Consider the following 144179-nt stretch of genomic DNA (forward strand, 5'->3'; position numbering starts at 1 on the left):
AAAGTGATATGTTTGATAAATACAGATAGTTTGAAATTTTAAGTACTTATTTCATTCACAGAGAGAACAAATGTTGTCCGGTTTTACAGCACTGCTTCACATTCCATCATATTCAGTAGTAAACATTCTCAGTGTTAGGCAGATTTTTTTTATTCGTATTCTTAGTGATCTGTTGAAACCACATTCAGAAATATTCTCGACATATATCTTCTCTGTATATTATTCTCGAGCAGACTAATTCCAATGTACATAGATGACCGGGATTTTCTTTCCTACTTGAATCAGAACAGAGTTGCATTAGTATATAGGTACTCGGATTTGTTTATCTGGTACCAGTTTGGTCCATAATATGTCTAATTGCAGTAGCAGGAAACAATGTAATGGGAGAAGGGTGCAAAAGCTTTCTATCCTTCACTTCCAGCTTCCCATAGCTTTGATAATTTCATCATGGTTACAAGTTTTGCTATGTAATTGTTGTGGATAAAAGTCTTAGGGAAAGTTCCATCAAATGAATGCAGGCTAATTTCCACTGCTGCAAAATTCCAACGGCCTCAGGCAGCTCTGAGGGATTCAGAACAGTTCACTGTTCCAGAAAGTTAGAGGAAAAAAATATTATAAATACTCTTAAGCTATCTTCCAATGTCCTCTGAACTACAAGAACAATCAGTTCACGCTTAGAGTCCACCTCCAGCTCTCCATGAAACTTCTACAGTCTCTAACCCCCATGTGGTTGGTCAAGAGAATTTTTAAAACTGCATAAATGGAACTAAGTTTGATGTTAAAAATCTGCAAATTTAATATCATGAAATGTTAATATTTAAAAAGAAAAATATTTCTTTTATAATAAGTAGTGTGGCAAATAGGATTAGGAAAGAGATCATTCCCCTGTACGTGGTGCTGGTGAGGCCACACCTCAAATCCTGCGGTCAGTTTTGGGGCCCTTGGTACCAGGACATTGAGGGGCTGGAGCGAGTCCAGAGAAGGGGAACAGAGCTGGTGAAGGGTCTGCAGCTCCCAGGATGGAGGTTGTAGCAAGGTGGGTGTTAGTTTCTTCTCCCAAGTAACAAATGAGGGGATTAGAGAAAATGGCCTCAAGTTTTGCCAGGGGAGGTTTAGATATAAGAAAAAATTTCTTCACTGACAAAAGGTTGTCAAGCACTGGAACAAGCTGCCCTGGGAAGTGGTGGAGTCACCACCCTTGAAGGTATTTAAAAGAGATGTAGACATAGAATCACCGGGTTGGAAAGGACCCACTGGATCATCGAGTCCAACCATTCCCAACACTCCCTTAAACCATGTCCCTCAGCACCTCATCCACCCGCCCCTTAAACCCCTCCAGGGAAGGTGACTCAACCTCCTCCCTGGGCAGCCCATTCCAGTGCCCAATGACCCTTTCCATGAAAAATTTTTTCCTGATGGTGCTTGGGGACATGGTTTAGTGGTGAACTTGGCAGTCTTGGGTTAAGAGTTGGACTTGATGATCTTAAAGGTTTTTTCCAACCTAAATAATTCTGTGGTTCTAATTCTAGTGCTTTTTAAATTGATATTTTGTTCTTCAGTGGTGAGCTTGCTATTGCTTTGTGAGAGGTTTCTTTGTGAATTCTTATCAAAACTAGATGGTAATCTGGCCTTAAATCTGTTTTTATTCTCTGATATCCTTTAATCAAGTTTGCTTTCCAGACTTTCACTTCAGATTACTTTTTCACCACACACAATAAATACTCGATTTACAAGATGTGGGTCCCTTTTGTCAGCCTTTATACTCTATTTTAAGTATGTATCCTTTACAGGGGAACTCTCTTTTCAGTGAAACTTCCTTTTACTAAGTTCCATCATTTTGAGGAGACTGTGTCCAAACTGCTGTGTTTAGAATTCCTGATTCAGTAAAGCAGGTATGAGCAATGGGGCTTCTACCTAAGAAACATTTAGGCATGTATTTCAGCCCATTGAAAACAATGCTTGTTTTTTGTGCCTGACTGCTCTGTTAAATCTGGGTTGTAATGTCTTAAAGTTTCTCAGATTCTTGTGAATTCTCTGAATAAAGAACTTAACTGTTTTTCTGCATCAAGTGTTCAAACGTAAGTAGGTTTGTTTAATGCATAGAATGATCTTCCAGAGTTTTAAGGGTGTCATTGTCATCTAATCTGTCGTGTTCTCTCAGTAGCATTAAATCCATATTTTTAAATAAATGCTATCGAAAGTAGGTAAGACACCCATTCATATGGTCTTAAATGTACTATGTTCATATCTTAACAAGGGAGGGGAGTTGGGAGTGAAGAGTGAATTTAAGTCTGGTGAAAAAGGGCAGCAAAACTATTTCAGTTTTTTGTCTTTGTATCTCACCACTCAAATCTAGTTTAATTGGCAATAAATTAATTTTCCCAAAGTTCTGTCTGCTTTTTTGCCATGATGGTAACTGATGATGTCCATGTTTTTATTGTTACTCCCAAGGCTTTTCGCCCCCATCTTGATAAGTGAGGGAGTGGCTGGGTGGGTGTCTGGCAGCTGGCCAAGGTCAACCTACCCCAAACTTAATTTGAATTGTTACCAGATGGGTTTTTATTGATACACATAAACTGCCTACTATCCCAGGCAGCCTAGAACTACAGATTTTTTCAGATTTCTGAACTATTAAAGGTTGTTTGGGTCTTTTGATTAATGACAGTAGTTGTTCCACAACTGTAAATCCTTTTAACATAAGAGATACTGGGATCCTTGAAAGACTGTTTCAGAACAGTTTTAACCTTGGAGTAGATATGGTACGTCAAAGATGTCTTCATTAAATCCACTGCATAAAAAATATTCTTATCTCACCTCTCTCCACATGGCCTTTGTCAGTGTTTGGATTTGACAGCAGAACACAGTACAGCTCTTGAGGGGTCTACAGCTCTTTAACTGGATTTAAAGAAATGCTTTCAGAACAAGGGTTAAATTTGGATTCAGCATCTCGATAATCTAGCATCAATGATCCAGCAGCTGTGATAAATCCAGGTCAGTGAATAATAAGTGACCAAATGTCTTGTAGAAGAACAGCTAATTTTAAGTTTATCTTGTGGTAAAATAATACCTTTTCTAATTAATGATGAAGCTGTGATTCCTAATGCCTTCTGAAGTCCAGAAGTTCAAGTGGTGGATTTTACTGGTTTGCTGTTTTTTTGTTTATTTTTGTATGTAGGCTGTTGATTAACGTGAGACAGTGTATCTCATTACCCAGTGCCTTGCAGAATGTGTTGTGGCTGCGTGGCCTGACATGGGACTTCCCTGCGAATATGCGAATGAGCAGTTTTTTCTCTAGATGCATATTCTCTTTCTTGAAAAACTTTCACATACTTTGGATGCTGCCTTGTTTATAACCAATTTTAAGACTATTTTAGTGCAATATCACATGTTAATTTATCCCTTGTTGTTTTGTGCGTTCATTATTTGAATGAGAACTCTTAAAGGGGTTATGGTAGAAAAGAAGAATGGAGATCTTTTTTTTCCCTTAAGTATAATTATTTATTAAGTAAGGCTACTTAACTGTTAGAGCTTTTACTCATTTAGTTTAATGGCAACGGTCACACTTTATGTTAATCAGATTAGATAGGTGTGATGATAAGTGGAGATCTGAGTATAATCAAAATGAATGAACTACTCAAAGACAAATATTTGCAGAGACAATAGGGAAAACACATGCCATGTACTATGAACAAAAAGGATCCGTTAGTGAAATATAAACAAAAAGGATAATCTCGTTTTGATCTATCAAAAACTTCTTTCTCGTACTTATTTTTGAAAATTATATGATACAAAATATACAATATAGTGGCAACTTTCAGAGGACGGTGGCTGAATTATGATACCTTTACATTTTCCAGTACCACAATGTCTGTGAGGATTCGCCTTTTCCATGAAGCTTGGTAAATGCTGAAGTTCATCTTGTTTCCTGTGGGTAAACCTATGAGACTCTTGGACATCCACCCTTTGTTTAGCACGCCTGTGGTTGCCTCTCTTGGCTGAAAGGGTTGGTGCTCATATAGCTGAACCAGTCACACATCTTATTATTTTTCCTGAAGCAGTCCAGTGCCACAATGCGTAGCTTACACTGAACTCGCCTTACACAAATTTGCCCAATACAAATAACTATAGAACATTTTACCTCTTTGGAGTCAATGCATACCTTCAGGGATTGGGGGAAATAATCCACAATCAACTCCCTTTCAAAGCAGACACTGTAATATCTAAGGTGGCAAGAGTGAGTAGTCCTGCTTTCCTCTTTGGCAGACACTTCTTTTCAATACACCTTGTTAGCTGCTTTACCTGCTAGAATGGTATTTGAAATCCTTTCTTATATCTTCTGTGAAAGACCCCAAATTACTCACCCAAAATATGGGTTTCACTGTCTAAATTATCTGTTTGTATGGGTACAGTGCTGCACCATCCGTTGTTTAAGGCTGATCTCCTTCTAATACCTCACTTGAGGATTTTAGGACCAGTTGGTTGTTTTCCAGATAAAATACTGTGGTATACGCTTAGTTTACAATATTTGTTGAATTAGAAGATGTTACTGAATTTGGATAATTTGTAGGCATATATCTAAGTAATAGTAGCTTTGAGCTAAGGATGAAGAAAGTCAGAAGTAGAAGATACACTTACGCCTCAGAAGCAGCTGAAGAAAGAAATTTGTAGAGCGTAATAAAAGTTTTGTCTTGGGAATTGGAAATGCTTTTCAGAATATATGCATGCAATTATGAAGTGTGTATATTTCTGACAATGGGTAGATTAAGACAATTATTCTTTCGGTTGTCACCAGTGCTAAGAGTGCTAATCTACATTGTTTCCTCTGCTGCTTTGTTGTCTATTGCAATGATCACGGCTACAACATCTAGTCAGGCAGGAGAAACAATAATGACATAATTCTCATAGCACAGTGTCTGCAGGGCTTGGAAGACATAGTGTGGAAATGGACCTCAGCGCAGATCAACTCCATGGCTTCTGATTTTCCCTATCTTTGGTAGATCTGAAGCTAACATTTGCTGATGTATATTACGCCAGTAGACAGGAGAGGTGGCAGAGAGGAGATAAAGACGGACTGATAGAAGAACAAAGTTTTGACCATCCTCAGAGAGGAGAAGTAATGTAAATGAGGAAAGTTCTGGCTGGAATTACAAAGTATTTTGCTGTTATAGAAGCTGTAAAAAAAAAAGCAAAGATAAATCCAGTCCTTCAAAAGAGGCAGAAGCAGATTAACGCTTCTTCTCTTACATCCTCTGCAGGATTTAAACGGGATTTCATCTTCTGCACTTTCTGGAGCCAAGAAGAATGTAGACCACTTACTACTGCTGTATCCTGATTAAGAAAGATTGTCAGATGTGTTGTGAGGTCCTCTCCAAATGGGCACAAAACTCCACCGTCCACTTGATAGCCGCTTGTAAATTTATTTTTGAAAGATGAATTCTTTCTAACGCTTGGAATATTTATAACACTTAGCAGAAATACAGAGATGCTAAAGGTTCTCCTCTAGTGGTTCCCCCCGCTACCGTTTTATTTTTAAGTGAAAGAATTGGTAAGCAATCATTCCAACCTCGCTGCTGGCCATGATGTGTTCATCGAAGATACTGGAAAAACATGCAGAAGTAGATTAAAGCTGGATGCCCGGATAGGCTGGAATTGGCTGGCTGCAGCTGCTCCCAGCCCAGCTGTCTGCCTTCCTCTCCCCATGAATGATGAGTTTCTCTCCTCAGATGCGTGTGAGATTATTTCATGAACCATCTCTTGAACTCGCACAGATTTTGTCCTTTTATATTAAGTGAGTGGAGTCTTCCAATTACCATTACCTTTTAATTCGGTGGTTTAAACTGGAGGGGAGTGAAGGCACGGAAAACTTGTTTAAAAATTCATTCCAAAGTAGGTGGAAGCTGTGAAAATATACTGTATGTCCAAGATTCCTTAAGGAAAAAAAGCAGCCCTCTATTTTCATAGTTCTAGTATTTGTTTTTTGAGGAAACAGAGGCTGTTTTTAATTCCGGGCAAGGAGTAATTAAAAAGCAATCATCCTCACAAGTGTTGTTGAAACGGTGATTTAGGAAGAGGAAGGGAGGTTCCTTTAGGATAAGTTGGTGGGAGTCACTGCTTCATTTAGGGCTGTGATGGGAATGTTTGTAAAGATGCTTCTTTCCCAGGTGTGCTCTGTGTTTCACAGATTCCCAGGGTATTTCCCAGGGGGTGCCTTTAGTGTCCTACACAAGGAAGATGCTGAGCAAGAGGAATTCACTCGTGCAAACGAGCGAAAGATGTGTGAATCGCTCTCTTTTTTCTTTGTACTGAATCACTTCACAGGTAACCATTGTGTATCAACTACAGGAAGGTGCAGTGTAGTTCGCGAGTGCTTCTTCTGCTGGATGGGACGTAGTTAGCATGTATAGAGCAAAGCAATCAGCTGGAGCACCTCCCATAGAGGACAGACTGGGAGAGCTGGGGGTCTCCAGGGAGACCTTTCATCAACCTCACAGCACTGAAGGGGCTCCAGAAAAGCTGAGGAGGGGCTTTGGATCAGGGAGTGCAGGGAGAGGAGAGGGGGAATGATTTTAAGCTGAAAGAGGGGAGATTGAGATGAGATTTTGGGAAGAAATGTTTTGCTGTGAGGGTGGGGAGGCCCTGGCCCAGGGTGCCCAGAGCAGTGGTGGCTGCCCCATCCCTGGAGGGGTTCCAGGCCAGGTTGGATGGGGCTGGAGCCCCTGAGCCAGTGGGAGGTGTCCCTGCCAGGGCAGGGGGTGGAACTGGATGGGCTTTGAGGTCCCTTCCAACCATTTTGTGATTCTATGAATTTATAGAAAGCAGCAGAATTTGGCATCCCCAGGAGCTTCCCCCCCACCCCAGGGAGTGAAGGCAAACCAGGGATGCTCTTGCCCGTTACTCCTGGTAAGTTTTAGAGAAAATGTGGTTGACTGTTTCTTTTTCTTCTTTATTTTAAAGACTGTCATTATGCATAATACTACTCACTCCTAATTTACTGTTTTGTTTATTCAAGAAAGTTCAAGTGTGCGATGAAGAAAACGTTCTATTTTTCAGCGTGGCTTTCTTGGTTTCTGAGCTAAAGAGGAGAGAAAGAGAAAATTGAGATCAGCTTTGCAATAGATCAGTGTTCACTTGTAAGTCCTGCACGCAATTCTGTATCGGTAAATATTTGTCATTGCTCAAATAAGATTCTGCTAGAGTAAAAGCGGTGATTTTTATTCGTGTGAGCACCTCCTAACAGACTGAAGTGATTTGTTAAAGTCAAATCAGCAAGAGGAACACCTGGAAGAAGACAATAATGAGATCGGTGTAGAAAACAAATAAGAGATATTTTTGGTCCTTCGTATAGTCCTACATCTGTGCTTCTTTCTTTTATCGAAAGCTTTGTGTATTTTCTGGATGAGTTATTGCACCTTTAATGGACAGACCAGTTAGTTGCCAATGATTTTGGAACTAAGTAGTTGCATTAGGCTGCTGCTGTGTTTGGCCAAAGAACTTGATGTTTGTTCCAGGAGGGCTCTGTGTGGCTATAAGGCAAATTGTGAAAAAGGCAGCTTCTCTTTTGTGGTTTTTTTTTTTTCCCTTTCTTTCTCCCCTTGCTACATCCCCAAACGTAAAGGTCTAAAAAACATCTTTTGAGGATGAAAAACATAAAATACTGGCTTCTTGTTTCTTACATATAAAAAAAACCCCAAACCTATTACAGCCAGTTATTATAAAATTTCCATATCTGCAAATAAAGGAGGAGTATATCAGAAATTATTTTCTAGGTATGTCACAGCCTATTCTTATTTTTATCCTGGTTACTGTGTTGGCTTTTTTTAATGATCTTTTTCCCATGACTTCTTTTTGTACAAGTTATAGTCTTGTAAACTGCTTTAATCTTTCCTTCAGAAATAATTTAATCTTAGGGAATATGTTCTCCCACATCATTCATGACTTTTTAATGTTCTTGGTCAGCCCATGAAATAAGTTTGGCATTTAGAAGATCTTTAAGTTCTTAATTATTGTGTTTCCAGATTTCTTCATGAATGTAATCTGTATAATATATCACATACCATAAAACTGCGGAAAACTTATTGTCAAATTAGAACTTTTAATATCCCAGTAAATTTTGATGGCAATGCCATAAAAAGCAAAACTTTCCTTTGCAATAACTTCATTCACGTTCTTTACTGAGCTGCTTATGGTACAGCTTCGAAAGGATAATGATGGTATGGGAGATTTCAGTAGCTTAGAGTACTCCAAAAAGGGTTCTTACAGCTGCTGTACCTCAACAGTTTGTGATGCACAAAAAAGTAGCAGTCATTGAAACTGTTGAGAGTGATACCTTATGTTCAGGGATGTTTAGAGACCTTTCAATACCTGAAGGGGCTACAAGGAAGCTGGAAAGGGACTGTAGTGATAGGATGGGGGCAATGGGTATAAACTGGAGAGGGACAGATTTAGATTGGACATTTCTTCACTATGAGGGTGGGGAGGCCCTGGCCCAGAGTGCCCAGAGCAGTGTCTGCCCCATCCCTGGAGAGGTTCCAGGCCAGGTTGGATGAGGCTTTGAGCCCCTGATCCAGTGGGATGTCCCTGCCCATGGCAGAGGGTTGGAACTGGATAATGTTTAAGGTCCCTTCCAACCCAAACTAATCTATGATTCTGTGAAAAATGCATCAATGTCTGGTGAATGCTGTTTGGCTTTGTTTTTTTCTAGTAAAGAAATATTCGTTCTGATTTTATTATATACATTTACAGTATTAATTAGTGCATCATGCTGGCAGGCAAAAGAGCTCAAATACTGTAGTGTATTTATACTTGTAATCAATATTAAAGCATATGCATACCTACAGAACTGCTCTTTTGTACAGCTATAAAATACTTCAGTCTTCACATTGTTATCACTTCGTTTCTCTGAAAGGTGAAAATTATTGATCTGAATCACAAGAGAATTTTGATTTTTTTTTTGGAACCAGAGTCATCTCACGTAACTGGAGATGTTCATAAAGTAGGTGTCACTTGAGAAATAGGTGTCATTTGAACTAGTCCTTTAGGCTACCTTTATAGTTGAGAAGTAGGAACTTTCGGAGCGTGATTTGTCTTACCCAAAGATACCCACTTCAGGAGGACATGAATCATGCTGTAGAAGGTGCCTATTTCTCTTCTCTGACTTGAAAGCAATGGAGGAGACTAGCTGAGCCACAGATGTATCTATCTTATCAGTTAAATCCCAATGTAGTGTTTTGGTAGTTTATAGAACACAGCTTTTCTATCTTACCTGCCTATGAAAGCTGCCTGTGTGAAGATGAAAATCTCTTGGAAAGCAGAGTTATGTTGTTTCTCCCGTCTAGAGTTACCCTGGCTTCTGGGTGCAATAGGAGCACAGGAAGAGCAGAAGTGGGGAAAGAGGGATTTCAGCACAGGGAAGGGGCCTGTGGGTGGTTGTCCTGACACTGGATGCTGGGTGGGAGGGCAAGATGTGAGCCAAGTTTAAGAACAGGAGGCATGAACAGATATCTCCAGATAAAACAGGCATCGGTACCCAGCAGAAAAATTGATGATGGGACTTCACTATGTATTACAGGATTAAATAATGAAAGAGCTAATGGCTGCTCGTGAATTTACAGCCTCAAAACACTCATTTAGGTGTTTGAGCCTTGTCTAAAAACGATTGCAGTGGCTCTTGTTCCACAACCCGGGCTTATCTGGGTAGCCCAAAGGCACTGTAATTGCAACTGTTTAAATTTTCAGCACCATGATTTGTTTTAGTTAGGGCTCTCTTTTGAGTACCCAAGCCTTACATATACATTTTTAATTTCAATTGCATCAGTGATTTGTATTATATACCTCCTAAAGATGCATTGTAACAAAGTATCACAGTTTTATGCATCGGTTATAGATGCACAAAATATAATTACACATTACCTAGCACTTTCTTTTACTATAAAATTACTGAACTTGGAGAGAATAGTGTTAGCAGCAAAAGAAATAATTTTTATGAGGGTTTATTTTAACTTTTGTGTGCATGTTTTAGTTGTTCTTTCTATTGCTTGTGAGTTAATTGTTATTAATCACTAGTGTCCTAATGTTGCATTATAACTTGAGATAAACAGAATTTCCTTTATCCTTAGGTCCAGTTCTGATATTTGTATTCATGAAGTAATAATAAACAAAATGTAGATGCTTCTCAGGAGGAGCGCCGAGTAGGAGAGATATTACAATTTAGCCCGAACTGTAAAGTTTAAAATGTCTTCCAGAATATGTTCTATAATGAGCATTGATCTTCACCTCTAAAGTCAAATATTAGCTGCTTGATACTGCAGACTGTTCATAGAGAACAAATTATGCCATGCCAGTTTAAATGGAATATGCAGCACTTTTTTTTTTGGCATACCTATTTCCATTTTCTCTGGGATATAATAACAGAACAAATACCGGTTTGACTTCATTCAATGTGTTGACTCTTCAAATACTTAAACCCAATACTACAAACAATGCCGTGAAGGAAATGATATGGGTCCGACATACAGAGATAGTGAGGTAAAACCTGTAGTCTATTCGGAGTGCTGAGACACGCTCAGGTGCTTTATGGGTGGAACAGAATCTAATCCTTGCTGGTTCTGCTTTTGTAATATCTGAATGGAAATCCTTTTTTGAGTTTAAAAAAAAACAAGTTAGAAAAAAAAATATTTTTGCTAGAGGTGATGTTTACTGTCAGCAGCAAAATAGATGGAACTGTTCTCCAAATAGAGTAAAACTGTACAAAGCACTTAAAAACGCAAAATAGTACAAGGTGAACTTCTAACTGGCAGCCCATTGACTTTATAATTTAACCTTGAGTTAAATAACTTCAGAATACTGAAAGAAAATATTCCCAAACACACTGATAAGATCTGTTCTAGTGAGAAGAATAATAGGTCAGACTCCATATGCTGTAAATAATTGACTCAAGTGCAACAACCATGTGCTTCCTGACAGGTGAATAAAATTCTGAAGAATGGAAAGAGTTAAATTCTGAATAAAAACACAGCTACACAAGGCAAAGTACTTGCAAAACCAATAAGTACTTTGTATGTGTTATGTGTTACAGAAAAATCTGAATTTTCTCACTTTTTATCATTAGAAAGAAAAGAAAATTAAATAAGAAATATATTTTATATAATTAAGTAGTTTATAATTGCAGGGTGTTGATAGCAGTGCAAAAATAGGAGGCTTTTCAGGTTATCATTTTGTTTGATATATGCTCCCTGCTTTTTGAGACATTCAGTTTGTAAAGTCAAGAATTCTGACCTGCTCTTCTACTAAGAGTTATAAACAATTTAATTTGAATATGTAGAGATCTAAAATTTATTTTAAATGTAGCCTTATGCAGCTTCAAATAAAATATTTCTTTTTTTCTCCCAGATCTGGTCAATAATAAATGAGTTTTAGAATTTCACAGTGGTGTTCTTGTGGTACATTATTGATAAAGCACACTTATTGTAATAACATTTTCCAAGGGAAAATACATTATTTGTTGGCTATGTTAATGGAAACTGTAACATAAGTCTATATTAAGCTTTTAAAAATAATTTTGAGTACATTGGAGGAAGTTCTGTAAGAAGTCCTTTAAACAATTAGATGAAAAAGTGCAGCTTATTACCTTAAGGAATAAAATATTATTCCTACAGTAGTTCTTCAAATTCACTTTCCCATATAGCTCAAAAATCCGTGATGATAAGGATGTGTGTCAGAATGAAACCACCAGAAATATTTGCTTGAATTTTGGGAAATTTTTTCTTCCTTTCCTGATGACTTATTGGAAATACACATACATGAAGTAAGAAAGTCCAGGTAGAAAAAACATTAAGGAGTTTCTACCAAAGTTCCATAAGAATTAATAATTCAGAAGATTTTCATCTACTGCTCATGTCAACATCTTCCTGTTTCTGTTACTATTGAAATTTGAAAGGACTTTCCAAACTCCCACCCCAGATACCTGAATACCAGCAGCTGTATGTTCTTGTGGGGATCCCGTACTCTATAACCTGCACCACTTCCATTTTGAACCATTACAGTCCATCTGCTCGCTTCCAGATAATTTCTACTTGTAATTTATCCAAGGGAATGTGATGATACATAATTAATGAATAGTGCAATAGCCATGATCTGTCCATGCTGTGGAGTTTTGACAAGGATGATATGACCTTGAGTTTAGAGGTATGATAGCACCAAAAATCTGGAAGTGATACCATCTCAGCAAGTAGCTTCATCTAATTTTCTCCTCAATGTTTAATCTCAAACCACTTCTTCCTTAAGAATGTATATATATTTAAATATGCAACCCTTAATGTTGTTCGGGAAATATAATTTGGTAACACTTCTCTTCAGGGGTAATAGTGTTCTGGTTTAAAAAGTCTTAAAGTAATGTTACTTTGGGAGTAGGTATTACTGTGTTAATGAATTTGTTTGTTTAATTTGTCTTGGCTTGGGTAACGTTGACAATATAAGGTCTTCCTTAACTGTGAGTAGTTTGAAATCGGAAGTTCATACCTTTGACATAAAATCAGGGACAAGATGCAAGTGTATTAATTGAATATACCTGGTTCTTGAAGGTTAAGTCAGGAGAAAAATTCTAAATATAGAAGAAAGAGGATGAACCAAGATATGTTTGCTTTCTTTGAACTGTTTGAAAATAGGGAAGACAACTGGTGTTTCATAGAATCATGGAAGAGTTTGAGTTGGAAGGGCCCTTATAGATCATCCAGTACCAACCCTCCTGCCATGGGTACAGACACCTTCCACCAGACTCAAAGCCTTATCTAACCTGGCCTTCTGACCCAGTTCAGGAAAAAAGATATTTCGTTATATTATGGCAGGCAGTGGGCATTGGCATTCACAATTCTGATTGTGCATAGCTTTATGCAAATGAGCAACCCAACGAAATGAAGGAAATATTGCAAAACAACACAGCTCTTGTGGGCATAGGATTAGGCACTAAAAATGAATTCTAGCTGGTAGGAACAGTGCATTTGTTCTTTTCTTCCCCCTCCCAAATAGGTCTTTATTTTCTGTCTTTGCGGACAAGCAATTAACTTTTTAGTCTTTTTAATATTAAGTTTTGTTGGGTAACTTGTACCGTAATCTTCCTGTGTGGTGACTAATTAGTTTAGTAGTCTGCCCATGCATAGAAAGAGCTACTGAGACTCTTCAGGTTTGATGAACTGGGACTCCATGGAGGGTTCCAGTGGAGTTATATGGATTGGTACCATTTGGCTTATTTCATCAGCCAGATTTTCCCTAAGTTTTATGTTTTACCTGTTTGTGTAACTATACAATGAATATCTCCTTTTAAAAAAGAAAAACAATCCCTGGGGCAGCTCTATTATTCTGCCCATCTGAGGCGACATAGGCAGGACTGTACACAGAGCAGGGAAACCACATGATGCCACTTCTTGACCTTGGAATATTTAAGCATCGACAGTAATTTAACCGCTCTTCATAAGAATTTCCTTGCCTTTTAATTTTAGGTGGACTTCTTTTTATTCACTTATTTATATTGGTAGGTAGATTAATTCTTTATGGCTGTATGTGTGAGGAATATTGCTAGCAGTTTTCAGTATTAATCAGAATGCTAAGTGTTTTCAAATGTCATGTTTTCAGGTTATGAAGTTATCTTGAAAATATCCCTGTTTCTCTTATTTACATTAGTGCAACCTTATTGAAGTCATTGGGCATGTTTCCAGCTAGCTGGTGCAGTAGCAAGTCACGCGTTTCCAATCTAAATAGATAAATCTGTGGCTGTTAATATCAAATCATATCTCATTATATTTACAGGGATAATAAGACATGGATGGATGGCCAGTGCAGCCTAAGCAGTGTGTTAGCTTTCAGCATGCTTGGTGGTGGTTAAAATGTTAATGAACAGCATTAGAAAGGGAATTTTGCACTACTCGGGAAATCTTCTTGACATGAAGGAAAAAGTTAATTTCATCCCTACCTCATTAATCAAATCTGCCTACAGCTAAGAAAGTGTCACCTAACTATGTTTTGCTTTCTGCTGTGTGTTGCTGATGAAGATGCTGACATACAAAACACAAGTAATTGGATTTGTGCTAGAAGGCAACAGCAAAAGTAAAAAGCAATGAATTGGAATGTGCTTTATGAGTGACCTTTGTAAAGAATGCCTGAGGCACCTCCATGTGGTGGCTGTCATTATTAATGGTGACTATGGATTCAAGTTTGTTTAAGCAGTCATAAACATGAATTGTTTTGCATGTGTCTTATCTGCCATAGATCATACACATAATCTTTGCGTGATGGCAGGAAGCAATAGCCTTCAGGTTTAGACAATTATCCAAGGGGACCTCTGGCCTCCGTGTGTTCATCACTGTTCCTGTAGTTCCTGGAGGTGCAAAATCAAAGTAACTTCTTAATGTGCTGTCCGTAGGCAATGAACTGAGATTAAGACTTCCAACATAAGGGAATCAACTACACTTCGGTTTTTTCTTTTGGCTGCATTCTGAAATTGTTCTGTACTTCCACACGAAGAAGCTGTCCTAGGAACTAGCTTCCCTGTGAGACAGTCCATGGGCAACCCAAAGTCTGTTTCGCTTTTATTGTACTGTGTGACTAAATCATGCTTGAGCAAAGGAGACACTGAGATTCTGGGTAGTCAGTAAATATAGAGTTCATGGTAAGCTCTGCAATGGGATGGGAAATTCGTGTCCATGTTATTACATTATGTGCCAAACAAAGTAGAGTATGCTCATTATAAACTGTTCAACTGAATTTTATCACCGATAGCATTTTTTTCAGCAAAAAACATAAATAGGGATTTATAGACAGCAACACCATCTCTTACTTTTCAATATTGGTTTATATCTAATAAATCTCTCCAAATAAAGTCTTGACTACCCGAGCGTATATTTGGTTATAGAAGGTCAGACTCTGAACAAGAATTTATAAGAATCACAGTTCTTATGAATAAGAATTTGCAGAAAGGGATTGAAGCGTACACCAAAAAAATAATGTGTACACCAAATTACATTGTTTTGCAGGGAACTAAACACAAACCCTGAAAGGAAAAGCTGTATCTTCTCTTCCTGTGGAATCAAACATAGTTGAAGATGTTGAATACTCTGCTGGCATAGATGTGTTTTAATTAGCCAGACCTCAGTGGTATGAGTCAGCTTTTCAGCAAATAGAGTAAGAATGAGACACGTTATAATGCACTGGTAAAAGCAGTGCCTAGTGGTCTGGATAAACAACAGTTAGAAGGACTGTCAGTACCCAAGGAAGCAAATGTAATTCAGGCTTTGAAAGGATGACAGATCAGGGGGAAATTATTTTAAAAAAAAAAAAAGAACCAAAACCCCAAAACCCAAACAAATCTGGTGACAGAATATCTGAGAAGTATTTTAAATAGTTTATCACTCAGCTATGCATAAGAGATGTGAGAGCTCTCTCACTACCATAGCTGAAGATTTAGAGGATTTTGCAGAAACCTTTTCTAAGTCTTAAAATACTTTACAATTTACTAAAGGAGATGTATTTGTGGTGGAAAGAAAGCAAATCTTTTACCCAAATTTATCAAATCGGGGGCAATGGTTGATGTACCTCAGGACAGGACTGTTGGAACAGATCTTGCTTTCCCTCTTCATCCAAGTCCCTTCATTCAAGGCCTAATGAAGTTTAACGAAGACAAATGGCAAGTCTTGCGTGTAGGATAGAGTAACCTCCTAACCCAGTGCTGGCTGCTGACTGGCTGCGTGGGCCAATCAATGCCATTGGTTATCTTGGTGAATGTGCATCCACGGTGAACCTTTGTAGTAGGCTGATTGCATACAGAGATAGGTTACAAAGCGATTCTACAAACAGAAGTGATTCTTCCTTTCTGTCATACTCTATGAGGCTGCACCTGAAGTTTTGCATCCAGTGCTGGGACCCTCGTTCCTAGGAAGAGATTGACAAACTGTTAGGAGTCCACCAGAAAGGCGCTGAGATGGACGAGGGGCCTTGTTGGGGGGGGACAAGATGTTTGGAGGGGACAAGTGAGGAATACGTGATAGGGTGAAGAGAAGACACAATGACCACATGTTTGAGAAGAGGCTAAAAGGTGTTATATATGGTTGGACTTGATGGTCTTTATGGTCTTTTCCAACCTTAATGATTCTTTTTTTTTTTTTTTTGAGTGTGGAGAATAGGAGGTTAATGAGGGCTTTAGAAGCCTTTGCTACCTGGCTGGGCAGGCTGTAGGGGAGACAGTGCCAAACGTAGTAGAGCACAGCAAAACCAAGGTTGGAAGTCATTTAAATTTTCAGCAAAGGAAATTCCAGTTGAAGAGAGAGAAAAAACTTGTCACCATGAGAGCTGCTTAGCCCTGGAACTGGGCCCACAGAGCTTGTGTGATCTCCATCTGTGGAAGTTTTAAGAACTTGTCTGGGCAAAGCTCTGGCCAATAAGATCTTGCTTTGTAGCTACCTTTGCTTTGAGTGGGAGATTGGACTGAATGATTTCTAAAGCTTTTTTCCAGCATAAATTTTCCTACGTCTCCCAGTGAGAAATGACAGTGCCTCACTGGGCTTTGTTTTCAGAAGCGATCTTAACATTTAGAGGCTGCTAAGGCTTGTTTGATCCTTCTCTCTCAGCAGATACGCAACTCGGTTTATGGCAAACCTCCTGATTTATGTTATGAGTTGCATATACCTCAACATGGTACATGCCATTAAATCTAATTAGTATCATTTTACTGGGTAGTTTTAAGAGTATGAAAATGAGATTGTTTTCACATGCCCTCCAGAAATCTCACCTTTATTTCCACTATGTTGTAGGTTATAAAAAGCAACGGGTACTGAAAGTGACGTAAGCACTGCTTTTATTTTTCAGTCCATCAGCTGATTCGGGCTAATGAACTATTAAGGCTTATTTGTGGTTTGCTATAGTTTTATTATCATTGTTCACCTTTCAAAATTTCTCGATGAACTTATATCCAGAGCTGTTTTTTCTCTTCCCTATGACTCTAAAAAACTGTGTATTCTTGTTGTTTTGACAGCTTTAGGCATCTCTAATCTTTTCCCCATTTTTTCAGGATTGTCAGAACTATTTCATTTATCTGCTTTGGAGATATTGGGAATGTCAATCTTCCATTAAATTCTTTATTTTCCTTCTCCACAGCAGGATTTTCTACTTGTAATTCAGCTTGTAATACTGCTTTTATACTGTTCAGTTTCCTCCAAGGTTCACTTGCAAGATCAACAAATTCCAGCTTTCTAAATGAGGTCAAGATTTTCATCTCTGCCAGCTTTCTGTAAATTTTCTGATTATATTGCAGTGAGTAAAGATGAAAGTTTCAGAGGATTTTAATCCACATGCATGCTCTTAAAATGTGAATATACTTGAAAACTTGTCTGTTACATGGCTGACATTCCCATCCTCTTTCTCCTTTCCTCAGTAAAGCAGAGCCCATATGTAAAGAATGAATCCAGTGGCACTTTTTTGGTTTATACGTTTCGTTGTTCTTTGCTTCCCCGTACTGCCATGTTTCCATCACTCATTACTCTATGTGTGCACACAATAATTTGTAGCCTTATTTCACACATCTCTTTAAATTTATTCACAAAATGCAGTACAGCCGGTCGTTTGTCAGGATAAAAAGCACTGTAGTCCTCTCTGGTTTAGGCTTTAGCTGTAGATTACTGTGGTCCTCTCTGTGCTCTTGGCAAAGAAGCTATTTAGATGGACTTGTAAGGAACATTTGTGAAGCAAGTAGAAATTATTTGATTTTTTTTTTTTGAATGATGCAAATTGTAGCACGTTTTGCATATGCTGGGATAGAACTCTAGGCAACCATAGTAATGTTTCTTTTATGCTCAGCTGCTGCTTTTTTGGTTTCTTTTCACTGGCAATTTTGAACTATGGAATGATTAGACTAGTGTTTTTATAACTAGATTAATATATGCAATACCCGATGGATACTGAAATGAGGTAGTCCACAATAAAAGAGTAATATTCCTTTTTGTCACAGCTTATATTTCTCATTAATATTTTTCTATTATCTCTAAATTATTCCAGCTCAGTGTCCAAATGCTAGTCGTTCTTTTTAGTTCATTTTGAATAAGCTAGCAGGTAAACTTCACTCATCTAACTCATGGCAAGAAATAAAAGGAAGGTGGTTCTCTCTATAAATCAGCTCCAGAGACAATGGTGCATTAATACCCCATTAATACCACTGATCTAACATGAGAAATCTGGTAAATTCTCATTTTTTTCCATTCATTGCGCAGCACTTCTATTACTGCTCAGAAGAGCAACCGTTTCTGTTGATATTGTACAAAAAAAATTGTATTCGTTTTCTATGCTCAAAATGTGAAGGTGATCTTTCTCTTGCTGTGTCTGATGTGCATGTGTATTGTGGGCACGGATTTTTTCAAGAAGAGTAGAGTAAGAAGAGTAGAATAATACAGTTGCAAGAAAAGCTGTTTTCCTGGCTGCCTTAAAAAAACCAAACAAAATAAACCAAAGCCAAGTGATATCTAGGTTTAAGACTTGTGACTGGAATCAAACTTAAATTATTGTGATCTCAATCAAAATAAATATTTAATAAGTAAAGCTAAGTCAAGCATTTCTAAATATATCCTTGGGCTTTCTAGTTCCTCTGGGAAGAGAAAAGTGTTTGGCAAGAGCTCTCAAAAGGATAACTAAGCAGTTTCTTGTTTTAGTGCCAATAGCACCCTGAAGGTCTTGACCAAAATGATTGAAATGGATCCCGGGGGAGCAGAGGATAGGTCATCTCTTCTTTTCACATGCTTTTAAGAGGGAGATTCCCTTAACGACTAGGAAGAACTCTAACAGGGCTGAAAAAGCTATTATTGTTGTTTTCTCTACTCTTATTAATGTTCCAGTTGTTGGAACATGAATCTCAGCTCTCGCTGGGTGGCGGAGTGAGGCGGGGGAGAAAAAGGACAAAGAAGAGGAAATGTCGTAAACATTTGAAATATTAATTTTAACATTTTAAACAAAAGGAAACCCTCAAATTTCCTTTTTACATTTCAGGTTTAATTGTAGAATGATGATGAGAGTGGAGATGGATCTATAATGTTTGAATTAATAGAAATTATAATAGTAGAATTGATCACAACTCCATTGTCTTGAGCCATAACTCTTGTGTGGTGGGAGGTCATTGATGGCCAAAAGCAAATACCGGCTTTGTTAGAGTAAGCTTTACAGGGTTCACAACAAAAGCCCTATTAAAAAACACACCCTTCTGTATACTCAAGTGTTTGCTTTTTCTTTCCGGTAGGTTTTTCGTCTGACAGATGAGCAGTATTATAAATCAATGGCAATGGAAGCATTTCTGTGGGGCTATGGTTTAATAGTAGCCTTTTTCATGAGGGTGTGTGAAAAGAGAAGGTGTAACTCCATGGAGTTCAGCTGTCTTAAAGAAACACTTTAGCTTATGAAGAACTGTTTTTTTTGTGTTCAAAGTTTAGCTAGGTTTCTACAACTGCAAGAGAAATACCTTAAGACCTGTTGTGGCAATAGATACACTGAAACACTGGGAAATCAGTACACAGAATGTAGCAATTATTTTTTGGCAGGAGACACCTTTCCTTTCCTTTGTTTCTTCTCTGATGGTAATAAATGGAGAAGAAAAAAACCCTTTAAGAGTGAGAAAACTGTGTGGAAATTAGGACTAATATAGTTGATTTGCATAGTGTTAGTTCTTTTAAAGCAAATGTGGTCTGTGTATTCCTCTGCTAGAAAGCAGCCAAAAGTAGAAGCCTTTCTATTGTAGCTTTCTTACCAAGTTAATTATGTGGCTACTGTGAAATGAACTGCTTACCACACTAATTAATACATCAAGTACTTGTACCTGAAAATCTGAAACCCCTTATTGTATCTTTGCAGTTGCAAAGTCCCTCTTTAAAAAAAGAAAACCAAAAGGTAACATTATTTACTAAACTTGACTTGGGGTCATTTACCCTCAGTTTTTTCAGTGTAGAGTCTTATTATCTAGACGTAGATGTAAGGAGAAACTTGAAGTAGTTTGGATATAAAAAGATCTTCGCTTTGTCCCAGTGTATGCTGTGACCGGAGGGAGCCATTGTTCTGATACTCTTCTGTTTTCTTCATGTTGACTTATACTATGAGTAAGTATTCCTTAGTTCACAGAATAAGTCAAGGATAGAATGGTATTGGAGCACCTTTCCCTTAGCAGTTGTCTCTTACACGTTTAACCCACAAGTTCATCTCAACTGGTTTCTTGAAGGCTTATCCATCAGCACGATGTTAATGTATAACTTCAAGGTTAAAACAAGGAGGAAGTCTTTTGTTTTAAATTTTAATACTCATGTAAGTGAAGAACTAATGACACTGAAGACATATATAATGCAGAGAGAAATTGGAAAGGCTTCCTTGCACTTGTCCATTAGTGCACTACTTTATGACTGCGGAGGAAATTTGTCACAGAAACGTTGCTACAAAGACAAAAACCTTCACCATCTTTTTGTTCTTGTTTCAAAGACTGTGGCTCCTTGTCTCAATAAATAGTCATCTCTGAAATTCTTAGGTGGTGGATCAACATGTTTAGCACATGAAAAACCTTAGAATGATTACAAATATTGCAGAATGAGCAGTGCATCATTCTTCTCTTTTATACATCTATGCAGACTTGTCCAAGGAATTTCTTTGGCTATTAGAAAAGTCAGTTGTGTTAGACTTATGTAGACTTTTGAGCAAGGAAGGACCTAAGCCAAGAATATTAGCAGGAAGAGTAATTTTAGGTAAAAAACTGAGAATGTAAGTGGAATATGGATTTTAAGTTGTAGCAAGCAGAGGGGAAAATCAGATATCCTCAGCAGAAACAAGTGTTTAATTGATACACAGATAGAAATACAATAGGAACAAATGCTAAATCACATTAGTTCACTTTGTAACTTCAGATATGAAATAATAAAATGGACTCTTAAGTAACACCAGCTAAAGGACCACAAAAATTCTGCAGGAGGAAGGAAGATTAAAACAAAAATAAACCAGAAAATCCTGTGATCCAGTCACATGTATTCTGCATGTATGGTGAAATTTGCCATGTAAACTTTGTTTAAAACTCCTTCACTTGTGCATACTTTCAATAAAGCAGCAGGGAACAGTAAGGAAAAAAGTATGTAGGCTTGTTTGCATTCACTTAAGGAATTAAGGATTTTATTTTTGTAACCAATCTTACTTATAGAAAATACCGTAACTGATAGAATGATTGGTTTAATTTGGCTCCAGCCAAGAACAGGAAGTTGGTCTGTGTTGAGGCTATTCAGTTATGCTTTCAACTTGAACTTGAAGCCAAGTTTCACAGGATCATAGCTCAGGGCTTACCCTGTCAGAAAACAGTAGCACTGTGAACATGAAAAATACAAAGAAGCAGATCACATCACTTAAATCATCCGAACTCTCCCCTGTTAGCGATACCGTTTTTTTCCAATCAATTTAATAAAGACAGGAGTCTTAGGATTTTTTTAACAAGTATCTGATTTAGCTAACCACGACAAAAACATTGAGCTGGGGTTGTTTAGCCTGGAGAAGAGGAGGCTGAGGGAGGCCTTATTACTCTCTACAACTACCTGAAAGGAGGTTGTGGAGAGGAGGGCGCTGGGCTCTTCTCCCAAGTGACAGAGGACAGGGCAAGAGGGAATGGTCTGAAGCTCCGCCAGGGAAGGTTCAGGCTGGATATCAGAAAAAAATTCTTCAGGGAAAGAGTCATTGGGCACTGGCAGAGGCTGCCCAGGGAGGGGGTCGAGTCGCCTTCCCTGGAGGTGTTTAAGGAACGGGTTGGTGTAGTGCTTAGGGACATGGTTTAGGGAGTGTTAGGAATGGTTGGACTCGATGATCCAGTGGGTCCTTTCCAACCTGGTGAATCTGTGATTCTAGGATCTACCTTACTATACAAATTAAAGCCAGGTGCTCAAGTGACAATGTATTTTTCATTTAACATTGGTAATGTTAGCATTAAAATAGAAAAGAAAAACTGTTTTCCTCGCCCCAGGTGAGGCTAAGCAATCCATTTGTTGCTTGTCTGAGTAACTGTCAGTGTTATATCAATTACAATTCTATGAACTTCATGAAATTTGTCTGTTTTGGGCTGCAGCAGAACATGTTTCTTTGCCCTGGGGATAGTTGTCAGGCTGAGAAGTCAATGGGCCATTGGTGTGCAGAAAGGGCACTGCTTGCACCTGATCCAGTGGGATGTGTCCCTGCCCATTGCAGGGGGGTTGGAACTAAATGAGCTTTAAGGTCCCTTCCAACCTATGATTCTATGAAACTAAGGCCACCTCCGAGTTGCTGGTGAGGTGAGGTCTGCTTGCTGGGAGGTGCAGACAGGAGAGGTGACCCATCCCGGCCAATGAGGTATTCCAGGCCTTTCACATTATGCTCAGGATAAAGCTTAGGGATCATGAGAGTCATACTCTTCCCTTCTTTTCAGTGGCTGATGTTCTGCCCCTGAACTCGTTCCTGTGTTCCTGGATCCAGTTTCCTCCTGCCACCTAGCCCAGTGTGGGACCTTCCTTGTGGCTGCCCTGTAGCATCAGCGGTGACATACGGTCATTAGGGAGTTGGAATTGGGTTTGTGTATTTGTATATATTTTACTATTTTCTTATCAATATTATTATTTCCATTATATTATTGTTGTTTCACTAAAGCTGTTTTAGTGTCAGTTCCCAACCCACAAGTCTCTGTCTCTCACTTTGCTTTTCCCGTGAGAAGGATTGGGACTGAAGACTGCCCAGTTTTAGCTACTGACCTGGCCAGGAACGGGGGCTAAATTTCAGGTTATCTGCAGAATTGAGCATCATCTAAATAGTTTACTAATACAAAAGCACAGGAAAACTCATTTACTCCAAAATGACAATGCCTGAATTCTTGCTGTTGGCAGCAAGGCATTGGAGGGAAGAAACAACTCCTAGTTTTTAAGACTACTTACATTATATTTTATCTTATAAGTTAGAAATGAAAGCAAAGCATTTCTATAATCCTACTTTTTGTTTATAAAATCTATAGTATTTTTTCATCTACATGTATGTGTATGTATATTATAATATATATATATAGTAGTATATAAATATAAGATGACAGATTCCCTTGGAGTACATTAAGTTTATAACATTTCACATACTCATTACAATTACTGTCAAAATAATAGGTTCACATTTCTGTTATGTTCTCCTTACAACCTTCACTGAGATATTGGAATTTTAAAGCCTCGTATATTCAAAGAATTAGAGGGATATACTATATTGCTGTGACCTTTTTAATATTCTATAAACGGATTGCTGAAAATTTTACTTTTCTTCCTTGTTTACTGCTCTTCTTTCCCTCATTGTGTGGAAAAGGGTTGAAATGGATGACTTTTCCCGTCTTTTGTATTTTGATTGACCCAAAGATGTATCGAACTTGCACAGTTTTATTACAACCTGTGCAAGGTTCTATTACAACATAGTTGTAACTATAGTTCTACTACAACATACCTCTATTACATCCTTTTATTAAGCCCTATAATATGTATAATTTTTGCAGTTAAGTGAAACTGAATTAATACCTGAGGGATGCATGGAATGGCATTTTGCTTCTAAAATGTTCGTATTGATGAAAAGATCGTCTGTAATGCATCATTTTCAGTAGGTCCAAATTCCTGAAGTTGTAGGTATTTATAGATATTTCTGATGCTTAAGTTGGAAGTTTTTAGGCACCAAACCTCTTTTGTATTCCTGTGTATATTGCTTCCTGGATAACACTTTTATTTAGCAGTACTTGCAATGTCTCTTGAACCATCTTCAATGCACATCTCAGCAAGCCAGTACTGAGAGTAGAGTGATGTTTTCGGTTCCAGTAATCCTTTAGTGTTAGTGACTTGGAAGCATTCTGTAAATGCTAAAGGTCTGTTAGCCTTATATAAGTGAAAGAATTGCATTTAATATACTTTTTGATTCTAGTGGCCTGCACAGTAACTGCTGCTTAGATTGTGAAACCACAGTCCAGACTTGCAGGGGTTGTATTTGTTTGGGGTTTTATTTTATCTATTCAGTGTTAAAAGAAGGTATAAAGGAAAAAGACACTTTCAGAAAAGGGACAAGGGGAGGACTTAAAATGTCTGCTAGTCTTGAAAGGGAGCAGTGGATGTTTCAGCCTAAGTCTGCATGACTGATGCCAAACTAAGTGTGCTTTCTTGAACGACTGCTTTTGGTGACTTTGTGCGATGGCATAATCTCTATTACTGAAGTAATATAACTAGTGTGAGGAAGAAATTATGTATGCACTCTGACACAAAAAAACCTACAAGACCGTGCCTCTCTTTTTATCTAACAAGTGCTCTTTTTTTTTTTTTAAATCGAATTAAAAAGAACAGCTAAGATCAACTCCACAAGGCCCTTCTGAGCTAAAACAGGGCTGCTTACAAAACTGCCGACATCCAAAGCAATTCCACGGATGACTTTCTGAAAGACTATTGAAGGATCTCCATCATTTTTGCTTTCACAGCTGCTGTGAAAATGTGGGTTCATTTGAACACCAACTGAGTCTTTCGGATCTCTTCACTGTAAGTCTCACTCCATAATAGAAAAGTTTCTGTTACAGGTTTCTTCAGTCTCGCAAGAAACTTGATGTGAACTCGCTGATCACTCTTGCACACTGACATTTTTCAACGGAGGTTAAGAAAATGTCTCTGTTTGAACTTGTGTCCACTTGAACAGAATGAAGCGATCGAGCTGAGCCTTGTCCTACTGTGATAGGTTGGAACATGCTCTGTAACCATCTCTTTGTCTCTCCCTTCCTACTTTTGGTTACTAGGATATAGTGTCAATCTCATTTTTTGCTGTCAGAGTTCTTATTTATGAAATCACCACTGGTGTGTTTCACTGCCCCCCAAAGGCCTCATTTTGTTTCTAATTTATGTTCGGCTTTTAATGCCAGTATCCTGGTGCAAAAGCATAGAAGTCATTTCATTGGGAGATATTAGCCTGAATTAACAGTCAGGAGAAGCACAGACTTTAAAGATTTGTATTACACTTCGGTTTCTTTCTTATTGACATTCTGTACATGAATAATGACATAGAATTAGGACTTTTAAATTATACTGTTGCATTGTCACCATATGGTCATGATAGACTATTTGTGAAGTGCATTTGGTGCAGCAGCAAGGGGGTACTGATAAAGGGGGGAAAGATAAAGTAAGGCTGACACAGCAATGAGTTGCACTTTTTCCTACTGTCTGAGAATAGCTCCAGGTTTGTTGGAATTGGTGACATACCTGGCTGCAGCGTTTATTTTCTAGAAGAAAGGATATTGGGACAAGGGTGCAATCGAGTCTGGTTTTTATTGAGTCCTTTTGTCGTTGTCTTTTCTGACTAGAAGTTTAGCATTTTAGACCTGATCTTTCAATTATTTCTACATGATTCATACCAAGATAATTTTTTCTTAAACTCCTGTAATGGAAAAGTTATTTGTCAGCTTCACAGCAGAGCTAGGAAAAATTAAAGAACTCTAGCTAACGGGCTTGCTTTTTACAAGTTGTTCTTGCTTCACTTGTTGGAATGAGACGTAGCCTTGCTCTCGGTGACTATGCCTATATCATTCCTGGAGCTGTCATGAAGTAACTGCAATTTGCAACGCCTCATGAACTTTCTGCCACCCATCCATATAGCCGAAGCTTCCAGGCTGTTTCAGACACTCTTTATGCTTACTCGGGGCAGCACCTGCAGCCTTTGTGTGTGTAAAGACAATAAACTGAGTATTTAGCATGGGCAGTAGTTCTGGGAATCCATCAAGATGAGAGATTCTGTAAATTGCTAATGGTGAAAATTCCATTAGAACTTTTGAAAGTCATTCTCCAGAACCAAACTCTAGCAGTTCCTTTGGTTAGAACCGATAAATTTATTTCCAATTGTCACCTGGGATACACATATGTATATACTATAAAAAAGTTAAACAGATTCCATATTTTAACTCTGATTTTAAAAGACTATAATTTCATGCATCTTCTTTGTGATTTTTTGAGGGCTTAATTGCTATGTCATAGTAATGCTTATCAGAAAGCACTGAAAAGCTTTAATTACTCAGTACTTTGGTTAGTTATGAATGCATGCAAAATTTAACTATTTCCCCAGAAGCAAATAAAGTCCACATTTATTATGTTACATAAAAGTTATGGAATGATTTAGAATAATTAAGCTAAAGGCTGTCTTCTTTGGAATTTAGCTCATCTAAATGATGCATAAAATTAATGTCAGAAAATTATTTCATATTAAAGTGCTACACAAGAAAGAAGCATTAGGACGTTCTCAGAAAGTTTTGTTATAGAAAATGCATCTTATGGCAGTAAGCTACAGGTATAGTTGAATATGTAAAGCAAGAAAATTGTAATGTGGTTTTAATTTCTCAAATGAAGCTAATCATATAAAATAATCAGGGAAAATAAATAGAAATTAAGAAGTGTAAAAGAGGACGCAGTTTAAAAACGATCTAGAAGAAGAGGCAGTGGTTGGAATATTAGGCAATTTAAAGGGATAATGGGGAAAATGGACAGAGATGCAGGTAATAAGAAAGAATGAGAGAAAAAAGTCAAAAAGAACAAATTTCTCAAAGTTCGCTTTGACATATTTACAAACAAGTTTTACTGTTGCAACCATATTCAGTATCTATTGCATGCTGAAAGCAAGGGAAGTTCCTTCTGACCCGTGTTAGTATTGCAATATTGGCTTTCAGGGATAAAACACTATTTTTCTCAGAAGAACTGATTTATTACCAGCAATGAGGACTGCTTACATGAGTTATGTGAGCTTAGAGGAATGAGTGTACATGACAAAGCTACATAAGGAATTCCACAGATTAATATTTAAAACAAAGCCACACTTTAAATGCTGTGTTCAGTTTTAAGGAAAAGAACATGGAAGCTGATGAGTAAAGGATACGGGAAATGAATGAGATCAAAGTAGCTTTAGGATTATACTGTATGAAAGAATGACTGGTAAATTTAACCACACTGCTGTCTTAGCGATTCTGTGTACGTTTTGGCTTCTTATCTATTCAAATAATAATATAAGATATAGCCATTAAGGGTATCTCACTCCGATGAAACTCCGATGGCAATGTCAGGCATACTGAAAGCTGTCACCGTTAATATTTTATAGATCCTCAGGAGTGTGACTGTGCCAAGGAATAGATGGGTTTTCGATATAAAAGGAATAGATTTGTATTCCAATGAATGAGGTGCAGGATGCTGGAAAAACTTTCTAGCGGAACTGCAGTTTACCGTCTAAAAGACAGCTCAGGATTGTAAAGTACTTGGGGAGACTAAAAAAAAAGGGAAGGAACTCGTGAAGAAGCAGAACAGTTGCTCTTGTGAGGATGGGTCTTTCTGACACTATTTGACAGAAAGAAAATGGTTACTAACCTAAAGTGGACACTCTTCTCTCAATTACAAGAAGTAATGAGCTTTGCAATGCATGAAACAGCTTTCTGTAGATTGCGAATATATATGGCTGCAAAGCTTCCATCTAGCACGTTCCTTGTAGGTCTAAAGCAAAGGTAAGTCGAGCAAGTTATAATTGGCTCTAATTGACTTGGCACTCCCACAAGCTGCTTCATTCTTCATCTGAATCTGGAATACAAATTTCATTCTTGCCTTTGAAGACACTAAAGAGACAATTTGGTGGAAGACAGACTGTTTGACAGTGTAAAACACAGGAAACAATAATCTACATCGGAAAAACTCTGTATTTAAATGATCAAGATAGACTGTATGCAGTACTTAATATTGAACTGAGAGGGATGAAGCTCTATGAAGTCCCACAAACTAAGAGCTGAAGATATAATACACTACATAAAGCAAAAATATCCTTAATATATGTAGTTCTGTGGTCACAAGAGAGTATTTGCCATCTATTCTTGGCCAAGTACGCTCCTCTTCATTTATCTGAGTGTTATGTCTGCCATGTTTCATGAGTGATCAATAAGGAGTACTCTTTCTGGCTATGAAATTCTTTTAGTTTCTCCCACTGGATCACGTTGCTCTGAGCTCCATCCAACCTGACCTTGAACCCCTCCAGGGATGGGGCAGCCACCACTGCTCTGGGCAACCTGGGCCTGTACTTCACCACCCTCACAGGAAAACATTTTTTCCTAAGATCTCATCTCAATCTCCCCTCTTTCATTACTTTCTTTTCCTTTCTTGAGTTCTCCTTTTTCTCAGTCAAGCATAATATCTTGTAAGGAGAGACAAAGTCTGTAAGGACAGACGAAATCTACCACACTCTAGAAGGCATATTTTTCCAGTTATCATTTCTACGGAAGTGAAATTGATACCGTAAGTCACAATTCCTACCAGTGCAGGAAGTAAAAATTATTTTCATTTTTCTCTCTCCTTACTATTACAGAAAGTGATACATCTTCATTTCTCTTGAAATACAAGCTACAAAGCCAGAGCCCCATGAATACATCTTCCCTTGATGGCACATTCTTAGCCCTTCTAATGCAGACGTAAGTCAATCAAGTTATAATTGGCTCTGATTGACTTGGCAAGCACACAAGCTGCTTCATTCTTGATGAAAAAGGTTGGATTTTAAGAAAATATACGTTTCAAAGTTCTGCCTGAAATTTGGATACTGTTTTCTGAAATGCTTTCTTATATCCCACTTTAACAGGTTTTGAAAGTTTGGGAGAAACCCCGAACTTCTTATTTACAGCCTAAATTGCAGGTGGCCAACTCTGAAAATTTGCGCCATCGTGGGGTAAAAATTACTTTCAGAAAGTTCAGATAATTTCTTGGCGGAAGTCTTCAGTAACACATTTTGTGCTCTTACTTCATGTAAATGACAATGCTGCATTGAAAAACAAGCAAATTTTAGTATAATGAGCCATTCTGATTTCATCCAAGTTCTATTACTATTTACAAAAAGGAAATATTAAAAGATAACTTTAGTTAATGAAAGCTCCACAAGGAAACCGTGTAAGTCTCTATTGTAATGTCAATGTAATGGCAGTAAGGAAACCTCTGCTTTCTCAGCTGGATGTTAGTAATTAATATCTTGCTGCCTAATTAGATTCTTGCCTTCTCATTTGAATGTTGATTTCTGAAGCAAACGTCCATGTTGCCAGCATGCACTGTGTTCTCGTAGAACAGAACATATGGCTGCCCACCAATTAATGGAATACAGGAAGGCAGGCCTTTGTAGGGATGCTCTGCTGAGTTTATTTTAGACAACAGAAACTCTATGAGATATAAACATTAAATAGATGTTGGTATATCATTATCTTCCCCATACAAAGAGACCTTTGTTACCCCCTCTGAAATTTCTGTAGACCTCAGTGGGGCGATGGCTTAATTAATATTTTTTTTGAAAACTATAATAATGTTAAGTGTATTTTCTAGGTAAATATTTTTACTTCAAAGTTTCATCCGATAAATTTGACTGTATCTACAATCAAGAGAAAATTCTTAAGAACACACAAAAAAAATAATACTTTTCTGGAATATAGTTAAGTTTGAGAAGACTCTTTTCTTATGGGGCAGATGTAACCCCAAGCCATCTTTGAACAAATTGGGATGCATTTGAGGAAGGTGGGTCTGGAGCTCATATAATACCGCAATCCTTATGAAATTACTGTCGTTGGTTAAGTATCTCTTCTTGCACTTTGCTGCTTCTGGTCCTCAGGGAAGCTGTGTCTCAGAACGCACCTCAGTTCCTACAGTCCTCTCTCCTTGGTCCACGCAGGAGTGGAGAGGCAGGTGAAGAAACACCAGCTTAGTGTGTCAGGTAATCAGCTGTGTCATCTTTTCTATCTCGTCTTTCCCCTTTTTAATATAACTGTTTTGAATGGATGGAGTTGGAAGACAATAAGTGTAACTGTGAAAATTATCCTTGGTTGTAACGTGTACAGGTATGAGTTCAATTGCTGTCCCTGGAGATTTTCAGTGGTTGTTAAGTATTGCTCTTCTCAGTGTTTAGGAAATGGTAACAATGCTGGGCAACCTTTTTTATGAGCAGAAACAGAGGTCCCTTAAATCCTGAAATCACTTGTTTCAGTAATGCCAAGATCACGTCGTATGTTAGGATCATCTCATATGTCAGATTCTGCCCAATCTGGGAAGCCAGCAATGGAAACCTTCTAAAGGTGAAGGCTTGATCTGTAGGAAAGCTTCATCTTCCTGCCTGATGAATTGATCTTAGATGAAGCTTGCCAATGCTTCTGAGGATAATGTGCAGAACACCAAAGTGCAATGTGCTAAAAGTTATTAAAGCTGCATTTTTCTTTCTTTTTTGTTCTGAGAAATTGCCTGGTTCTGAAAATGCTGTTGTAAATATCACTTTACATAAGCACATTAATGATCAAATATTAGATTACCCTTTTGTGATATTTTCTCAGCTTTAATTTTTATTTAATTGAAACTATTAGTAGTGCTGTAACATTTAGAAGAATGGCTATTGTAAGGTCAGGTGCTGTTTATCCAAAAGTACATATTTGTCCAGCAAGCTAATATTCTTAAGACATTGTAATATTAGCCACGTTATATACATTTTCCCAGAGATTGTGCTGGGGTGGGGCTGTAAGGTTTTAAAAAATATTGCAAAGAATGACTACAAATAATTTTTTAGTAATTAAATTTGCACTGCCACAATGTTCTCTGATATGAGAAGTGGCTGAGGGAACAGGAGAAAAGCAGTCTGGGGGGATGCCTTATCACTGTCTACAACTCCCAAGTGACAGGTGATAGGATGAGAGGAAATGGCCTCAGTTTGCACTGGGGTAGGTTCAGATTAGGAAAAATGTTTTCACCAAAAGTGTTCTCAGGCATCGGCAGAGGCTGCCCAGAGAAGACGTGGTTGAGTCCCCATCCCTGGAGGTCTTTACAGGAGAGGTAGATGAGGTGCTCAGGGATATGGTTTAGTAGTGGACAGTACGATTGGACTCCATGATCTCAAAGGTCTTTTCCAACCAAACGATTCTATGATTCTGTGATAATTTTGTCAGCTTTCCAGCTGCAAGACAAGACCTGAATAATATTTCACATTAAATTAGTGAGGTTTTCTGTTAATATCTTGTGCATCATTTTTCTGTTCCTCATCAAATGTGCAGCTTTTACGTAGTTACTGACATCCATTGCTTTCTCTTCATCTGACTACAGATTTTAACTGTGAAATATTTAAAATAGTCATTCTAAAACCTGTATGTCTTTAATGATATAAAGAACAGTGCTGTTAAAGCTTTTGTGTTTATCTTCCACATGTAAGCATGTGTGTTGTAAGAAAAAAGATATGTGAGATGCAGGTTTGAATTGTTTACCTTAAAGTTTTCTACAATGGATAGACTTTGAGGGTCTTTATAATTGGCAATACATAGAGGTTCCAGCCATGTTTTTCATTCTATAAGGTAGAACTCGATGATCCAGTGGGTCCTTTCCAACCTGGTGATTCTATGAAAAGCACCCTTAGTTTTGTAAAATCTGCCAGATCAGAGGAATTAGTCAGTGATTCTAATGTTTTTCCAGCTAGTGATATTAAACTTCTTGTTGAGTTCCTAGGGGTTGACTTTTTTCTGCTACATCAAAGGCATTGTGAACTACTTTTTAAAAAGAAGTACTTCTGTACAAATATTTTCATGGCTGGAAAAGGATTTATTAAGTTTTTTTTTCTTCATACTGACATTAGAGTGTTATTTTTTCATATTTGTCATCTAGTAAAGCCCATTAATCTTGTGATTTCTCTTTTTTTCTTTTAATGTCAGCTATTTCTATTTCTTGTTTATTTCTTTGTTGCTTATAAACCCTTCTCTTGGAGGTTTATAGAATGTACATTAGAGATTAAGAGGGAAACTATTTCTTATGAATGACTGTAGCAAGATTCATGTAAGTCTGAAAGATGCTCAATGCATTCTTTCCATTATTTGTAATATGAAGTGAACTATGAACGTGTCTTCTATCCCCTCTGTTTTTCATCCAGAGTGGGAATACAGAGCATCTTCTGCCAATACAGTGATTCAGAAACTCGTTGGTATAAGCAGTCTTTGAGATCCTTTTCTGAAGACTCAGTCTGAACCATTTTTCTAAAATCAGGGGTAGTTTTCTTTTTCTCACCTTCCCAATTAAAACCATTCAATGTCACTCCTGCCAAATAAACATCTCGTTGGGTTTTTTCCTCCTTCCTGAACTTTCCTCAGACAGTGGAAAACTCACTTGCTCTACATCATAAGCTGATCCAGTAGTGTGTACATGGGCACCTTTTGTCTAAGAAGATCCTGAGACTAATCTTGAGATTTCCACTTAGACCTTATTTTTGGCTTTAATGTTACCCAAGAGCATCTGACTCGCCTTCACTGTGCCACCACTGTCTGATGAAGCTTTCTTCCCATGTGGTTAATCTCCTCCATCATCTCCTCTCAGTCCCTTCTCACTTGAAGGTATTTCACACTGTCTCATTTTCGTCTTCCTCCTGGATCAGACAGGGTTCCTTTCAATATGTATGCAGCAACACATTTTCTGTATGCATATATAGGTGTATAGATACATTTGTGATTTTATTCTGTGTAATTTCTGCCATTACAGAAGAAAAAGCCTGTTGGTCAAAAAGTAACACACTTGTGAAACAATATAAATTCAATTAAATCCTTTAAGAAGGTCCCTTCCCACCCAAACCATTCTATGATATTCCATGATTCAATGATCAGATATTAAAGAATCCTTTCAAAATACTTGTTATTCCATTTTCTCTCTTCAATTATTCAGGAAATCTTGTGGATGTGATTTTGCTGGATCTCCATCAGCTGTAAGTTGTCTGTGCTTGGTCCCTCCCTCCTATGGGATATTTTGCTCTGAGACTCCAGTGGAGAATCTGTGATAAATGAAGCTTTTAGAAGGACCGTCTTACACATATTTTTCCTTAATTTAAATAATCCCTTTCATAAGAAGATGCATCCCTTGAGTAAAGTCTACCTACTTCCAGTTCTAGATATTTTTGCTTCCTACTGAAATAAGCTGTCGCATTTGCTTTTAAGAGTGTACCAATAATCTGAGTAGCTCCTACAGGCACATACTTTACATATTATGATAACGGTTCCTCTGCCTCCCGATTCATTTATGTAAAACGAGATGGAAGATTTTACTTCTCTTTTACTTCTTTTCTCTGTCTACTAGATTACTTATCCCAAGATAAGTCTTTAAAGACTGGGAAAAACATGGAAACAACCATTCATTTATCTTTTCTGTAATACTCCTCTAAAACAATTAATTTCTCTTTTTAGTTGGAGTGCTTTGAATCTGAGCAGCTGCTGAGATTTATGCGGAACTTTGATATTGTAATCAAAATTCTTCTCTGAAGGCTGATTTTCATGATTATAAAATTTCTAGATTATATTCATTCTTGTAAAACCACGAAAACCTTGAACTACAAGATGTGCTCTTATCTGGAAAAGTATTTATTATGTTGCAAGTGTTGAAGATATGTGTGTTAATGTTAAAAATGAAGGAAACTGGAAAGAAAAGGGTTGTTCCTTTTTTCAAAGAGGCAGCTTTAAATTTCTTTTTTATCTACAAGAGAAATTATTGATAAACAGTAATGATAACTTGAAATACCCTTCACAGCCGATCACCTGAAATATCATGGATACAGTCAGGCTAATTATAATTCTAAATGAGTAAGATGAAACCAAGATAAGATTGTATTTTGAGCTGAGGGGGTAACCAGTGAAATTCAGGACCCTAATTGATGTACTAAACAAGAAATCACTGGTTGTTTAGTTCAAATTTTTTTCATCTGACCTAGTAGACTCTGGCGGGGGTCTTCTCAGACCATCACAAAAAGCAGGACCTACTGAAAGTTGTTTTATACTGCTTTTTTTGAAAGCTGCTTTGATTATTTTATTTTATTTTATTTTATTTTATTTTATTTCATTTTATTTTATTTTATTTTATTTTATTTTTACTTCAAACAGTCAACATTGCAGCAAGAAATAATTGGAGGTTTTTTTTTCCCGCCACTGTTATATTATGTCAGTGCTTCTGATATAATTAGAAGCAAACCAGAAATATGTGGTTATGTTGTAAGGACTTCATAGCTTAATATTTTAGGCTGGAACGGAACAATTCCTTGTATACGTTCTCGCACAAGAGGCCCCAGCCCTTAGCACACTGGATTGTGCCTTTTAGACTACTGATCTAGGCAAGTCTAAGCTTCATTTCATGTGTGCAGTAACCTCTATAGCTCTACAACCACTAAAGGGCATAAATATATGTGACCTTCCAGTGCCTGAAGGGGCTACAAGAAAGATGGGGAGGGGCTGTTTATAAAGGCTTGGAGTGATCGGATGAGGGGCAATGGGGATAAACTGGAGAGGGACAGATTTAGACTGGACACAAGGAAGAATTTCTTCACTCTGAGGGTGGTGAGGCCCTGGCCCAGGTTGCCCAGGGAAGCTGTGGCTGCCCCATCCCTGGAGGGGTTCAAGGCCAGGTTGGATGGGCCTTGGGCAGCCTGAGCCAGTGGGAGGTGTCCCTGCCCATGGCAGGGGGGTTGGAACTGGATGATCTCTAACATCCCTTCCAACCAAAACTATTCTAGGATTCTTATGTTTCTGTTTTCAACAGAAGAACCAGCAAAGAGGGATTGTGATAAAATGGGTGTTAGTGCACGTGCATGTTTAGTTGAGAGACTATGATAGTGACTAATAATGTTGTGTAAGTTCTTGCTTAACATCTGCGTAATTACTTAAGAAATGAAAGGTGGCAAATGCGTTAATAACTTTTTAAAAAGTGAGATCTGGGGAACTTTGAACTTCTAAACCTGGTATTTACACAAGGGAAATGAATGTAAGCCCTAGTGAAAGAATAGAGAACATGTGTAAGTGTGATATACGTTGGAAGAACCAGCATAAATCTGTAAAAAATGTTTCTGCCATTTTTCATGGTGGAAAAGGACCTGGGGGCGCTGGTCAACAGCAGCTGAACGTGAGCCAGTAGTGACCCAGGTCAGAGAAGGCCAACATCTTGGCTTGGATCAGCAATGGTATGAACAGCAGGAGTAGGGAAGGGATTGTGCCTCTATACTCGGCACTGGTGAATCCTGGGTTCAGTTTTGGGCCCCCCAGTAGAGGAAAGACATTGAGCAGACATTGAGCTCCAGAAGGGCTGGAGCACGTTCAGAGAAGGGAATGAAGCCAGGGAAGGAGCCAGAGCACAGGGGTTCTAGCTGAGGGACCTGGGGCTGTTTAGCCTGGAGAAGAGGGGGCTGAGGGGAGTCCTCATCGCTCTTTCCAACTCCCTGAAAGAAGGTTGTAGGGAGGTTGGTGCTGGTCTCTTCTCCAAAGTAACAAGCGATAGGACAAGAGGAAATGGCCTCAAGTTGTTCCAGGGGAGGTTTAGGCTGGATATTGGGAGAAATTTCTTTACTGAAAGAGTGGTGAGGCACTAGCTCAGGCTGCCCATGGAAGCGATGGAGTCTTCTTCTCTTTTAATGCAGCGTGTTGATACTTGTAATGACTTTACTTTTGCTAATAAAGACCAATTTAAATCTTTTGAAATTGGTTATTAATTGAGATATAAGCAACACAGAAATTTCCAGGTACCAATTTGCTGAGTGTTGTTTTGATGCAAAGTGTGGAATATGGGAGGATTCCAGCTGGTTTTGCTGCTTTTTATTTATTATTTGAGTCATTTTCAAGCACTAATTGCCATTAATGTCATCATCTGGCAATTTTTGAGAACGTGCAGCAGTAAATTTGTTGATAGAAGTAATGCGCAGTGGTTTAAGTTACTTTTTCAGGGACAAATTATGAGTCAATATAAACCCGTTATAATTGTAACATGTTCCTTAATCATTACTGACATGGAATATATTAGAATATGGATTTGTATATTGTACTTGTCGACTGGTGGGAAATCAAGAACTGGTAGTACCCAGGCAAAGATGACAAAATAACAGCATGTGCCCTAATTTGAATTTCACTAGTGCAATTTTTTACCAGTTTCTATGCTATGAGGTTTATGTTCAGCTAACAGCGTAAATGGATGCAATCTCTATTAGAGCTGAATAGCATTCATGCTCACTTTTAGTGACTTTTAGTTCACTGATTTTACATTTCATGCAGTCCTGTCATTTTTGCTATTACTACTTCTTTGCTCTGTATGTGGCTGCTATTCTTATTCCTTTGTTCTGTTTGTGTATAAAAAGAAATATTTGTCCTTTCTGGTGGGGGCTGACACATTTACTACTGGCAAGACATTAAGCTTACACAATAATCATTTGTTGGAGAGGCTTAAATATATAGCCAGGATGAGACTTAGAAGCAGAGCTTGTATTCAGCTGATACAGCTAGAAACACAACGGAGTAATTGTTCTCCATTTCCATGTAGCTATGGAATACTCTGTTACCATTTCAGAAGAAGACTTGCCGTGCATTAAGTTCTAATTACTCCAGAAAATCTAATAATATGTTGCATCTCTCAACGTATTTGTGGTGACTGGGAAGTATTTCTGTACTGGGAGCCAAACCACACATGGATCTGCTAGATCTTTCTAGTTTTTTGACCAAACTTAATGTCTTTCCATTAAAATCAATGGGATTGCTCCTAAATTATAGGAAGCAATGGAAAGAATGTGAGATTGATTTACAATGGATAGTGCGTGTTACAGTTCTGTTTGCTGGTTTATTACGTCATGTAGTTTCTGATGTGATATATGATGTATTTGTTTATCGTGTAATGTATTATGAAAAGGAACATACTCATTTTCCCCAAAAACCAGTCTGTGGCAGAGAAGCAAGAAGGGAATGTTTTGCCCTTAGATGAAATCAAGCCTTCATTTTTACCTTGTAGCTATGTTAAAAAGTCTTGTTTTCTCATCAGCTGTAATAAGATTAAAGGAAATGAATTCATCTTGTATTTAACCGTACAAGGTGCTGAGTCTATTATGTGGCTTCTTACAGCAAGGACACAGATGAATTACAGTGGGTGAGCCAGGGAGAGATCTCATTCCACATCAGCTGCTTGGCAGTAATGACCTGTTTTTCCCTGCAGTCAGTGTTGAGTAATTTATGATAGTTTATCCCCTTGGTGAAAGCAGGATGGCTCACCTCCTGTGTTTATCACTCCTCTCACGTATAAGGAACATGTTTGCAAGGTTGTGACATGTTGAGTTACCGGTGGAGCTGGAAAAAGCCCTCTGGCTGGTGCTGGTCCATCTTTTGACCCTTTAAATTAGTTCTGCTTCCAGGTACACTGATGTTTGCCCATTGATCTTTCCCTCAGCTTCCTCCTGCAGTACACAAAACTCGTTTTGGAGTTCTTCCAGGTAATTATTGATCTTGTTGTTTCCTCCAAGGTGGTAAATTTAAGATGCTTTAGGCAAAAACAATGTACACTTTATGTGTTCAAGACTTATGAAATTCTATTGCTTTTTGGTTCACTGTGGATGCTTCATAACACGGAGCAAACATGTCCCTTACCAGAACAGTCCCAAATTAATTCTCTGCGATTACAGTCAACCAAAGAGATTTGCTACTCTTGTTTTAATTACCACAGTTGTTTACTTATAGGAAGGTACATGTGAATTCATGCCTAAATCACATATATTGATGTATGTAAAAGTAATTTCCCAAATTTTGAAGTTGTACTGTAGAACAGAAAGGATTCTTTGTAGCATATGGGGGGGTGCGGGTGGAGTTGATTTTATCTCACTGTGTTGTAAGGTAATTTACTGGAATTTCATTCATCATTTCAGCTGTAGTTTCCAAAATACTTATTTCCCAATGTTAAATGCTTCATCCTTGCAGATATGCTCAGTCATTTTGTGGGAAACCGCAATGTTCCTTGGGTTGTCCTCCTTTTCAGATACCTGCTTTCTTAACAGCTCTTGAGAAAAATAAAGCATGAAGAAAATATAGAATAACAATCTTAAGATCTGTTTTCAGAATTATATTGAGTAAGAATACATTCTCAATTGAGATGTTTGTCAAACATATAGTTCTGATTTTAGGGAAAAAGCTTATGAACCGTTAGCGAAATACACGGTGTTCAGAAAATATGTGGACTGCTCAAGCGCATGCTGTGGTTTTATATATTTCTCTTTTACCTGCCTGGATGCAAGGCCTGGCCAACACCTTTTGGGTGCCTGAGGGTCTTGGAGAGAGGGTAATGCAGATCATTCGCTCATTTTTGTTAGTGTACTGAAAATTGTGTTAGGTCAGTACCTCCAACACACCCACCAGCTGCTATAGCAGCATTTGTACACCTCGTCTTTTTCCACACAAACAGTATTTTCCATCTATGTGCACAAACTTTTGAGAAACTCTTGCTACTGCTTGTAATCCTGAGAAGGGGAACAGCTTTCTGTGCATTTCTCTCTAGGTAGCATTAATTCAGAGCAAGTTTTCTCACAAATCTTTTAGTTTCAAGTGTCTTAGTTTCTAAAGTGTGTATTAAAAACTATAACCTGTTTTCTTCTGACTATAATAAAGTTTAAAAATTGGATTATATTATTTTTCTATTAAATATCACTGACAATTTTAACCAGTTGTTACCAGACCACTTAAAATAGCCATTTAGGAGTAATACAGAAAACATAATTTTCACTAAACATTTTCACATTTGTTTAAAGTACAATAGACTTTTGCAGAGAGAAAATTATAACAAAAAAAAAATTCCAAAGGACGTTTTTGCAGTACCTGGAAATGCAGTGGACAATTTTAACACCAAACATGCACATTCTCTTTTAAAAACTCGCTCATATTTATGTGATATTAAACAAAATAACCTGGAATTTATTAACTTGAACATCATATTTAATAAAATAAATAATAATTTAAAAATGCTGCTATATTCTCAAAGCTCTCTAATTATGAAAAGACATTTCTTAAATTTTAATTAAGATTAAGGCAAGTTTGTAATAACATAATAGTGCAAGAATACACAATGATATTGTTAATAAAAATATTTGCATGAGTATTGAGACTATCTCATATGGACTTTGAGAGAAAATTTGTTTACCTGATTGAAAAGCCAAGAAACGTACATGTGTTAATCTATCTCCTGCCCCTTGTGAATGTGCATCTTTAATTTCCTCCTCTTCCTTCTCTGCCTATCATTTTTTAATAAGCACTGGTTGTTGTGTCTTAGCGGCATTCAATAGTGTCTGTGTGCACGAGGTGTAAAGTTGAATGCGCTTATTGAATTTGGCATGTGAGGTGGGTTCCAAGGAAGTTTAAGAAATCTGTCAGGATTACTGTCGTCCCGTCCTCTGGATGGCCTTATTATTTCTTTTCTCTCCCTTGAGCCAACCTGAAGTCTTATGCTGTCGTGCTGGTTCGAGTCATTAGTGTAAAACTAATTGCTTATTTTGCTGCATCATTTTTGAAAGGGGGCGACTTCCTGACTCAGCGCAGGAGCACTGAGAGCCTCAGCCCTGCAAAGGTGGCAATAAGTTTGATTGTAGAATCATAGAATAGTTTGGTTGGAAGGGACCTTATAAAGATAATCCAGTTCCAACCCCCCTGCCATGGGCAGGGACACCTCCCACTGGCTCAGGCTGCCCAAGGCCCATCCAACCTGGCCTTGAACACCTCCAGGGATGGGGCAGCCACAGCTTCCCTGGGCAGCCTGGGCCAGTGTATCGTCACCCTCATAGTGAATTAATTCCTCCTTGTGTCCAGTCTAACTCTGCCCGCCCCTCTCCAATTGATAGCCATTGCCCCTCATCCTGTCGCCACAAGCCTTTGTAAAAAGTCACTCCCCATTTTTCTTGTAGGTCCCCTTTTGGTGCTGAAAGCCGCTCTAAGGTCTCCTTGGAGCCTTTTCCTCTCCAGGCTGAACAACCCCAACTCTCTCAGCCTGTCCTCATATGAGAGGTATACAGGTGCAGCATAATGGGGTGCCCTGAACCCTTACTAGAGAAATCTTGCATGCTGCTGGTCTTGCAAGCGTTCCTGTGATGAGAACTGGTCTGTAAGTCATGGTGTTAGATCCACAAACCATTAGAGTCTTGCGAAAGGGATCTTCATCCTCTCACAGACCTGGGACCAAGTTAAGAAATTTCAACCTAAGAAGTATAGAACTTGAGAAGCTACAACCAGTTTAAGTACAAATAGTGACATGAATATTTTTCAGTGTTTGAATGACAGACAACCTTTAGATTGACTGCATTTATTTGATCAAGTTTCTGAGTATGATAAAGCATGAAGGCAAATCAGTGGACAGTGTCTATCATGAAAATGCTGCCTGCATGTCTCAAATATTTTTGTTTTTCACCTGTTGTATTTCTCTTTTGTTCTTTTCCCCCAAAACAACATTTTTTTTCTCCACTTTTATTAAAAAACAGAATATCAAAGTGCAGTTCAGAAATGTGATAGAGCTCTATAATTAAGTTCCATTTTCCTCTATGATACAGTGTTATATTTTCATTTTACCTCGCCTTTATCCCAAATATGTAACAAAACATGCAGTAAGCATATGCTTTCCAGCCATTTGTTTAAATTATAAAAAATACTCCGGAATTCTTCCTGGAAAAGCATCATAAATCTTATAAGTATGTTACAACTCTAATGTTTATCTATACTGAGTTAATCAAATACTTCTGCCACTGTAATAAATAATCACCTTAAGATTGATATTCGACAGTGTAGTATAGAACGGCTTGTGTTGGAAGAGACCTTTACAGGTCATCCAGTCCAACCCCTTTGCAATGAGTAGGGACTTCTTCAACCAGAGCAGGTTGCTCAGAGCCCCATCCAACTTTACCATGAATATTTCCAGGTGTGGAGCATCTACCACCTATCTGGGCAACCTGTGCCAGTTTTTCATCATCCTCAGCATGAAAAATATCTTCCTAATATCTGGTCTAAACTTCTCTTCCTTTAATTTAAAACCATTACACCTTGTCCTGTTGCTACATGTCCTGCTAAAACATTTTTTCCCTATCTTTCTTATAGAGCCCCCTCTAAGTATTGAAAGGCTGCAATAAAGTCTCCTTGAACTCTTCTCCAAGCTGAACAACTCCAACTTTCAGCGTCTCTTTATAGCAGAAATGTTTTGGGCCTTTGATCATTTTTGTGGCACTCCTCTGGACCCGTTCCAACAGGACCATGACTTCCCTGTGCTGAGGGCTCTAGAGCTCAACAAGGTATTCCAGGTGTGGTGTCACCAGAACAGAGTAGAGCGGTAGAGTCGCCTCTTTGAACAGCTGTCCACACTTGCAGCCCAAGATACATTATTAATACGTGAAGTATTAATCCTCCGAATTGAACACTTGTGTGTATACCTATATATTATTTGTTAGCTGTATATATTTTATTTATATAAATGTAAAATGTATATACGTATGAACTTACACATTTACTTCAGCTTCCTATATGATCAGTGATGATATATGTGAAGTACCCTGGGGAGCAAAGGTGGAGGAGCAATTCAGGAAGGGGTTCTATGGAAAGATGACAGCTGTATGTCAGGTCTCCTGTCTATACACCCTTGGATGGTGGGGTAAGAGTATGCAACTGGGCATATTCAGATTACTTGACTGTCTTTGCACTAACTGAATTTTCCTGCAAGCACTGGAAGCTGCACACCTTGTGAACTTTAACTGCGTCCATTGCCTGCTTATAGGAGACAATATTCACAGCAGGAGTGGTTCATTATACTCAGCTTATAGCTAGATGAAATAGATTATTTATGCCCTCTCAAAGACAGATGGCTTTACTCTGGGCTGTGTGTGCCTAAGCTTGCCTTATATTTTATAAGAGGAAATCGGAACAATTTTTATATTGAACAAATCACACCTACGCTTTTCTATTTTTTTTCCCCCTCCTACTCAAAGCCTCTTGTTTTCCCAAGTATTTTCTAGGTATTTTTAGTCAACATTACAGCAGAACGATTGTTCAGTAAATAACAGTGTTTTGTCAGTTTATACTGGAATTCTTTCATGTGCATGCACCCATAAAGATTCCTTGCTAGACTCTCTCCCATTTTCTAAAAGGCATGGTCCAGCAAGGTTGATTGATCAACCCCGATAAATCAATCTCACTGAGAGTCTAAAATTTTAATAGAGTAGTTCATAATGTTCTCAGGATGAAACTAAGAAATAGAAAACAGTGCTCATGGCACAAATTTTCAGCAGGCTTTTCATCTTTTAAAACAGCATTTTCATAGTCTACTACTGCATTCTGCTCAAGTTTCCAAGCTTTTGAACCCCTACTGAGCCAAGTATTCAACCATTTTATACAGTGCAAAGTTCCATCAACCAAAAATCTCCATGACTGGAATGTCTGATTATTCTTAGCCTTAGCTTCCCGTAAATCTCTATAACACGAATTATATTTAATCCATCCAGAATACAGCTAACAGTTCTTAGTCTAAAGTACAACCTTTTAGCATTTCTTTCAATTCACCTTTTAATGTTCCCTTTGTGACTATAGATATTGGTATTAACCAGGAAATCTATATCCAGACTGTAAGAAATAATGTATATTGTCTTCACATGCGTGGTGCCTGGCTCCTGTTCGTACTTCAAGAGGGATGCTGTAGCTCTCCTGGGGAAAACTAGGATTTGTGTGTTCTGTATTACATTGAATATTACTGCATCTCTGCAGTCTTGAAGGTTAAGGCTCCAGCCTTCCTTCACCTTCAGGACTGTGTCTTATAAAAGTTGCTGTTGGGCTGAGATCTAGTATGCCAACTTTCAGCCTGAAGCAAAATTTTATGTCTTGAGTTAAAAATACGTGGATAAATCCAACTGGAATAGTCTCACATAATATACATAAAAAAGGATCTTTGTCATAGATAGAGACAATCTTCTTAAGGTGAGTTTTTAAAGTCAGCCAGCCTTTACTTTTTAGTTTTCTGCTTTATGTACTTTTCCCTGAAGGAGCAGGAGTGATGCCTTAAGGTCAAACAGGTGCAGCACAGATCTATACTCTTTATATTTTCCTTTAACTTTCTATTTCTCTTCTATAAAAGGTTTTGGTACTATTGTTTAACTTTTGGGGGCTTAAAATGGAAGTTTTGTGCCATGTTTTTACTTTACAGAAAGTCTTGTTGCAATTCTGATAACTATGAAGAACGTAAAGGACACACGCTGATCCTGTGCAGGTATTTTCAGTCTCCGACTCATACAAAGGGGATACTTATTTTTTCCAGTGTGTTATAATTACCCTCCATTCATTGTGTAACGTTATGGATACATAGAATCACAGGATAGTTTGGGTTGGAAAGGGCCTCAAAGCCCATCCAGTCCCAACCCTGCCATGGGCAGGGACACCTCCCACTGGATCAGGGCCTCCAGCCCCATCCAACCTGGCCTGGAACCCCTCCAGGGATGGGGCAGCCACCACTGCTCTGGGCACCCTGGGCCAGGGCCTCCCCACCATCACAGCAAAACATTTCTTCCTAAGTTCTCATCTATATCTCTTCTCTTTCAGCTGAAAAGCATTCCCCCTCATCGTATCCCTGCAATCCCTGGTAAAGAGCCCCTTCCCAGCTTTCCTGAAGCCCCTTTCAGTACTGGAAGCTGCTCTAAAGTGTCCCTGGAACCTTCTCTTCTCCAGGGTTAACAACCTCAACTCTCTCAGCCTGTCCTTGTATGGGAGCTGCTCCAGCCCTCAGATCATCTTTGTGGCCTTCTCTGGACTCACTCCAACAGATCTATGTCCTTCCTGTGGTGAAGACTCCAGAAATAAGGCCGGGCTCCAGGTGAGGTCTCTTGAAAGCAGAGTAGGTAGGGGGACAGAATCCCCTCCCTTGCCTTACTGGTCACATGGTTTTGGATGCACTCCAGGAGAGTGTTGGCTTTCTGGTCAATGAGTGCTCTTTGCCAGCTCACGTTGAGCTGCTCATCCACAAGCACCCCGAAGTCCTTCTCTTCAGGGCTGCTCTGAATCCATTCCCTTCCCAGCCTGTAACTGTCCTTGGGTTTACCCGAACCCATGCGCAGGACCTTGCATTTGGCTCTTTTGAACTTCATGAGGTTTGCACAGGGCCACCTCTCCAGTCTGTCATGGTCCCTCTGAGTGACATCCCTTCCCTCCAGAAGTCATTACACTAGAATGACTTGGGACCATTGAAACACTGCAGTGTTCTCCTTTTTTTCCTTCTTTTTCTTATTTTGATTTTTTGTCCCCCTCCTCTAGTGTTTGCATGCAAACTGTGACAGCATTGCAATTATCAGTAGAGATATTAGCGTTCCAAGCTTTGTGGGAACGAGTATGCATGCTTCTCGATTATGTTTGACAGGTAGTCCTGAAGTGGTAATTGAACAAATGGTAAATACAATTAAATTTCAGAATTATTTATCCACAGAAATGTTTGAGGCTCATGTTCATAGTAAGTTGATAAGACCCTCTGGTAGATCGGGTCTTTCTGAGGAAGTCTTAATTAACTCTTTACCATGTTTCTGAGCCGGTGGAGAAAAGCTGTTTGTTAGCTGTTGCCTTAAAAAGAGGCAGGTCTTGCTTTGAGGCTGGTGAGGTCAGTCCCCAAAAGGAATTTTTCCTTGTGAATTATAAGCCCTGCACACTTTGGAGATAGCATACGTGCTACCCCTAAGCCTGACACCATCGCACACCAGAGGAGGAGGTGTAAACTGGAATGTAAAGCACACTACCCTTGTGCATTAGCCTTCAGTGCCAGCAGAAATCTCCACTTAAAGCATTGCAGTTGCCACTAGTTTGAACTATCGGAGGCAGAGATTTTAGATACCTGACCAACTTGCACTGCCTTTCAGCAGAATTTGTACAATTAGACATGAAATTACCTCATAGAGCAATCTTAATGCCTTGAAAAGGTTTAGCCTGGTATCAAATTATTTCCTCCTGGGTCAAAACTGGTCAATCTGTTCACAACATAGCAGCTTAGTAACGTCTGAAGAATTCCAGTGCTTTTTTCATTGAACCAGAGGACAAAACTCTTATGGAGGAGTAGGTACAGACACACAATCTCTGAGCCTGCATTGGCCTTGGAGAACTATGATCTAACTGATTTCTGTAGCTTCAAAATACCCAGAGAAATTATTGCAGAGAATTATTTTGCTAATGAATTCACTTTGCGCAGCACTTCTAACGATTTCCTATTAATTGAAGTCCATTATCTGATCAAAACCCATGTAGTCTGGGGGTCAAATAATTCTAATTAGCGCATGCAAAATGAGACTGGGGAAATAATGTGTTTTCATAACTTTGCAGTGCTCTTGCTAATTCTAAAACGCTAGAGGACTTCATGGTTCATGGGATCTACAAGGAAAAGGGCAAAAAAAAGACCATTTCTTTCTGACAATGCTTAAGATGTGGCTCAAAATAGCTTCTTACTGGTCCAAAAGCTCTTACTGCCTTCTCATCATGGTTGATGGATTATCAGCACAGAAAGGCAATGTTTTCAGTCCTGTTTCCTCCTAAGTCAGCATTTTTTATCACAAAATGTATGGCTGGAGGCGCCTGGCTCTATTTCTGGATGTTTATTTGGGGAGATGGGGAACTGATCTGGCAGAAGAATCAAGATGAGCTCTGTCTCCACTCTCATACCGTGAAGGATTTGGGTACACTTAACAAAGCTGGCACTGCTCTTTTCCATGTTGCAATGTGCTATGCACTAAAATTGCAGTTCTGCCCATCTAATGATTTCAAGATACTTTAAAGATGTGTACAAACTGTGCTTTATAGTCTGCCTTTGAGAAAGAATGGATGGTATTTATCTCGAATTTCAAAAGATAAGGGAAAAAGCAGCACAGTAGTTCAGATTCTCAAACTGCTGAGTGCCTAACTTTCATTTAATTAATTAAAGTTTGGCAGCTGAATATCACTGACTTGATCATTGCAAAGAAAAGGTTCCTAGCAGATTTGTGAGGTTTTCTTGGGCTTTCTTTATAAGAATCTCTTCCATATTAGCTCAATAATCATGAAGTTGGTACAGTTTGTAAAACTCAGGAAAAATGTAAAATAGATTTTAATATAGAAAAATATTTCAGTTCAGAAATGGTGGAAATGGAGAAAATAAACAAAAAGTATAACTCAGAGATAAGAAAGCTGCATTCCAATTAGAGCAAGCTTGCAATTAATAAGCCAAGATATTGGAGTATAAGATTTTTATGAGCAGTATCTGGCAAAGAAATTGGAGTATAAAAGTAAAAAGGAAAATAGGAAGAGTTTGTCCATCCCTATCAAATCATACTTTGATAGGATGTAAAAATTGTTGCTGTTTATGTAAATGTACTGTAAAAGCCTATGCTTGCATTTAGCATCTTAATTACTCAGAGTATTATCTTTTGATAATTAATTAAAATTTTATCTTCCAGGCAGTTTTTGCCAAAGTTGGTCAATGTATTTTTATAAAGGTCAGTTGGCCCTCCTGGCATTCGGGACACAATACACCTTTAGTAACTGTGGGTCTGAGCACATTGATCAGGTGTGAGTGCACCTTACACATTGACTTTTCAGACCATCAGAGCCGTATTTTGTTCCACCAGACTGATATTGTATGTTCAAAGCTCCATGTATAGCTCTGAAGAATGTAAACATCTTTAATCTAAGAAGTGGGAGACAGACTGGAGGGAAAAGAAAAAATGAAAAGGTGAATGATGATACTGTTGTTTAGGTATCTCATCTTCAAAAAACTGGGAAACATCTCTTCTGCACCTTGATGAAGTAGAGTGTCTTTTGTCTTTGAAGACCTCTGCTGTCAGAAAGGAGCTTTAAGCTTATGACTAGGACTTTTTTTTATTCATTATTTTTCATTCTCTGCTCCTTCACCCAACCTCCCTCCTTTTGCAGAATCTTAGATTGTTTGCCGTACATTTTTTGTGAACTTTCCCTTTTGCCAAATACTGTGATGTTGATTAATGGACTGAATTTAATCCATTAAGTTCAAAATGTACTGGAAATAGAAGGTGAAAATGACAGTTTTACACAAATTAATTCCAGAATGCTTATTGGTTATAAATGTTCTTCACTATTTGCTTTATCATTTTATATTCATGAGAAGATGGTTAGTCTTTCTGTTGTTCAAGCATAAATATTAATGTTCACAGTTTTGTTAAATGTAACATAGCTTTTAACTGCCCTGAGACAATGTTTTCAGAGTCATTCTATTAGCTATGTAAATCTTTCATATTTAAAACTAATAATACTTATTTACATTACAAATGAGTCACTAATTTGATAATGCTTGATAACAAAAGTTACACTGTATGATAATCATGTTTATCTTATAATAGCAAATATAGAACTCCATTTGGAAAATCCAAAGTATGCCTATTAAATAATTTCTTGTGTTTCCTCTACTGAATAGGAGTTCTCCCACTAAAAAAGGATCTTTGTGTCATTGTAAAAAAGGTACAGTTGAATATAGTAGAAGGGCCAAGTTTGAGAACTCTGCTCTATACACAAACCTTCCAATTAAATCTTAACTTCATTGTCAACAGTGAATGTTTCGTAAACGAAGTCCTGTTGACAGTCATTAAGATCCAAACATGTCATTTCTGTTGTGCAGGTATTGACTTACAGGCAGCTCGTTTCTTTTCTTGGTTCTGCTAGAAAGAACTAATTTTCTGACATCCTAGAGCTGGAAGAAACAAGGACTTGAGTTCCCTCACTGACTGCTTTGTGAATTCTGTTCCATTCCTTGGAGTGAAAGGTGGCAAAAAATGCTGTAGTCACTAAGGGCATTGGATTTTATTTTGAATGCACTTAAAGAGCAGAGAAGGGCAAGGAAGGTGGTGAAGTCTTATGAGGAGTGGCTGAAGGAACCGGGGCTGTTTAGCCTTGCTAAGGGGAAGCTGAGGGGAGACCTTATTGCTCTCTACAACTGCCTTAAAAGAGGTTGTAGTGAGGTGGGAGTTGGTGTCTTATTCAAGGTAACAAGTGATAGGATGAGAGGGAATGTCCTCAAGTTGTACCAAGGGAGGTTTAGATTGGCTATTAGGAAACATTTATTTACCAAAAGAGTAGTGAAGCATTGGCACGATCTGTCCAGGGAACTGGTGGAGTCACCATCCCTGTAGATGTTTGAAAGACTTGTAGATGTAGTGCCTAGGGACATGGCTTAGTAGGCAAGGTGATGTTGGGCTGACAGGTGGATGTGATGATCCTGGAGGCCTTTTCCAACCCTAATGATTCTATGATTTTACTTTAAATAAATAAATAATTCACTTTCAACATAGTCACTGTTCGGAAGAGGATGGCATGCTACAACCTCAACAAGAAATTTCCATTACTAAGAAAAATGAATCTTACGAATTTTAGCACTTGGACAAGATGCAAAATTGAAACCACACTGGTTTATGAACCTTTTTATTGGTGTAAGTATGGAGTAAGACAATACAGGGAATGTTATTTAAACCAAAATTTTATATAAGTTGTAGAGCATGAAATGTCTTAGTTTAATATTTTTAGATACTCTTTTTTTTTTTTTCCCAGCTGTTATCCTGGCTTCTTAGGAAAAGATCCGGTAACTGAGCTGCGGTAAACACTGAGTGCTTTCAGTTCTGTTGATCTCAGTTGATGAGTCCCTGTGATCCAGCCCATGCCTGAGAGGCTTGGAGCACATCCTAGAGCACATCTAGGTGCCTGGTAATTGTCTTATTGCTCCTTGTTTCTGGTGATTTCCACATCCTTCCACTTTTATTCAGGGTAAAATTTACTTTTCATTATTCTGTGTATTCTAAGCACAAGAAAGCTTCAGGTTTAATCATTGCCTGATTCAGTTCAGCATCATTTAGAAATACATCGCCAGCCTTCCAATATCAGACACCTTTTTGGCAATTTCCATAGTTTGTCTTTCCTCTTTTGTTTCTTTATTGCACAACAATTAGTGAGATCTTCTTAAGTCCCTGTGAAACCTTGTTCTAAAACATGAGTTTTAGTCTCCCCCTTTTTTTTTTCTTCTTTTCTTTTCTTTTCTTTTCTTTTCTTTTCTTTTCTTTTCTTTTCTTTTCTTTTCTTTTCTTTTCTTTTCTTTTCCTTTCCTTTCCTTTCCTTTCCTTTCCTTTCCTTTCCTTTCCTTTCCTTTCCTTTCCTTTCCTTTCCTTTCCTTTCCTTTCCTTTCCTTTCCTTTCCTTTCCTTTCCTTTCCTTTCCTTTCCTTTCCTTTCCTTTCCTTTCCTTTTCCTTTTCCTTTTCCTTTTCCTTTTCCTTTTCCTTTTCCTTTTCCTTTTCCTTTTCCTTTTCTTTTCTCTTCTCTTCTCTTCTGAAACTCTTTCATTTTAATTAAAAGATAAAAATGAATATTTGGCAACTCTACTGGGACTTTTAAAATAACTTGCATGTATCAAACATTTTAATGTTTTGACATGTACTCATATTGTGCACATATATCTTTAATGATAAGTTGTGTCAAGCTGCATCTTCTTTAATCTCATGTATCTTGGCAGTTCCTTAACCGGAGGACTCTTAGTACACCAGGTTGCCACAAAAGCATTTCCGCATTTCCTTTAATTTTCTTCCTGACAAAACCATAAGGGTCTTTACATTTTTAATGACAAAAGGAGTTTCTGTATTCCGAAAAAAAATAAGAGAAATAAACTTTTTCAGAAATGACAGTGTGGTACACATTTGTACACTCATTCTGTCATAACTAAAGGAAAATTGTACAGACAAGACATCGCTGTAGCCCCTTGAAGCTTAGCTACCCATCACACAGTTTGGAAAACCTTGTCACAATAAACTTGCGTATGCTTGACATTAATGGTTGTTCCTCCATGAGAGGAAAATCCTTTGACATGAAAGGGATTGTTCCGAAAGGCATATGAAATATATATGCTCTGAGAAAGAGGTAACTGCTACGAAACTCGCTTTGCTTGTTGCCTCCTATGGAGGGAGGGAAAATAGACTGTATGACGCAGTTTTGATTAACAACAACAAAAGAAAATTCTACACAAGGAAGACTGGATGGGTTCTTAAAGGCAGAAAACATTGTTTTAAATGGTTCTTTCTAATTACAGTTCCAGTTCTTCCCTACTTAGATGAGATACTAAGAAGAAATGTGTTCCTGTGAGGGTGGGGAGGCCCTGGCCCAGGGTGCCCAGAGCAGTGGTGGCTGCCCCATCCCTGGAGGGGTTCCAGGCCAGGTTGGATGGGGCTGGAGGCCCTGATCCAGTGGGAGGTGTCCCTGCCCAGGGCAGGGGGTGGGACTGGATGGGCTTTGAGGGCCCTTTCAAATGGTTGGACTCAATGATCCAGTGGGTCCTTTCCAACCTGGTGATTCTATGATTCTATGATTCCAACACCAGCCATTGTATGATTCTGTGATCCACACTTGTTTAGCTCGGTCCGTGGCTCGGGAATATTTCTGTATTCATCGTTGATTCTTGGATCAGGTAGTATCTGTGATTTAATGTGTTCTAGAGTATGTTATGTCTTTGTAGGCCTTACGCTATCTCTGCCTCTAAGGTACAAACACTGGTATATGTTGGGTCTAGATGAACTTTAAGGTCCCTTCTGACCCAAACCATTTTATGATTCTATGAAATTTAAGCCTGTGATTGTTGAAGATATTTCATTTTTTCTCTCTTTCTGAAAAGCATAACGGTTTTCATGGAAAATAATTGGAATATGGACTATAGCTATGAACACAAACTTTAATTTAATTTAACATTTATTAAGTGAGAATAAATGTAAAATATTTTGTGCATTAATGAAAATTATTGTATGTTCTGCAAATAGATCTTATCAAAGACCTTCTGTTTCATATTGATTACGATGACAGGCTTTTCATTCTTTTCCCTTGGAAAATTCTTTGCTATTTATTTGTTTTATAATAAGGGCATAATTTTGAATTTAGATTTACAGAATGATTCAAGGAAAACTTTTTTTTTTTAATGAACTGTGAGAAAACAAGCTAAATCATTTTACTCTTTCAGTCCTGCCAGTGTGTGTCTACCCTGCTGAAATATTTACTAGCAAGATCTCTCACTCTCCTTACCAAAATATTTTTAGCATTTAAAAAAAAAAAAAACCCTACAACCTAATCTAGAATCATGTATGTGACAGTCATAATCTCTAGTCATGCAGATAAGCATGCGAGTTTCTCCCAAAATGCTTTTTGTGAATGCACAGATGAACAGAGCTGTACTTTTGCAGCGCGTTGCTTTCCTGCCAAGACATCCTTGACCTCAAACTTACAGTCTAATTGTATGCACCAAGCGTGAGTGATTTTTGAACCAGCTCCAGTCCCTACTGAGTTTGACAAGGATCTGTCCCAGCTGTGGGCCCAATAATGATTTTTTCTTTAATTAGTCCCACATTGTAGAGGATATATCTTATCGCATTTTACCTTCGCAGCTGGTACTCAGACTTTTTCTGGAACCACATTAGTTTCTGATTGTATCGCTTGATAAAAATGCTATAGCTGCTTCCATAGCTATCTGGTTGCTTGATAAAACAAAAGTAGAATAACTTGACATTTTAGATGCTTGGTATCTGGAACAGGAGCAATTAGGTAGCAATTATGGCTTCTGCCATAAGCATCAGGTAGATGTTGGAATAATTAATTGACTACTAACTTCAAGCTGTTATTCAGAGTGAGTCCATTTCCGCTTGTAGAAACAAGTCTTATTTCCCGGTACATCCAGAAGTTGCTGGATCCAAGAATCATTTTTTTTAATTGGAATACAATCATCGTTCAGGTGCAACGTCTCTTGGCTGTCACAGAGTACAAAAAGGTTATTGGCCGTGTCAGTTCAGAATCTCTACCTACTTACTTGTGCATCTCAAGAGAAATTGACTGCCTTCCCAGAGACAAACACAGTGTCATGTACTGGTATCCAAGCCCCGGTTTTTAGAACTTGCTTTTTGCTCCTGGAAACTGGATAAAAATAAAAATTAACAGATTCCCACTTTGCTCAGTAGTGGCCAGCACGCAGTGACTGCCAGTAGCTGCTCATGCTGTTTTGCTGGAACATCATTCACTGTTCTCGTGCGCTCTTCTGTCTTCACAATGCCAGTAGATTGCTTTCCTGTGCCTGCAGGCTGATCTTCTGATCCCGTCATGTTGCCTCCTCTACCCATCCCCACTGGCCAAAACATATGCAGGATGAATGTTGATGAAGTATCTTTTCCATAAATGCCCATCAGAAATCTTTAAATGTTTTTTATTTTTCTATGTAGAAAGGGTGCGTGTGGGGCTCTGTTCATCCACCCGCCAGTGTGTGGTGTTGAGGCTGCTCATTCATTCAGTTCAATTTGTACTCCAGAAATTGATTCCAAAGAAGATAAGAACTGTGTGAATATGTGGTGTAAATATGAGTACACTATGGTGTCCTTTTCTTTGTATCATACAAATGGGGTTGGGCTATAGAGACACAGAGCTCCTACATATTCTACATGGACTCTAAAGGCTTTTGTGATCTTCATTAGCCTGGCAGCTCACTCTAGTCATCATCTTTCTAAATAATTTTGGGGTTGAAAGGCAGGTGGGAGCAGAGAAGAGCTATTAAAGGAGCCAGGATCTGATTAAACTGCAGAGGACTTTCCTGGAGCCTTTGGTTACCTTTTGTTCAAGTACATTGGTTTTCAAGAAAAATAGTATTGAAGAGGTCTAATCATATTTTAACATGTTATTTCTGAAACCAAAGACTAAGGTGTTAGAGAAGCAATGGCATTATTTTCAAACTAACTAGGCAGCTGCTTCTATCACTATCAGACAAAGGTCTTTTCCAACCAAGCAATTCTACGACTATAACCAATATGAGGTAAAAAAATACCAGACCCAGTCTTTTTGCTTCTCCCATGCTACACTGAGGACACGAGTATATATTATAAATGTATTTTGTCTTGCTTCTCATCTTGCCTGTGGCATTCAGTTCTTCCTTGTGAGTAGTGTTAACCCAAATTAATCTACTGCGACAACGAACTATAACAGTCAATCAGATTTGCCACTTGCCAATCTGGGAATGTCCACTCACGGCTCACCTTCAGCTGTGTGTGGTTATTATTATCAATTACTCTTTGTAGTCCATTTTTTCCATCTCATATCAATCTCAGCTTCACATCAGTACCACCTTGTTCCACAGAGTGACAATATTCCTTACCTCCATTAAATTAGTTTCTCCTCTGAATACTGAATTCATTGTTTTGTAAATAAATGAAAATAAACTAGCAGCTTTTTGGGGATCTTCTGAAATCTTACTTCATAGATAATCTTGCATTTTTTGCAGACCAAAAGATACTGCAGAAAGGTGAACTGTGAACGGGCCATAATACAGAAAAATCTTTCTTTTGGTTCTCATCCTCTTCTTCGTAAAATCCACAGTAAAGAGAAAAACAATGTGGCATGAACTGCATCAGATTATTATTAGTAATGTTACAGTGATACAAGTAAACATGTCTATCCAAATGTCTGTTTCTTTAGAACTGTAATTTATTTTACCACATTTCTTGAGAAGGGAATTGCACGGGGAATTGCAGATACATTAGAATACAAGACATCAGCCTTGTACGTCGGTACAGTAGTACATACACAGACTTAATCTAATGTAGTATACATCAACTCTTTTCTCAAGGTAATCCTGACAGTTTGTTGAGCTCTATACAGGACTCTGATCATGACAACAGACCATTTCCCAAGAAGCTTTTAGATTCAGGTTCTACTGAAGACACTGTCAATTCAGTGTGTTAGTTACATATATAACAATCAATACTGTAGACAAGCAATATTTTTCTGTTTCTTCTTTCTTCAAAGACTGGTGTTGGAAAAAAAGTAGAGCATGGGGGCTTTTTTCCTCCCATTCTTTTTGGGTAATCAAAAAAAGAGCAATGTTTAAATTTTCCAGCTGATGCTTTATACTGTGATATTTTGTTAGGTTTCCTCAACCATGTCAAATGATATAAAGTTACACGATGCATTTATGTGACTTGCATTGAGTTATCTCAATATGACATACCAGGCAGGCAACCTGCTTTAAAAGACATACTTTCCTGGCAACTGCAGATAATTTGCTGAGAGTGGAAAGCAGTTAGTAGTGACTGCCCTAGGTAATGACATCAGGTCTGACATTCTTCAGTATATTTATTATTGATTTGGTGGATGGGTTGGGGAACGTTGCTGATAACAGAAAATTATTTGGACTAAAGAAAAGCTCACAGAATAGCAAGATTTCCCGAAGGATCAAGTCAAACTAGGTGACTGAATAATATGGTGATAACAGGATGGTGATAAAATGAAACGTATAACCGTAATACTTTAATGTAGAAAGTAAATAATCTCTTCCAACATGTCTTAACATTTTAATACATCAGTGAGTTCAGGATTGAACAATACTGCTGAGACTTTATTGAAGGTGTATCTAAATTTCCCTACGGATCTGGTTTCTGTTCTCCCTGAACTTGATAAATAGGCAATAATAGTTCAAAATTAACAATATTAATATTAAATATTAATTAATTTAACAGGAACTATTAATCAAAGAACTTAGGGCATGCTCAGCATCCTCTAGGAACACTCTTTGATTTTTTTCCACTTTCAATAGATACGATTTTGCTCTGCAGTTCCTTGTCACTTGCTGCCATGTCATTAACATTATCCTCAGAAAGGCTTTGTACTCTGCTGCCAGATCACGACTATTCCAGAAAACAAAAGTAATGAACTCAGACAAGAGGAACACTAACGAAAATGAATAAAGATTTGTAACCTACAGTCTGTAAACCATATTGTCACCTTCAGCATCAATTGGAACGCAGAATGATTTCTGCTCTGAGAAATGCTGTCCTTCAAATATGTGCTTCAAAAATATATCCTCTCCCTGTTTTGTTGGTTTAGCGTGTCCAGTGTGGATGGGGTTTTGTTTATTTGTTTTGACATAAAGTGCTGACCACAATATGTTTTTTCTATTTACTCTCAGTCGGAGAGTAGAACAGACAACCAAGTGATGGGTTGTAGAGCATCTGCAGTGGCTTCCTTAAAAGATCCTGAACAATAGCAAATGTTTTCAACCCCTATTAAGTGTGAACTTCTTAATGGTTCATTTTCAGGTTCTTCCTTCTGGCCCTAGTTTGCTGCTGAACATCTATTTCAGCTGATTGTTTCTGTTATTTAATTCTTGTTCCAGCTTTCTGCGCTCACGCAGCTTCAGCTGCTGCAGTTTCTCTATTAGTTTCCAAGTGTTTCTCTTATACCACTAAAGGAGATAACTTAGACCCTGGTTCCTACCATGCCTCCCAAACAGTGATGGAAATGAATTCCAAAGGAGTAGCAGAAGGAATATAGTCCTGATGTAGACTTGGTCCTGACACAATTAAATTGTTCCGACCATGTAGGTTGTATGGATGGAGATAAAAGTTATCAACACAGATAGCAAAATTACTTAAGAGGTTAAACTGTGACTTCTCTGGTCTTTTAAAACAGAATTTGAAAAATATGTTTTCTTCAGGGTTAAAGTGATTATTCTAGAGGGGTTTATTTTAAAGAAACTTCAAACAAAACTTTCTACAAACTTGGAAGAGCTTCCGTACAAACATCTTCTATATTTTGTGTTTAGTCAATTATGTACCTGCTTGACCGTCCGGGATTTGCAAAACAAACACACAAATGTGCCTTATTCTGTGTTTAGTTCTATCAACATTTTTGTGTTGATCATTAACAGAAGCAACTTGCTACATGAGATTTATAGTACTTTATTGTCTCTTTGATTTAGAAATAAATCAGAAATGGTGCTATTCGTACACTGTTAGCAATGGAGAGGCGTCACTGATGCTAATGTGTTAAGTTCAAAAAATTACTTGCCATAATCTTGTTAAGTTTGCAATTTGGACTGAAATGAGATAAAATGGAATAAAAAGATGGTTGAATTTCATCTGATCTTATTTTAGTAGAAGGTGAGGAAAATCAGTCTAAGGAAGACGTAGAAAGGAAATGGAAAGTGTTGAAAGATAAATGAAGGTATTTCATCTAGCAGTGAATATACTGTGACAAAAAAAAATGATCCAATGTAGATGAAAAATAAAGGGTCAGAAAGAGACATCTATAAGGTATAAAAATCCAGACCAAAGGAGAAGTAGAAAGATTAAAGAATAAAGTCAGGTAAGTGTAAAAACACCTGATAAGAAACATAAAGGTGGAGAATAAAGAGAAAAGTGCTGGAGGCAGGATAAATAAAATATATTTGAAGTGCCTAAAGGAGCAAGATGATGTTGAAGGAGACTGCAAGGCACTGTAAAAATAGTTCAGAAGTGCTTTTCATAAGAAACATGCATAGTAAAAACAATATATAAAACCAGTAGTTAAAAAATAAAGCCTGGGTTTATAACTGAACATATGTAAATTGCTTTATAAGTGTCTAAATTCTTCCAGCTCCTGAGGTAGCTGCTATGAGATCTACTGAAATAAACTTTTAACAAGTTTTTAATTCGCCCATTCAGCAGAATGACACTCCCTAGAAGAAAGAATTGGAACACAGCAGGAATGATCGAGGCGATGCAGTCAGGAGGTAATTCTGTTTGCCTTATCGTTTGCAATGAGTGATTCGAATCCAATGTAGGAAGAAATAATTGCTGAATCAACTAAGATGTAATCAGGTCCTCATTTGTGGAATGATTTCTACAGGTTAAAGCGGTGGCCACCTTTCATTTGACTGTGTTTGAAAGTTATACTGCAACTTCGTCAGAAGGAAGAGTCAACCTTTGCATCTCTAACTGCTGCAGCTTTTATAAGCGCATCTGTCTGTATCATGATGTAGTGGACATAATTAAGATGTTAAAATACACAAAGATAGATAGACAGATTGAAAATGGGATGGCTACAAAATAGGATCGTCTGCTTCCTACGGAAGGTATGCACCTTCCCTTCTCACCATTTTAAAAATTCCATCCTTTTAGTACCATGTTGAACAGTATTTAGGAAATTAATCAGTGAAATGTTCAAGTTCTTTCTTATTCAAATTTCTTTTCATTAGTTTCAATAATCCAAGGCAAAACATACTTTATAAATTATACTTTATAAATTATACTTTATAAAATAGCCGGAATAGGGTGTTATTTTTTTTTCCCCCTAAAAGGAAAATGGTTTTAACGCAAAGGTACAATCCATTCAGTAAGACTGATTGTGTGATAAAAAGAGAGAAGAGAAATGCCACTAAAATATTTGCATTGGGAAAGTGAGAGAAAGAAAAGATTTTGACCCTCAAGTTGTACAGATTCAAGCAAGTTGCTTGAAATTCCTGTATACCATTTTATTGGAAATTGTTGGCAAATGAAAATATAGGTTGATTTGCTGCTAAAGCTCAACGCTTTTGCATTTCATTATCTTAATTTTAGTAATTCACAGGCACTGGCAGTCCAGCCATAGGACTTGGACTGTAACGCAAGGAAGACTAGGCACGTTACCCTATGAAGCATCATAACAGACACAGATGATATAATAGATTACAGTGTATAATATCATCTGTACTACATTTGTAGCTGAAACACATCATTTACTGCTTGTTTTGCACAAAAGATTGGTGTGACCCCGGTTGCCTGAATGCTTCCCTTTTTATGTAGTTAACAATATGAATTGTTTAGAACGAAAGTGAAGAAGAAAGGCTATGAAGGAGGATAATAATTGATACAATTTTGTAGTAATGAGTTAATCCATCTCTGTTTTTCACAGGCTGCACATGAATCATGTAAAAATCACATTTTAGGGACAAAGAAGTTGGTGTGTGGTATACTGATAAATCTTGTATAAGTTTTATTATGAAAAAACCCAAGGTTTCTATTTAATTGCAATTACATAACTTATGAAGTTAAATAATCTTGAATGGCTCAAATGGAATAATACCAGGAAAGGGTGGTAAATTAAATAATTTTCTCCATTTCCAGTTGCAAATAACAATACTGTATTAATACTGTTTTTAAGATATGTGGGTATTTTGTTTATTTGTTTGAAACAAACTAGTCGGCGTCACATTTACTACTGTGGACTGTATGAAATTGTATAAGGGAAAGTAAATTAAAGGCAGTTTTCATTTAAATACAGATTTAAGGAAGGTTTTGAGCATCATTGGTTTTAATTGCTCCTGTTACTTCTTATTAATGAAATTTCTCAAGCTGGTACTGAATGCAAATTTTCCATATATTGAGTCTGTTCATCCAAGTTCATTTCCTGTTTCTGAAACATTTCAGGATACTACTCGATTTATATTATGCTATAATTTATAGCTTAGAATACTATTCTACCGAGAGAGGTGAGTTTATATCTTTAAGGGAGAAAGAAGCTCATCTTCCCAGCAACCTATCCAAAACTTGTCTCACTTATTCTGTCCATGAACGCAATTTTTAAATGTCACTAACTGTCACAGTGGGATGCCTGGAAGCGATGTGTACCTCTATATGAAATAACCATTCACTTTGGATTTTTCTTTTCACCTTTCTTTTCTTATTTTCTGCTTCTTAAATCACACTGTCAGAGACCAGTCCTCTGGCTTCTCTTGTGAGTTTTCCATTACGCTATAGGAGCCAAGTTAGTTGGTATAAATTGTGGGTGGAAAATGCGAGAAGATTGGATACGGTGCTCTCTTACTGTGCGTGGGATTTACCATGACGCTCAGCAGAGACTATACATAGTGTATTTCATTTACTCTCCTGTAGGACATAACAACTAGATTGCTTATACTTGCATTCCTACATCGGTAGATGTACAGGTGGTGGGAAAGATTTTTACCCGGAGTTTGGCTCCCTCCTTTACCGTAATATGGACTAGCTATAAAATGTGTCTCTGTATTCACTAGGTGCAGGAATTTTGGTTTTGCCCAGTTTACCTATCTTTTCTCTTTTCCTTTACTGTACCTAAGGTATGACATAGAATCTTTAGTGAGCCAGGTAAGAAAAGCATGTTTTAATCATAGAATCATAAAATGGTTTGAGCCAGAAGGGGCCTTAAAGCCCATCCAGTTCCAACTGCCCCGCCATGGGCAGAGACACCTCCCACTGGATCAGGCTGCTTATTGAACGCGTATAATAGTCATAAACTTACAAAGCATTGTAAAGTCATTCACTTAATTCTCTCTACTTCTCCCTGAAAATGAATTAATGTTACTTTGACAAGGGACTTCTGATTGAGGTAGGTTGCTTGAAATGAAGAGAAGCAGGTAGACCAATAACTGGGAACTTCGGTGCTGTCACCACAAAGAAAGGAACTTGTCCTATCTGGAACAGATTGCCCAGGGAAGCGGTGGCTGCCCCATCCCTGGAGGTGTTCCAGGCCAGGTTGGATGGGCCTTGGGCAGCCTGAGCCAGTGGGAGGTGTCCCTGCCCATGGCAGGGGGGTTGGAATTAGATGATCTTTAAGGTCCCTTCCAACCCTGACTATTGTATGATTCTATGATTTTATCTTTCCCCAAAATAAAACTGCTGCAATCAAGAACAAACATTTTTTTAAATTGCTATTAGAGTTTATGTAGTGTTTTCTCTTAATAGATATGAATAATTTATAATGGGTGATCTTTCTGTTTTTTCTTTTTGCAAGTGATTCCTGTAGAAGTTGTGATATTTCCTAACACTGGTCATTAGGGATAGAGGAGGAAACAGAAAAATTCCTCATTCATTGAATAATTGCTTGAGAAGAACCTGATAGCTACTTCAGCATTGGTACATCTGGAACCATCACTGATGCTGCCTGGAAATGTTTTCAAACTATGAAGACATTGATCATTCATGTTCCTCAATGACTAATTTTTAGGATTTTCCTGTGCTTTAGTCAAGAACAATTGATCTTTGACTGTAGTGGATTTGGGAGCTAGAACTTCCACATACTCCAATTGCAAAGATCAAGGAATTAATGGGCAGATTAAAAACAGCCTCTCTTTGCTGTGAGTCTACCCTAACTGAAACAGGCTTGTTGGCAGTTTCAGTTAAACTGTATCTGCCTATGCCACATGTTCAGTGAAAGAAAGTTTAGCCATCTCACTTGGACATGCCTCGTTAAAACAAAAGTCAAAACCTTGATTACACAGAAATCAGTACAAATTATAATACTGGATTCAGTGGGTCTAAGATATTTTATAAAACTATAAATATCCCTATTTATAAATCATAGGGATAGAGTCAGGTCTTACATTCAAACTCGTGGAAAAAGCACAAGCACAGTTGTTTGACGCACCAGCATCTTGTTTTGCTTTGAGATCATATTAATTGCCCTGTGCTATCCCTGTTATGTGATTACTAGATAAGTCAGTCTGTTTTGATTACTACTCTGGTAGTAATTAAAAGATAATCACCGTGTCACAAACACAAGTACTCAATCTAGCCAAGGAAGAAGTATAAGAACACATTGAATGACATCTTAGGCTTTTGTTTTAACATCTTCTAGAGTCCTAAAGCCTAGGAGTTATTTTGGGCTGCTTAATGCAGTTGAATTTGGGGTGTGGTGTAAAAACCCAATAAGTTTCCAGTTCTGCGTAGCTGTGAGCTTCCATATTTCTTATGTAAACATCATAATGTAGCTGAAATACTTTGAAGTTAATGGATCAGCTGTATATGTCAAACTGCCTACTCTGGATAGTGCTAATGAAGTGTAAAGGACAGGACAAAACAAGGTAAACGGGCAAATAATTCCCTGCCGGTGGGCTGAGGGCTCCTCAAAGTGAGGGAGGAGTATTCCCCCTTGGGAAATCTTGTAGAACTACAAAGTGTACAGCAAATCACTACATCTAACAGACACTAGCAGCTGACAGCAGTTGGGTACTTGAAAAGACGTAAAACTAACACTCTCTGTGCATCCATATAAGCTCATTTTCCCATTTTCCTGTGATGGCGTTCTTCCCAATTCCCTGATTAGGTCATTGTTGAATCCACTCTGCGGTATTTTACTGTAACTCTGGCTACAAGATCTTTTGGGAATGAGCAGCTGTTTGAGCATATGCTGTCCACTGAAAGTCCTCTACAGACCACTGAAGTACCAACACTAGTATACCCAGACAGTCTCATGTGCCAAGCTTAGTTTGGAGATCTGAAGGAAACAGTGGAATTACTATATAAAATACAACTACATAAATTGTTAATAACCAGATTGTAGTCTTTAATGGATGGGGAAACCGTAGGTGAATACTTTTTTTTTTTCTTTTATATGAAGGAGGATGCTGTGTCTCTGAGAGAGTTGAAGAGCGAGAGATTAAATAATCTCAGATCATCGAGTAAAGAGGGAAACAGGAATTTTGCTGTCATAAGAAATTACTAATTCCACCTCAACCTGAAATGATATCTCATTCTACATTTTTAAACACTGAAATTTTTAGGGATAAATAGTAAATCTTTCAAAAAGAGCTATCTAAATACATCTAAAGGTTGGAAGGCAACAATCATCAGGTGCCTGAATTTCCCTAGTGAATTGAGTTTATTGAATTTATTGATGTCCTAATTTTGGTAGTGTAGCATCCCAGCTATCTTTGTATGCTTGCAAATACGCAAGGTATCACAAAGCTTATTATGTTTGCAAGAGTAACTTGAGAAATATTACATACTTTAACTTAACTCTTGATGCTTAAAATTTAATGAAGGAACTACATTCGTTTTTTCCTACTGGACCATTGTTTGTGCTACTGATGGTGCCTGCTATGTGTATTCTTTCTGTTCCTGTACCTCACTAAACAGAGAGAAGATCCCATGTAATTTTAATGCATATTTGAAATATGTAAAAAACTCTTAGTGTTACATATAGAATGCTGCCCATGTAACTGTTATGCTAGTCTTCCTGGCCAATGCAAATTCTAGGACATGTCCTGTCTGTTTCCAGTAACTTTCTATTGCCTCCTGAAAACAATTACAATGCAGTCCATAACCTGCCACCAAAGTGAAAGCAATAGAATATTTAAAGTCCTCGATAATTAATTTATCTTGGCCAGTTGAGAAGTAAAGCCCCAAAACCTTTTAGAGAAACTGGAAACTCTACCTTCCAATGAGCTACATGCATTTGGAGACCATCATATCTACAGAAGTACTAGGACCTAATGTTAGTGAAGTTTCTCTTCAGGTATAATGTGTTCCATGAAAGTTTTTAATCCAGAATAAGATTTTTCATGTCTGGTTTATTCCTAAATAAACCTTTCAGCAACATAATCATATCAACGGGACTTTCTAAAATGGATTAAAATACGTATCTGGAATGCTTGTGCCAAATTCAAGATGCTTTTTCTTATTGTTCCACCAACCAATCCCATTAAACAAAAGACAAAAGCTTTCATATTGGATCTGACATTCACTGCTTCTGATTACAGAAATGCTAGTCCCTAAGTGGGAGTCAAGCGATAGTGCTGTGTTTTTCTAGCACTGAGCTGTAATATAGAGTGTTAACCAGCTTGCGACCCACACAACAGATGTGATCGCCAGCTATACTGATGGAAGCTGTGTGATCTAGAAAAAGTCACAAGCAACTCTTTGATTTCACTTGAAATATCACAACCTGGCAGAGCTACTTTGCTAATTAGTGGTCCATAATGTTGTTGTTCTGCCAGGTTCACAAGGTGTCAGCGCTGGAGAATTCACTCTAGGAAAGGCCTTCTCTGGAAATAATTAATTTGAAAACAGGCTATGATGGCTAAATAATGGGTAAATATTTGTTCTTACTTATTCAAATGTATCATGTAACCTGGGCTTGTTTAATTCATTCACATTGGAAAATTGATACATGACGTTTTAGCTACCTTTGTATGCCTGTGACTTTGAAAGTGTAAAATCTTGTCCTTGAACTCTAGATACATATGAATAGAATGCTTTTTCGTATTGTTTCAATGAAACTAAGATTCATACCTCAATAACTTTGCAACATTTCAATATTTAATTAAACAATTATTGTGGAGTTACATGCATTATCCATAAAAGATGAACATAATTCCAGGGAAAGATGCTGCACCTCTTTTAGTCTCCCCAGAAAATAAGCGAAGTCATTATTTTCTGCATGTGTGAGTATTTTTCTAAGATTACTGAACACTGGAAATGTGCTGAGAGTGTTCACACTCTTTCTCTTCCCCGTCTTTTTCTGCATCTTTTGACCTTTTGTATTAAAAGTAGCAGCTTGATTTTGAGTTTCTGGAGTGTGTGGTGGATAGGAAATAGAGAAACTTTGGCTTATTTTTAGAATGTATTAAGGCAAAATTCCAAAATTCCTATTAACACAATTATCAATTGGCTAAAAAAGTAATTAAAAATAATTCAATGTATGTGTTATGATCAAATTGATCACCAACTTAATTAGATTTGAAAATAATGAGATTTACTCCTGTTTACTTTACAATGTGACAAGTATATATGCATGCATACAAATGTTTGTCAAAATTGAGGCATAAGAGAAGTATGGGTCATGACAGATACAGAGAGACTAGCCTGAAAATTTCCCTCTTAATGCTGGTGAGAGCACTCACATGCAATGCACCAGCGTTCCAGAACAGCTGATGGTCCGGTCTCAAGAGGGGATGACTTCGCCTAAAGCCTATCATTTGCCATGGTAGCAAATGGCCTCGCGCGCTGCATCAGAAAGGCGTCCCAACTCAAGGGAGGGTTACTGGTCTCAGCCTGCTGCGATCTAGAAGAGCTCAAAAGGCCTTCTACGTGATCACATACTTACAGGGTTTCGAGATAATTGACTTTCATTAGATATTGAAATATTCATTGTGATGTTTTGATATTTGCTTTGGCTGTATTTGAAGATCTCACGCTAGTAGAACTTTCCACTGGTTGCAGCAGACCACCTCACTTGGGCCACAATCAGGTGTCCAGTGGGGCATAACTGATGGTCAAACTCTTTCTCAGGCAATGATGGGGCCTCTCCCAGGCACACCAGACCCCGAGAACCCTGGGGAACACCCAAGTGCTCTGTGTCACTGTGTTATAACAATGGGTTTTCTTTCCCGGTGTGCCTGGTCCAGATAACTGGTTATGAACCTTCATCAGGTGACTAGGGAGTTTCTTTCCCAGTTACAGCAGTTTCAGGTAGGCCAAGGGTCTGCCTTGGCACCCTGGGTGACTGCCTCCATGCGACGGGAATTCTGCTCCCTACAAAGACTGTAGTTCCATAATAGCCCAGAGAAGGGAGAGAAGGTGCTTTTCCAAGTGCATCCAAATGGTGTGCAGAGCAGCGCAGATGCTCTGTGTGGCTACTGGTGTGGGAAGGAATCCCACCACCACAGGGTGTTTGTAGATTTTGAAATGGGAGAGAAAAACAGTGACTTTTCCTCAGGATATTTGTATACCAGAGGTCTTTACATAATTCTGTTGATGGTCAAGTGCTGGGCTTAATGGCTTTGGGCAGACTCAGACCCGTTTTCTAGAGACATTTATTTCCTCTCTATTTTTTTCCCCCTGTCCAAGGCTGTGAAACTTGTTTGCTTTTTAAATTGCAGGAGCATTTCTAAGATGTCTGTCCTGTCCTTTCACAGAGCAGCTGGCCTTTAGCCAGCACACCATTTTCTGTCTCATGCCTCTTAACTTCAGTAACCAACTGAAGTTTGTGTAGAGATAATCTGGTTTTTGTCAGTCCTGTTTCATGTGCAGTAAAGGGAAATTTCCAAGGCAGTATATATTGAAGGAAGATTACAACCACATATCATTACAGTTTCCTTATTTCTATTTTCCTTATACACCAATCTGTTAGTTACTGATATCCTTCTCAATGCATTGAAAGATGGGAAAACAGTGACCTGTGCAGCTAACGATGCTGCAGGTGCGTTATTGGCAACAGAGCTGAGCTTGATCTTTGTCAATACAGCAGTAACATATAATGATCTTGATTTTGACACAAAATGTGGTCCTGTAAAATTCCACAATCTTAAATTCTGGATTTGATTTTAAATCCTTCATATGGTCACAGGGAGACACTCTCCTTGCAGCTTCAACGTTACAAAGAGGACTAAGGATGCAGTAAACAACCTTGATTCTCACTCTGACTCTCTCTTTCTCTCTGCCTTTGTACAACCTTTTAATGACTGTCATTGCTTTAGCTTCAAGAGGTTGTGTGATCTAATTAGGGCAAATTGAATAAGACTGCTTTTATGCTAAAGCCTGAGAAAGTTAATTGAAATCAATCCATGTTCAGTGAAAATGCTGGAGACATCACTGATAATTTAAAGCAATTAAAAGATGTTGTCCTGAAGCAAGGCAGAAACATTAAGTCTAAGAGCCTATTAAAGCAAACTATCTAAAATATTTAAATGACATTATTCAGCTAAGATGGACTAGGGATAGCTGAAGCAATTAGAAATTGTAAAGTACAAAATCAGTCATACGTTATCTCCTTTGAGCTATCCCAAACCATTTGTTTTGATATAAAGTAATGGTTCTTTATAAAAATCCCATTTGTGACATTTTGCATACAAAGGTGTACTAACGATGTGAGGCAGTGCACTTGCAAAACTCCAGTTCTCATTTACGGGCCATTGTGCTTTAAGAAAATAATAAGCATTGAATTTAAATTCAAGTGCATTTTCTGGACACATTTTTAAATTACTTGTCCATAGGATGCAAAACATTGCACTTTGTAGACGTGAATGTTGAAATCCAGTCTTTTCGCTTTATCAAATCCCTAAACATAGGAGTGTAAAGAAGATGATGGTTTTCCTTTCTAAAGTCCCCATACCCATCGTGGTGTAGCTGTGCAACTTGCGAAGGGATGAGAATTCAGAGCTTCGCAGCTCTGCAGCATCCTCATTTATAAGTCTTTTCTAGTGCAAGAAATAAGATATGAGGTAAAGCCAAAAAACATTTGAAATATGATCTACAAAAGGTCGTCTTGTTGTTGTCTGTATTTAGCCTCTGGAACAGACATAATGGACCTGATTGTATTACCTCTCAACCCTAGCAGGACTTGGGCTGATCACTGAGAAAGTTTAACTACAATGACACATGCTGGTAATACTGTACACACATGAAATTTTATGAAAGATTAATTCCATAAAATATACCATAGGCACAGACTGAAGACAGCTCAAATTAATCTGCCAAATACTACTAATTATCTTTCATGGTTTGTCACAGCTTGTACTTGCAGATTTGTATAAATCTTGGTCTTGGCAGTTCCTTTCTTAGCCATAGTTACACATATGGTGGTTTAAAAGGACTGACTCTGAGTCAATAGCACAATGGATATGTCTTGCCAAGGGTTTTTAAAGCAAGAATTTAAGATCATTTTGACTTGTTACATGTGTGTTGCACTCCCAATTCCTCATTATCCGTTCCTGCTTCAGTTTTCAGTCCTGCTTCCTTCCTGAAGGGCATGCTGCATCCCTGGCTTTTGTCCAAGCATGCAGATTAGTTGCGGCCAACACGTGGCAGAGGCAAGAGTGGATGATGAAAAGTGGTCCTTCCCCATAGTGCACCTACAGGCAATACAGACAGACCCAACCCGTTCATGTGTTTGGATCCCGTGGAGCAGGAAGGAAACATAACATCTGAAAGACTTTGCAGTCTTGCTAAGAAATATGGCCTTGGGATAAACATCAGATAATTTCTATGAAATGTGTCAGCTGTGTGGCATTGGAGAGATGTTCTTTCTCGCTATGTATGTGTCCTACTGCAATAACAAAGGCTTTCGTTCTGCCCTACTAGAGAGAACAGTATAGTTAATGTTGAAAGTATTGCTGTTTTTCTTCATAGTCCTTCGCCTTGTAGTCTTGTGAAAGTTAAGAATTTTTGACTGAAGTATGGGGTTTTTTTACCTTTTTTTACCCATTTTTTACCTTTTTTTGTTTCAGAAAGTATACTCCAATTCTTATAACGGCAGGAAAAAAAAAGCATTAGACACCTTGAGACTCTAAAACCAGGGAACAATTTATTATTTTTGAACCAATTTCATGATTTTTTTTGTGTTTTGTGGCTTGAATTGTAAATGCTTTGACTGTTTAATACTGAAAGATATCTTTCAGTACTTTGTTTATCTGCATTCGGCTGGAGGTGGAAGGAAAAACTGTTCTTAGGCAAAAATTTGAAGCAAGTTATTTACTTTAATATCTTTTCTTGGTATTCCATGACCTGTGAGCTGCATTACCACAGGAAATTGCGCCAAGCTTTTGTTCAGTCTTTATCTGTCTTAAATACTGGAGTTTCTGTTTTCAGACCAAAAGGCAATATTCTCCTTGATAATAAGTATATTGTGTTATCTCAGATGGTACAGCTGCTATTGGTCTGTACTGTTGTGGTGCCTACAGGTTCTAATTGTGATTAACGTTTCTTGAGCAAAAAGAGATGGTCAGAGACCAAAAGCATCTGCTGAGCAGGGTACAGAGAAGGCAGAAGAAAATAATTATTTTACCCCAAGAAATGTATTGATTTGTTTGACACATTCAGGAATTAAGAATAATGCCAGGCCACAAGACTGGAAAGCATCTGGTATTTGGTGCCTTAATCATAAAACCTTTCTTCTTCTCAAAATATTTCTGGGCAAAAAGTCCAGAAAGCTGAAGAACCAACTCTACCCACAAAAAAATTCTCAGGACTTCTGTGCGTATATTTTCTTATAAAATTATTGTATCTTTAGATGTGCACTTCTAGTAGCTCCAGAAACAAATGAACAACAACAAAAAAATTACATTTCAACACCGAATCTGAACATGGAAATTCAAAGCTAAACTAGGATGCTACAAGAGACTTAGCTCTCTTCTCTGAATGGAGTATCCTTTATGAATTTTTAACAGCATTCAGTTAAATCTGCATTTAGCTGAACTGGTTTTCCCCTGTCACTTCCTGTTAGTTATATAGATCACCTCTAACAAGTTTAGGTTTTCTGCACTCTCATATTACATTGCAAACTCACTCTGCAAACGCCATGTCTTATTTCCTCGGCAAGATGTTTAATCAAAAATGACCCACAATTTCAAGCATGAATGCCTAACATCTCATTATTAACCACTGTGTGGGACATTTTATAGTGCTTTAACCTCAGCCGGGATGTGGTGACAGAATCCAGGAAGCCACACCAGTATTTTACAGGTTAGGTAATCTTTTAACTGTTCTTATTATTTGGTATGAAGCAGATATCCTGGTCTAGATAGTTACCGCATAGACACACCCTTATTGTACTGAAAGGTTTAGATAAAGCACCTTGGTTATTTTTGGTTGTTTCTTTAAATTTTCCTGGGTGATATGTTTTAGTTGGAGAAGTTTATTTTTTCACATATTGTGTGAAGATTTTTGTGTCAGCAGTGAAATTCTTTATTTTTATGACCTTGGTCTAATTTGAAACCTCAAGGAATTAAGTAAGAGCCAGCCCAAAGAAAGGATTCTTGAGTTAATTCACTTTCCCTGCTTCTTGGCTTCTCAAGGTTTTCACTACAAGGATACTTTCCAGTTAGTTCATGATTTTTTTTTGACATCTTTCATTACTGACCTTTCACTTCAATTTGAAGAGAATAGCAAGGTTTGGGCAAAATGGCACTGGTACTATTACCTTTTAATTTGTCTCATTTCAACCAAACACAAACACTCAGCCTTTGTAGTCATGTATATCTAGCAAGTCTAACTACTCTGGGAAGAACATTCCCCTTTTTAATCTTTAAAATTTGATGTTTCTTTGTGAAACTAAGCTTGAAAAAATGGTTGGGAAAAGTGATGACTAGAGCTGAAAGTTGGTGTTTTGTTTTTTTTTCCCTGTAGACACATTTCCTCAAAGTCATTCAGGGATTGTTTTCCTTTTTGGAATGCTAAGTTTTCAAGATCCCTTCTGAAAGAATGCAGATTCTAACTGAGTGCTATCCAGCTAGCAGCGATATGGAGGCTGTGGTGCTGGTCTTTTCTTAGCGTGCCTATGGCCTCGACTCCAGCAGATCTTCTCGGATAACATCCTGATATGTGACTGTCTGTGAGAGAAAGGACTTGAACTTGTTCAAGAACTAAATGGTGGAAAAGCATGATGAGTTTGCTGAATGGGAGAGTGAGGATTATTGCACATATAAAACGTAAAGGCATGGCCATTTCTGTGAACTGCAATTTTTTTTACCCTATTCTTTACTACTGGGATTTTGTAATACTGCTTACCTCCACCCCTGGAAAGGTGATGGAACAGCTTATTCTGCATGTTATCTCCAAGCACCTGTAGGAAAATGTTATCAGGAACGTTCAACATGGATTTACCAAGTGGAAATCATGCTCAACCAATTTGATAGCCTTCTATAACGGCATAACTGGCTGGTTGGATGAGGAGAGAGCAGTGGATGTTGTCTACTTCAACTTCAGCAAGGCTTTTGGCACTGTTCCCACAACATCCTCATAGAGAAGCTTAGGAAGTGTGAGTTAGATGGGTGGACAGTGAGGCCGATTGAGAACTGACTGGATGGCAGAGCTCAGAGGGTTGTGATCAGTGGCACAAAGTCTAGTTGGAAGCCTGTGGTCAGTGGTGTTTCCCTGGGGTCAGTACTCAGCCCAGTATTGTCCAACATATTCATCAGTGACCTGGATGAAGGGACGGAGTGTACTCTCTGCAGGTTTGCTGACACAAAACTGGGAGGAGCAGCTGATATGCTGGAAGGCTCTGCTGCCATTCAGTGAGACCTGGGCAGGCTGGAGAGTTGGACGGAGAGGAATCTTAAGAAGTTCAACAAAGGCAAGTGCAGAGTCCTATACCACGAGAGGAACAACCCCATGCACCAGTACAGCTTAGGGGCTGACTGTCTGGAAAGCAGCTCTGCGGAGAAGGAGCTGGTAGTCCTGCTGGTGAACAAGCTAACATGCCCTCGTTACCAAGAAGGCCAATGGTGTCCTGGGGTTCATGAAGAAGAGTGTGGCCAGCAGGTCATTGGAGGCTCTCCTCCCCCTCTACTCTGCCCTAGTGAGGCCCTTTCTGGAGTCCTGTGTCCAGTTCTGGGCTTCCCAGCTCAAGAAAGATAAGGAGCCAAGTGGAGGGAGTCCAGCAGAGCAGAGACCATGGAGATAATGAGCAGACTGGAGCATCTCTCTTATGAGGAAAGGCTGAGAGACTTGGGGTAGGTAATACTGTTTATTTTTTGCTACAGAACCCATCTTTTTCTGCATTTGTAGAAGAAGTACAATTAACATCTAAACTCTGAGTCATCATTTATAGATTGCACAGTTTGGTAATTACACCCAGAAAGAAGCCTGTAATGCTTAAATTAAAAAACAATAATAATATCAAACTCTCTTCTGGCTATTGGTCATAATGCACTTAGAACACTTTGTTGCTACATTTAACATATTGATATTGCTTTAATATGCAAAGTAAAGATGTTTGGCTGAAATTTTGCTGAATCATAGCTAAAGTTCATTTCGTATTTTTATCTATTCTGAGTATTCAGATTGGCCCCATTATGCTAAATGAAGTACAGAAAACCCCCACTGCTGATATCAGAATCTCCTTGTTTATCTTCTTTTTGTTTGTATAAAAATATTTTATGTGCATTTTGAGCATTTTTGCAATGCTTGCTGCATTTTAAATTGTACAGAGTTACTTTTTCACTCATTGTCAATCATTTATCACGCCATTAGTTTATCCCTACTCAGTATGTTTTTTGAATCTTCTAGATCTGGGTTAAAATAGTACTGAAAAAAATGTTGCTGCACTCAGCCCTTGGGATTCAAACCAACTCTACAGCCTTCAACACAAATCCTGAGAGAATAACCTTCCCACTTGGTTATCCAGCTACAATCTGCCCTGTGGGCGCGCTTCAGGGAATTCTGAGGTCAGCTTTCTCTTAGGACTATATGTAGACTATTTTGTGTCTAGATGCAGGTTGAGGAAAATATTAAACACAACATCTTTATTCATTGTAATGACTGTCCTCACCTTTCTATGGCCAAAACTTTAATTCTGTCATCCCGTATACTGAATATTTTTTCTTGTTGAAAAGCGAGTAATTTTTACTTTCAGAGATGTAATTATTTGAGATTGGTTTTTTTCAAACACTGTTTAAATAAAGAAAAAAATCACCTCATAAATATTTTCAGATTGAATATGAGTTTGAGTTTCGAGTCTGGATTTGATGCTGAATTTGCACGTTTCTGGAGGATGGTCGTCATAGGAACTGGGGATAATGTGGGCTGCTCTTCAATATACAGGCAGAGCATCAGAGAACACTTGAGATTCCCTTTCAAAGAACCATAGAATAGTTTACATTGGAAGAGACCTTAAAGATCATCCAGTTCCAACCCCTTGCCCTGGGCAGGGACACCTCCCACTGGCTCAGGCTGCCCAAGGCCCATCCAACCTGGCCTTGAGCACCTCCAGGGAAGGGGCAGCCACAGCTTCCCTGGGCAGCCTGGGCCTGGGCCTCACCACCCTAATCATGAAGGATTTCTTCCTAATATCTGATCTAAATCTTCCTCCCTTCTAATTTAAAGCCACTCCTCCTTGTCCTATCACTCCATGCCCTTGTAGAAAGTCCTTCTGTAGCTTTCCAGTAGCCCTTTTCAGCACTGGAAGGCCACTGTAAGGTCTCCCTGGAGCCTTCTCCAGGCTGAACAAGCCCAACTCTCTCAGCCTGTCCTCATAGCAGAGGTGCTTCCTCTGAACATCTTTGTAGCCCTCCTGTGGACCTGTTCCAACAGTTCCATCTCCTTCTTATGTTGAGGATTCCAGAATACTCCAGGTGGGGTCTCATGAGAGTGAAGTAGAGGGGGAGAATCACCTCCCTCGACCTGCTGGCCACGCCTCTTCTGGTGCAGCCCAGGATACAGTTGGCATGTTGTCAAGAATTCAGAATGGTATAAATATTTTTCTTACAAGTGTATGATGTGAGGAGAAGAAAACAAATACCAATATATGCATAGTTTTGGATTTTTGTAACTTTTTAAGTGGAATCACAGAAGTTTGAAAGTTTCTAAGCTGCTTGACTTGAATTTTATATTATTTTTTAAGTTACTGATAAGAAGGGAAAGCATATTTGCTGACTAACTTTTTTTTTTCAATTACATTTTGTTTTAAATATTGCTTCTGTGTGGCACTATACTGTTTGCTCACCTATTGAATTTTCATGGAGTTTCTGTCTTTCACCATCAATTTTTTGCCATTAGGTTTAAGCAAGATAGCACCATTCTCTGTGTTTTGGTGAAGAGCTACATGAAAGTGGTAAAGGCAATTATGGTAAATGTTAAACCCAGAATTTCTAAATATTTGCTGCAAAAAATGATATATAAAGTATTATATTATAATGTTAATCACATTTTATGTTGTTTACCTTTCACTTGTCAAAGCTGTTTCCATGAAAACAGAGCCCCACAGAACTGAATAAAGCAGTAATCAGAATCCCTGTGCTTAAACTGTTGCTTGACTTCTGTTGTACCAAAGACTACTAAGCCACTTATCTGATTAATTAAAATGACAAGATGCTGTTTGATTATAGGAGATGCATATGGGAGAAAAAGAATTTGAAGTGTTGTTTTAGACTGATTTTAAAATGTAGTGCTTTTTTTTCTCTTGACATAAATTGTAGTTGTTTCAAATGTTGTACTTTGTACACCAGGCTGCGTGTGAGCATTTTGAAGTATAATTGGTTGATGATGCATATGTACCTTTGGCATATCATTTGCCAGTTTTATGTATACAATTAGCTTCCTCTTTTCTCCTGGAATTAAAGGGTTCTAGCAATACTGAACAAATGATAGAGTGGTTTGCTTGGAATGCAGCTTAAATCCCATCCAGTTCCCCCATGGGCAGGGACACCTCCCACTGGATCAGGGGCTCCAAGCCCCATCCAACCTGGCCTTGAACCCCTCCAGGGATGGGACAGCCACTGCTCTGGGCACCCTGGGCCAGAGCCTCCCTATCCAACAGGAAAACATTTCTGCCTAAGATCTCATCCAAATCTACCCTGTAGCTTGCTCTTCAATTGCGGTCACATGTTGCGGGTAATTTAGTAATGAAGCGTAAACTATACTTTATTTATCATTGTCTTTGCACAGTGTCTCAATAATCACACAGAAATGAAAATGAAGCATGCTCTCATTTCTCCTGAAAGTTATTCATGGACAAAATGATTGTTTGTGTGTTCTTGTGGAATCTTTAAGTAACTTATACACTCAGAGTTGTTATGCGCTAGTCAAACTCCCGAAGCCTGAAAGGCAGGCAGCTTCTTTAATATGAAAAGTTCAAGCAGCTTATTCTTGCTTTATAACGGAGTAAAATCTCAAGTCAGTCTCTTCTAGATTAGCAGAAAGCCTTTTGCTATCAGTTTGTATTGCTTTAGAGTTCATTCCTAACAAGCTTTTGTCCTTGCAGTGCGTAATACTAGCTGTCAAAAACAATTTTTGTAGCTTGTGAATTTAATCAGTTCAACGTGTCTGCTGAAAGTAATAAAACATCATTGAAATTCTGGTTTAAGGAAGGTAATGCACTAACTGCTTCCCGTGTAGCTGCAGATGGCTGAACTGCAAGACATAGACCCTATATTGTTAAGCTTTTTAAATAAAATGCACTGATATCCTTGGTTGAGCTTTAGCTTATAGATTAATAGAGCTTTAAATTTGAAATCAGCTCATCACCTTTTATTAAATGAAACAAGGCTGTTTTGGACAGCTTTAACAAAGGGTCAGGATAATCTTAAAGGTGGATAAATTCAGGCTGGAACAGAAGAATGTTTCAGAACTTATATTCATGGGTGGCCCAAAGTGTTGATCTCTAGGATTTCCTGTTCTACTGTCCTATTCATCTCTTGGGCAGCAAAGTCTCCGCACAAGGATCCTGTAGCAGTTCTGGACTACTTAATCTGCCTTTTTAACCTTGCCATAGGCAACCTGGAAGGATGTCTCAGCTGGTCAGTGAGCTTGAAAAAAACTCACAGAAATATCTGCACTATTTCCATGTTGCGTATCTGCTTTTCTTTTTTGGTGTTGATTTATTAATTGCATTGTGTACAGCTCACATCATGACATACACTTGCAAATATAATGAACTGAAGAGATATCAACTCATTTGTTTACGAGCTGGTTTTACTCATCAGCCTTAATCATGCAGGCTGGAAATGCCAGAAGGAGAATTCTGGTAAATTCCAAGGCGAGAGGAAATTTTGAATTAATTTACCTTTAAGCTCATGTCAGAGTTGGAAGGCTAAGTTGAAAAAGCAATGATTGTTAACAAGCATTTGACTTTGAAAGCCAGCAATGAAACAAATGGGTAAACTCTGCGATAAAGCATTGATCAAATAGCAATAACATAAGAAAAATCTTGCAGGAGTTATTTATGGTGGTTTTCAGGCACTTGCTTGCAAAACCTCTGAACTACAATGATTTAGTTAAGGAGGTGTGGGTAAAATAAATCACAAGGCAGTGTCCAGCAAAGTATGTTGACCTTCACAGCAGTCCACACATTGCAAATAACAGTATCAGTGGGAAGCGGTAGAGGCTAAAATACAAGAGGAATGCAGATATGGGCAATGGAAAACCATCCACTACGAAGTGCAAGAGGCAATCAATAACTTCTTAACTAGACAAGAGAGAGAAAATAACTCCACATGGTGTGTTGTCAGAGGCTAGAGGACCTAAGGCACTTTCAGACAGTGAGAACAGTTGCAGCTGCAGTGTGGTAGAGATTTGCTAATAATGAGGCAGGACATTTAAAACCTCTGTGAGATGAATTTCTGAAAGAGCACAGAGAATAAGAAACACGGGAGATGGAACTCAGAGATCAGATTCCATCTGCTTTCATCTCTACTACCTGGAGTGCAAGGTCAGAACGAGGGGCAGAATCCCTCAGTCTAATTTCAAGCCTCTTAGACAAGCTCCTTAAGAGTAGTACCCAGAATGGAAAAAGCAACCACGTAGAATAAGCCAAAAAGGAGCCCTGAGATACTGCACTTACCACAGCCACGTTTCTTACTTGTTGATCATTTTTAGGCTCTTTTTTCCCTCAGTTTTTTTGCAAAATGTGATGGGAAAGAGGACGCATGATAAAATGACCTCGTGTTATGAATATACAACAGACACATACCTCTCCTTACCCTTAATCATGTCTCTGCCTTTCGTATGAATCATGTCCACGCGTATGTAAAGAAGAGCTTTGCTGAAGTTCAATCTGACTAATGTGTAAATTAATAAATCTGTAAAATGCAGGTGGACAGGAAAATGTATGAAAAAGCCTGCAACTAACTAGCACAAACTTTTCTTTGGTTCAGAACATCTGTGCAGTTTTATTCTGGACTCCTCAGCACAGGAAGGACATGGACCTGTTGGCGCAGGTCTGGAGAAGGCTGTGAAGTTATGTGAGAGCTGGAGCGCCTCATACGAGAACTGAGAGAGTTGGGGTTGTTCAGCCTGGAGAAGGCTGTGGGGAGACCTTAGAGCAGCTTCCAGTACTGGAAGGAGCTCCAGGAAAGCTGGGGTGGGGCTCTTGAACAGGGAGTGCAGGGATAGGGCAAAGGGCAGTTTTAAGCTGAAAGAGGGGAGATTGAGATGAGATTTTAGGAAGAAATATTTTTCTGTGAAGGTGGTGAGACAGTGGCCCAGGTTGCCCAGAGCAGCGGTGGCTGCCCCATCCCTGGAGGGGTTCCAGGCCAGGTTGGATGGGGCTTGGAGCCCCTGAGCCAGTGGGAGGTGTCCCTGCCCATGGCAGGGGTGGCACTGGAAGAGCTTTGAGGTCCCTTCCAACACAAGCTATAGCATGATTCTATGATCCACACTTATTTAGCTCAGTCCATAGTTCAGGAATATTTCTGTATTCATAATTGATTCTTGGATCCAGTAGCATCTGTGGTTTAATGCTTTCTAGCATACATTATGTCTTTGAAGGTCTCACACTACCTCTCCCTCTAAGGTACAAACAATGGTACGAGTTTAGATATACTGAAGCCATCAGTGCTCAGGAAACTAAAGAAATAATAATAATTGACAAATAAATCTTTTTGTTTTCTCACTAATACCATGTTTGTGCTCTCCTGGATTGTTTGAAGTTTCAGGGGTTAGCTGCTGTCAAGTTTATAATACCCCTTGTAGTCTTTCGGCACAACAGGGCACTCAAAACAGCTGTAAGGAGTATTTACCTCAAAGCCAGACCTTTTTTATATTTTGACCAATACAGTGAATTACTGCAGGCTGTGCAGACCTCTGCAGTTCCTGTTTTTTTTTCTATTTTCTTTGTCTTTACTTTATCTAATATAGTATATAAAACAAAATAAAGGTCCTTCGTAAAGACTGGAAGCATAGTACTATGTAAAGTCCTCCCCCAATCGGAGAATAAATATATGTGGCATACTATTTAATGCAGAAAGCACAGTCAGACGTGAAAGTGAGGAAACCTGTATGAAAATGGTTTCAAATAGAATCTTCTTTCTTTGCATTCCAGATTTTCATCGCTGAAAAGAGCGGAAGGGGGATCAAGGATCGCTGCTCTTTGACTAGCCGTGTTCAACCCATTGCTACATAAAGCTGGGAAGAAGCTTGCAGATCAGACGAGTCTTGGGTATGTTGAAACGCATAGTTAAAAGGCAGCGTTGCCTGTGGTTTTAGAAGTTATCGAGGCTGCAGTTCTCTAGAGTTCTCAGCTTGAAGCCTTTCACTAAAACATTTAGAAAATAACATAAAACAAGCAAACAGAAGAAATTGATTTTTTTTTCTGCATCAGCTACTGGGTTTAAAGGTAAGTCGAGCTATTATAACTTCTGAGTGTATTGCCTATAACTTAGCCAACTGTCTGGATCTTCAGTCCTCATCATGATATGTACATGATATACAGTCAGTTCAAATAAGATAGTTGTGTGCTTGCAGCTATTTTAGCAGTGTTTTTTGTATAAGGTACATGATGCTATGCATTGCTTTTTATCCAACTTTATATTTGGCTCACCTACACATTAATATAGATCTGGGAACAGGCAAAAATTTTAAGATACTTTATTTGTCATTATGTTATGATCATTCACCCTGAAATGTCCATGTTACTAATAACCAGGAGAGTTCCAACGGAATTCTTTATGAACTCTTCTTGACCTGCTGTATAGTGTGTGAGCTTCTCCCTGTGGCTGACATTATTTATGGCTGGATTAATGTCCACCAAATTTTCTGCTCTCTAGTAGAAGGCTTTCGTATTACTTTTTGACTTAGGCAGCTATGTGTGTGCTTCTGTACCTCTTGCATAGAAAATGCTGCAGTTTTAATGTATACTTTTGTTTCTTTCAAAACTGTCTTGCTAGATGAAGTAGTCAGTTCTGAAGACTGAGGAATAAATTAGGAATCCCCCTCAGACAGCACTGTAGCCTAATTAAACCAAGCTAAATATCACTTGATTAGACTCATACCTGGAATAAAGGTAAAGGAGATAGCAATATAAGTGAATTTATTGAGTTGAGGTTGTGATATAGTTGCTGTAAGTTTGAGATTGTGAAAAGTCATCTTTTCAAGTCCCTGGAAACATACTCCTCTTTAAAGAGGCCTTGATGTGAGAAGCCCAAACATCAAATGTATGGAGATGGAGTAGTTTTGGAAGACACTGACAGTTATTCTCCCATCCTAATGTTTAGACTCTGCAGATCTTTCTCTTTGCAGTCCAGTCTGTTGTTCACAGGAGTCACGACTGCCAAACACTTTCTAATGTAGCTAAATGAACAGCTCCAAATGATTTATGTGAAGGTTTCATGGCAAGTGTTGGGAAAAAGCCAAACTCCACAGAGCTGAGGACCCAGCAATTTTTGTTTAGGCTTCTGAATAAATGACCATAAATTGAAGAAGGCACAGTGCCAACTTTCCTCAGTGCCAGCTCCTCTTAATTCTTCTCAGCTAGAACTACTGGTTCCAGATAGCTTTCATATATTATGGAGAGGTACATAAACGGCAATGTATGTTGTTAAAAATCTTAACTCTAAGAAAAAGGAAGATAAAACCCACGGTGGAGATTATGATGCAAAGAAAATGAAACAGGAAGCAGGAAATACTCCAGAAGAGGTACTTCACAGATAGTGCAGCCTTTAAGCGTTGTAAATTTGCAGAATTTTATCCCTTAATGCTATCCAAGTGCCAGGTCAATGCTAACGTTAATGAAAAATATTCCCTAGAAATTGTTTGTTAAAGTTTTATCTCTAATCTACCTTCAATTCAGCAGAGTGAGGAGTTGAATATAGAGCGTTTCGTTCTATATATGGCCATAAAATATCAAGAATTTTGAAAGCAATAATGAAGTTCCTGACTTATTACATGCTCTTGAATAATTAATGTAGTTAGTTATTTTATCAGGTTGGAACAGGTAAGCAAGTTGTTCTCTTCTGCAGTTGCACCTTTTGGAATTGCATTTGTAAGTGGTTTGTGAGAAGTGATATTGTGGGGAGTAATACACAATACTAACACTATTGTTTACTTTTTATTTCTATTTGATATTAAACTTCCAAGGACAGCAAAGTCTTTTTAACTAGCAGTAGTACTTGTTTAGTTTAACTCCAAACAGATATTTCCGTATGAAAAGTTAATCTAGCAAGAGGTTTCTATAGGTTCCATTCTACAGCAGAGTAAAGCTGCAGAGAAAAAATTATCTACATTCAGAGAAACTCATAGAATCATGTTCCAATGCGCTCCTTAAAGTAGTCCGGAGAAATAAGCTAGCCAGAGAATTAAGCAGGAAAACAATAATTTTGCCACTCCTCTATGATGGTTCTGATTGTTTCCTTCCCTTCTTGTTTTAGGCCTAAGTCTAATCTTTGTCTGTTTAGGAGCTATAGGTTGATTGTGAAGCTGCCAGCTAGGAAAGTGTAACTTTTATAATAATCTCCCTTTTGGGATCCAGAAGCCGCAACTGAGTGCAAACGGGATTTGAAACACTCTGGTGGTTATCACTCTGGTGGTTATCTCTCTTTGGCACGTCAGTAGTGTAAATAGTGGCAGCCAGATGTGAACACAGATGTTGTTCCAGTGATCTGCAGGCTTATGGTGGAACAGGATACTGTAGAATATATATTACAGGGAGATATAAGAGATACAAGGACTTCCTAGAAATAGCATAAATTGAGGTGGTTTCAGACTGGGAACATTCTTATTCTTCTCCCCACGCACTGAGGCCGGTGACCTCTGATCTACTGCTTGGCTGTTATTGCTTCCTTTCATAGATTTTAGGAGAGAATCCTCTTTTATATTTAATATTCGCTTTCTGACTGCCTAGCCTAGCAATATAGGACTGATCAAGTCATCCAAGAAGACCAGGCAAGATAAATTAGATGCTTAATTTGCACATCAGGAACTGCAGACAGACTAATTTTAAAAGGACATTTTGATAGAGTAAAATAGTACTGTGCACATATTAGTAATTGTCAGTTCTACAAAATTATTGATGACAGATGAGCTCTGGGCTTTGAATCTTAAATTAATGTTTGAAGGGTAATCCATGAAATGTAGACAACAAAAGTCATTAGAAAATTTATCATATAGTTTTCAGCATTAAAACAATTATAATTTATGTTATTTTCCCTATCGCTGTCCATAATCCTAACTGTTCTGTATAAAAACAATTATAAAATAATACCTGTAATACAGATAGTCACATTGTGAATATCCCTTCCAAAAATTTAAAGTTGATTGTAACAAATCTGAAAACAGAAGTAATGTATTCCTCAGCCTGCTACTATATGTACTTTGAAGGGATTTCATCTATAAATTAAGTGTGAGTGGCTTAATCCACTGTGTACCTTTTTCACCGGTTCCAATGACTCCAAAATCCATTCTTAATCGCATTTCCTTCAGTTTCCCTCTGCCTTTATAGTCCCACAGCTGTGCTGTTCAGGGCTTGGGGTGGGTGGCTTTAGTTTAGAGTACTCTGATGCAGAACACGGGTAGTACACGATTCTGACAACCCAACAGTACGTGTTAGGTCCATACACCCAAACTGAAATGTAAAGCTATCTATCCTTCACGTGCATTCAAATAGTCCTTTATATCTGACATCATGCATTTTCCTGTTCGTCTTCACCTTTCATCTTACGCTTTATTTGTCTTACTCTTTAAAAGTTAAACATGGATGAAAATGGCAGTCATTAATTCTATCAGGGGTGGAGATTGAGCTTAATATGCTTGAGTGTTAGGTTTCGACATTGCCTCGTCTGAACTGCATGTCGCATATGGATGTTCTGTTAGTGCTTTGACAGAATAGAAGTACCCTATCATTGATTAGCTGCGTATCACCCCCGTTCTCATTCTTCTTGCTTCAGGGTTCAATATGAAAGCTAGACGTCACCTTTCTCTCCTCTGCCTAGCATTACTCAGCATCCTTTAAGGATTCCATACTTTCCCGGTGTGACCTGAATTCAGTTGTGTCTGGGGGATCTTTGGTGTGATTTCTTGTTCTTGCACCTGGTGTTGTTCTATCCCTTACTAGATAGACTTTGTCTTTCAACACCTTCTATCATTTATTTATCTTGGGAGCAAGCAGAAAGCTAAACAGGACATCAGATATTTGTGTATTAAGCATGTGTTTTCATTGTCTATTCTATTTTGGTGTGATGCGTCCCTGTCCTACACATAAATACATAAGGATCGAGGATGCTTTGAAGACCTGCCTCCAGACTCCAATTCCAACCTCCGCTCTCAAGTTTTTCAAAGGCAGTGGAATACAAAATAATGTGTGTATACCTATTCTTAGTGATGTTACTGATTTTAAAATCTTCTCATATCTGAGTTGAGAACTCTTTAAATCAGAATCTTAAGTGGTATCTCCTGAAATGCTGAGGAAACAAAATATTGGCCATCTACACAGTTGGTTGTGCCTATTCTTTTCTGTTTATTGTTTGCATCTCATTTACACATTACAGAGAACTGTAGTTTGCAAAGGGCAAAGAGTTACCTGGGGAGAATTCTTCAGAGCATTTTGATGTTACACGTGTCAGTTTGAATGAGTATAAATACATGCATGAATTTTAAAGTAAAATGAAATAATTGAAAAGAGTAACACAAAAAGAAGTAATTGTTAATGTTTTAGCTCATTATATAACCTCGACTTCATAACAAATATTCTTCTATGATGATATCTTTTTTTTTTTAATCAGTTAAATACTTTTAAATTTGCACCAGGATTGTGGTAACAGACAGAACAGAAAAGGCTGGATACAGCCATTAATCTATTTTCTGTGGAAAATAGTGACTGGACTAGAAAAAAATCCACTATTATGGCCTGTTTTCACTGTTCTGGCATCCTAATGAGATACTTGTAAATCTTTTTAACATTATAGCTACTAAGAACAGCAGAAATACAATAGAAGTTCATCTCAACATCTTTTTTTCAGTAGAGCATAGATACACCTTGAACTTAATGTATGGAGCCTCAAAGAATTAAACCTCTCCATCTGCTTCATCTTTAGTTGTTGTTTGTGCAGTCAACTCAGTTGTTCCTCAGTTTGGGTTTATTTCCCTCTTCACGTTCCACACTCAGTGTTCAGCTCTGCACACTGCTTTTCACAAATGTTTCACTCTTTCTGCCTTTCCCCCCAGTAATCTTGGCTTAAAATAGTGAATAGTTTCACAGTCACATTTTGGTTTTTCATATTGTCCATGTGTATGTTTTTTGCAGTCTGATTTGCGATAACATTGGGCTGTAAAGGCTGCCTGTGGGAATTCATGAGAGCCCTTGTGTTAGATATCAAATCTCCATTATCTCATAGTGGTTTTTAGGCACCTCAGTCACTGAAGAGCTTCAGTGAATCCAATAGAGGTCTATCCCGCACATCGGTGTCCATAACCCTGCATCCATCGTCTTCTGTTTCATCACAACGGGGCAGATTCTGCTCATATGTGTTGAATAGGTCTTACTTCTCGGAGATTATATTAAATGTATAGTTACAGAGTGAGATGAAAAATCTCCTGTATGAGAATAGTTGGATAACCTTTAGTCTTCCCATGAATATAAAACCTAAAATGAAGGCCTATGGCTGATTTCAGTACACCTATGCTGGGATGTGTCAGGAGAAATTCAATTTTTTTATGACAATGTGTTGAGCATCGCGCTACTGTTAGCTGAGTTGTAATAGCACTTCTCGTATTCTTCCAAAAGGAGGCAGGCAACTTTAAAAGCAAGATTTTTTTTGCTCTAAACTTAAGTAGTGAAAGAAGAAATGCACTTTAGTAAGCAGATACCACATTGCAAATTAATGTAAACCTTATAGTTTCTCAACAGAGTCTTAGAATTTTAGTACTTTTTAATTTATTTGTACCCACAGTTACACTGAGATTCCTTGTAACATTTAATGCAATACATCATTTCATCATTTATGTATTTTTAGACATAATGTTTCTGAGTGGAGAAGATTTTTTTTCTATGACTACACCACTCAGGGTGAAAATATCAATATTTATTTACAGGGAGGATGATATAAACCATGAATTTTTTACAGAAAGTTAAATTTACGTGTGAAGAAATATTTAAGTCATAAAACAGAATAAGTTTATTATTAATTTAAGACTGGTTTTATTTTTTGAAATTGAATCTGCTCTTCAGAACAAAAAGGCTGTTTTGCCATGGGTCCCTGGCAAGACAAAATTCTTTTCACTAACCTTTCTGGATAATGTTTTCTAAACTGAAAGAAAGTAGATTTAAATTGGATATAAGGAAGACTCTGGGCTGAGAGAATTGGGCTTGTTCAACCTGGAGAAGAGAAGGCTCCGAGGAGATCTTATAGCGACCTTCCAGCACCTGAAGGGGCTACAGGAATGCTGAGGAGGGGCTGTTTACAAAGGCTTGTGGGGATAGAATGAGGGGCAATGGGGATAAACTGGAAAGGGACAAATTTAGACTGGACATAAAGAAGAATTTCTTCGCCATGAGAGTGATGAGGCCCTGGCCCAGGTTGCCCAGGGGAGCTGTGGCTGCCCCATCCCTGGAGGTGTTCAAGGTCATGTTGGATGGGCCTTGGGCAGCCTGGTCGAGTGGGATGTCCCTGCCCATGGCAGGTGGCTTGGACCTAGATGATCTTTAAGGTCCCTTCCAACCCAAACTATTCTATGATTCTGTGAAGACATTTTCTACAATGAGGGTGGTGAGACGCTGGAACAGGCTGCTCAGAGCAGTTGTAGGTGGCATATCATTGGCCCTGTTCATGGTCTGGTTGGGTAGAGGTTTGAGCAGCCTGATCTAATGAAAGCTCTCTCTGCCATGGGGAACAGGGTGATCATTAAAGATCCCTTCAAATGTAAACCATTTTGTGATTTTTTCTTTTAAATAATTCCTTTAAGAGGTGAATACGCCTCTATCTGTGGATAATAGCTGTTGTTTTAAATGGCTTAACGCTATGACAACTAATTTAAATTCTTTGTCTTTCTAGTTATTGAGATCTGGGTGACACTGTTCTGTGAAGCTTGTGTTCCCCTTGAAGCTTAGTGAGAAAAAGGAAAATAAAGAAAACAAAATAGAATTCTATTTCTTGCTGGTTTCCCATTCTTTCAGAAAGTCGTGTCATCATTAAGTATGGTCTACGGGACAGGAGAGTATCCAGCATATTTGTTAAATAGTCCAGTATTAATCAGTGAACTTGAAGAAGCTGTTGATCCTTTGTTGTATTTATTCATTGCTAAACTAGAGACTATGATTTTGCTATTGCTGACGTGCAGTAGACAGTTCAACCTTAGCTAATTAGAATTGGATTTTTCATGAGCTCTGTGCTTAGTGGCTTGTCTTTTGCCCATTCTAGCAGGAGCAGGTTAGTGGTTTGGTTCTCAGGTATCCTCAACATCCAGTTAGTTCTACTAACACTTATGGGAGTGTGTTTGTTGATTGGGGGCGGGGTGTTAGAAGAAAATTGGGGAGGTTAGAGGAAAATTGGCCACTTGTGATGTCTTCTTATGATGTTTATGAGATCAGGAACACTCATCCAGATCTTTGGATCAAAGGTGTTATTGAAGCGTCATTATATGTCCATCTTCAGATGTCCAATGTAATATCATTATTGATGATGCTTTCAGGTCCCAGTGAATGATTCCTTAATTGGTCACAAACAGGGGATGGGTGACTGCGCAGTAGAAAGGCATTGCCAGTTTATTAATCAGCTTGCATTGTAAATGTTTCTTCTTACAAAGGTTTATATAATTTTTATCCAGTTGTTAACATTTCATGCTGATTTGTTAGTAAGAAAATATACTTAATAAGCAGGAAGATGTCCATTCACACGTTTTACAGAGCCTTTCTCATTAAAAGCCACCTCTGAAGCCCATTGCAGTTAATAGAGTGCCCATTACTTTCTCACCAGACCTTGAAGCAAAAAAGACCTGGCTTTCTATAGAGGTAAATTTATTAAAGGAGGGAGAAAGATGCATAGATACAATGAGCCAAGCAACTGGTGATGTTACTTTGTTGAGGTTGTTGGCATTGCTTGCACACTGAATTAGTCCCTAATTTTAAGTGCAGAAACCTTGCAATGGGATGCAGAGATTTTTTTGATCTCTCTGCTATGAAAGAGAATGTATTAATTTAGCGTGTTTGTCCTGGGTTTTGCTGAGGCCGCTTGGTGTGGTGTCACTACTGAGGTGGCCTCTAGAAACACAGAACAATATACTGTCGCATATATCTTTTGCTGGCACTGAGGACAATGGCTGGGGAGAGAAAAGAAACTCAGGGAGACGGGACTGACTCATCTCTTCATTGATCTGTGGCTCCTACCTAGTCCACTGTGCAGCCAACATGCTCTGGTTTGTACTGGGAGAAAGTTCCAGTTTGTATATCTACAAAAAATCAGTAAAAATAAATTACACATTTAACATAAAATAAACATAGACAGGATGTGACTCAAAGACTATCATTTCAAATGTGGAATCCTCCTAAAATTTTCTTTGACCTGAATTTCAGAAAAAGGTATTTGAAATTTTTATTTCAGGGTAAAACAGGAGTTGAAAGCAGTCCATTAAGATCTGAGTCTTTTTCTAAAAAATCTCCTATTCAGTTGACCATTTTTTAAAGTCAGGATTTATCATTTATCAAGACCAGATAAAGATTCAATGATTAAAAAGAGCAGGCAATTTCATCATGTCAGAAAGAGCTAGACATTGCTTTTCTGCAGTACTGAAATTTGAACAGTGAATGCATTGTAGATTAAAATGCTATATGCGGTGTGTTTACTCACTTCCTACTCTCAAGAGAAGCAAAATTGAGACTGTGTGAGATTAGCTTTGTGATAAAAGTATATGTCTTATATTAACTGCACAGTTTTTTGAGTGTATTCTCTCAGCATCCCTATTCAAGATATTAATTTAATGGAACCACTCGAATCACTGTGGTCTTTCCATGGGTAAGATAATTAAAGAGTTTGAAAACTAAGATTAATAATAATTAATTATAGCAAGTTTAGTTTCAATTAACATTATAAATGCTGCTCTTTTAGCAAGTAATTGACATCTGATTAGTATGTCGCAGGGTGTAGCTATTTAGATATTAATCAAAGTTCTAAACCTTGCTTACAAAATTAAAGACATGTACATAATTTTCCTTTATTTACATGGTAACTAAGCTTATCTTTTACACGTTTTTGCTCAGGGTCACAGCTTGTAGCATAAGCTGAGAATATTACTTATTAATTACAGTTAATATTGCCAATATGATTCCAAAGTCCATGGGGCGACAGGTCTGTCTTTAAGATATGCATTGTGTAGTCGTAACCTTTGAGGGGGCTTTATTAGCTCTTTGTGCGTTAGCTCATAGAACTACTCAGTTGTGTGTCTAAATCTGAGCACAACAGCAGCTTTGTTTGAAAAAATGAATGAAACTAATTTGTAAAAAATACAGTGATGAATCTTTATGATTAAGAAGGTAATAAAAATGCAACGCATACAAGCATATTTTGTACTCGGATCCAGTTATTTTGCACTTGAGCAGTCTAAATTAAACACTATAAATTCTGTCCAAGAAGTGTAAATACTATAAGTTAATTCTAGCTTCAGAAAAATTCAAGCTAAAAAGAAAGGGCTACCTGTAAATTTAATCTTTTATATTTGAAATCATGAGGCTTTCCTACATATGATATGAAACCCCTTGCTTTAAAGCCTGTTACAAGAATACGTCATTAACAGTAAGGACCACGCGGTGTGCAGTCATCAAAAATGGATAGTAGGACTTCCAGTTATTCCTAAGGCATCTGTGAGGAGTTGTTCACATAGACAGTTTAAATCTAACTTTTTATTTCATATTTTCCAGTTTTTCTATTCCTAGTCCTGGCTGGCATCACACCAGAAGGCTAAGCCTTGGTCTCCTCTGAGAAAGATAAGGAGACAATTCATCTCTCTGCAAGAATTCCACTCAGGAGACTGATTCAAAGTGCTTTGGCAGCTTTTTGAAGCCACTAAAGAGCCAGAGATCTACATCTAATGAAGGCAGTGTGTAGAAGGTCTTTGGGAAGAGCTTTAAAGTGCATTTAGGATCTTGAGAGTCTCATCGGGAGCCTAACAGGGCTTAAATCATTGTAAAATTAGAACTGTTGAGGTGGTGATCTGTGCTGAGGCTGCCAGTGGCTTTTCTCTGATGTAAAGGAGTATGGTTCCCCTCAAATCCATCCAGGCAGTGGGTTCTTTGCATCCCATGGACCCTGTAAGAAATGAAAATAACCCATCAGTGTGCTATAAAACAAACATTCAGCCCCCTTAACGAAACTAGAGCATACCCCAGGCTTATCCCCCAGTCTGCAGCCTCAGAGCTGGCTGGATAAGGATCATTACCTCCTTCCCCAGCAAAGAGAATCCATTTGTCACATTTAAATGATTCACAGTGCAGTACTTCCCACGTGCCAGCTTGTATAAGCAGCACTTGGAGCAAACCAGAGAAGCCTGGTAGAACTTCAGTAGCTGAACAAATCTCTCGCCTTTATCCTCTACAAAGAACAAACAAAAAATGACTTCAAAATGTGAATGGTATGGGAAATGGGGATTAACTAGTCAGTAAGTGAAAGCGAGCTACAGCCTGGAGCAAATTTGTAATTAGGTAAGTTACAAACACTTCAATAATGAGAAGTATAATAGAAATTCTGACAGGTCCTGTACTGTAGAGAGCTTGTGGGCACCATTGTAATAAATGAACAGAGATCTATTTGATTTTTTGTTAAAAGTGAGAAGCCCCAAGAGTTACGCGTTACTTCATTTAGTGCTTGGTGAGGCTGTTTATATGAGACTTTCCCCTCCATTTTAAATCACTTATTGCTGCTTTGGCACTGTCTGTTAGATTCCATTAGATTCATTAGCTCTTCTAAAGAGCATTGCTCTGTGGAAATAGCTGAAACAGCTGCCCTGTGTAATTTTGTTATTGCTTTAATTTACTCAGAATTCTGTTTTAACACTCCAGCTGTCAAATATAAAGAAGAAAAAACAATCAATATAAAAGCACTTTCTACCTTAGTGTTCTTACGTGTACAGTTTGGGGGAAGATGTGTAAGAAAATAAACAAATGTAGCTTTTTGTTTTTTTCCAAGAGATTTCTTTGAGCCACTGGAAATAGATAGTGCTTCTCAAAATGCCGTCTATGGAGCACTTCTCGGTGGGATGAGTTCTCTGCCAAACTACTTCTCTCACATAGTGAAACATCTGTCAGTCTCCAAGCTGAGCTGCATTCTGTCCAGTGCCACGTGTTCATTCTTAGATCTTGGCCAAATAGGGGTCACAAAAACTAAACACACGCTGTGCTGGTGTCCTTAAAGCTTTTTTTATTGCAGGAACATGGGATAAGGTTTCATTGATTGTCTTGGTGCAGCTGCAGATGTGTTGCTGAAAATGGGTGAAATTCTGTACATCTCCTTTGATTTGGTAACAAAAGTCTTCGTGTGTAAAAATGTGCATTCTCGTTGCTTTCAAGATTACTAAACTGCTTACTTTTTATAGTCCCAACCAGCTTATCCAAGTGAGAAAGAGCAATAAATCTCCTGTTGTTGTTGAATACTGATTGGAACTACAAAACTACAGCACAGGGTATAACGATGACAACCAGCGTGGCAGCAGTTCAGGCTCAGTATCCCTCACAGAAGACGGATGAAGCTGATGGAGTAGCATCAACCTACATCTCAGTTTCCTTGTTACCAGTTGCTTACAGACACAACTATAATAGGACTAAATCCATACAGGAATGGCCATGTCTGGGGTCAGTGCAGAAAAAGGTTCTCTTTGGATATGTTTTTAGTGAAATGGGGCAGTGACCTTAAAGGCAACTTGGAGATCGTAGAATCATAGAATAGTTTGGGTTGGAAAGGACCTGAAAGCCCAGCCAGTTCCACCCCCTGCCATGGGCAGGGACACCTCCCACTGGCTCAGGGGCTCCAAGGCCCATCCAACCTGGCCTTGAACCCCTCCAGGGATGGGGCAGCCACCACTGCTCTGGGCAACCTGGGCCAGGGCCTCCTCACCCTCACAGGAAAATATTTCTTCCTAGGTTCTCATCTCAGTCTCCAGTCTTTCAGCTTCAAACTCTTCCCCCTCATCATATCCCCGCACTCCCTGATCAAGAGCCCCTCCCCAGCTTTCCTGTAACCCACTTTCAGCACTGGAAGGCTGCTCTGAGGTCCTACCAGTGCTTTCTCTTCTGAAGAAAGTTTCTTCTTCTCCGTTTCCACAGAAATAGTTTAAGATCTGTGCAGAGCTTAGAATTAAATAACTTCTGTCAATGATGCCAACATCTTTTTGGTAGCCAAATAATTTTCAGAAGAATAACCTGTCAGCTTCAAGAGGGACAATTTGCAGATAGCTATTGAAAATCGATGCGCAAACTGCAAGAAGGTGAGATTTATGGGCATGGATAAGTATCTCTTTTAGTGAAACATCTCTATATGATCTTGTTAAATTGTACTGCTCCCTGCCCAGCTGCTGAGGGTGGTACTTGACTGACAGTTGATTGACTTAAGCTTGGCACATGGAGTTTGCTGTGTTTTAGAGAAGAGGGAACCACAGTGCAGGAACTATTCTTTTCTTTTTTTTTTTTTTTTTTCTCACAGCTCTCACTTTAGGTCTTCCTTTTTCCTTTTCCTTCCCTTACATCTTTTCATTGTACATGCTGTGTTGAATGCTGGTAAGGCAATATTCTATCCAAAACCAAGTGGTCACTTGGTTTTTCTTAGCATTCCCAAACATTTCACTTTGGAATGCCAGAAATACATCTGTAGTGCTATTCTGTTTCTCTGGTGGGGTTACTGCCAGGCTTTCAGAAACATCCGGATTGGCTGGATGTCTCTGTTTTCATCATGAGAGTGGGGAGGCCCTGGCCCAGGTTGCCCAGGAAAGCTGTGGCTGCCCCATCCCTGGAGGGGTTGAAGGCCAGGTTGGATGGGCCTTGGGCAGCCTGAGCCCATGGGAGGTGTCCCTGCCCATGGCAGGGGGTTGGAACTGGATGATCGTTAAGATCCCTTCCAACCCAAACTGTTCTATGATTTTTATCTGTCTCATAGTTTTTCTTCCCTGAGTAACATAGCTGGAAATATGGTATTTCGTGGTTATGTTTTGGAACTTACATAAAGCCTTATAGATTTATTTTTTCCAATGAACTACCCTGGAAAATAAGCACAATATGTATGTCTACATTAAATAGAACAAAATGATAGATACAAGCACTTCATGAATGGCCAGAGGATAATTTCGTTCATATCTAAGTTATATGTGCTCTTACTTATTAAAATGTGTACCTGTATTTGTTTTGCATATTTCATGGTGGGATTTTGTCTGCCTTCCAGTGCTGAGAATGACAGTGGATGCCGGTGGACAGATTCCTCTCTCTTCTTCATTGATACAACACATAAGGTCCTGGTCTTTTAACTACGCTTTCCTTATTTCCTCTTTTTGTTTTACATTAGCATTTCTTTCTGAATATCTGCATGTAATGAATCATATTTCACTCAGCTCTTTTCTGCCAAGTCTTAGAATTTTCTTATAGAGATATGAAATTATTCACCAATGCTTCTGAGAAGCCATAGTATCTGAGAATACTATTTAGATAGGTAATGTCAAAGGGCAAATAGCTCTATAATGTGTAAGTATTGATAAATAAATACTAAGGTTATGCTAATGTAACACCCTAAAGCAAATTACTGAAGTCAAAACCATCGCTCAGCATGAAAACTGATACCACAGGCTGGGATTTACACTGTGATTAGAGGACAGTAAGTCCAATCCCTGGCTATTCTACAGTAGAGACAAAACAAAATATGATTGATATCTAAAATTCTCTTGAATCTCTTACAAAGACAAACTTGATAAAGAGCATGAGGGGTTTGATGTTGACCAGGGCAAACTTGCCTAGACTTTTGTGAACACATAAATTCTATTGCTTTCCTTCCAACAGGTGGGTAACCAGTGCTTCCTGGTAACAAAGTTACCAGTTTAAGCACAACTAGTCAATTGTTGTGTTTAAAGCTGTTGTGCAATCAATAAGGAGACAGTGAAACTTCTGGAATGCTAATCTGAAAGAAGACAAGAACAAGCTCCTTTAGTTGCAGATATTGCTCTTACCGAGAGGGCTTTACTCTCTACGATGACCATTATCTCCATTGCCTGAGTTTCAACCTGTGCATTCTCTATTTATATCTTCAGGATTAATTCATGGTCTTTTTTTAAGCAGTCATATGTTTTCATATCCCAAGGCCAGTGAATAAGAATGCTGATGTTGTGCTGCCTTACGGCTAAATGCATATTTTCCAAATTATTAAGTTGACTTTAAAAGCTTTTTCCGATATTAGAGTGATGTAGTCTAGAGAATACAGAGACAGACCTTTTACTTCTCATCGTTAATAAGTCCTCAAATGTTAAATTTTATATTTCTACTGTCAGATGCAGAAGTTTGTTTACATCTTCCTCAAGAGCTGTCATGTTAGTGTCACTCTTTCCTTATTTTTTTCATTAATTACCTTTCAACATATAGTCTTGAGGATTAAAGGCCAAATACCTTCTTTCAAAGGTCATGCTTAACTGGCAGTGACGTTCATTACAGTTTTCTGAAAATCAACTCACTTGTCTTAATAGATGACTATGTTGTCATAGCAGAAGTCTGCAACACACCACTAACTGGTCTACTTTGTAATTTTCTGCTGTGCAAGTTTCCAACATGTTATCTTTTAACATTACTGCATAGTTAGGAGACCTACTAATTACCCAATGTATTCAGAATTAAGGTTAAGGTATTCCTGCTGTGAACAATGCAGAAATGAATATGAACTTTAATCAAGTACTTGCACGGACATAAAAATTCTTTTCCCCATGTTCATTTGTTTCTGTAAGAGACCAGGGTGCTCAGTCTCTGGCTCAAGGCAAAGCCTGCCTTAGGATTCGCTGTTTTGTTGCTGATATATCTTTTTTCCGTATGCTGTTTGTTTCTCTGCTGCTTGCTAACAGTTAAATAAGCAGGCAACGGTGCAAAAAAAACCCACCATGCCACTGAGAACTGGCTGCACGTGGTATAACATTGTCCTGTCCTTGCTACTAGAATAAATTATTAGGAAATCAAGTGATAAACTAAGTACTACTGATTTCCTCAAAATTGCTGTTGCTGATAATCTTGATTTTCTTAGCAGTATTAGTTAATCACATCCCTTGTTTGCAACAAAGTCTTCCTAAACTGTCAAAGTATAAGTGTAGAAAGCCAAGATATTTAACCCCCAGAGTGGTTTGCTGGTCTACATGAATTATGGAATTTGGAAAGTGTTAATTATCAGTTTATACTTGCTGTAAACTTTCTGTTCCAAGTCCGTTGGGATTCATGAAGTGTTGATCATAATATTTTGTCACCACTAGACCAACTGGGGAAAAAAAAGCCCAGAGAGGCCTATGCATGATGAACTGTGATTGGCATTCAGCATCTACAGACTCATCCTGCTTTAAAGGACAAAGGGCAGATATGTAAGAATGCTATCGTGTCATTAAAAACATGTATTATTTTCTGATGAATTTTTGGGCTGAGTCTGTACTTTCTTTATTACTGCTCACATATCTTTTTGGGAAGCACACTAATGGTTATGTTGTTAAGAAAGTTAGTTAGGATTTAAGTTATTTCTCAAATTATTTGACACTTGGAGTGCACCTGTACGTTTTAGTAGCTTTTTCTAGATACAGCCAGAAATGGCTCAATAGAGGTATTTCATTTAATTTTTTTTTTTGTTTAAAATACAGTAATTAGATTTAATTCTTTAGATGAATTCTTCATAGAAGGTGTCACAAATGAGTGCCCTTAAAGATAAAAAGCTATGAGCGAATTCCTGAGCTCCCATTTCTGGGACCTGCAGAAAGCTGTAAGGGTGACGCTCTCAAATACTTGGAGGATACTCTCAAATGGCATTTCTGTATGTCAGAAGTTCTATTAAACGCTTTAATCACACCATTAGTTTCTCCCAAATCATTTCTGCATTATGCCATATGTGGATAAACACTAATTTTGATGTTGAATGAGTCACAAAACTGAGATGGAATTCCCTTTGCTCGCAAGGGTTAGGTAGCTCTCTAGGCCATTTACTTGCTATGCTCCCTTAAGAAATACTGTTATTTAGCAAGGAAAAAAAAGAACTTTCAGTTTTGTACTTTTTCTGAGGCAAAGCCTTCATATTGTCCAGAGATTTCTGTAGTAATGTGTTTCATTCCACTTCTTTAGTGAAAGGAGCGTGCATTTAAAATAATAGGTTATTCTGAATCCATTTTCCAGCTGAATGGGATAGGACAGAAAAAGAAAAGGGTCTACTTCAGATTTGTCTTATCAACAATTCATAGTAAAATCAGCCTTTTTAGCCTACTGTTTTTTCCCGCTCATTTGTTGATAAGTAAAAGATAGGTGTCTTTCAGACAAAGAAAAAAACTTCTCAGGGTATCCACCAATGTGAATATTTCTGAAGTATCAGCACACTGAGTCAGTTCCGCACTGGTGGAGTGGTGTATTTTGGGAGGAACACGATTCTATAGCACCTCCAGCCCATACTGCGGTACAGCTACACGGGGTGTCAGGAGAATCACAGAATCATAGAATAGTTTGGGCTGGACTGGGTCAGCAGCATTGCAACTGCTTCTCAGGCATGTTTGAAGACCCATAGATAATTTTCTGGCAGTTTTTTTTTAGCAGATTTTGTTGTGTTGATCTAAGAAGTATATGGAGGAGGTTCAGAGTTGCAGTTGCTATGCAGCATTTGCTTCCCCGGAACACGGCAATGTGAAAAATTAAACTATTGAATGCCTAACAAGTACTCTATGAGAAGCATGAATTTAATAGTTTGGATGTTTGGTCTGTATCTTGGGCTGAATTCTCCTGTTGTTGGACAGGCTGTATGAGCTTTCTGTGCTCCAGTCACCTCTGGAAAACTCCATAATTTCTTTCCTCAGCTGAATGCTTTGGCATGTTTATCTTAGCTGTTATTCTTAGTAGCAAGAAGATCTCTTAAAAACTATGATAGTATGAGCATCATTGATAGTGCATTTTGTGCCGTGATTTCATAGCTTTTATAATCTGAAATGATAGTTTTATTTGGTTATATTACCCACAACAGTTTACATGGCAATGACTAAGATCAGTGAATATGGGATATATTTCATTCCTACCTCACTATCAATTATCATCACTGTTTTTTATGCCTACTCTTTTTCTTTCTGATTTTCAGTTGCTGTTCTTAATGCCTACTATGGCTTCTATGAACTTAAAGCAAATGAAAATTCTAGGTCAGTCCAATTTTTCTCTTTTTAATCATCTACGAGGTCAGGCTTTTAAACATTTTTTTTCTTTTCTGCTAAACTTGTGTATTTTTTCAGAAACAAAAATGGATATTGTGTATAAAAGGAGAAGGAGAAACCTGTTGTTCATGCTAAACGTCCTCAAAATGGAATAGAAATGTTCCTTTATTGGAAAGATTGAGGTAAATTCTGGAGAAAAGAAATAATCTTTGAACTTAGAAATGATTCTTTCTAATATAACTAGATGGTCTGTGTAGGACAACGTAGCAGAGGACTGTAATTATTTTGAATAGTGATAGTTTGGAGGAAAATAAAGGGTCTTAAGAACATTAAACCCCAAAATAAACTACTTGACAATTTACATAATTTAAGTGATGCAGAGGAGATCATACATATAGCAACACATGGATAACTACTTTGTAGATTTTTATTTTGTCTTTTTAATGGCAAGTTTCCCAAACAAATTAGTATTTGAAATATCTTAATATGCATATGCTGTGATATATTCTGAGCATGCAAGTATCTCAAGTACCACATTCACACTTTTATCATGTTTCAGAATGAGATTGCAGTTCATCGAATGATGGGAGTTTGCCATAGAGAACGTGGATCTCATAAAATTTGTGATGGATGCAGGTGAAGAAAAAAACAAGACGATTGATACTGACAGCTAAAGTCTTATGTGACTGTGAAGGAGAGTTAAAAGGTAGATTTCAGCAACTTTTTGAACTCTACAAGAAAGATTGTAATTGTACTTGGTTCATTATTCATCAAAGAATAAACCTGACAAAATCCCTCAAAGGTAAGTGCATCTAGTCTAAAATGTCAAGACTAAACCAGCCATTCTGATAGTTATTGGATAATCTTTCTGCTATACACTGATATTTATTTATTTATACTCTTGATCTTATTTTTCATTTCCAATATACAGTTCTTCAAAGAACTATAACATTTCTTCAGGAGGTTATAGGATCCTTGCATGCTGTTTGTAAGCCACTCCTCAAAGTTTCTGAAAACCTTGATTAAAAAAAACCACAGTGCTACTGAACGCAATGGAGATGACTTAAATATTCCAGTGCCTGTATAGCTGCTATTATTTGGACAGGAATGTGTCTGGATATAGATCTTTCTCTCCAGATTATGGTGCTTTCTGTCTTGTGTGTGATAGCACTCAGGGCTGCAAGGAGGGATTGTTCATTCCTTTCACAATAGGTCAAGACACAGATAGGAAGCACAATGAGGGAGTCCCAGCTCATAAAACTTTCATTCACAAAGACCTGACAGTCTGATGATTTATCACATTTTAGATCAGACGCTTTCCTATTACTGTGTGACTAAGGCTTTTGTAAACCATGTGTCCTGCTGCTGTTTCATCACAGCTAATCTACAGCTTCATGTTTTTCTTATGTATCTTATTTGTTTCTTTTCTATGTTATATTCAAATATTTTTTTCTGTAATTACATCGGATGGAGAAAAATATAGAAAGGGGAGGTTTTATACTAGGCAAAGCACAAATACCTTTAGCAGTCTAGAGTCAGGAGATCTAGCACGATTATGAACAGATGAAAAGTGTATGACTTGGAGACGAATGGCTAATGTGTAATTTGTTATTGCTCAGAGAGTCAGTTTTTCACACTGACTCAAACACTGTTCCCCAGACTGAAAAGTTAGCATGAGAAAAGAAGAATTCAAGCCTCTTCACTTGGATCTAATTTTTCAGCACCTCAGACTTTGAACTGAGGATGTCTGTGTTAACCTGTGAGGGTGAGCAAAGGCACCCGCACAGTCAAAAGATCAAAATTCCACCTTAGAGAAACATTGATGAATGAAGAACTTAAGTCCAATATCTTCTCTAACTTTAGGACATTGTCAGCCATACTCTACCATTCAAACTTCATTTCTAAGTTATAGTAGTCTTCATTAATTATTTTAGAACATTATTTTGTGCTTAGTTGGAAATCTCTGTTAAAAATAATTCATTAATTTTTATGTATTTTAAAATCTGATACAAGTCAACTAGATCAATAATAATTTCTTATTTAAATGCTTAATTATCATAAAACAGTGTGAAGGAAGAGATAATAAATTGTAAATTATGAAGAAAAATGACACATGGTTTCTGGACAATGATTTTTTTCCTTGGCAGAAAACACAATAATCCTGATTAACCAAAGAGGAGGGGGATATTGACTACAAAAGGTTAAGATGGCACAAATCCAACAAGGTGAATTAAACAAAACAGAAGTATTTTCGAATTTGTATGGTTGAATGGTTAAACTGGCATACACGGTACATTGTGTATTAACCACAGTTTCTTTTGTTTATAGCATAGAGAGCCATGAAAGCCAATTTAGTTCTTAAACTAGATCAATTTTCTTTTCTAAATGAGCTGAGGTAGGGTCACTCATCAGTAAACCTCTGTCAAACGATCTTTTTTTTAGGCTGTCCAGCTCTGCTCTTTAATGGCACCATTTTGAATTGGACCTTAATGTTATGTCACTTTAAATTAGTGGCTTTAGTTTAAATGTGGCCATAAAGAGTATTATCAAGCCAGGGTAAACAGTTTTCTATCAAAACAAATCAGTCTAGGTTAGAACCAGCAATGTCACTGACACTTTTGTCTGCTTGGGTTTCAATAGTCTTTATTGTTGGTTGTACCTTTTTAAACTAAGCAAAAGGAAATGTATGTCAATGTTGCAAAACTGTTGTATACTTAATATAACATAGAAGAATTGTAAAATATATTGCCTCGGACTGCTTTGCTTAGCTCTATTTTTCTGATTATCATAGAATCATAGAATAGTTTGGGTGGCAAGGAACCTCAAAGCCCATCCAGTTCCAACCCCCTGCCATGGGCAGGGACACCTCCCACTGGCTCAGGCTGCCCAAGGCCCATCCAACCTGGCCTGGAACACCTCCAGGGATGGGGCAGCCACAGCTTCCCTGGGCAACCTGGGCCAGGGCCTCACCACTCTCATCGTGAAGAAATTCTTCCTTATATCTAGTCTAAATCTGCCTCTCTCCCGTTTATAACCGTTATACCCATTTACCCCATCAGCTCAGAGTTCTTACAAACCCGCATCCATGCTTTCCCCCTGCAATCAGTAGCTGTTATATTACGCTGCTCAGCAAACCTGATCTTGAGGTGGTTCAGTCCTTTTACCCCCAGTTTCTTTCGACCCATCAGGTCGCTCTGTCTACTGACAGGCGGCTCCGTTGCGCTATGCCAGATGTCGCATGAATTACTGGGGCTTTCTTAATGTCGTCGTTTAGTTGTAGAAAACCTCATGACATCTTTCTCTTGCCCAAATATCATCTCTATTTATTTTCAGAGACATCCAAAGATGAATGTGTGTGTACACACATAATCAGATATTGATTTCTGTGCAAAATGTTTGTAATTTACTTATAGGAGAAATAATTTAAAGCAGCTTTCCCAAGGACAGTTAATTCTAAGGGATGAGTTATTGGTTTTGGAATTTTGTATCTTTATGTAGTGAAATCCAACTGAGAATGGTTGTGGGTGAGTTATTTGCCAGATGGTAAAATTTCTCCTCCTACTCGAAATGGATTGTTTATGTGCACATCCTACTACATGCTGCCGGGAAAAAAGTCTGTAGGACCTGCAGTTGGCAACTGGTAGTCAAGGAAAAAAATCAGCTGAACTGCCATTTGTCCCTCTCAATTGTTCCTACTAAAATGAGCAGAGCCTTTCTAGCCCGTCCGTTAGACAAATAAGTGTTAAAATCAATGGAAATTAAATGAATGTAATTTTGGACTGAACATCTATTCCTTAATAAGGCAGAACTGCATGGAATTCCAATGGAATTAAAAATACATATAAGATCTGATCCATCCTAAGAAGATAAAATCAATGTGAAAATCTAGTTCTTAACTGTATAATTAGCAATTATGGTACTGCCTTACAGAAGAAGAATGAGCCAGCTGTTACAGCACTACTCCAGAGCTTCAGTAGCTCAAATCACTCTGTTCTTTATCACTGACTTGCAAATTGAAAAAATCAGTGACACAAACTGCAGGGGAAGAAGTGAACTTGTCAATATTTAAGTGGAATTATTGTAAAGGGTTTTTTTTCCATTTACTTTCGAGCCTTGCGGACAATGTAATAGAGGTTCAAGGCAAAACAAACTTTAAATGGAAAAGATATAGAGAAGACAATACTAAGAACCAGAAATTGCGTCTACGTCTTGCTGCTGACTCCAGATCTGGACTGCTTATGCTCCAGAGTAAGCTGTGCAGAGACAAATTCACATGTTCAAGGAAGGTGTTACAGCTGTAAAAGCTTCTCTTCTGCTGAGAAGCATAAGAAGAGGTAATGTGTATTAACTCAGATATAGCTCTACTTCATCCTAGAAGTAAGGAAGGAAAAACACATGGCTCTCTTCAGTGCCAAGTCAAGTTTCAGATGGTTTTCCACCACCTTGAGGGCCCTTCCAGTGTGCTTCCTTCAGCCCTACACCTCCTTGTCTGTAGACTCTCCAACAATTTACCGATTCAGTCAATTAAACCCTGCAAGACAGGAATGTTTTATATTTCTGAACCTGTAATTTATTGTGATCACATTCAGCAATTCTATAAGTAGGTCAGATGCCCTTAAATATCTGTGATTCATAAATTCTTTCAGAATCTGATCTAAATAAACCAAGTGTCAGGACGGTGGAATCGGCAAAAATATTACTCATGTTTACTCTGGTGAAATCCGTAACAACCTATTGATTAAACTATGATTACACTGTGTATAGAATTTGGACCAAGGGGTTTGAGATGGGGACCTGAGTCAACCAGAGATTAGAGGTGTTTGTAATTTGATGTTTTACCACGGTGAGATCACTAAAAGAAAAAAAAAAAATACAGAAGACGGCTTAATGAGAGTATGAATTTAATTTAATGTATAGAGAAAACTCAGCATGAATAGGTAAGATAAAATATGAACAAAATGGGTCTTGAAATGAAACAAAAGAAACCTCATGCTGCCTTTTGGGTGTAGCAGATCAGGACAGGTTATAAAAACTCAGCAGCTTTATACGCTACAACAAGCTCGTGCTTCCTCTTGTTAAAGATTTGAAGATGCATTTATTTACCAAAATGTTGGAGAAAAAAGCCGTCCTTTTTTACTATCTGGTTTTAATACCACATGATTCTTCTTAGGCCTATGATGGCAAAGAGTAACACCTCGTGGGCAGTTTGGAAAAGAGAGAAGTATCACAAAAGTCTGGAGGTTCCAGTGGTACACAAAAGGTACCACCTTTCTGTCACTGTTTCTAATTAACAACAACCTAACTCTCGCTGTTACTAATTAACACAAGAAAATATAGCACAAAACAGTACAAATAGCAGATGGTTATGAAAAGGCAAAAAGAAAACATGAGCAGCGTGAGACCTGATTTTTCAATAATTCTAATTGTGCTAAAGATATTGGACGGTATTGCTCTCCCTCCTGGTAAAATTGCAGTGACAAATGATGGAGTGAGAAAGAGAAAAGTTAGCAAATTAGTTTCACCAATGAACTTTGTGTGGAATATGTTAACATTTTGGAGATGAGATGAATGATTTTATTAAAGATCTGAGGGTGCTTAAGAGCATATTTTAGAGCATAATATTAATATCTCTTGCTATTTTGAGTCTTCCATTTACATTGGTGCTGTGCTTTGCTGTTCTGTGCTTAAAAATAACAATAACATTTCAAGTGCTAAAAATTTATCAGTCTCCTTACTCTTCTATTTAATGTATTCTACATCTGGTATTCGTATAGTGGGAAGGGAGTGGTGAACTCTTACAAAAAAATGACTTTATAACTCCAGTGACTTTTATGATTTTTACATATATAACACCCAAGATTCATATTTTCCAGACTACACAAGAAAATGGAAATCCAGGCTTCAAGAATGCACTGGAAACAAGATACCAGTTTCTGATGCCTTTTCCAGAGTCATGACAAATGCCAGCATAAAATAATATGAAGAATCGTATGAAATGGTAAATGGTGGAGTTGAGTGTTTGCAAAGCCTATTTTGTATAGCAAAATTAATAATCCAACCTTGAGTTCTGGCTGGTCCGAGGGTTTTAATAGGTCAGGCTAACAGTTATTTTTCATTGGCTGATTAAAGCAGTTGGTGGTCTTGGTCCTGTTTTGTGTCATACAAAACAACTCAAGATGATGGAAAAAAATCAAAGTATTAGATGGCGGAGGGTCACCCTCACTTTTTTCTAAGGCTTTTGTGTGCTGTTGTTGTTAGGTCGATAATGATCTGTTGTCAAAGCAGTTGTGCCCATGGTCACGTTTGTTGCATCACCGCTGTGTGTTTTTTGCTTCTGTGCTTGAGAAAGATGCTGGATTTATTCCTTTTTCCTATCTCAAGACTTGCTCTGTGGTAATTTGTTGCAAAGCAGCAAAAAGCCGCTCCTTGTGCCTAAGCACTCACGGTTCTCACATAGAGTAGTTAATTTTAATAGTTAATTGTACATGAAATAATTACTTTAAGTAGAAGTTTTTAAGTTCAGTTTTCAAAGGACACCCATTCATTTTAGTGCCATTTGCAACTGACTAAAACGTATTGTTCTTAGGAATTAGAGTGGCTTTCAAAAGAGGAAAATCTGTTAATAAATACAGCCAACTAAAATTCAAAATACCTATATAATATGATTTTTTTCAATTATTTAAATAAAACGTAAAAAACCCCAAACTCTTCTGAAGGCAAATTCTCAAGGAAAAATCAGAACTGCTTTATTTTTGTATTTTTTTGATCAGAAGGGATATATCAGTAATCTTCAGACTGTACTCTCTTGTTTCAATCTATTTACATTGCTTTTCAAGTGTCCAACATGAAACTGCTTATCCCTGTAGCACTTGCCTATGGGAGCAGTGGGCACCGAAGAAAATTCATGTTACGTGACAGGAGATTGTTTTCCTCGAGGACAGATGCTCGTATAAGGTACAGAGGATTGGAGGTATACTACAAGTCTGAATGACAAGGCTTTGCATGGAGCAGTACTGTGCAAAAATAGTGAGAAATTAAGAATTCATGGAATGATAAAATGGTTTGGGTTGGAAGGGACCTCAAAGCCCATCCAGTTCCAACTCCTGCCATGGACAAGGACACCTCCTACTGGATCAGGGTCTCCAAGCCCCATCCAACCTGGCCTTGAACACCTCCGGGGATGGGGTGTAAAGCCTTCTGACATAAAGGCATTTCACCTCATCCTGTGTTTAAATAATTCACAAGTCATTTGATGTTACTGTGCATGATTTTATGAAGTCCTGTCTATGAAACTGTTTCAGAACCACCAGAGTGCAGTGCTACTTTTCATACAAAAGGTTTTCACAGATTTTTGACAACTTGATTAATATTTAAACAGAGAATTTTAAGCTGTTGTCACTGGAGAAACTTTCCAGAAAGAGTTCTTTTTTTTAGGACTTTTTAGGCTGCCTAATCACTCTTGTCTTGCTTCTCTTCCTGCCCATAGTTGTAATAATAATATTTACCTTTAATTCTAGGTAGTGGTCAGTATTTAATGCTTCATCTCCATCTATTATGTTATTGCTTTTGTAATATTTGTCTCACCAAAACATATTTTCTGCAAAAGAGAAAAGGCTTTAATCCTTTTATCTCCTACAGGCCATTGCACAGTCAAGAGATTTCAGATGACATAGCTTTAGCTCTGTTTTCTGTTTTTTTACCGGTTTTACCAGAAGGTCAGAGCTAATTACATTTCCTAACAAAAATAGCTGAAGTTTTAACTTGCAAGCAGTCAGCAAAAGGCTTTCTGGTACATATTGAGTCATTTAGGGAAGAACTGATATTTTTTTATGTCTGTTTCGAGCTAGACATTTCCAGTTGGAAATTCCTCAACTTTAAGGAAATAGTTACTAAAACATGTTTTGATTTCACCATGGAAATAAAATGCCAGCCAAACCATTGTGCTTTAATTCATTGTCTTAAATCTAAGTATTTAATTAATTATTAATTGAATTATTTATTGCTTAATTAATTAATATCTGTCTGGTTTGCTACATTTCATAGCATTATGCTTTTATTCCTGGACATATTTTGATTTCTCTCTCTTTCTGTTTCTGTGTACCAACATAAGTGGAGTTTTCAGTTAAAATTCCTTCTTGGTGTGTCTTGTAATGCCTTATCTTTGCCTTTAAAACGGTCAAAATATTCTAACAGGTGAGGAATCCAATTCCAGGGATTTCGTGACTTCATAGGAGAAAATTACCCAGTTGTTCTTGTCAGAGAAGGCCAGTTTCTTTACTTTGAGCTGAATATTCTTTTCTATAGTAGATGGAGAAATATATTTGTTTCTTTATTAATTTCAAGAAAGCTGTGTTCTGTTTCATACTTTCATGTTCTGGATCTTTTCTAAGTCAAAGAAAGAATACCACATGCTTTTCTATTTTTATACCACTTTATAGGCATTAATCTTAGTGAACTTCTGTGAATTTGCTTTCTTTCTGCGATTAGCAACTGTATTCAGAACAGCTCAATGGCAACTAAAAGCAAGAACCATTGTTTTAAAGCGCCTGTTGTCAAGCACAATAGAACATATCAGCAAGAGAACATAGTTGAGTCTGAAAGCAATCCACCTGGCGGTGTTTCACTTCCCATATGGGATTATTACTTTGCACATGATTGCCATCCCAGTCAATCTGTGAAGTATATGAAACTGTCAGTGGAAAGATTCAATGGTTACTGGTGTTATTAAGACCAAATTACAGATCTTTAAAATGACAATTAATTGTATAATATATTAGAGTTGAAGAAAAGTAATGTGACTGCCACAACACATCTAATGAGTCCTCAGCATAGAAAGGACATGAATCTGTTAGAGCGAGTCTAGAGGAGGCTATGAAGATAATCCAAGGGCTGGAGCACCTCCAGTACAAGGACAGGCTGAGAGAGTAGGGGTTGTTCAGCCTGGAGAAGAGAAGGTTCTGGGGAGACCTTACAGAAGCCTTCCAGTACTGAAAGGAGCTCCAGGAAAGCTGGAGAGGGGCTCTTGATCAGGAGTTGCAGGGACAGGACAAGGGGGAAGCTGAATGAGGGGAGATTGAAATGACATCTTAGGAAGAATTTTTTTCCTGTGAGGGTAGGGAGGCAGTAGAACAGGGCAGTGGTGGCTGCCCCTCCGCTGGTGTGTTCAAAGCAAGGTTGGATGGGACTTTGAACAACCTGGTCCAGTGGGAGGTGTCCCTGCCCATGACAGGGCTGTGTGGAACTGGATGGTCTTTATGGTCCCTTCCAACCCAAATCATTCTATGATTGACTAGAATGTCTTTAAGGCAAGTCACACAATATTCTTAATATGCATAAAGTCATAGGTTTCCTTTACTTGCATCATCTTTTCAAAGCAGGAAGAAACTAATTAGGATCACCTGAAGAAGAAAGAGAAACAGCATTGTCAATTAAGAGTCAGTCTATCTATCACATCATTGGCACTTGCAAAATGTAAAGCAAATCAGCTTTTTCAAATGATGAAAGCAAAATATGGGCATGAGATTTGTAATTCTCAAGTGTGCACTGGGAAGCAACATCAGGTAAGCAGTAGGACAAATTTATGAGCACTTCCAGGGTAATATGTACCATCGTTAATATGATTTAATAATGCACATGAGGATCAGACAACATGTGAAGAATGTGGTTTTATTATCTCGCCGTATGCAGGTAGTATTTCCAACTAAAATCAGAGCTACCCTAGAACGGGTCATGGCAGCACTGTAGAGGCCACCCCTTACGTGGACATAGTTATGATTTTGTATTTACCACTCCGAATTGCTCTTTCCAATGTGAATGAAAAACATGTACCATACAGAGGGCAATGGTAGAATGTCACAATTTAAGACATCCATTTCTAGTTACCTTAGTATTATTGCTATTTGAGGTCCCTGAAAGGTGGTGCTGAAATTATTACATAATTATTCATAGGGGATAAGTTAGACTTTTTTCAGAAAACTTGAAGAGAGCTGTACTTTTAAGAGAGGAGTATGCATTTTGTTTTAAAGTATTAAAAATACTTTCTAAACGAGCTCATTATTGTGAACACGTTAACTGTAGTATAGATTTGGTCTCAATCAGGTTTTTCTACAGTTTTCTGTATGTCATAAATATTGACTAGTGACATTTTCCATAGAAAATTGCCCTAAAATGCTACACACCAGGTACACCTACTCCCTTGATCCCTTTTCTACACCTTCTAAATGTAGAGAAGTTTGATGCTTTGCACCCCTGCACAGTTATCTGTCTTTCTCTCCAACTGCTACAGCATTGGCCCCCAAAAAAGAGTGGTAAATTTTTTAATGTGCAATATGTTGAGTAGGTGTTTTGCTGAAGCACCAGCACATTAAAGAGTCAGCACAGTCCCATTTAAAATAATTAGGATTAATTTTCTCTAGCTCTCATGAAAACAAAAAGAAAATTATTTACAGGTACGTGTACAGTGCCAACGTAAGTATGATAGACTAAAGTCATTACAGTTAATTTAATTTAAACAAACATTAGCCAAGCTATGCCTGCATAACAAGTGACCTTCAGTTCACCATTTTTGCGAGTCCAAGTCTAAACACATCTTTCTGCTTGAAAAGAACTGAACACATTTCAAAATGGATGATGGATGTTGTAAAAGCATTTACGACTGTGAAAAACTTACATCTAAGAAATTTACAGATAGCTTTGGAGAGCAACACAAGCAAAATCCTATTCAAACTAAGACGGGTTTTAAAAATTAATGCTGGTATTTTCAAACCTACCGAGGGTGCTATTAACAATTTGGATGGCTGCTTAAGGGTTCCATGTAATAAATTAATTGCTGAATTCAAAGTTCAATTGAAATATGTAGGAATATTGAAATAAGGCTGGAAGGTTTTGATTCTTGATTAATGGAAATCTGTGTACTTTGTATATTGTTTTCCTAATGTAATACCTTTGGAATAAAAAAGCTCTAGATAATCTTTAATAAGCAATAAAAATTAAGAAGAAGTTGGAAACTTGAACACATGAATCAATCTTTTAAAATTTAAACTTTGGATGTCCTTTCTTTCCTTGTCCTTGAAAATAGGAATAAACACCACTTGAACAGCTAAGAAGCAGTAGTCAGTCATTAGATCAGCTGATTAAATAAATATCCATGTGCTCTTTTGAACAGTGAGAAAAATCCACCATCTTTTCTGAGGCACTGCTAAAAAGCTTCTTGGCCTCTTGGCTCTGCATTGAAAGTTTCCCAAATGTTAATTTCAACGGGCTAGCAGCAATGCTTGGTGCCCGTGAGCCCAGATTTGCTGTAGATTTCTATACAACGTACAGTAGAAAACAGGAATGAGGAATGATGGTGTAAACAGACCAGTTAAAACTGCAGGCTACTCGAAGTAATTAATAAGTTGGTAGCTTAAAGTTTGAGATGTCAGTAACAAAGATGACAGAGAAAATAATTGTTCTGTTTTCCCCGTTGCTTGTAGCGGAGCAGTATCCAATCTACAACAACTAACAATCGTTCTTGAATGCAAGGGCTCATCTTTTCAACATCTCTCATGTAATTTCTCACGTGTTGCTATGCTTCAGATTTATTAGATGCCATGATGCCAGTTATTTTTTGTAATTCCCCATCTTTTTTGTTATAACTGTGTGTCATGGTCTCCCTGAAGCTGGATTTTATTGATTTTTCTTAGCCTTTTTCAGCATCAGGGCTGTGGGGACTGGTCCCACTCCCTGTCTACATTGCTGGAGAGCTGGCAGTGCCAGCAGCGTGGTTTACTTGCAGGCTGCATCTGCCCTTCGTCTTCCACCATCCTGTTATTCCTCACTACAGCAACAGAAACAAATCTGTCTGTCATCAACTTCTAGTTTATCTCCTAACGGTGGTTCTTTTTTGCTGTTCTCGTCTCCTTTCATCCCGCTTCCTTTATCATTTCTCACTCAGTTCTGTTCCGCCCTAACTTAATACTCTTGTGTCAGGAGAGGTGAGATGGCCCTGTTACTCATAGCTCTACAAGTGCTTCTCCATGTTCAGCTGAGGACTGATTTTTTCCCAGAAAGGTTGAAATGTATTGTTAGGTTGTTAATTCAGTAGTCATTGGAGAGAGGCAGTGGTGACTATGCAGTGAATCTGTCTCCACCTTTATCTCTTATTAAAATCAGTTCTTGGAGGAAGAATCAATTCTTACTCAGAATGAGGTTTTTATTGATGCAAGATGAGATTTTGGCATGGAAGGAGCAAGGCAGGTATCTGCTGGAATGATTTATTTATATTCTAGGTTTTATATATATTTGTAAATAAAGCAAGCCTTAGCTGTCTGTGCCTGCCATCTCAGCTTGTAAGTACTGCATGTGCACATCTGAAATGTGTCATTTCTGCTCTGTGGTAACAGCAGCTGAGTCAAATGCACAGAATCCAACTGACGATGCAGCTCCCACAGCAGCAGAAGTTTCCAAGGTAATACTGTTAATTGCTGAACTGTGTGTTGCTTAAACCAGAACTGCCTATTCTGCAGTCTTTCCAAGGAAAGGAGTAACATCAACAGTGCCATTGTTACTACTGTTGTAAAATACACTTGGCAATTACAGGGGGTTATGTTAAAGGATGTATAAATAACCACCATAAGAAATCCTAGCACAAGTACTCTTGCGCTGATTGCTTTTTTTCTTGACATACATGCACATCATTCCTTTGTGCTCATTGCTATTGCTAAGATCCGTACGCTAAGAAATACACTTTTTAAAGGCTAAGTGGCCAGTTCTTGGCGTAAGTGTAGATTTTGGAAGGAAGGCAGTGAGGCAGGTATACACATTTCAGCTGCCTGGTGTTATCCATCCTGTGCAGTTCTCTAGCAACCTCCCGGGGCAAAGCAATCCCTAAAACACAGGTTTGATGCAAAAAAAAACAGTACTCCCAGAGCTGAATTACCTTTTTGTCTTTCCTATAGAAGTTGGTTTTGTCCCTTTTCAACCCTCACCTGTTATCTAGCACTGAAAATGCCCAACATGCAACAAAAGCTTTGACTTCAGACCGTTTATATGAACTCATGTCAATCTTCAGTTATGTCACCCTGCTAGAGGTATGGATACTACGATAAAAGGACCTTTGCAAATTTTCTGTATGATCTAAGAAAGGCAAGTGTGTGTAGAATCCTCCTTCTAGAAGCCCTAAGCTGTGGCAGCTCTGCCCTTGCTGGGGATCTCAGCCGGCAGGCACAGTACGCGCTTGTGTGTGCTGTGGGGCCGGTCTTCATGCTGGTGTGTGCCCAGCGTTACCATCTCTGCATGGGCCAAGAGGAAAGCAACTCAGGGCAGGACCTCACCAAGATGACCCTTAGCAACGTTTTGAGGAGACGGACCCTTCTGTCCTTGGTGGAAGAGCCTGCCCAGAACCAGAGCCAAGCACATGAAGCTGAACACGCTCTTCAGTCTTGCATTCTTTCTCCCCCTCTCTTGTAGTCACTCAGGTTCATCTGTGATGCTGTATATTGCCATGGGCCTCAGCTTTAGCCTAAGCTAACAAGGGAAGGCAAAATTACTCACTGACTTCACACAGGGTTCAGAGCATGCTAGGGAGGAAAATTAGTTTGAATGGGTTGGGCATTTGCCGCCTAATGTCCCCAGCTCCTTGTGCCCTTGCAGCACCTCCTCCAAGATCTTCCTGTGCTTCAGAGGAGAAGACTGAGGCCTTTTTAATACCAGGCATTGGATGTTCTGCATGTGGACAAACCAGCTTTATTTAGTCTTCCCTTCTCAGCTTGCTTGGCTTTAGATAACATAGAAAACTATTCTCAGTCCCATCAAAAGGTCTCATTTTTTTAGTGCTGCACAATAACCTGTACAATTGGAATCAATGTCCAGGTCTGTTGTCTAGCATATTTTTTTCTTTTTGGAGTACATCACAGTTTAGCTGCTATTACTCTGTAGTTTGAGCAGTTACTATGGATATTCTCTTTTATCTGACATGGTACAAAAGAAGAAAGCTAGAAAGCTTCTGCAGATCAAATTGACTATTGATCTTGACGTGTCTATTTGTGCAACTACTGTCACCATGATTTCAACCCTATATTTAAAAAAATATTGAAGCGAAGTAACCTTATTCAAACTTGAGAACAGTAAAAAATAGATAAAACATGATGGATGAACTTATTCTTCTTTCTTATGGAACAAGGGTTAACTTTGAGCCAGAGACGTTACTACAGGGTAAAATCAGTCTTAAAGTGGTGTCAGCCCTTGAATTTTTTTTTGAGTGAAAAAATCTATGTATAGTGAGAGGAATTACAGTTCTGTTAGGAGCAGGAGACTAAAATGAACAGAACTGAAAGAGTAAAATGATTTGGAAATAAGCAAAGGCTGGAGCAAGACCTAACCTATTTTCTCTCTACATCCGTTACGTGTAATGAGTATGCTTTGTTTATTAAAAACCAGGATTTTAGTACGGCTATGCTTTCACTTTCATTTTTCTGCAAATAAGACCATTAAACTGGTTTTTTTTTCTTGCTGACAGCTCTTTCTATGGTAAGAAGAACTGATTGCCCCCCGTACATTCTCTTTTCATTCCAAAGCAGAACGATCTCCCTTGGATGCTGAGTGGATGAAAGGTGGAACAGAATGTTTTCAGTGTAACTCTGATTGACCTTTATGTTCACCACACTGTCTGGCTTTAATTCTTCTTAGAATTCCATTAACATTTGTTGAATACATAGACAATTATATTTGTTGAATATTTTGTCTACAAAGAGTGCTTTGTTGCAGACTCTGATCTTCAATAGAAACGTGCTTTTTATGCCAGCCGTAAGGATTGCAAATCTCTGATTATGGCATTACATTTTCTGCAATCAGGAGTTTTTTGTGACAGAATATTTTTAGTTTTCCTTCATGTTTTGTCTCCTCGCTCTTCATCTGTGAATATGTTCCTTAGTTAAATTTCCTTCTTTACTGGGTTTACTGCACAAAGAACTTATGAATGGGTGTCTCACCCATTCATATCTTTTAACAGCGTTTACTCAGGCTGTGTTTCTTCTCGTTCTTTGCAAGGAGTTATTCCCCTCTACTGTGAAATTGGAATTAATTCTTAGATTTGTGATTTTTAAGCATTTGTTGTTGTTTGGAAACATAAGCACAGAAACTGGTTGTTGTGCAAACTGAGCACATCTGGCTCGATGTTTTTCTTTGGTCTCCCTTAAAAGAAAGGACTTTTTGTTCATAAAGGAACTTTTTGTTCCTTGTAGTGTTTAGAGAGATAGCGAAGAATTTGGCAAGATTTAATTTTCCAGCAAAACAAACTGTTGACATTTTAATAGTCTTGTATTTTTATTCTAAAATTAAATGGGGGGGGGAAGTGTGGAAGAAGAAAAGAAATTCAGTGCTCTGGGAAGAAGGGACTGACAGTATGGAAATGGAAACGGAATGCTAAGATGCTTGGGTTCATCTTGTGTCATGGCATTAAGTCACCTACCGAATTAAATTCATCAGGTTATGAACTCCTGTGATGGCTGTGATTCATAGTTAAGCATAGAATCATAGAACGGTTTGTTTGGAAAAGATTTTTGAGATCAGCAAGTTCTACCATACCTTTCCACTAGTAAACAATATCCCTGACCACTTCATCTACCCATCTTTTAAACACCTCCAGGGATGGGGACTCCACCGCTTCTCTGGGCAGCCTCTGCCACTGCCTGTAAACCCTTTTGGTGAATAAATTTTTCCTAATGTCCAATCTGAACCTTCCCTGGCCATCTCCTCTCATCCTATCACTTGTTACTTGAGAGAAGAGACCGGCACCCACCTCGCTGCAGCTTCTTTTCAGGTAATTGTAGATAGTGATGGGGTCTCCTTTTCTGTAGGTGAAGTGTACAGTTCGCTGACACTGTCTCATGAAAAGCATGAAAAGTGCACATAGAGTGCCTGTGATATTAGTTATGGGTTTTTTTTGTTGCTTATCTTAGTTTGAGAGGTTGTTTGTTTTTCCTGGTAGGAAAATTGAGGTGAAGTTTGTGCTGAAAGGGAAAGTAAAAAAATCAGACAAATATTGTCAGTAGATAAATAATTGGTCATTATAAGCTGGAAAATAAGCAAGAAAACATATTCATACCTTCTGGTTCCTAGAGAGCCTAAATCCTACATAAACAAGGTAAAACTATCCCAGGAAGCAGTCCAGCTGAAAGGTCTTGAAGGTGAGAGTGGTTTTTCTTCTCTAAATTGTGACAGGGAATTATGTGTTTTTAGAGAGCACCTGCAGCTTTCTCTGCAGCACTCAAATCTGTTCACATGACATCTTTGGCTTCAAACGATGCAGCTGGCAGTAATTATGGAACTTGCAGCTCAGACCTGGTTCATACTTTAAATACTGATTGTCTGCCCTTCCCATGCAGGGAATTTGCTCAATGGCCATAATCACTTCCAAAAATTTTCTGGTTTGTGCACTCTGAATCCTAACTCCAGCCCCAAATCCATATAGAGTCTCATACACAGAAAATTTTTCTTCTATTTTGATTCCAGTCTCAGCTCACCTATCAGTTCAGTGTTACGCGTAGATGCTTTTGTGTCCTGACACCTCCACCCCTGCCTTTCAGTTGGAAGGGACCTACAACAATCATCTAGTCCAACTGCCTGACCACTTCAGGGCTGACTAAACATTAAAGGGCATTGTCCAAATGTCTTGCAATCACTGAAGGCTTGGAGCACAGACCACCTCTCTAGGAAGTTTGTTCCAGTGTTTGAGCACCCTCTTAGTAGAGAAAATATTTCCTAATGTCGTAAACCTCTCCTGACACAGCTTTCAACTATTCCCATGAGTCCTATCTCTAGATATCAGGGTGAAGAGATCAGCACCTCCTTCCTCACTTACTCTCCTCATAAAGTGTAGAGAGCAATGAGGTTGCCCCTCAGCCTTCTTTTCTCCAAACTAGACAAGCTCGAAGTCCTCAATCACTCCTCATAGAACATTCCTTCTAGCCCTTCCACCTGTTTTATTGCCCTCCTCTGAGGCATTCACACAGAATCACAGAATCACAGAATCACAAGGTTGGAAAGGACCCATTGGATCATCGAGTCCAACCATTCCTAACACTCCCTAAACCATGTCCCTCAGCACTTCATCCACCCCTTCCTTAAACACCTCCAGGGAAGGCGACTCGACCACGTCCCTGGGCAGCTGTTCCAGTGCCCGATGACTCTTACTGTGAAGAATTTTTTCCTGATATCCAACCTGAACCTCCCCTGATGGAGCTTCAGGCCATTCCCTCTTGTCCTGTCCTCTGTCACTTGGGAGAAGAGCCCAGCTCCCTCCTCTCCACAGCCTCCTTTCAGGTAGTTGTAGAGAGTAATAAGGTCTCCCCTCAGCCTCCTCTTCTCCAGGCTAAACAACCCCAGCTCTCTCAGCTGCTCCTCATAAGACTTGTTCTCCAGCCCCTCAGCAGCTTTGTTGCTCTTCTCTGGACACGCTCCAGAGCCTCAACATCCTTCTTGTGGTGAGGGGTCCAGAACTGAACACAGTATTCAAGATGCGGTCTCACCAGTGCCGAGTACAGAGGGAGAATAACCTCCCTGGACCTGCTGGTGACCCCGTTTCTGATACAAGCCAAGATGCCGTTGGCCTTCTTGGCCACCTGGGCACACTGCTGGCTCATGTTCAGTCGGCTGTCAACCAGCACCCCCAGGTCCTTCTCATTCAAGGACCTGAACATCCTTCTTAAGTTGTGGAGTCCAGTTTCCTTTGCTTGTATGTGGGTTTCTTATGTGCTGGGGCTAATGTGGTTCTTCCTTGTCCTTTGGTGTCCAAATATGCTTGCCGCGTCTGCTCTCGGTCACCCCTGCCCAGTGGTTATGACCACTGTGAAGGCAGGTTAATGATCCATGAACTATCAGATCACCTAATGATCATCTCAGAGTCCCTGAGAAACACTGGATGTGCCCGAGATTTTGATCAGACCCATTAATTTCATGTCTTCTTGTGTTGTTTGCATTTATAAAAGGAAAATAATTATAAAAGAGGGGTCACGGCTTGAATGAGTGTGCAGTAACATCAAGACAATCCTTGCTGCTCTTGATGGCAGATCAGCTCAATATGCTTATTGCTGGAATTATCAGAATCAACCTGTCACTGGTTGAACGTCCATAAATTAAGTATTTTAAAATGGTCTTCTAAAGAGAACTTTTGACTAGTACTTCTGGACTTACTTTTCTGAAGACGACACTTACGTATACATTTCAAGTATCATTATTCAAACATGAATACGTTTCATAGAGGAAAGTTTTCAAGTTTCATGTATACTGAGGGAAACAGTAACATGCAGCAGACCTGAAAGATTCAAAACTGTAATAGTGACCTCTAGTGACTAGAGAACTAAGTAGTCTTCCAGACAAGCTCCAATTTGCTGTAACCTAGTATTTTATAGAAGTTTAGAATAGCATTATGCTATTCAGGAGACAGAATTTTTGCTTTTCCACATTTTCAGCTGAAATTCATGATTTGTAGCTAAAACTGGTGCCTGCTTAAATATTCCTTTCTTAATAATCCTTGAACATATTTTAATGCCTTTATTCTAGTCTGAAAGTAATTAAACCTTATTTGAAGCATGCCTGAACTTCTTTGCTGTGTGTTCTCTGGCACACAGAACAGAAAATGAGAATGCTTCAAATGATTCACACCTCATCTCAAACCCTTTATGAGGATTTAACTTTACAGAATGTTGTCTCCTGTGATCTTAATCCTCAGGTAGGTTTTGCTGAAAATTTCTTGCATAACTTTTGTATTTAGCTTGAGATAATGTTCATTAAAACACAAGATATATTAATGTCATCCTTCTGTAAGAATTAAATTCCCAGCGCTAGAAAGATATTGATTTTGAGTGATGCTGCCTTCATACAGCGGATGCTCAGGGCACCTAAAGTGTAGTGGTAGTATAATGGTTGGCACCTTCAGCGTTTATCACTGGATGTCAAATGTAAACTTAATTCCCACTGTACGTGTACATAGTGTATAGGGTCATTTATTGCCTAATCACCTTCTAATATTCCCAGTATTTTCCCTTGCACTTCGTGCAATAGCTGCCCTTACTTAATAGGTAGCTGTACGTTTCTTTTTACTGATGCACACCGAAAACATCTTTCTTTGTTAACTATGCAATTTTACTTAAAGCAATGATATTTAAGGGGTGTGGGACTATAAAAAGTTGGAAAGAGAGGAAAACAAATGCAAATTCAACTTAAAGCTCTTCTCCACCAAGAAAAAATGAACTCAAATATAACCCAAATGAAAGGAATAACCTTTGTATTTGTCATTCTCAGGATAATTCAGGAAAGTTTGGAAGATTACACTGAGTCATTTGTGTACATAGCTTTGGTTCTTTAGAGCCAGAGACACAAGGCCTAATATTCAAAGTTCATAAGCTAAACAGAAAAGGGGCAAATGGAAATATGATTTGAAGTTACATTTCTCCTTCTGATACAGAAAGCAGGAAATGCAGCTGAACGTATTACTGTAAAACACAGAATCTTAGGGTTTCATTTAGATATTGTTGAAATGAAAAGTTTCAGATTTTGTTTTCTATTTTGAGGAAATTATTCAAATGAATAATCAAAGGAGACAGAAATATGACGAGTCAAGTCCGAAGGAAACAGAGCCAGAACAATATAGGGAAAAAAAAAAGGTGAGCGTTGCGGGTGAGTAATTTCCATTTGATTTCAAGGAGATGTTGCAAACTGAAAAATCTGGGCAGAGATTATAACTTCTATTGTAATCCTAATCAAAAAGACATTGGGCTTTGTGACAGAAGATTAGGAAGCAACCATGCTTTATTCTCATATTACCTCACAGCGATACCTTCTTTAAGTCATACAAATATATGCACTGACCGTAACTACAGCTCCTGTTGTGCAGGGGTTTTAATGTTGTTACCTGCCTTATTATGAGAAGGCTCGTTCATTATTAACCGAGTCTTTATTCAGAGGAGGTACAGTTTGAAAGATATTTTAAATGAGTAATTTAGACTTAAAATCACTATGAAGCTGTGTCCCTTCAACCTTTAACATATATATAACATGGCTTATAACACAAATCCATGATTTCCTTTCATATTTGTTTTGACAGATCCAATGTTTTCCTAGTTTGCCGAATAGGAGAATTTTATTTGATGGGTTTTTCAGATCCTTCCTATGCCTCAATATTAAAAATTCCAGAGTGATTGATTCTTGATGATGTTCATTGCCCAGTAGGACAGAAATTTTGATTAATATAGGGTTAGGTTCTGTACATTTATGTCATTGTTGTACTGAGACCAGCTTGTTTGGTCAGTCATGCATGAGAAGAGATGGTTACTTGATTTTATATTTTGGTTAGAGATTATTTTGCAAGGGAAGTTATTTTGATTGCATGGCAAACTGATTTATGTCGTGGTCTTCGAGATTATATAGCAGAATTTGCTATCATAAGCAAAGTCTATTTTTTTTATTTTTAGTTTGAGGATTATAGCAAACACAAGACCACATTTTCCAAAGAGGAAGTCTTTAACAGAAATTACACTGCTGCTATAGAGAAAAGTTATGGAAAAGCATATTGTTGTGAACTTGCTTTCATCTATTGAAAATTTAAGGTAAGAATTTCAAAAGCTTAATTCTCATTTAATAAACAGACTTTAAAGAAGGAATAAAGCTTGTCCAAACTTTATTACTGTCAAGCACCTTGAAAATTAAGATCTCTTGTAACTTCTGTCTTGCAAGCTGTGGAGCCCTGCAGTAAGGTGCTGTGTCCTTGCCCTCAGCCACACTTCTCGGGTGACCAGAAGTATGTATTTTAGAAGAATAGCCTTGATCAATATTTTCCCTTTATTGAATTCTGATAGGATCTCTTAGATCTTGTTTGGGAGAATAAGATTTGGGGATATTCATTTATGTCCATAGCCTTATCTCTGCTACCGTAAAACATTACTAAAGACTTTTTCAAAGTTGTATCAGTGGAAAATACATCTGGAGATACATCTGAAGAAATGAAAAGAATTGCATAATTGAAGTGCACGTGGTAGAATAAAGTAGTTTTATCAATGAGAAATCTTCAAATAAAATGTTATCAAAGTTTTCTTGGACAAAATAGACCTAACTGAAATTTAGCTCCCAGGTTTAATTTTATTTTGTAACTTTTAACTCTAAAACCCATTCAAGCTATATGTTCTAAAAAAATGGAGTTGCAATCATATACATTGCAGAAACAAAACTAGCACAAAGCATGTGCCTCTGTGTTGTATTTTTTTCCGATAGCATTCTTCCAAAAGCACTAGCCAGAGTTAGTTTTTTACCTCTACTGAATTGTTTGAGAAAGCAAAGCTTAGGATGAAACGCAGGCTGATTCTTCAGGCTTGGAGAATTGCAATGGTGGGTGTTTGTCAACCTTTAATACTATGTACCCCTTCTATTACGAACTTACTAATATAGTTTTGAGGGTACTTTATCGATTATGATGTTAAGCTTACCAAATTACAGAATTTACTTACAATCATATGCCTGTGGGACTGTAAACTGGACAGGAGAAGCATCTCCTCGTTGGGGATAGTTGGAGTTCCTCTGTCTTCATTTGTGGGTAAGAGATATAGGTCCACCACTTACTGGTAGGACCTATTTAGAGATCACAGCCTCAACACACTGGACTTGAGAGGTACACCGTATTACTCTCTATTAAATCTTTCTCTAAGGCGACTTACTGCTCCTGATACAACTATTTAGATTGGACCCTGTAGGCAGGATCTGGACTAATAAGATGTTGTGCTATGATTATTTCAGACTCTGTTTTGCTTTTCTCCATTACTTTTTTGTTTTTCCGCTACACAGAAAAGGAAAGCCAGATCTGAAGGTTATATTCACTTACCCAAATGTCAAGTTCCGTGTGAACATCTCGGCTGACATTTTTCTCTCTGCTTGATAAAGAATGATCCAAATGTCTGACAGTAGTGCTGTACCAACAGTATCCTACTAGCCATGTTCTGACATGAAAGCTTGATTTGGTCATTGTCTCAGAAAGTTGATAAAGACCTGAAATTGGAAAATGTTAACATAATAGCTTGACATTTTACTTTTTTTGTTCCGCTTGGATAAAAAGTGATTTCATGTGTTTAAACTAAGGGAAATACTGAGTATGTGAAATATTTAATAGACTGATTACTGCCACTTCAGCATTTTCTTGCACACACATCCTCTAGCACTATATTCGCTATATTACCCCCTTTATTACCAGTAGTTAACACTTTCAAAATGTGGGAGGTGATTCCATTTCTTTAATATTGGGAAGTTTTATGGTGTATGTTTGATGTCAGGTTTCCAAAAAGATGTGAGTCAGTAGTATCTAATTAAACGTTTAATCAATGAGGTGTGACTTTTTATGCGTAGACATGTAAGCTCAAGGCTGACCAGTTCTCACAATCTGTTTTATCTGAGTTACTTTATGTGAAGTATCTGAGGTGTTGTAGAAAGGAAACTTCTTGGCTAGGTGCACCATCTTCCAATATTATCTTGGGCAGACAACAATAAACACCTCCAAATAATGATATCAATGGTCTGATATATGTTAGCTGTCGAGCATGGCAGCTTACACTCCCAGGAGATTAAAAGGATTTGTGCTGAACCAGAATCCTGTTCTGGATCCAAGCCAGATCTACAGGCAAGTGCTCCTGAAAAAGAGGTGTCAGCCTCTCTCGCTCCAACAGGAATAAATGGTAGGGAACGCTGAGTGTCTTAGTGACTCACTGGTCCAGGACAGTGCTATTTCTGGCTGGGATTAGAAGCAAAAAGCAGTGCAAAAGTAGGACTCAAAACTCATTTCACATGCAGTGTTTTTAAATACTGCATTTCTCTCTCTCCTTCTCCCTCTCACAAAGTGTATGTGAGACTGGCAAGGTCAAATTATGTCGCTTTGATAATAGTATGCAGAGAAAAAGCTAGTCCAGGTTAGAAGCCCTGCAATTATGCTTCATAATCCTTCCACGTGAGCGAGTATGGCAAGGTGGTGTGCCAATTCTAGATCTAAAAAAATTGCAGAATATTATAAATTATTTAAGTTTGGAGGTTTTTTCCTCCATTTTTCAATTCTTCACGATTTACTTGAGCCTGTGTTAAAGAGGAGTATTAAAAAAACTACTGCAAAAGTAAATAATAGTTCTGGAAAAAGAAGAGACTGGTAAATAGAAATAAAGAGCAAATGGAGCTTAGCCAAATCCTGCTGACAAACTAAGCACTGCCCGTGAGAGGTAGCACAGCAATACCTCATTTTAAAGCTCCTCTCTGAGCTTTATTACTCCCTGACAGACTTTGGAGGTAGAGGTATAAGTAGAAGGCAGTGATTTTCTCTCCCTGTCACTAACTTACAGTCTACGATGAAATACCACATCACCCCTGGCTGGCTGTGCCCCTCTGATATCTTCCCTTTCCTTCTTGAGTGAGGAGCGAGGACGTGGCATTTGTGTTTCATTGCTGGTCATCTTCCTCAGGTAATCGAAGCAGCTGGTCTCAACTCAAGCGTTTTAAGGCAACAAGAAAACATTAAAAATATTATGCAATATATGCAATAAAGTCTTACAGAAGAAGTAAAAGTATGTTAATATTATTCTGAAATGAACTTGTCCATGTTGCTGTTGCACAGTAGATGATTGGGTGAATTGGAGCTCAGGAAACAACTTATTTCAGAGATCTCTTTGGGGAAAGATTCAGTAAATGAAGGCCTATTAAAATAAATAAAAATAAATAAAAAAATAAATAAAATTCTGTAGTAGAGGTCTTTAATTTCTCCTATTAACCTTGAAAAAGCTTATTAAATAGGAAACACCTGGAATAGATTTTGACACTGAACTGAAAGTAGGAATGTGGGCAAAGAAATCTTAAATGTAAATTTTTTTATTAGTGCAGAATTTTAAACAAAGATTTCGTGGCCTTTTTTTTCCATTTGTGAGACTCACCAGGGAACTTATGTCACCCAAACTGTAAGAAGACTCGTATTGCTGGAATACCAGTCAGAGGATATTCAAATCATGGCTTTCACAAGACTGGTAGTTAAGCGACCTCTTTATGACATGATCATACTGTGCTGTTTAAAACCTGCTTGTATATAATTATATACTCAGTTCATATGACTGACAATGATTGTTTGCTTACTTTAAAAACTAAGCAAACAGTTTGACAAGACAGGAGAAGAAAGAGACGATGTCATACTTTGTGTCACTGTTCATGAAAGGCAGACTGCAAATTATACATAGTGTTCAGTGCGCTAATATCTATCTGATATTTCATCCGAGTATCTGTTTTCGTGCTGGAATTAACTGTGCTTCTTTTTGGAAACAATACAACTGTAGAATGTTTTGAGTGGGAATGGACCTTAAAGCTCATCCAGTTCCAACACCCCGGCGATAGGCAGGGACACCTCCCACGGGATCAGGGGCTCCAAGGCCCATCCAACCTGGCCTGGAACCCCTCCAGGGATGGGGCAGCCACCACTGCTCTGGGCACCCTGGGCCAGGGCCTCCCCACCCTCACAGGGGAACATTTCTTCCTAAGATCTCATCTCAATCTTCCCTCTTAGCAGCTTAAAACCATTCCCCCTCGTCCTGTCCCTGCACTCCCTGATCCAGAGCCCCTCCCCAGCTTTCCTGGAGCCCCTTCAGTGCTGGAAGCTGCTCTAAGGTCTCCTCAGAGCCTTCTCTTCTCCAGGCTGAACAACCTCAACTCTCTCAGCCTGTCTTCACATACGAGATGCTCCAGCCCTCGGATCATCTTCCTGGCCTCCTCTGGACTCGCTCTATCAAATCCACTTCCTTCCTGTGCTGAGAACTCCAGAACTGAAAGCAGGGCTCCAGGTGAGGCTCATTTGTCAGTCTTTTATTTCTTCAGTGAATGTTTTAAAGATATGTAACGATACATTCAGATTTCTGAAAGACTCATTCTAGATAAAATTCCTTTGATTCTCCATCTGTTTGGTATTTCTTGGTCTTTCTATAATTTGTTGTCCAAGTTGTTCAGCGCTCTTTGAACTTTTACGTTGCATATATTAACTTTAAAAAATGTGAGAGTTTTCACGACACAAACCCATAAAACATTGCAGAATCAATGCAGTAGCCTGTTCATATGTGTCCAGTGCCATGAATTATATACTGTGGCATCCAAAACATCAGGAAACTATTCACCAAAACATCTGGCAGGTATGCTGCAGGATTTTGAAAGACCTGTGGCATTTTGGATGAGCGGCATGAGGCGAGGCAAGATAACTCAGAGCATCTGAAGTGGCTGTAGGCACCTATATTTAAGGAATTAAAGCCAGCCTTGAAATTTTTCTGGCAGGAAAATGAGAGTGCAAAGGCATACTTCATAAATCACCTCAGTGTACAGCAACTTGCTGCCTTGTGTGATCTCTTAACCCTTAGCCTGGAGAAGAGGAGCCTGAGGGGAGATCTCATCGCTCTCTACAACTACCGGAAAGGAGCTTGTAGTGAGATGGGTGCTGGGCTCTTCTCCCAAGTAACAAGTGGTGGGATAAGAGGGAATGGCCTCAAGCTACTCCTCAGCCAGGGGAGGTTTAGATTGGATGTTAGGAAACATTTCTTTTCTGAAAGAGTGGTGAAGCATTGGAAGAGGCTGCCCAGGCAAGTGGTGGAGTCACCGTGCCTGCAGATGTTCCAAAAACATGTAGATGTGGCACTTCGGGACACAATTTAGTAGGAATGACTCTATTATTCTATGAAATAAGCAGTGTTTAATTTAGCAGTAATATGCTGTAATATATGTCTGGAGAATGAGTAACTCGAAGTTGGGAGACCACTTCCCAGATAGCTCTGGAGTTGGCTCCCTGCGGAGCTGAGTTTCAGCTGAGGTGCGGTGTTTTTTGAAGGCTCCTCTCATTCACCGGTGTTTGGCTGTATATATCATAGTATATGATATTCCCTATCATTCCGATTGTGCTATGGTATTGCAATGGGGATTACTTTTCTTATTTTGATTTCAAAAGGATGCAAGTAAGTTCTATACTATGGTTGTTTTTTGCTGTCTTCAGGTTATATATGGAGAGGATAATTTATATGAAAGAGGGCTATTTAATAGCAGACTAAAACAATTTTCCACTGTTTTCAGCCCTTTTCATATTAAGAATACTTTGCTTTGGATTTTTTTTGCATATAAATTCTTCCTCAAAATCAGAAATATTGTCTGCATTCTGGAAAACTGTCCTGAGAACATACTGAGCTAAATCAAATTGGGACCTAAATTAATAGACTAAATGTTTTAAATGGAGATATCATATTCACTGATATGTAACACTGCCAATATATTTGCTTTTTTAACTGGGACTGGGATTTCTGCACTATGTTGTACAATAGTCAAACACGATAATGTGGTTTTCAAAAGGATCTATCTGAGCATCAAACCGAGTTTCCATTGATTTTGAATTGTCTCTGCGATACAATAGGGAAGTAACAAATGCTTTTCCTTCATGGAAGGATATATGTGTTATCATTTTTCACTGTAATTGTGCTTGAAAAATTGCTTTTGTGCTTGTTGTGTTTATGTTGGTTATAATTAGTATTCCTTAATGTGTAGAAAACCAAAATACCTTTGCTAACAGCTGGGTAGTGTGTACCTAAATTTCTGCCATCTGGTCCTACAGTCTTGGCTAATGCAGTGGGCTGAACTTACCACACAGTCAGTATTCCATAGAACTATGAAGAAGTAGAGAGGATGAGTAGAAGAGAGAAGGAAAGATATGAAAGCGTACATATAGCAAGAAGATGTGATTTCACAGTTAACTATTCACCTGGAGTACTTTACGCAGTAGTTGGATCCTGTTCAGTATCTCAATCAAGCAACTAAACTCTTTCAGTATGCTAATAGATGCAAATGTTAATCAGCACTCTATCTTTAGCCCTTTGCCCTTTCCACCCTAGTCACTGAATACGTGCCAGAACCCCTACCCTTACATCCCCACCTCTGCTTTTATCTGACTAACATGTTTCTGTTGCCTGGATACAATTGGAACACATGAAAGAATGCTACTGAGCTGCTGTTGAGATGGCCATTTTATTACAGGGATTTATAAATGGATTATCTGTGGAAATGGCTCAGCCTTTTATGCAAGCCCCCCACCGAGGGAGGCATAACTCTAATTGGCTGGTCCCAACAACAGGTCTCGCTTTCCTGTTATTTTATAGCAGTAAGCTCATGCTTTACTGCAAATGACAGCGATCTAACCAGGAAGAATCAGCCAACTTGTAATAGTTTTAAACTCCAAGTGTATTTATGCTTTTTTTTTTCCTGTCCTTTGCCTTAGACGCTTTCAAGGTATCCAACCACCCTCAACCCAGAACCATATTTTCTTCCAAACTCTCTTTAACAATAGGAAGCAACGAGGACCAACAAATTGCCCAGGTGGAAAGAAATTGTTGCAGCTGAAAATTATGGACCTTATTATTATTTTTCCTTTTGCATTGCAAAACAAATACTGTATTGATGCCCGTGTTGCACGGGGGGCAACATTTATATCACAGGCTACTGCTTGCTTCGTAAAACATATTAGCACTTTTCAATTATTAATCCCTTTTGGAATGCTGTGCTCTTATTGCAATGCAAGGAAATGATCCCACGAGTCTGTGTGATCAAAATTAAGTGAGAGTATTTAATTTCTGAAATTGTCCTATAACTGTTTTGTGGGAATTGCAACCAATTATTGTAACGTCGATAGCAGAATCACCAGACTGCTTATAAAAAAAAGTATATTTCTGAAGTTTTTCTGGCTAAAAGGAAATGGCAAGTGTTATTGGTAACAGGGAGGGAAGCCATTCCCTTTCTTTCTAGTGCATGGCACTTTCCACCATAGATGAAAATTGTTATTTACCAAAAGTGAGATCGACTAGTGATTGCAAGGGGCAAAAAACCCAGGGTTTCCCATTTTTATTTTCACATACATCCAGGATCTTGGGTTATAACAACGTTATTTTCTTGGCAGGTTATAGAAGGCGTACATTTTATACCTACCAGTGTTAGGAAGGACGTATCTAAGTTTTTAAAATTACAATTTTACCTATTTCTTATATTTTTATATCTTTGGGAGGGTTTACAAAACCTGAACTTTTAACAGAATTTGATTTTCGTATAAAGAACAGTTAATCTAATATGTTGATCATCTTTGTTTCTCTGTAATAACATAGCTTCACAGATCCATAGAATTAAAAGTGCATGTTATACATTACCTACTGACTAATTAGTCACCTACCGCTGACTGATATAAGAAAATCAGGAGGGCTATTGTTATTCTATAAAAAGCAGTGTTGTTTAAAGCACACTTTAGACAGTGGAAGCCTTTCTCACAGAAACTCATAGTACAGTCTGTAAAAAAAATCATATTTTGCCTTGTAGTGTTTTCTTCTACTTCTCTAAAGCAAAGTAGACCGCACAGTTCTAGACTTGCTTCGTATGATTATGCGAGAAGACATTTTAAGCATTAGGAACTTTAATTATGCAGAAGCTTTACTGAGGGATTTTAAATAAAAGATTTGTGTGCATTGTATTATAATGAGCAAAGTAAATATATTTCTTGCAGTTAAAAGAAGTATTACACTACTGAGGACAGGGCAATTTAATCAATAGTAACTGCACAATGACCTATCAGTGGCTTTTTTTCCCCCCTCAGATATGTCGGTACCAGAATTTTTAATACTCCGTGTAGTTTTCAGAGTCTCTCAGGAAGGTTGTGTTGTCTTTGTAGTGCTGCCTAAGGAGTCCTGACTACAACAGGAATGTTGTGCCGGATAAGTGGCCACATCTGTTTCAGTCTGATTCTCCAGCACTTGCAGCCCAAGGTAACGTACCAGATGTTCTGTTCAGACAGGTGAGACGCGTGTTAGCAGTTCAAAAAACATCTTGAAGGAAAGAGGAAGGAGACACCAAAAAAATTCCATTACTCTCACCTTTTCTGGAATAGTCTCATAAAGCCATAACCTCAGATATATCCCATAGGAGTGATTTATTTTGCCTTTTCTAGAACTTAAAAAAGCCACGCTTCTTAGTTGGATTTCTAGCTAAGGCAGTGGTTACAACGTTATGGATCACAGCTGTTATGAATGGGGTCACAAATCTGACAGAAATGTACTGCTTATTTTAGGTTTTGAGATCACAATAAAAACATGATTGTAACTGGAAGCAATTTAGGAACTGATGATCCGAGGAACTGGAAATGATGAAAATGTCAACCTTAAACACCTCGCAGTTCACATAGCGTTCCCACTAAGCGCCTCTACTTTGAAACTTGTGCATAGGAACTGTCATGTATGTGCTTTAATCCTCATTCAGCACTTTATTTCTTTAAATATTTCTGCGTGTCCATTTGTGAAATCCATTCACATTGTTGTATGGCAGCATTACGTGTGAAATCCTGTGTATGTGAGTTTGGATAAAAAACTCATTGATTTTTAGTGAGATTGTGGGTTTAACTATACCTCCTAAATGGTGTGAATTTCAATATACAATCTTACGTTTTGCATATGTCCATTTGAAATGGTCGACTTTGAAATTGTTGACCTTCCAGTACCTGAAGGGGCTACAAGAAAGCTGGGGAGGGACTGTTCACAAGGGTCTGTAGTGATAGGACGAGGGGCAATGGGTATAAACTGGAGAGGGGCGGATTTAGACTAGATAGAAAGAGGAATTTCTTCACTATGAGAGTGAACCTGGCCCAGGTCACCCAGAGAAGCTGTGGCTGCCCCATCCCTGGAGGGGTTCCAGGCCAGGTTGGATGGGGCTTTAAGCAGCCTGATCCAGTGGGAGGTGTCCCTGCCCATGGAGGCAGTTGGAACTGGATGATCTTTAAGGTCCCTTCCAATCCAAACTATTCTATGATTAGATGAAATTTAAATCTATGTGTAGATCAAAAATGATTGGTCCATAGTTGTCCAGTGTTATGAACCAATTTAATGAGCTAGAAAGTAACACTTATTTAAAAAAAATAACCTGTCTATTTAAAAAGAGAAATATAGTATATGACCTATATTCTTATAAGATTTTATAGTTTCATATTTGATTATAAATTGCATTTTAATAAGCAGTGACGCAGTTTACTGTAATGACTTCCAGACAGTAGTGTTGTGCCACAATTCCATTGATAATGCAGATATGTCCAGAGAAACAAAGAAGGAACACTTGTTTTTTTTATATGCCATGATTACAGCTTAGGGAACTATTTTTACCTAAAGTATTCATTAAGTTGCTTTGATTTTGTCATTTACAAAGAAAAACCCAGCAATATTGTACCTTCCTGCTTCTCATAAAAATACACTCCTCCCAAAACGCAGCATTAAGCTATGGGTAAAGAACACATGAAATTAAGACACACTTCCAGCCCTCCTGCTCCATATTACCACTCTTTTACAGACTTTAAAGATTATGAAAGAAAAAAAGTGTATGAGGACAGCTGATTAGAATGAAAAATGCTGAATCAAATGAAAAAGTAAGAACCTCAATCATGGTTCTTCTGGCCTAAATTGGAATGAAACACCCTACTTAGAAGGAAACACTCTTTTCGCTAAGTGTAGGTTACTACTGAGGCTTATTACCAATCACAGCTGTTCATAGAAAAGTATAAAATGCTGAAATAATAGTAATAATAGTAATTTGAGAAGAAGAAGTCTGCTTCTAGCCAAGATCTTGACTATGTACATAAACTCTTTCTAAGGGAGGAATCAATAGTCATTTCTGGTTTTTCTTTCTTTACCAGTTATGAGGAGAATTTGGCCAAGAAACCACAAGTTTAACATCAAAGTGACCTTATTTTGTTAAATAATTTGTTTTAATACAGGGAGGGATAAGCAGCATTCCTTAACAACCAGCACTTTTACTTTTGTGTGATGCTGTTACTGAACACGGTAACTGCAGAAAATTATGGGTTCTGTTGATTTTGAAAATGACTGGTTTTATTACCTTCGTGGATTATAATTTATGGATTAAGCTAATTACACATAAAGACTTGAATCTTAAGTATCTAATCATTATGCTTGAACAACACTAAATATTACAGTTAAAGCAGAATACATTTCCCTCAAAAACTATATTATTAAGATGCAAGTATGATCATTTCAACACCTTCAGGGTTTTTTTTTCCTGTACTTTGACAAATAATCAGTGATGGGTCCTAAATGTGGGTAGAGTAATCCATTTTGGGGGTAATACTTGACTGCATTTCGTAGAAGCTGACAGGGACAGCGTTGCTGAGGTTTGTTACCTCCAGCCTAGGTAGTTAGGTTTTTTATTTGTTATTTGTACAATACAGGAAAACACTTCCAGGACCAATCTTTTTTTCAGGTATATAATGTCTGTATTAGATTTTCTATTGTTATCTACTAACATTCCGATAGTTATGCTGGTGGATATGCAGTTGATTCCTCAGCCCTCAAAACCTAACGAGAGAGTTGAGGCTTGCTCTTGGCATGCAAGGGGTTGCCTAGTCTTTCTTCTGAGACTGTGGATCATTGTTCAGCTTTTCAATAGCTCCTCAAGCTTTGTATTAAGCAGTTCAGCTCTTGCTTCTTCTGAAGCATTTATCTTTCATTAATAGTAAAACTAAGTATAGAAGAGAAGAATTAGTATGAGGCAAATTGGCAAGGGGGAATGAGATGCTTCCATAAGGAATATAACATGGTTAAATATCTGATGTATAAATCATAGCCCTGCTTAACAAAAGAAAAACTGTCCCATAGAGCCATATTTCTAAAGCATTTTGAAGTGAATCATTCCAAAATCTAGTCATTCACACCAGAACCTTAAGGGAAAAGGTTTATTTCCATAAGGTAATTAAATAGTTCATCAATTACTATCACAAAATGTATCCAAATTTCATTTCTGGGGGTTTGCTTTATTTTATAGACGCAACGCTCTTTTCTTTCCACCCAGAGAATAAAGCACTTAGCTTAAAGATCATCCAGCCAATGTACACTAAAGGATGTTCAGGTTTCTCTTTTTCCTTTCTTGCTTTCTCAGGATCTGCTGTTCGATGAGTCACTAAAGATTAGAACAGCCTTGTGCTTCACAAATGTGGTGTCACTGCATTGAACAGCATTTGCTAAAGAAAATGAATCTGAAGCTCAGATTCCTCTCTAGATCCACAAACCGAATATGAACAACTGTGACCTGGCCTTGAATGCAAGACTAGATAACTGCTTCAACCTTGTTACTGTCTTGTGTGTTCTCCATGAACTACTATACCACAGTTTTTCATTTACCTGATGTGTAATATTCCTTTAGTTATGTGTGAGTGTGAAAGTTAACAAACTGCCTTAGCTAATGCAGATTTCTTACATAAGTAGCTTTAGTTTAATAAACCAAACTCTTTTATGCAACAGATAAACACATTCGCAAATTATCTGTCAGTAATTATTATTACTGACAAAGCATATATTCAAATGTTCCCCTGAGTAAAGACTAGAGTCCTTGTGAGAATAAGTCAAATTTCTTTAGTCAGAAAGGAATCTGGGGCTTGATCATGGCATCATGTATGCAATCATCATGTTCTCTACAGTTAAGAAGTTCTGTTCTGATAAAGCTCATAAAATTAGAAATACATGTATATATATATAACAATATAAGAGGAATTTAAAAAGAATGCATCACTTTTAATCACTTTAAAAAGAATGTATCACTTTTAAATACAGCATATTATTTTTATACTATTCCTTACTACATGCCTTTTTTTTTTTTAATGAGTAATAACCTGACATTTCTGACTCTGTTAACATAGACCCCCCAGAGCGGCAGGGAGAAAATTCTTGCAGATGCAAGCTTTGTTATTCTTGCGACACCTTGATCTATAAAATTCATGGATCTGAAACCAACTTAAAAGTAATCCAGCACTTTCTAACCATTTCTTGATCTAAAATCTCTTTCAGGTTTGGTTTGTATTTCTAGCGATTCCCAAATCTGGAACTTCTCTAAGGAAACCCTTTGGCTTTCCAGAAACATCCACATACTTCTATAGGAATTTTCATCATGCTTCTGGGAATTCCTTCCATTTTGTTGAAATTCCCTCACCTTCGCAGGATTTCTGAAACCTGGAACTTTTCTATAAATTCCTTGTGTCTTGCTAAGAATTGGCTGTCCTAGAACCATTCCAGGACAAACACTCACCGGCTTTCTAGGAGTATCCCCAGGAACTTTTTAAGAATTCTTGTTTTCCAGGAATGTTCAGACGTGTTTCCAGGGCTTCCTGCATCTGGATCTATTCTAGGATTTCTCTTTATTGTTTTTAAGACATTCTCAGCTCTTTCTAGGATCTCTGGTCTTTTATTCTCTTCTGATATCTCTGACTGGTAACTTTCTAGTCATTTCTTGGTGTTTTCTGGATTTTACTGGTTCTGTAACTTTTCCAGCCCTTGTCCCTGTGCCTCCTAGGAAATTCTGGGTCTGGAACCTGTGTAGGAATTTGCAGCAGGCTGCAGACCTGCCACCCTGCTCTGTAAAGAAACGTACACCTCTGCTCTAAAGTAATGTATTTGCTTTACCATCAGTAATTATTTTAATGCTGATGGAGTTGGTTAAATCACACATAAGCAAGTCAATGTAATCCAATATAATATTTCCATGTAAATATCAGAGCTTAAATCATATAAGCAAATAAGTTAGACTCTACTTTTGTCTAGTACGTATAAAATTTTGAAGTAGGTGTTAATATAACACGTGTTAACTCTTTACAATCCGAATGTCTGCCTAGAGACCTAAACGTTTCTGTGACCTGTTTGGTTAGTGAATAGAATTTCCTTTCTTCTCTGGCCATAGCGGTTCACAATGACATAATGTTCTTCCTTACTCAGATTGCAGGACTCTTGCCCGCTGCCATACTGTGCAAGTGCTTCATCTTCAAACAGGCACAGAAGCATTAGCACTAAGTTGAACTCATTCTGTCACCTTGAACATTTTCACCTCAGGGAAGAGCAGGAAGGGTTTTTCTTTTCAGTGGCACGTTTGGGGGTTGGTTCTGGGTTTGTCTTTTGCTTTCATCAATAGTATGAGTCACGGTTATTTCCTGCCTCACCTCAGGATTACACTCCAGCAGCATTTTTGCTACCAAGCCCAACAATATCTTTCATATCACTTACACAGAAAAATGTAGGAACAGTTGCTTTAAAATCACTATGCAAACTTCTGTCCACATATATACATCCCTGTGTGTGCACACATACGTTTGGACGGCTGCTATGAACAGAAGCAGAGGTATAATTGCCTTTACTCAGTTTGGCTGCCCTCCAAAATGATGCAGAAAGTCACTTCTTAAAATTGTCCTTAACTGAACTATAAAAAGATGTCCTGGAGCCGACTTTACAGGAGCCATATGTATAGTTTTGCATATATTGCTATTTTTCTGTGTAGAGAGTATATTGCTGCATGTTTGTGGGAGGTGGGCACAGGAGGCCATGTGAAGAGCTGTATTTCCATATGTAGGATTACATTTTTGAGGGGGAAAAACATGTATGACCAGAATTTGTCTCCGCAATATTTGGAAATTATGTAAAAATAATATATACTGTAAAAAACAGAGGCATATGATCTCAGAGAGCCTCTGAAAAAGGACACGGGGGAATTACTGATTAGAGAACCTTGTTTGTCGGTGTAGGGATCAAAGGGGCAAAACGTAGTCCATAACACTCACCATTTTTTAATTTTAAACTCCAATTAAGTGATGCAGAATAATCTTCAGCATTCCATCTGGCAGCGATGAGGAGAGAAGGAGAATAGCGGCTAACGACATTAATCAAGGCTTGAAGTAGACAGGTTCAAGTACTGCAGGCTTTGTTTTAAAAAAAATGAGTTGGGGACAGGGTTAGCCTTTGAATAATATTCCAAAAACACTGTGCACAGCCTAACAGAGAGAAGCAAAATTAACCCTTTGACTGCTGGCATGTTCTAGACTACAGCCAGATGCTCCTATCATACGTGAGGTTAATACTGAAGTGTGGGAAAGACCTTTTTGGAATACCAATGCCAGTCACAAGAGATTGCTTAGGAAAAAAACCCATAAATTTGGTCCACATGTCACAATAGTTGCAAAAAGCCAAACAAAATTTTATTTTTTTAAAATTATTTTAACAACTAACATATGAAGTCACCAATCCATTTTTATGTGTGCGTGCCATATAGGCGACTATGTGATATGTATCGTTTTACTTTATGTTTCTGCTTGAAAGAGTAATAGGAGAAATATTTATATTGGCAATGAGAAAAATTCTATGCACAACATATATATGTTATGGTCATACAAGGTCCAATATAAAAAAACCTACTGCTTGTAACCCTTTCTATTTAACCAATTAGAAAAGTCACCTTTGAAACAGTTCCCTCTTGACCTGACACACAGCTGCAGATGATGCTGACATTCAATGCAATTCCGCAGATTGTTTTCTGAAAGACTGTTGAGGATCTCCAGCAGTTTCACTATCACATCTTTTACCGACAGAAAATAGGTTCCTTGAGCACCGACTGTATCTTTGGGATCTCTTCACCGTAAGCCTCGGCCAACAATGCAAAAGTTTCTGTCAGATATTTCTTCAGTTTCACAAGAAACTCAATGTAAACTTGCTGTTCACTCTTACACACCGACATTCTCCAGCTGAGGGTAAGAAGATGTCTCTATTTGAACGCGTGTCATCCACTTGTACCGAATTAAGAGAATGAATTGAGCCTTGTCTCACCATGACAGGTCAGGAACACGTTCTATAACTGTCTCTGTCTCTCCCCTCCCTCTCTTGGCTCCCAGGCTCTATGGATAGCCTTGGTTTTTTTTGGGCCAGGCTTAGTCTATAGAGATATACATAAATATATAGTCAACACACATGTTAAGCACAATAATTAATATTTAATTAATATTTAATGTAGAGGAAAATCCTTGAGATCACTATACAAGAAGGGCTCTGAGATGTTCTAAACACTTAGTTGAGCTAAATACTCAACACGTTGATACTTTTTTTTTCCAGCTTAGCATTGAAATGACAGAAAAAGAATCAGATAAAAGTACAATTAATTGTTTTAGATGGCTTTTAATTTATCCTAGAAGAAGTCAAGGGAATTTTTCCAATAGAATCCTTGATGTCAGGAAAGAATGAAGCCACTAATCATGGAAGAAAGTAAGGAAACAAAAATTAGAATGCATTACCTTTATATCTGTCTTTATATATACCTGGCACTTTTGTATGTTCTAGATCTAAAATACATTTTAAACCACAATAATAGCATTAGTTTGAGTCCTCAAAGACACCTAAGGGTTTCTGTAAGAATACACATCTCTATGAAAAGCTGAGAAGACAACCAAACAAATAAAAAGGTATTTGGATGAATAAATTTTATCTTCACTGCAAAGTTAGTAAGACCTGAACATTTCCATTTATATCTCAGACACACGGCGTGAATGTTCGGTTGTGCTGTGCAGGAAAAGGTGTTGGACTGCGTGATCCTTGGTGGGTCCCTTCCAACTTAGGGCATTCTATGATTCTATCACTCTATGAATACAGTTAAATTATTCTCTTATACCATGTTCAGAAGGCAGGATTTACTAGTAGATATTCAATACCTTTTCCTGTAATGGACAATAACAAATATTTAAAGGTAGACACTATCTGTACGATTTAGGGTAGGTTACACACAACATTTTTGTGCTCGCACGGTCATTAAGTCTGTTGAAAGATATCACCAGAAGACATAGCATTGTAGAAAAAATAGCAGAGATTTAGATGAGATCTTAGGCAGAAATGTTTTCTTGTGAGAGTGGGGAGGCAGTGGAACAGGTTGCCCAGAGCAGTGGTGGGGTCCAAGGGGGTTGGAGGGGTTCCAGGCCAGGTTGGATGGGGCTGGAGCCCCCGATCCAGTGGGAGGTGTCCCTGCCCATGGCAGCGGGTGGGACTGGATGAGCTTTAAGGTCCTTTCTAACCCAAACCATTCTATGATTCTACAAAAAAAATGCATGAGGTCATTGTCTTATTTTGGCTTCTAAAGCAGATTAATTGGATTCTTTTAAGCTCTGTTAATACATTGCTATTGTTTTAAATACTGCTATGTATTACGTGGTTTTACAGTTGCTGAATCAAAAAAAAAAAGAAAATGACACTGAAATTTGGCCAACAGAAGCTAGTCATAACAGATCCTCTGTTTCTACGCAAGGGAGGAAGAGGGGAAAAGAGATCATTTGGATTTACGGAAATCAATACAGCATTTCTCTTGATACTAAAGATTAGGGTCAATAGAGCATTACCTCAAACATCTGGATTTTTTAGTATTTTGTGGACTAAAAATAAATAATATTAAGCCCCTGAGGAAATTCACAGGCAATTAAGGAGATGACTTGATGCCAGAAAAATGAGAGAGTTCAACTGAGGGTGAAATGTCTCTCTTTAATTCCCTCTTTCTCCCGACTTTTGGCAGGTGAAATCTTTCATTATTGAAAAACTTATATAAGCAGAAGCAATAGCTAAATATATTTTATTTCCAAGCTATGTACAGCTTTTTAGTCATTCTAGTTTTATGAATTTTGAGTAATTCTTATGACAGGATATAAAGTGAAGCTTTCCCTTTTTATATAAACCATAAATGATGCATTATTCAAAATTAGCAGAAGGAATTGATGTTTACCAGTAGGTTTTTCTTCATTGTTTCTCGTTTGTATAGACCACATCTAGGATGGCAGTAAATCATTGCTGTCTGACATCTGTTCTGTCGTCTCTCCATAGCTATCCTCTGTTTCTCTCTACCCAATTTCCCAATGAACTATCACAACAGCAGCACCTCTTCCAATAATCTCAATATCAAGAAAAAGTATTTTGGAGCTTTATCCAGGCTCTTATTATTTATTCACCTTAGCTGAAAAAAATATCAGTGTATCTCATGGTGAGGCATGCACGCAAAGCTGGGATTCTGAGGGAACAATACAGAGGCAGACCTAAATTTTAAAGAGTTCTGTCTTAAACAGTTAATTATTTTTGTCCAAGAAATGTAACGATCACTATTTTCAACACTTTTAGGTTTTACTCCAGTTGTGCGGAGTCTGAAAGCTTTGTTCATTAGTGTGCTAACCCTGTTTGTGATACGACCTCGTGGCTGTGGGACAATCCACGGGCTGAGCCAGCAACGGGTGTAGCTGTTCCTGCTTTAAGGCTTTAATTTCAGTTGTCATTGCTGATAAACCACTGCCATCCACCCCTCCCTTTCAAACAAACCTGAGTGCATGAAAGCCTTTCTGAAGACAACACAGCTTGTCAAACTGGAGTGCAGGTTATCTGCGGAAGCACTCAGAGGACTGCAGCGGTGGTGGTGTGATCCTGTAATGGTTAAGCTGGATGATTTCAGCCCCCAGAGTGTCAGCCGTCACTTCACACTGGCATTCGGTGCACTTCCAAAGTAAATAAGTTGGGAAGAAAAATGAAAGCTGTTCCACCATATGGTTCTGGAACTGAATCAAAAGAAATATATCAACTATAATGTAATAAGAAAACCAACAGTGTCTCAGAAATATGTAAATTATTGATAAGTCAGAATTTCTCTACAATTTGTTTTAAGCATTTTTTTTAGCAACAGCTTCTGTAAAAGTCTTCAGCAATTCGCTAATTGTATTTAATTGCACTACTTTGCCTGAAAACACAGGTCACTTTTTTTTTTTCTGAGTTTGCTGTTCAGATAGATGCTTACCCGCTCGGCATTAGATTTATCTGGTAGCAGTGTGATTTGACTGAAGGAAGTCAGCTGCCTTGTCTCAGCAACAGAATCCTTAGTTTGATGTTTACATGGAGATTTTCACTAAATTCATTAATCTTCAATAATGTCTCTCCAAAAGAGACAGATAATCCTTAATGAAAAGGGTTTTTTTTCTGAGGATCAGTTAGTCTAAAGGTATTGAGCTTCCATTAAAAGAAAGTATCTGTTTTGAATTACTGTTATCTCCTAAGAAGGCTGATTCCGTTTCCTTTTTCTGTTTCCCAAGCTAAACTTCACCTTTGCTTGCTCTTTGCCCCAAACATACAGAAGATATTTGTTCGGCTTTTTCATGTACAAGCCTAATCTCTTCTGTTTGCTAGAATATTCACTCTACCAAGCTGGATTAAAGACAAGTATGTAAAAAAACAAACACAAAAACCCACAATAAAAATCCATTTGACAGCAACGCAAAAGCATGCATACGATGTTGTTATGTGTTTCTGATAATTATTTCTCTGCCTTACAGCTTTTCAGGGTATTCTCTTCGGTCAGTAGAATCATAGAATGGTTTGGGTTGGAAGGAACCTTTAAAGGTCATCCAGTCCAACCCCCCTGCAGGAGCAGGGACATATTTAACTCAGGTTGCTCAGAACCCCATCCAACTTGACCTTGAATGTTTTCAGGGATGTGGTCTCCACTACTTCCCCACTTAACTTGTTTCACCACCCTCATTGTAGAAAATTTCTTTCTTATATCCAGGCTAAATCTGCCCTCCCTTAGTTTAGAACTATTATAAGTAGGCTGATATTCTAAGTATTAGCAACACATGAATATTTAAAAAACTATTATTCAACATGTGAGGACATAAAAAAGGTTTCTCCTAACCCAGTTGTGATGGTTCTATGCAGACGGAAACACTGGCAGCAAGTTATTTAGACAAGTAGACTGTTGTTGTTCGTATTTTTTCCTTGCAGTGTATAAGTGCTAATGTTGCAATTGTGTGATGAAATGATGACTGAGGCAATCAGTTCCTGTCAGTAAATTTCAGCTTAAAGTTTACCATGGGAAATGCATTAAAACTGCTCTGGATGGTTACAGCTGAACGTAAGGTTCACCAAATTATTCTTAAAATTATTGGATATGATCCTGTTTTCACTATAGCAAATGGAAATACCATAAGGATTTCAGTAAGATAGAATTTACTCATTCCAGAACCAGGCATATCTTTTGATTAGTTGTCACTCTATGTAAACTGGAGTTAAATACAATTTAGGATGAAAAAACAGATAAAGCAGCACAGGAATATGACTCTGTAAAGTCGCTATAGCTCTGATTGAATGTAAATACAGTAATTTATTTCTTATATATATTGAACCCGTATGAATTTTTCGCTGGATAAACAAATATTGATTTAGCAGTTGCAAAGGAATTCAAATCCTAGATCTCAGTCACAATTTCACCTTTATTTTTTATCACTGGATCTATTATTGATAGACAGTGAGGGAAGCCAATTCTTCATTTTAATGTGGTTAGGATGAAGCTTGGGATGGAGTAGGAGTACCTACTCAGAATAAGTTGGAAATAGTCTGCTAAAGCAAAGTTTCATGAAAGGAATAACCAATTTGTTGAGCTTGTCTCTTTCAAAATGTACACCACGTGATAAAATTCTACCAAAACACTGCAGATTTCCGAAGCAACTCTGTTAAGCTACAACTATAAAAACAAAACCAAGTGTACAAATCTATGCCTACGTGTATATATAATGATCTATTTGCTTTAATGTCTCACGCTCATTAAGCTCACTCTCTCTTACTATTCCTGACAATGTCTCATCGTTATGCTTGAGGCACATCAGTGTTGTTTAAGTTACTTCTCTCTAGATTGGAAGAAAACAAAGAATTAATGGATATTGAGATGCAACTTCCTTAACATTTGCTAGTTTAAAGTCTTCTCAGTAGTAGTTTAAATTAATTGGTTTAATGTTTTTCCATGAAATAAGCTATGACATTTGGAGATGGAAAGGTAGCAGCAAAGCAGCTTTGGAGAACCGGAGCCCTCAGATGAGATGCGGTATTGACGATGAGAGCTCCTTTTCCATTTCTTTGTAAAGCCAAGCAGGCAATTTTTGACCCATTTCAAAAAGCGAACTAAGCTAACCATATAATTTTAACGTGAAAGAGACTAGAAGTGCCGGCGAGAAGAGTTTTTAAAAGCTTTTCCTTTCTTTCCCATCTCCCTGTCAAGATGCAGGATTGAGTACTCTAAATCATTTCAAGGCATGGCTGAAGAGTTTCACTTCACCACCTTGGATCATTGTTGGTTTAAGCTCGGAGGCTGGATCTTATCCAGATTCAGACTACAGATGGTGACATAGTCAGGTAAGAGTTTTGCTTGAAAGATGGTAACTAGCAGGTGAGTACTAGACTATATTTCAGCAAATTGTGATTCACTTCTGCCGCTGTGCTGGTCTACGCCTGAATGGCTTCTCCGGTCCCACGGCAAGCAGTCCAAGCTAGTCTAGCTTGCTAGGACGCAAAATGTTTTGGGTTGAGATTCAGGGTAGAAGGAACCTAACAATACTTTCAATACATGCAAACAGAAAATTTTAGAGGATTAAAACCAAGTTTTTGAATCATAGAATCCTGGAATAGTTTGAGTTGGAAGGGAACTTAAAGATCATCTAGTTCCCTGCCATGGGCAGGGACACCTCCCACTGGCTCAGGCTGCCCAAGGCCCATCCAACCTGGCCTGGAACCCCTCCAGGGATGGGGCAGCCACAGCTTCCCTGGGCAGCCTGGGCCAGGGCCTCCCCACCCTCATAGTGAAGAGATTCCTCCTTATGTCTTGAGAAATTCTTCCTTATGTCTATCCAAAAGATTTTGTTCACTTGTATGTTCATTTTAGGAAATAATCTTGGTTGTAAGTGAAACAAATGCAAAACATGCTGAGAAACTACTAAACTGCCAATAAAAGAGATTCTTGCCATAGAAAAGCAGCCTTCCAATTGAATCAAATAGTTTATTAACTCAGTCCTATCAGATAGTTTTATAGGTAGTGCATGTTTCTATTTATTATTGCACTTCTCATCTTACTAAATTTCAATGTGACCTTTAATATTCATATTTTGACTCTATTGTATTCATCTATACCGAATTAAATATAATTCTTGTCAAGAGGAAGCAGACTTGCTTTCTTAGGAAATAGAACAATTCTTGGCAAGCAGCTAGTCTATGGCTAAATTCCGTTCTCAAAATCTTATTATCTTAAAATTACTCTCTAAATGTAAATGAAGTCTTACAAGGCAGAAATGCTTTACAATTTTGTGTTTGCCTGAAAGCAAATAATATTGTACAACCTACTAAAAAGCCAGCGTATTCATTACATATAAATGTTTCAAATATGGAGCAATAAAGCCTCCGTATAAAATTAGAAATAAATGCAAATTTTAACTTCAATTATATAGAATGTTTTCAATTACATGGACTGTTTTGCCAACTTCTGAAAGAAATTTAGCAGAAATTCTTGTGGATATGGAAAGGAAAGAGATTTAAATATAAATTGATTCTAGGTATCTATTTAAAGGAATGATGCAGCTGACAAATGTTCTTCTTGGTATAATTACATAAAACACTCCAATCAAAGACTGAGGACACTGTAAGGAGTTTCATCCTTGATGTTCAAAGTTGAATAGTTGTGAAAAAATTAAAATCCAAGGTTTTGGGTATAAATGTTAAGAACTCTTGATACAGGTGTAGCCACTGTCTGTATTCAGTAGTAAATGTACCGCATTTTTCAGCCTGCATAGTGTCTGTGAACCAGAGTCCAATCCCAGTTTCTGGGCAGGTGTAAACATAAGAACAGACATATGTGTAGACTGAGAAAGGGTGGATTTCATCTGCCTGGAAACCAGCCTAGTGCAGTCACTCTAAACCACTGTGGAACCTGAATGCTCTGCCCTAGGTCACTCCATCTGCATTGGCGAGGTTCAAACTTGTCCATCGGAGAAACTCATCCTTCTGAACAAGTTACATGAGCCAAATTACAGCTTCAATGTGTTTTTTTAGCATTTTAGTCCACTTGTGGTTTCAATTAATGTTTTCATTTTGTGCTGGAACCGAGCCCTCACACAGTCGGATTTACCTGAGACACACTGTGGAAGACTAAAGCACACTGAGGTGGTGGAGGGGTGAGAAATTCAGTGCAAATCCAAAGCACAAATGAATATGAAGCGACAGGAAGCGAGTTATTTATTCCAATAGTAATAACAGCTCTTGCAGGAAAATGCTTAATATAAACCAGTCAAAAAAATATATGTTTAATTTATTTATTGAAGAACATCACAGTAATGATCATGGTAATTTCTTTTCCTGTACTATAATTACATTTTTTTAATTAAATGTTCCTATACGGTGATTAGATTTGATCAGAACCAACTCTTCCTATTTCAGCCTTTTGGAATGAGAAGACTGCCTGGAATATTTTGCTGGTTTGTAAGACTAGAAGCATATGATGTAAGTTTAATTTTTAGCAGGCTATGGGCAGCCCCTCCTCTACACTTCAAAGCAATTCAGTGAAGTACCCCGTAATAGAAAACCTGTTTCTACTTCTGTGTTCAAAAGTGTATTTAAAGTGTACCTGAAAGTGGAGGGAAAAATGAATCTACCATTCCTAAAGTTCAAGTTGAGTGCTAAAAGGCATGGGGATCAGCTTTTCTCTTAATTTTAACCGGTTATTGACTGACTTCGGCAATCAAATTAGAAGATTATAGGGTTTTTTATTATTGATATAATTTTGTGTTCATATCCTTTCATGACTGCTATAATGCATCATCTGAATGAACCAATTAATAGAAATAGAAAAGTGGAGAGTGATCAGAGAAACTAACTTGAGTTCTTTGGAACTAAATGACAGTGATTTACATGAAACAATTAATCCTATCTGCAAAATAACTTCACGATGAGTACTGCTTGTATGCAACAGAACACAGTTTAGCAATTCAGACATAGGTTCAAATGGAATAGTGTCCTTTTTAATATTGTTTTAAACAATGAAAATAAAGCACTTGTATATGGTTACTATTTTACCCTACAGTATTCTTGTAGCTGATGGTCTGAGGAAATCAGACAAAAGAAAAGTGAATGATACTACTTAGAACTTATAAATGGTTTTCCATTGTCTGAGAAAGCTAGCGAAGTGAGGGTAGATGCGCCCGCATCATTAAGAAACATATGGACAAAAGTCATTTCAGTTGCCACTTGTGAGTAAAAGCAGATTCACTCCCTGTTTCACAATTTTCTGCAGAAGACCCAGACCATATGCTAGAAAACAATCTCTCTTCCAAATAAATACCCGAGGAAGGGAAATATCTATCAAAACGTCCTGTGGCAGCTGCCCACACGGAGGTTACCTTGAAGACAAATGCATCACGTCCTGGCTGTAGAGATGCAAATACTGAATGGATTGAAATCCCTTTGTACCATAGGTCATGCAGAAAATGCTTCACAAACACATCCCTGAAAGTGTACAAGATGCTGTCATAAAAACTTATTTGATGCAACACTCTTGACCACCAACATCTGGACTAGCCGTCAGCCATATCCCTGTATACTGCTGGGCTTGTGGGCTTGCCTATTGTCTTAAATGAACGCATGGCATGAAAGGAAGATCTATGTACATGGGTCTTCCAGTGCTTTTCCTATCTCACAAATTAATTTTCTCAATCCTTTCCTTAACAAGCAGTGACATAAAACCTCCCTCTTCCTATTATTAAAATATCTCAACTTTTCTCAGGCAAAGTAAATCAAAATAGTCAGTCATCTACTGGACCGCATTTAAAATGTTTTGATTAAAGTTAAAATAGGGAGCTTATTGTAAGAGTAAATACTATAAAATAGTTCTAAAAATAGTCATTTATTATATCATAATTGGAGCAGTAGTGAGCAGCACAGATCATTTTGCAGGAGGGGAAAGAAAATAGACATGTTTATCTTTAAGGTGCTATGAAGTCTTTGAACATAAGATGCTTAAAAAATGTGTAGTGCCCAAAATGTGGGAATATTAAATCTGATAGTTTCACTTTACCATACATGAAATAAATCAACACAAGGAAAAATGTTATCAAGTAGTGATAAGTGAACCACATGTTCAGCTAGTTCCAAAAATAGTTAATAAAAAAAGTTAACACTGTTGATTCAGAATATCTCATTTCCTTCAACATTATGATATCATGGAGTTCCGCTATAAAGGAAAGTTTGCATAACGTGATGGTGTTCTAAAATAAGAAGTCAGCTGGGATGGATGCATGGACAGAAAGCAGACACACCTCAACATTCGTTGTATCTAGCGCATCTTTATTCACTGAATGAATAAACTTTGAAAGTTACACCCACTCAATGGGTACCTGAGAAGGGAACGTGGAATGTACTTGTGAGTTAAAAAGATTTTCAGAAAATGGTATTAAATACCAGCAGGGAGCTTGTTGCATTCAGCTTTCCTCCTCTGCTTTGCTACCTTCTTCTTTGGGCCTCCAAAGTTACTATTCTACGAGGGAATGGGGAACGGTACATCCTCAGGAACATAGACAGGAGGGTGTTTCTGCCATCCTAAGTATTCATTTAATTTGGAGGAGGATTAATATCTGGTCCCTGCACGAGCAGCTGGGGCAAGAAGGTTGTCCAGCCAAGCACCATGTGGAGAAAGAGTGTCCATGCCATGGTTGTGTAGATGGTAAGTGTGCAGAGCTGCGTCTTTGGACTTTCCGTTCTCCTCTCTAATAGGGTGAATGAGGGACAACTGCTTCTACCAAGCAGCATTTTTGCTCAGGGTGTCTGGATTGTACAATTTTTTGGAGGATTGGAGGGAGCAGGTGGGTGGGATATGCTCCTCCATTCTGGAAGGAAAAGGGAATTAAAGGAAGAATCTCAGTAACTGTGGAAGATGCTCTTGTTAGTGCTGGAGAGGGACTTCAGTCCCTCTCAGAGGCTTAAAATCCACATGTCAACCAACAAGTTGTGGCACAGCCTTAGCAGTTCAATTGTACCTGTCTTCTGGCTCAGTGACATGAATGCTGCTTTAGGTCCAACAAAGTACATGAAATCTGCCTAATTATAAACACATTAACAACATCATTCATGTGGTTAATATTAATCTCATTCTTAAGTGAGTGACTAAATCACACTCTTTAAAGTGAAAAGTGCAAGTCATCAAAAAAAGTTGCATAGATATGTGCCATGAACAACAGCATTTTGTTACTCATTCACTGTAGCTGACTTTGACTTTTCATTAGAAAGCCTCTGGCTTTTGAGAAAACGAATAAAGAAGTGAGAAAATTGAAAGCTACCTTTAGGTACCTTTTCATTATTTGCTGCAGGTGTAAATAGAATTTAATCAAGAGATTGTTAAACCATAGAAAAGCAAGTTTCTAGGTGTATCATTCCATAGGTGATAACAATGACTTTACAATAGCATCTAGGGAATTAACTATGAGTGATTAACAAATCCAAGTAGTATAATAAATTATTGGGTGCTAGAAGTATTTTACCTAATCAAAAGTGGAGAGAACACTAGAGCACATTTTGAAAACTATTCAATAAATAATGCATGGCAGAGCATCTACCTTTGTTCCCTTCACATGCTGCATAGGTGTAAAACCAGATCTCTTATTACTTATCGAAGATCAACTCCTGGTTAATTTTATTTTGTATATGATTTTCATCTAAAATCAGAGTAACCACAAGCATTTTTCTATTCCGACTGTGAGAAGTTAATAATGTTAATCTGTTCTTATTCTTCATATAGTTTCTTTGAACTCTACTTCATGTTCTACAAAGGTAGTGCTCATAAATAACCTTATTTGTATTATAATAGAATATACATATAATTGGGATCCCATTTGTGCTGGATACAAGATATAATATCTGGGATATGTCCAGTATCTGGGAGAAATATCCTCGTTTGCCACAAATCAAATGTTCTCATCCTTTAAAATGTTTGTAGGTAAAAATAAGATCTTTTGCATAGGACACACCTTTTCAGCAGGAAAGATCTATTTCTTTTTCTCAAAAGAACCAAACTAATAGATGTGAGCAGTTGTCCCGCAGGGACAAGCTTTTTTCTTACAGGAGTAAAAACTACCTTGTTTGTTAATAAGTGCCTCCTCATGCTGTGGTTTTGTACTACATGAAAAGACGCGTGTATGACTGCTGACCAACTGATGCCATCTGCTGGGGTCTGTCTAAAGAACTGAAGTGACTCATCATATTTTTTCAGAGCAGGTACTTAAAGCAAAGCTAGTTTAAATGAAGGTGGTTTTTTTTTAATGTGATTCTCAGTTTCTGGGACAAAGAGGTTGTGCAAGACAATAGCCTTACTCATGTTTCTTGATTATTTGGCTTTTTTTTCGTGTTACATTGCTCATTTAGGAAATTTTCAGGAGTGTAAAAATTGAAGACAGCAGCAGCAGGATCCAATGTTTTTGAATACAAGATCTAATTACCAGGATTACATAAGTTCTTTGACTTAAACAAACTTTACCTTGTACGCTCAGTTTTAAATGTGTGGTTTGGGTTTTGGGTGTTTTTTTTTTTTTTGCTATCAATAAAGTATTTCATAAATATGTATGTTAGACATTTGTTTAACTGGTATACTGGTATAACTGGAGACAGGAGAATCCGGCCAAATGATTACAGGACTTGCTGGAATTCCTTCTGAGTTTCAAGTTAAATATTTGTTTAAAAGCTTTGCTGAGCAATTACAGGGAAGTGCCTGGGCTCTATTGGTCTGGAAGAGAAGCATCATCATTTTCACTCAAGTGGTGAAATTGCAGTGGGCAATGTTGTATAGAAGGAAAGTAGAGCCCACCTGGAAACCTCGCTGTCCCGTGCCTCCGCTATGGCAGCAGATATCAGTTGAAAATGAAGAGAACAGAATGGGTCAGAGTGTGAAAGTGGTGTTATCCAGAGGTTCCTATAAACAATGCAGCAAAGAGCTCTTCCTTTGGATGGAAGTGATGGTTCTTCTTTTCTTTTTTCAGCTGTGCAGTCGTCATTCCTGAAATAACTGGGCCAATACTGTAGCAGAGGTAATAGAAAAGCTGTTGTTAAAGAACAGAAAATAAGGCAGTGAGAAAAGATGCAAATTTTCCTTTGCAAAAACAAGCAATTTCTGAAACAACAGGTAAGTGACTTTGGTTTTGATGAAGTGTTGACAGAAATGTACAGATTGAAGAGGAAGAAAAAGGTTTTGTATTTGCTAATGTCGCTACTTTTTCATGGTGACTCCTTTCGTTAATGACATCTCTGGATCAGTTAGCACTTTGATGTAGCATTTGTCTAGATGGAGGAGGGGGAAGAGTTGTAGAAATTTCTTTTAAATGTATTCATTTATTTATTCAGTGATGGTCTGCATCTGCCAATGAGACGTGGAATTACTACAGATGGAGCTAATGTATCGGAGAGGTCCAGAAGGCAGCACAGCAAGTCCATAGTGGGAACTGAAATAGTTCAAATAACGGCTGGTTGGCTAAAGGACTGATACCTGTAGAGGAGGCACATTGCATGTTCAGGACAGATGGAGAGGATAGTCCACTTAAAAGAGTTCACTTGTTTTTGCTGTTGTTTAAACAAGGTTCTCTTCTTTTTAACTCTGCACACGTGATTTCTTTGGATACTTGCCTTGGATAAGCTTTGACTAAGTCTGATGAGGCAATTGGAAACTCATGATCCCTACTCCAACCTTGTCTTTTTTGATAGCCTGCACTGATTAAAATTACTTAGATTAGTGCAATTTACTGAAACACTACCAGAGTGAAATTCCTATAATGACTGCAACAAGAGATTCTTGCATATGCTACACTGAAACCCTATGATTATTGTTAGATCTATGAAGTCCATCATATAAATTATAAATCCAGATTGTCCTTCTCAATTCTACATGGTGCAATAGCTACGTACTTTAAATGCCTTTAAAGAAAAGTAGGAACAATCACTGTGTGATTAATAAATCTTTTTTTCAGACATATTATGATCTTTGTCCTAAACCTTCTGACCAGCAATTAGTTCCTATTATACATTACTGTTTCCATCATTCATGTGTTGCATTGAAATGACAAACGCCTCCTGTATTATCACAGAAATATCATTTGCACAACTGTATTACTGTCACACACCAGCTCTTGAAGTGAAGGTTCTTTCAAAGTAGGTTTTATTAATGTTTGATGTTTGTTGGTGGCATTTTTTTAAACACGATTAAACAGTTAAGCTGTCTGTCTGGCTGCCTTATCATGAAGGAAGCAATTAACAAGTTTTGGGATATTTTTACATCTACAAAACTTAGTACAGCTCTGATTGTTCTATTTCTTTTCCCTGGTCTGGGAATGCAACAGGATTGTGGATTTACAGATATTTCATTTCAAGAAAAGTCTGCTTGGCTATGCTATTTCAATAATAGTTTTAGTGATATTTCATTATTATTCTTCATGCCTAGACATCTACAGTTTTATCAAACTACTATATGCGCAATTATCTTAGTAGGGTGTATGTATTCCAGTTAGGAAAATACATTCCTCCCATTAACTGAAAAGAAGCTGGGACTGGGCTTGCAAATGCTTGCAGAAAATTTATTTTCCCTGACTCTGTCTCAATCCAGCAAGTCGCCAAGGTGGAAAAGAGAGTAAAATATATGGCAAATAACTTTTAGTAACATAAAAAGTCAAAAGTAAATATTTAAATTCTACTGCTACTACCACTTTCAGTGGAAAAAAACAACCTACCCATGCACAGCTTTAGCAGGATTTCCTTCCTCCTTTGAGTTAATTTGTAGAGATGATGTGTCATAGGCATATAACTTCTATGCTTGAGTATTTCAATGTTTACATGTTTTGCGTGATAAAGCAGGTCTGGTTGTGGAACTTTATTTCCCCTCATAATTACCACCCATTTTGGCTCCTATATAAAAATACAAGTACTGTGAAAACTGAAGTAGCTGTGTTGGAGATTCTTCTTGCAAGAATTACTGAAATATTTTTTTATTCTTTTCTCACTGTGACTGTATGAAATGGACTTCTTCAGTCTGTAATTGTTCTTATTTGTCAGTAACTAATTTTAGCTGTTTCACAGAAGTTCCAAGAATTTCTTTGCAAAGGAGAAGCAGCACATCGTTAATTACGTATTATCATATTTGCCCCGTCTCAGATGTATAGCAAACTGCTGTAGGTAAAGCAGGAATATTCAGTCCTTATAATGGGTGATTGCAGAATCATAGAATGGTTTGGGTTGGAAGAGACCTCAAAGCCCATCCAATTCCATCCTCCTGCTGCAAACAGGGACACCTCCCACTGGATCAGGGGCTCCAAGCCCCATCCAACCTGGCCTGGAACCCCTCCAGGGATGGGGCAGCCACCGCTGCTCTGGGCACCTGGGCCAGGGCCTCCCCACCCCCACAGGAACACATTTCTTCCTAAGATCTCATCTCAATCTCCCCTCTTTCAGCTTAATATCATTCCCCCTCACCCTATCCCTTCACCCCCTGATCAAAAGCCCCTCCCCAGCTTTCCTGCAGCCCTCAGTAACTACTGGAAGGCTGCTGTAATGTCTCCATGATTTGCGTTTGAAGGAAATTGTAGTTAAATGACGACAAATTTCTTCATAAGTAAAAAGACGTATTTCTTCTACTTCCAAGTAAAAGATGGTTGGTGGCAATAGTATGTAAGCACAAAGCAGCTGCTAAGAATTTCATACACTAAAGTAGCAAGACAGTTTCAGTTATATTTTGATTGTTTAGGCAGCAGGAGAAGATTTAGTGCTGTGTAGTAATAAAAGAAGCAGCAGCTTTGCTTCTGGCCAATAGTCTTAAGTTTAGAAAAGGAAAAAAAAGCATAAAGAGGAAGCTGTGTTTGGATTTATAATAAAACCCTAGTGCAGAAGGACATAATAGATATCAGCACAAGGCCATCAAAAGGGTAAGAATCGTTGGGCTTATTATCAAATGACAGGTATTTAAGCTGGTAATGTATGAGGCCACAAAAGATGTGCAACTTCAAAGTTTAAGGGAAAAAAAATAGTGAAGAGGAAATCATAAATTGTGTAATGTGAATAAAACAG

Source organism: Cuculus canorus, chromosome 13 (assembly GCF_017976375.1).
Source record: "Cuculus canorus isolate bCucCan1 chromosome 13, bCucCan1.pri, whole genome shotgun sequence".
NCBI classification, from domain to species: domain Eukaryota; kingdom Metazoa; phylum Chordata; class Aves; order Cuculiformes; family Cuculidae; genus Cuculus; species Cuculus canorus.